The sequence below is a fragment of the Bos indicus x Bos taurus genome, chromosome 18, assembly GCF_003369695.1.
Source record: "Bos indicus x Bos taurus breed Angus x Brahman F1 hybrid chromosome 18, Bos_hybrid_MaternalHap_v2.0, whole genome shotgun sequence".
Lineage (NCBI taxonomy): Eukaryota > Metazoa > Chordata > Mammalia > Artiodactyla > Bovidae > Bos > Bos indicus x Bos taurus.
This window is the reverse complement of record NC_040093.1, coordinates 11156779-11278674: the sequence shown is the minus strand read 5'-3', so window position 1 is coordinate 11278674 and position 121896 is coordinate 11156779. Positions and strand designations below refer to the sequence as shown.

Below are 121896 nucleotides of genomic sequence, written 5' to 3'. Positions count from 1 at the left end.
TCCCCAGCCGGCCCAGCCGAGCCCGAGGTCCGGGAGCGCCAATCCCTTTAGCCTCTCCCTCTAATCCGGAGCATCGCTCGATGCTGTCGGTCGACTCCACCGGAGCCTGGGAAAGCGCGCCCCCGAACCCCCGGGACTCCGGCTGGGGAGGGGGCGGCGCCGGCGCGGAGGTCACCCTCCCGGGGCGTCCGCAGTCTCCCATTCGCTCGCAGGCCCGCCGCTCCGCGCCCAAAGCCCGAGCTGGTTCGCCAAGTCGCGGGGCGGGGCCTCCCCCAAGCCCGTCCCCCGGTGAGGGCGGAGGGAGGAGGAGGAAAGGGGGGGGCGGAACACAAAACCTGCAAGGTTTTTTTTTTTTTTCCTTTTGCATTTAATTAAAAAAAAAAAATTTTTTTTTTTTTTTTGCAAACCCGAGGGGTCCCGCCCGGAGCGGGCGCGAGTCCGGGGCGCCCGGGCCGCGGCGCGGGGCGGCGGCAGGGGCCTGGCGGAGGCCGCCGGGCGGCCGCCATGCGATCAGGCAGTGCGCTGACCGGCCCGGCCGGTCGGCCCCTTCTGGGTCCTCCCTTTGCAGCCCGTGCGGGGCCGTCTCGGAGACCCCGCGCCGACGGCTGCTCAAACATCAGGGTGAGTTTCTCACAATGTAGCAATTTCTCTTTAAATCTCTTAACTCTCTCTACCTGCGAGTCGGGGCTGTGACAGGGCGCAAAAGCGAGGGGGGGAGTGGGGGTTGGCGGCGAGGGTGTGTGTGGGGGGAGCCGGAGCCGGGGCCGAGCCCACCCCCCCGACACTCAACACTCAGCCCCCCAACCGGGGCACAGCGCCCGCTGCCTCTTTTTCTGCTCCGCGCCCACCACCCCCGGCAGCTCCCCCCAACCCCCCGCGTCTCTCCCACCATCGCCGCCGCCCTTATCCTGCGGGGACCCCCCCACCCACCCACCGCGGGCTCCCCTGCCCGCGCCCGGTGCCTCCCCGGCCCTCCCGCCGGCTGCCGGGGATACAATGGAGCGGCGGAAAAACGAGACCTAACGTTCCACGGGGGGAGGGGCGGGGAGACCCCCTCCCCCGGCCCGGGGGCCCCCTCCCCTCGCTCCGCTCCCCACCTTTCGGAGAAGAAGAGGGCCATGGGGGAGCGGATGGTGGTTTCCCGGCCGGAGCCGGCGAGCCTTCATCTCCCCCCTCTTCGCCCCGTGCCCTGCGCCCCCTCCTCAAATCACTCCCGGGGGTCCGGGGAGAAACGGGGCCTCTGGCAAGCTGAGTGGGGGGGATGGATGCGGAAGGAGGCCACTGGGTCTCCCCCTTCCCACCGCCCCTAAACAATGAAAGGAGTTGACTTGGTCCCCCACCCCCCAGCAGTGAAAGGAGTTGACCCCCTCCCCCGCTAGCTGGCGGGTCCCGGAGGGGGCCGTTACGGGGAGGCGGGTGGGGGGAGAGGAGGGAAGTGAGCCTTACCCCTGTCACCTCCCGAGATTTGGGGCGGCCCCCCATCTCCACCCCCTCGGCCGGGGAATGGGAGGCACCAGGCCCAGCCTGGGCACCGCGCTCGGGTGGTGACCTTTAGACAAAGGCAACCTTTTCCCTGGGGTGAGCCCGGCCGAGCCGGGCCCGAGGCCTCCCCGGGCCCCTGCGGAGGGCGGCCAGGCCGCGGGCACCCGGAGGGAGGGATGGAGGAGGCGGGAGGAGGGCTGGAGCCATCTGGTTTTCCCATCCCTGGTTGCCCCTCGGCGGCTTCTCCGGCTCCTGTCACGGGCGGCCCGCGGGGAGACAAGGGACCGGGGAGCTGCCCAGGCCTTGGTCCGCGGCCAGCGGCGAGCGGGGCGAGGAGCCGCGGGCGGGCTGGGGAGGCAGCGGTGATTGGAGCCTCGGCGGCTCCTTCCTCTCCGCACCCCTTTGTTTTGCTTTGTGGTTCTGAGCAGCTGAACTTCCCGGGAGGTGGGGTCAGAGGCCGCTGTGTCAGCGCTCCCCGGGAGGCCGGGGTGACAGGTCCCAGCGCTCCGGTGTGCCGGGACTTCTGCCGGCCAGGCGGCCCCTTTTGTCACACCCCGCCGGTAGTGTAACCATCGCGGGGGGATGTGTCTGCTTTCCCCTCACACCTCCTTTCGTCGGCTGCTCCTCAAGGAAACAGTTTTTCGGAACACCCCAGACTTCACGGCCTGAGATTTCTGATAAGCGCTCTGTACTTTCAACCTCTCCCCCAACTTGGGATGGGGGTTGGGCGGGGGGCCCCCGTCATCTCTGACCTGCTGGGGTGATGGGAGAACCGGGGAGGTGGGCAGATCAGGGGCCACCCCCCACCCCCCTGCCAGTGTCCAAAGGGCCTTAAGGGGTGTGCTTACCTACACCCCCCGCCCCTCCCTCGGAGCTCCCCAACTCCTAGAAGCCGGAAATAACATCTCCCTACCCAGAGAGCACTAGGGATTAGCTGCTGTTAGGTTAGTTACACACTGGCCACAACCCAAGGAGGAAGTTGGGGGGGGGGTGTCACTTATATAATTCCCATTTTGCAGACAGGCTAATGGAGGCTCACAGCAGTTGAGTGACTCGCCCAGGGTCACACAGCCCCAATCTGTAACCATCTCAAGTTTTCCCAGCTCAGCTCAAAACTGTTAGGTCTGCCTGTACCTGCCTTTGGCATTTTCGTCCCTTTGATTTCAGCTGGGTCTGAAATGTAGATGAGACCAGGAAGGAGTTGCCAAAATTTTTTCCCCCACCGAGTATGGGTAAGGGGTCAGCTGGGCTGAGGGCAAGGTGCTTTCACCTGTGGCCCAAGCAGAGCGTTTACCTGCAGGAGCTGAGGGTTGAAGATGTGGGGGTCAGGAGAAGGGGGGCCCCAGGCCTTGCTGTGTGGGGCTTGGGGTGGGTGGGCACTTGGCGGTTGGGCCCCTCTGTCATCCTCTTCCTGCACCTGAGCTGGCTCTTGGCCCAGCTGGCTGCTCCTCAGCCTTGCTGGTAGGGACGCTGAACTACTCGGGACCTTCGTTGTCTCTCTGCCCGGTGACCCTGCGTGGTGCCGTGACACAGCTGGCAGAGAAGTCCCTGCCCGTTCTCCCCATGGCCCAGGTGGCAGGCTCCTTGTCTAACCCTGTGACCTCAGGCACTGGATTCAACTCACTTGTCCTGTTTCCTCATGGGCAGATGCGGGGGACCATTAGAGCCTCTTTAACTGACCTCGCAGTGGCTGACAGTTTTATCCACGCGTGTTATTTTTGTTTTCCCCTCACTCTGCGGGAATATGGCTGGCCTGTAGGGGTGGGGAGGAATGTTGGGGGGCTGGGTATTTGAGGGTGACCGGCAAAAGGCGTCCACCCTGGAGGAATTCCCTGTGGTGGATGAGCAGCACCACAGTGTAAATAGTTTCACTTTGGTGGCCCGCTTCCTCCAGCTTTCTTGGACCCTTCCCCTTCAGCACTTACTGGTGCCAAATAAACCCTTGGGCGGGTGGGTGTGTGGCATGAAGGAGAAGAGCTGTGGAGGGCCCAGCCTACTCCGGGAGCGAGGCTGTAGGAGTGATCTCGCCATTTTACAGATGAGGAAACTGCAGTCAGTGGCTGAGAGGGGATTCCAACCCAGACTGCAGGGATGGAGGGGCTGGGGGTGCCGTTGGAGAAGAGCGAACACTTTCAGGGACCCCTTGCAGATACTTTCTTGAGGTGACAAGCATAATAAGTCATAATAATTCCTGTGGGGTGGGGGCAGGAGGGGCGGGGCTGTGGGCCTCTCTGGAGTGAGTGCTTCCTGATTTTGGGGGGGTTGGGAGGGAAGTGGGGGAAGCATGAGTAAGGCCCAAGAGTGACAGGCCTATGCCCCGCCCCCTTATTTGCCAACTTCCTTCCCAGAGGCCTCCCGGGCCTTTCCCAACTTTCCCTGGGGATGTGGGGGGGGTCTCCCCGCTCTCCCCTCTGAAAGGGCCCAGGGGTCAGCGCCAAGCCCTGAGAGCCTGGCTGGAGAGGTCCTGGGGTGTGTGTGAGGGTCCTGGCAGGGGGGGGTCACCTTTTCACCCCAGGCCCAGCCACCACCAGAGTCGCCCTCCCCACCTCTCCCCCGTGGCTGTCTTGACTCCTGGTCTCAAGAATGCAGAGGGCTGCTGGTGGGGGGAAGTTAATTGGAAACAGGAAAACATGGCATTCCTTTCTAGACGGCCTGGGCTTGGAAAGCAGCGAAGGGTTGCCTTTCTGCCTCTCCCGTCCTGCAGGGGAGAGGGGTGGGGGACATGGTTATCTTGCCTTGATCTCTTTGGGGTCTCTGCCTCACCAGGCTCCCTGACTTTTACTGGAAACAGCAAGTTGCCTGTTTTACATCCATGGTATGAAACACTCTTCCCCGCCAATCACAATCACTTGGGCAGCGCCACCCCCGCCCCCCTTCACTGGGTCATCCCCATGTTTGTCCCCCGCACTCTGAGGGCGGAGGGCCTGAGCTGGCTCTCCACTGTATCACTCTTGAGACACGTGGGAAATGTTTGGTTAACTGGTCCCCGAGGATTCCCTCCTCCTTCCTTCCCTAGACCTCTCCCCTGCCTGGGGTACCACCATTAGAGCTCTGTCCCCATCCACTGAAACTTTTGTGTCTCAGCGGCACGCAGGATCCCCCAGCAGGAAAGAGAGAGGGTTTTCTAAGACATCTCTGGCTTGGCAACAATGAGTATTGTGTCTTGAGTTTAAGGATATTCACTGATGCTGGGGATCTGTTGGCAGGAGAAGCTGGAGAGAAGGCCTTTGTGTCTCTAATTGTTCCTAATCAAACTTCCTGAGGGTCTTCTGTGTGTCTGGGCCCCAGGGCCCAGTTATGATATGGGGACCCCGTTCAGGAGGAGGGCAGAGAGAAGAGTTGTCTTCAAGGCTGCTGGAGGACTTGATCCATTCTGTCTGGGTGGTTTGCAAAGGCTCCGGGGAGGAAACACCTTCTTTCTCCCTCTCTTTTTTTCTCCTGAGTGATACCCAGGACAAATTCAAGATGCCAAACATAGCTCCCCTTTCCTCCTCTGGGACATCCCTGGTGTCCAGCTCATCTCTCCAGAGGCGACTCCTCAATCCTGATGTTCTGTGCACATACATTTGTGTACATGTGTATATCTTTAAAAATATGTATTTTACACACGCTGGAACCCTCTGCCCATTGTCCTGCATGTTGCTTGTTTTGCTTCATCTCCCTGGGAGACGTACACAGTACCCAGAGGGTTTCCTCTGGGTTTTTCTTGACTGCGTTGTATTCCTTGGTGTGGGCACGTCCTCCATGACTCAGCATGGATATGGAGGTGTTTCCTGATGTTTCTACCTGCTGAGCAGGAGGACAGACGTCTGCTTGGCGTATCAGGAAACGGGTATGCCGGCAGGATATACTGGAGGCAGGATTGATGGATCAAGAGCCTGCTCTTTGTCATTGAGTCCCACGGAGGAGGCACCTGTGCAGCTGAATCTTGAAGGAAGTCATTCCCTCTCCTGTTCAAGTCATCCCGCCAGTCCGCCCCATTGTCTTTGCTTCTTATGACCTCCTTGCCCCCTCCTTCCTGCCTGTAACCTGCACCCACCCCAGGTGGGCATGCATGGTGTGGAGATCAAGGACTTGGACGCTGTTGATTCAAATCCAGGTTCTGCCACTTACTGGTTGAATGGCTGCAGCCTGGGGGCTTGCTGACTCTGGGCCTCAGTTTTCCCTTCTGTTAAATGGGCCAGTCTCAGTACCTATCTTTGGAAACTTTGTTACGAGGATTAAATAGTATCTACCAAACTCATAGGTACCCTAGTCTAGGCTGTCCATGGCAGTGTCATCTGTCATTCGGTGGCAGTCCTATCACCTGGGGGCAGGAATCCCTTAATCCTGGGCTGTGAACCCCCTTACTGACAGGCAGGGGAGGTGACTTTTGCACTTACCTACAGTGTGACCTTGGGCAAGAGATACTTCCTCGGGTCTTGGTTTCCTTGTCTGTGAAATGGGCTTGTAACATCTCCCCGGCAGGTGGGCTTATAAGGGCAGGAGGAGGCAGTGGGCGGGCCGGAGGAGGCAGTGGGCGAGCGGGCGGGCCGGGCAGGCAGTTGGTGTTTGGGAATCAGCATCTGATGTTGATGTTTTCGCTATGATTACTTTTCTCCCATGGGCCCCATGCTGACTTCCCTGCTCTGAAAGCTTTCCATTGTCTTCCCAAAAGGCACATAGGGAAGGTTGTTAGCATTCTATACTGCTTGGCTGCAGAGGGCACAGGGCAGGCTGCTCTGGCATGAGGCAAGGCCGCGTGGCCCTGGGGACAGACGGGGCCGCCCTGCTCGGGGCCTCAGTCTCCTCACCTGGAAGAGTGGCTGTGACGAGAGACCCAGCTTTGTGCTCACGGTTCTTGAGTGCTTCACACTGTACCTGGCGTATCGTGGTTGTGATGGTGATGATGATGGTAATAGTAGTGATCGTGGTGGTGATGGTGGTGGCGATGGTGGTGGTGATGGAGAGAAGCACCAAAGTCTCCTGTGGAATTAGATACCAAGTCCTTGCCTCCTTCCCCTAAAACCCTGGGCAGTCAGCATTGGCCATTTTAATTGAAAAGAAGAATCCAAGGGAATCAAATGCCCCTTTGGGCCTCAGTTTCCTCATCTCTGACAAAACTCATGGGGTCACTGTGAGGCTTAAATGAGTGAAGATGTAGGAGAGCTTTTAAGACACCCTGGCTTGCAGGAGTGCACAGGGAAGGTTCGCTTTGCTTGTTGTTATTTTAACTTTTTATCATGGAAATTTTAAAGCACCCACCAAGAGTTGAGAGAATAGAATAATCAACCCCCGTGTATCCGTCTCCAGCTTCGTGTATCCAGCTTCGTGTATCCGTCTCCAGCTTCGCCAATTTTCTCCTGATCCTCCCTCCTCATTTCTGCCCTTTCCTTTCCCTTTTCTGCTAAAGTATGTTTAAGCAAATTCCAAACACTGTATCAGTTCAAAAAACTGTAACATTAACGTTGTTAATGGTATTATTTTTGGCATCCACAATCGACTTCATCAAGTCTGGGATCTGTCCTATCCTGTGAGGGAAGAGACATGGAGCCCATTTCACAGGTGGGGGCAATCAAGGCTGCAGGCAGTAAGCTATATTCAGGTTGTCCCATCCTGTCTTGGCCACCCCAGGCTTTGCACGCTGGTAGCTGTTTCAAATCACACAGGCCCGGGGATTTATGCCTGGATGTGTATTGTGTGGGTTGGGGGTTCTGATATTCTGTGCAGAAATCACAGAGAAGGTGGGCTGTTGACAGCGGGAGGGATAGATGGCAGTGAGGGCTTTGAGTCCTCTTTCTGCCCCTCCTGACTTTGTGACTTGGAGGCAAGTTACTGTCCTCTTCTCATTCCAGATTAGAGAACCAGAAGTACAGGGATAATAACTGATGCTTCTTTTGAGAGCTTTTGCATTTGTTAAATAAGGTCCCGCGTGGAAAAGTGTTTTGCAAGTGCCTGGCTCTCAGTAAGCGCTTGGCAGGTCATCATAGTCACTGTCGTGATTACTTCCAGGTGTGCCCCAAGGGGACTGTAACCAAAGCCTCTTTCCAGGGTTCAGAGGTCAGAGAAAGGGTCCGTGTCTCTGGAATCTCCCAGCCAGGCCCAGTTGCCTTTCTCCCCTCCTCTTGCTCACTCCATCTAATTCTCCTTCGAAGTGTTCCTTGTCCTTGCAGGGGCGAAAGGGTTGCTGACTTCTAGTGACCCCCACCCCACTCTCTGTGTCCCGTAGGTCCCAGCCTGGCAGCCTTGGGAGCGGAGTGAAGGAGTAATGTCTGGCTATGGCTGTGGGACCCTTGTTAATGACCCCTGGGGCCCTGGAGGGAGCCCCAGTGGCCTCCGCAACCTGTTCCCCCAGGACACCTGCAGATCGAGAGTCCCTGGGTCCCCTTTTTCCAGAGGAGGCATGCTGTCCTGCCTCTCGTTCACCGTGTGGTGCTGGGCAGGCTGACACCCACAGTACCGACCTCACGGGACGCTTGTGACAGTTGGCTGGACTGTGTAACCTCCCTCCTGTCCTTCAAGGAGGCGCCTCTCCCATCCTCAGACACTCAGCCCCCCAGGCGAGGTGGGTGGATCCCTGGAAGAATTCTCAGCTCTTTACCCAGTCGGCTGGGCTCCCCTCGTCCTGGCAAGCTCTTGCCACACTGGCTTCATTCCTTTCCCCGGAATCTGCGCAGTGACCCCCTGGTTCTGTGGATGTGCGTATTCTTTCACAGAAAGGTGTATATTTCCCTCTCACCCTTTCACCGGATGTAATTGACATACACAACAAAACGCACAGAGATGACCAATGCTTCTCCCCAAGTCTTGCCAAATGGTAGCCACCTGTGTAATCCACACCCTGTCAAGACCCAGAGCGTTTGCATCGCAGCCAGAAAGTTCCCTTGTGCCCCTTCCTAGTCAACGCCCCCTCCCAGAGCATCAGAGCCACTGGCCTGCTGCTCCCTCATGTCGGGCCTTGCAGATCTACCTGCCTTGCCTCTTCTCGAATCCCACAGACTCTCGCAGACCCGCCTGGTCCTTTGGGTTGAGCATCTCAGCATCACTGTCTTGAGATTAGGCCGTGTAGTCGTGGTCTCAGGACGGCCTGCCTGGTTTTCACCCAGCAGGAGTCCTTGGGAAGATTTTACCTCCTTTTTCTCCGGAGAGAGAGATCTTCCCGCTCCCCACCCCCATGGAATCTCATCATTCAAGAGCCCCTCGCCTGGGTGCCTTCCCCAGCCTCAGCCCCCAGCCTGGGGGTGCTGTCTCTGCTCACTGCACCACCCATCATAGCTCTGTTGGGATGTAGATGTCCTGTGAGCGTCCCTTCAGGCCTGGCTTTCTCACTCAACTCTAAACTATAGAAGGAAAGAAACAGCGTGCCCGTGTTCCCAGCTGCTGGTGTGCAGTAGGCATTTCGGAGATGTTTGTTGACTGACTGAAGGATGGACATGTCACAGGGGTGAAGAAAGCCGAGCAGAGAGCCTGTATTTGGAGTCACCATTCTATTTCTTAAAAAGTGTGACCCGTTTGCTTCCAAAGCACCAGTGGTGTTTGTTAACAGTGCCAATCCCGGGCTCCCACTTGGAACGGATCTCCTGAGAGTCATGGTGGGTGGGGCCTGGCCAACTCAGCCACCTTCATCACTGCCCTGGACCCATCCCCTTAGCACTGTTATCACGCCCAACCCCTGAGTGCCCCTTCCTTGGCTCAGGATGCCCAGCCCTCAAAGCTGCAGGGCTCCGGACAGGAAGCCACTGGTCTCCCAGCTGCTCCTGACCCTTGCTCCATAGGTGCTGTTACATCGTGCCCTGGCTGCCTTCCCGGTGCCCAGTAGGCGCTCCCTACCTACAGAGAGGGAGTGAATCAGGGCCCGTGGGGCAGGTCAGGACAGGAGCCTGGCCCCTGCTCAATGGAAAGACTGAGATGCGGGGTGGTGGGGGAGTGCTCAAGTGCTGTCCCCCTGAGTTTAGTCACAGACTGCAAACCAGCCATTCTGTGTCTGTCAAATCTTCTTAGCTGTCGCTTGTAAGCTGCATCTCCTTTTATAGACGGATACAGACTCAGGTCTCGAAGTTGGTAACAGTTTTGGGAAAATCTCTCCTCCATTCTGGCCTTCAGGTTTGTGCAACCCTTCGGGCTGCCCTGGTGGCTCAGATGGTCTCCTGCCTGCATTGCAGGAGACCCCGGTTCCATCTCTGGGTCAGCAGGATCCCCTGGAGAAGGGAATGTCTACTCATTCCAGTATTCTTGCCTGGAGAATTCCACGGACAGAGGAGCCTGGTGGGCTGTAGTCCATGGGATCGCAAAGAGTCAGACATGTCTGAGTGACTCACACTTTCGCTTTTCTGAATGCCTCACACTTTCGCTTTTCTGAATGCCTACAGTTTGCCCCCTACATCTCAAAACTGCTTCATGAAGTGTTGTTTCTCTTTGTCAGATTTCTGTCTAGCCGGACAAGCAGAATTCCCTAACGTCTGCCCAGCTCTTCTCCCTCTGTCCCCCTTCCACAGTCCTGCTTTTTTTTTTTTTTTTTGAGATCATTAAGGAGCAGGGCACTGCGTCTCCATTTGTCACAGGGACACCGAGCCCATTTCTGGGCCAAACTCTGTAGCAGGAGTTGTTGTTTATGAAGTATGTTTATGAAGTTTATGAAGTTGAAGTTTATGAAGTTGTTTATGAAGTCCGATTCTTTGCAACCCCATGGACTGTAGTCCACCAGGCTCCTCTGTCCATGGGATTTCCCCAGCAAGAATAATGGAGTGGGTTGCCATTTTCTTCTCCAGGGGATCTTCCCAACCTAGGGATCAAACCTGAGTCTCCTGCATTAGCAGGTGAGTTCTTTACCACTGAGCCACCTGGGAAGGCCCTGTAGAAGAAGAGGAAGATTTATCTAAGGGAGTTCCTAACATAAGCCTTCTTTTTGCAAACAGACAGTAAAAAAATATATATATATATACATGTACATTTCCACATGTTCTATATCATTGTAGTTTGTATAATAGCTTAATAGTAAATGTAAATTTAGCACTATGATGAGCATATAATAAATGTATATGTTATATACAGATATCTGCAGGTATAGATTTATAAGTCTGTATAAAATCCCCTTTTATTCCCATCCCCTTCCCTGGCCCTCTGCCCTGGCAGATCGTTCAGTGCCCTGGCAGACTGTTCGCTCTGTGTGGTGGATTTTTGCTTTCTCCAGAGGCTCCTGCTGTATTTCTTCTTCTGTGTCTTTTTCGCCCAGCACCCCACTTTCAGGCCGCGCCCCGTGTTGCCACTAGTCCATCTCGCCTCCTCCTTCTTCCTGCTGTGGGACTCCTTCCGTTGTAGTTATCAGAGGTGAAATGTCTCTTCCAAGGTCAACACTGCTAGCTGCTGGTGGAGCAAGGATTCGAATCCAGGTGCTTCCTGCTGGTTAATTCAGACCTGCACAGCAGGCCTCTCCTGTACCTGGTCTCAGAGCTCTACCCTCAGGGACTGGGAGGGGAGTAAGCCCCAAACACACCCATCCTCCCAGCTAGGTGAGATCTGTATCTCGGGAGTGTCTCCTGGGCTGGCCTGGAGGAGGCATGGCTGCTGGGCTATGTTGATGCATCAGGTCAGGCTTCCTGGAGGAGAGGGGCTTCAGGGATGGAGGGTTGGGAGGGGGCTTTGGGCTGCAGCCCATTTCTAGCAGAGGACCCTGGGATGCTTTGCATAAAACTAACAGGGAAAGAGGGCCTAGGACACTGGGACTGAGATCTGGGATGCCCAGATTTTGTTGATGGGAGATAAGAGAAAGAGGGTTTCCAGGATGATCCAAGGTCATTGGCTTGAGCGACTGAGTGGATGCAGGTACCCTTTCGTGGGACGCTGTAGTGGTGTCTGTGGTTTGGGGAGCACAAACTCCAGAGAAGAAAACTCCAGCGCCCTCTTGGCTGGTGGAAAGGTGCAGACGGGAGGAATGAAGGAACTGGAGGAGTCGTGAGTGAGAGACGGTGACCCAGAGTGATCACTCGAGCCCCAGGGATGGGGACAGTTCCTCCTGGAGAGGACAGGAGAGGTGGGAGCTTCTTTGGCCAAAACAGAGAGAGGGAGGAGCCTGGGTTTGATAGGTGGGGTGGGGCCTGAGGCAGACTGGAATATGGTGAGGAGTCAAGAAAGAAGGGTGGCTTCAGGGATAGAGGGATGGATGAATGGAAGATGGCTGAATGGATAGGTGGATAAATAGACAAATGGATGGAAGGAAGGCAGGCAGATGGAGCTCTTGGCAGCCTGAGATTGAAAATCTGTATCTATATCTGCTATCCTCTATGGCTCCCTAGTGTTCTCAGGTGAAAATCTAGCCCTCCCGTCCTCTTACGAAGCCCAGTAGTCTGGCCTGGGCTTATCTCCTTGACCTCATCTCCTGCCTTTTCACCTGGCTTTCTTCAGGCACCCAGCTGGTTCCTGCCCCCTCCCACCTTTGCTCTTGCCTCTCCTTGCCCTCCTCTTCACCCACTCCTTCCTGTCTCTGGGCTCCTCGTCCTATCCTCCAGGCCTCAGTTTAAATACTCTCTCCTCCAGGAAGCCTTCCTTGATGACCCTGTCCAACTTCATCTACATCACTTTGTTTATTTCCTTGTCAGGATTCGTCCCTCGGACCTGACTGGGAATAAGTCCAGACTCAGTATTCACTGCATGAAAGAGGGGACAGGCTTAGAGACAGAGATTCCTAGGATTGGCACAGGCTTAGAGAAAAAGAGAGAAGGAAGATTCTAGAAGAGGCAGGACGGGGTGGTGCTGGTTGGGCTCAAGAGTGAGGTTTCCTCATAGGTCAGGAGATGAGGAGGAGAGGGGAGTGAAGGCATAAGAAAGGTGTTTGTGTAGTTGGGAAGGAGTTCAGGAGGCCAGTGCGGACCTGCTTGGACACGGGAGGAGAAGGTTGCGGGGAAGCTGGTGGTATTGCCAGCCGCTAGGAGGGAGGGAGCTTTGGCAGTCCTGCCGCAGCTGGGAGAAGGCAGCCGCCTCTTATCTTTAGAGGTCTTAAGAGCACGTGCTGAAGCTAAGTCACTTCAGTTGTGTCTTACTGCGATCCCACGGACTGTAGCTCGACAGGCTTCTCTGTCTGTGGGATTCTCCAGGCAAGAAGATTGGAGTGGGTTGCCATGCCCTCCTCCAGGGGATCTTCCCAACCCAGGGATCGAAGCTGTGTCTATTATGTCTCCTGCATTGGCAGGCGGTTCTTTTCAATAGCGCCACCTGGGAAGCCCTGAAGTGAAGCTGTTTCTGCCGATTAAGAGCAGGTGGTGGTCCTTAGTTTGAGGATTCTTTGGCGAACCTGTTCGGAGGCCACTGATCTTTCCCCCCACAGAAATGCATGCTTGACTCTACATCCCAACCTTTGGTGGAGGATTTCGGAGTGGGGGAGGGTGGATCCAGTTACCATAGCAACACTAATACTAACAGCTCACTCGATGCTGGGCACTGGTCTAGGGTCTTCACAAGACCTGACTCCGTTACACACGTGGAGACTTAGGAGGTAGGTGCAATGGGCAACCCCCATTGTACAGAAAGGTTGAGGGTGGGAGAAGATGGGGGCAACTGGATGAAATGATAAGATGGCATCACTGACTCAATGGACATGAGTTTGAGCAAGTTTCGGGAGATAGCGATGGATGGGGAAACCTGGTGTGCTGCAGTCCACGGGGTCACAAAGAGCAACTGAACAACAGTTACAAGTTGTACAGATGAGGAGACTGAGGCCCTGGGAGGTTAAGTGACTTGCCTGGAGTCACACAGCTGCTGAAGAGTAGAGGGGATTCCCGCCCACCCCTCCCCCCAACTCTGCCTCCCAGACTGCCCAGTCTGGCCCCACAGCCCAGGCTTTTAGCCATAAAGCCTCACTGCCTGCTTGTTACAGGAGCCAGGACCAAAGCCCACAATCCAGAAGCTGCCCTTCCCCCTTCCTACTATTGCCCTGGGATCTGGCTCGGTCGGCAAGGGCGGGGAAGTCTCGGCTCAGCAGGAGGCCTCCCTCCCTGCTCTTTCTCTCTCTCCACTTCTTGGTGTCTTCATTAACCTAACCTTGAGCTTCCTGCAGGCAACTGAAGTGTTGGTGAGTTTGTGGGATGTGTTTGTGTGTTTGTGATGGAGCCGGGTGGGTGACTGAGTGTGAGTCAGCGAGGCCTGCCCGAAGGGGTCAGGACACCGGAAGGCAGATCTGGCTGGGCGCAGGGGCTCCTCCACCCGGCTCAGCCTTAGTTTCCCTGTCAGCAAGAAGGGCCTGATGCCAGCCTCGAGGAGGTTTCATAGATGATGTCACATGTCAGCAGGCGTGCTGTAAATTTATGGCAGTAACTGGCTTCAGTGGTGTTTCAACATTCAGAATATTTCAGAGCCGAGAGCAGGCTAGATGAGGTAGAACAGCTCCCAACCGGGCAGGGCAGCTCTCCTTCCCCAAAAAGGCTAAAGATTTTTGCAGCAAATACTATTTCTGATGCTAATATTGGGTGGGCCAAAAACGTTCGTTCGGGTTTCTCCAGAACAGCTTACGGAAAAACCTGAAGGAACTTCACCCAGTGTATCTGTGACTGTTTGTACTAAGCGGGATATGGAAGGATGGTCATGGCAGGTCAACTTTTGCCTTCCCCCCACCCCTCAATGAGAGTAAAGTGGTGGGTGGGGGAAAGGAGTTGGTTCTTAGAGATTTTTGAAGTCGGAATTGCAGAAAGGGGGTTGTAGACAGAAACCATTTACCTGTTGGGATGTCTATGGAGTTTCATTGAGATAAGGTACCATCCAGGGCCTGACACTCAGTAAGCCCGTTGTGGGTGTTGGTTGCTATTATTACTAACCAGCCTTTAGTCTGTACCTGCTTGGTGCAGACCGGTTGGGCTATGTTGCAGATCAACAGTTTCTCCACCTTGAGCACGAATCCCTTGGGGAACCTGTTCAAGTGCAGGGTCTGTGGCAGCCCTCAGACTCTGCATTTCCGGCCGGCTCCCAGGGGACACTGAGGCTGCCCTTGGTCTGGGGCCACACGTTGAGTAGCAAGGGATAGAGTGGTTTCAGGATGATTTCTGAGTTGCTTCAAGGGTTCTGGCCTGGATACTGAGGCTAAAGTGAAAGTTTGAATTAGTCGCTCAGTTGTATTCAACTCTTTGTGACCCCACAGACTGTAGCCCACCAGGCTCCTATGTCCATGGGATTCTCCAGGAATGTCCATGGGATTCTCTGTAGTGGGTAGGCATTCCCTTCTCCAGGGGATGTTCCCCCAGTCTCCTGACCTGCAGGCAGATTCTTTACCGTCTGAGCCACCAGGGAAGCTAAAGTCAGATTTAACTCTTGGGTTGTTGTTCAGTCTTTGTGACCCCTGGGATTGCAGCGCACCAGGCTTCCCTGTTCCTCCCCACCTCCCGGAGTTTGCTCAAACTCATGTCCATTGAGTTGGTGATGCCATCCAACCATCTCATCCTCTGTCGTCCCCTTCTCCTCCTGCCTTTAGTCTTTCCCTGCATCAAGCTCTTTTCCAGTGAGTCGACTCTTCGCATCAGGTGGCGAAAGTATTGGAGCTTCAGCTTCAACATCAGTCCTTCCAATGAGTAGTCAGGGTTGATTTCCTTTAGGATTTAACTCTTTGAAATTAAAAGTGAAAATGTTAGTCACCCAGTCATATCCGACTCTCTGCGACCCTGTGGACTGTATAGCCTGCCAGGCTCCTCCGCCCGTGGGATTTTTCTAAGCAAGAATACTGAAGTGGGTTGCCATTTTCTTCTCCAGGGGATCTTCCAGACCCAGGGATTGAACCTGGGTCTCCTGCATTGCATGCGGATTCTTTACCATCTGACCCACCACTCTTTCAGTTCAGTTCAGTCGCTTAGTCGTGTCTGACTCTTTGAGACCCCATGAATCGCAGCACATCAGGCCTCCCTGTCCATCACCAACTCCCGGAGTTCACTCAGACTCACGTCCATTGAATCAGTGATGCCATCCAGCCATCTCATCCTCTGTCATCCCCTTCTCCTCCTGCCCCCAATCCCTCCCAGCATCAGGGTCTTTTCCAATGAGTCAACTCTTCACATGAGGTGGCCAGAGTACTGGAGTTTCAGCTTTAGCGTTATTCCTTCCAAAGAACACGCAGGGCTGATCTCCTTTAGAATGGACTGGTTGGATCTCCTTGCAATCCAAGGGACGCTCAAGAGTCTTCTCCAACACCACAATTCAAAAGCATCAACTCTTCCGCGCTCAGCCTTCTTCACAGTCCAACTCTCACATCCATACATGACCACAGGAAAAACCATAGCCTTGACTAGACGGACCTTTGTTGGCAAAGTAATGTCTCTGCTTTTGAATATGCTGCCACTCTTTGGGGCTTACCAATTTGAAGGCAGATCTGTATGAATTATTATACAGGGGGAAGAAAGTCATACATAGCACTGTGAAAGTCTTTTCACCGTGCCCTTATCCTGCCCCCTCCAGAGGGCCTTCTGTGCGGAGTTTGGGGTGCATTCACTCTGCCCCTCTATTCTATGAGTACATTCTTCTCCCCTCTTGATTGCATGTTTCATATGAATTATTTTACACCTGGCTTTTTTAACTTGAACAAACATCTTAGAATTATTTCCGTGACAGCAGTCTAGGACTCCATTCTTTTTTTTTTTTCCTATTTGTTCATTTTAATATTTATGTTCTTGGCTACGCCTGGTCTTAGTTGCACCATGTGGGATCTAGTTCCCTAACTAGGGATCAAATGAGGGCCCCCTGCATTGGGAACTCAGAGTCTTAGTCACTGGACCACCAGGAAAGTCCCTCTTTTTTTTTTTTTTTGTCCCTTTTTAATTGAAGTATGCTGCTGCTGCTGCTGAGTCACTTCAGTTGTGTCTGACTCTGTGCGACCCCATAGACGGCAGCCCACCAGGCTCCCCCGTCCCTGGGATTCTCCAGGCAAGAACACTGGAGTGGGCTGCCATTTCCTTCTCCAATGCAGGAAAGTGAAAAGGAAAAGGGAAGTCGCTTCAGTCGTGTCTGACTCTTTGCAACCCCACGGACTGCAGCCTACCAGGCTCCTCCACCCATGGGATTTTCCAGGCAGGAGTACTGGAGTGGGGTGCCATTACCTTCTCCGTTAATTGAAGTATAGTTGATTTATAATGTGTTAGTTTCTGGCGTGTAATAAAGTGATTCAGTTAATACATATATATTTATACACACATTCTTTTTCATATTCTTTTCCATCATGGTTTATACAGGCTATTTAGTACAGTTCCCTGTGCTATATGGTAGGACCTTGGTGCTTATCCATTCTGTATATAGTAGTTTGCATCTGCTAATCCCAACCTCTCAATCCTTCCCTCTCCCCTGCCCCACTAGAACTCTTTTAGCAAACTAAAAGAGTATTCCATAATTTAACCTCACCTCTACTCAGTGGATTTTTTGTTTTATTTTGGCTACCAGGTTTTACTGTGAGCCTGTATGTATCTTTGAGCTTCCTGGGTGGTTCAGTGGTACAGAATCTGCCTGCCGATGCAGGAGATGCAGGAGACAACAGGTTCCATCTCTGGGTCAGGAAGATCCCCTAGAGGAGGAAATGGCAACCCATTCCAGTAATCTTGCCTGGGGAATCCCATGGACAGAGGAGCCTGGCGGGCTACAGCCCATGGGGTTGCAAAGAGTTGGACACAACTGAGCGACTAAGCAAAAAGAGCGTGAGGTGGCACGGTCTCCTGACCTTTGTTTGCGCCTCCTCACCGGTACCCGAGTGTCGCCTTCAGTGTTTTCGGATATATTCCTGGGGATGGAATCGCTGGGTCGTCTGGTAATTCTCTGTTTAACTTTCAGAGGAGCCACTGTTGCTCGTGGTAGCTGCGCCCTTTCACATTCCCACCAACAGCGCACAGCGTCCCAGCTTCTTCACATCCTTGCCAGCAAGTGTTGTGTGGTCTTTCCCCGACCCCACCCCACACTTAAGTGTTTGAAATCCAGTGTGTATTTTCCACTCAGAACATCTTGTTGGACCAGCTCTGTTTCCAGGGCTAGAAAGTCATGTGAGAGTGGACGGTGCAGGCTTAGACCGTTTGTGTTTGCCCTCGTTACTCATGTGGCTGTACTGAGATCTCCCATCTTGCTGTTGGTTTTCAGTTTATCTCCAGTGTCCCATGTTCCTTTTTCCCTCGTTTCCCAACTCCTTTAGTTTGAGCAGTTTGGCATTCCATCTTATCTCCACTAGGAGCTGATGCACGCTCTCTACTACTCTAGCGTTTCCATTCTGCCTCTTTGACCAGGACTTGGGCTCCCATTCGGAGGGAGATGGGAGCCACAGCAGGCTTTTGACTGGGGAGTGACTCGACCTGCCGTTTTTTGTATCTGCGCCTGCAGTGGCTTGTGCAAGAGGGTTTCTACCGGCCAGATTCCTGGAAGAGGACTTGCCGAGGCAAAGGGAAGCGTCCACTGAGGATTAGGGAGGTGGTGCCAAGTGGCATTCCAGAAAGGCCTCACCGTTCTCAGCCCTGGCAGACAGCAGCCAGAATTTACTGAGTGACTGCTCAGTGCCAGGCATGTGCCAGACCCTGGAGTTGCTGTTGAGAATCAAGCCAGGTCCCGCTGCTTAGATAACTCTCATCCTGGAGATGTGGGGCAGCCTCTGGAGTGGCCTCTGAGCTCAGAGGAAGGCAAAGCTTTCAGAGGAACCAAAAAAGGAGAGGCCAGAGGCCGTTCCTAGGTGGTGGAAGGAGGCTTGGCCCAGCCCAGGTGGCGTGAGTGTTGGCTGGATCCAGAGGCAGACTGTTCGTCTGGAGACTGTGTGTGGGGGTTCCCCCTCCACCTGGGACATGTCAGGGTACAGTTGAGGAGTAAAATAATAATACCTCCCCCTTGGGGCTTGTTTGGGAGGGTTCAGTGGGAGGCAGACAGCACATGGGTCGGGGGTTGACTAATTTATCCCCACTGGGAGGGGATCAACATCAGGAACCGGGCGGCCTGACCCAGGGGCTGGTGTGACCGTGCTCTGGACGTGTTTAGGGCCTATTGCAGATACACTTGGACTTGGAGACCCAAGCTGTCTCCTGCCTTGGGCCAACTGCACCAGGCCTCTGTTTAAAGAGGATAAAAAAACAGATGCTGCTTCCCTGGAGGCTGATAAGGGTCCAGTCAATGAGGTGTTGGCCATGTGGCACTCGGGGCCCCCTGTACCAGTCAGGCTCCATAAAGGTTGTTGTTGTCTAGGCACTTGGTCATGTCCGACTCTTTGCGACCCCCATGGACTGTAGTCCGTCAGGCTCTTCTGTCCATGGGGATCCTCCAGGCAAGAATACTGGAGTGGGTTTTCATCTCTTCCTCCAGGGAATCTTCTCAACCCAGGGATTGAACCTGCAACTCCTTCATTAGCAGGCGGATTCTTTACCACTGAGCCACCGGGGAAGCCCTTCCATAAAGGTTAGCTGCTGTTACTGTTATTGCTGCTGCCATCATTATTAGTTTAATGCTTATACGCAACAGCCAGCTCCTTCCAGACCCCTCAGGACTGAGACCCCAGAGAAGTGAGGTCAGTGGCTTGGGGTCAGAAAAACTGTGGAGCAGGGATCTGAAGCCAGGTTTGTCAGACCTGGGCTCAGGGGCTCCGTGCTTCCGGACTCTGGGGAAGCCTCATGCTTAACATAAAGACCCTTCCCTTCTCACAGCAGCACACAGAGCAAGACACACTCTCAGGGTAACACCACCTCCATCAGTGGTGATAACGGGAGCTCACCTGCGGTGACTCGTCAGGCGCCTGACCTGAAGGCAGGCTATTTATAGTCTGTCTTTGTGCTCTGTGTGAATATTCATATGTTTGGCTGCAGAAATATTAGCGTTTGATTCCCGGTGGTGTCCCACAGCTGGTTGTGGGTGTTCCAACATAGACACGTGCTCATCGCAGCACCTGGCCAAGTCTGTGGAACAATCTGCTGTTCAAAAAACATCTCCCCTCCAGGGTTTTTGAACAAAGCCTCAGGGACCTCTAAGCACATGGATTCTGTCACCCGCTGGCCCACCCTGCAGGGTGCCAGTTGCCTGTACAGTGATACCGCTGCTGCTGCTGCTAAGTCGCTTCAGTCGTGTCCGACTCTGTGCGACCCCATAGACCGCAGCCCACCAGGCTCCGCCGTCCCTGGGATTCTCCAGGCAAGAACACTGGAGCGGGTTGCCATTTCCTTCTCCGATGCATGAAAGTGGAAAGTGAAAGTGAAGTCGCTCAGTCGTGTCCGATCCTAGCGACCCCATGCACTGCAGCCTACCAGGCTCCTCCGCCCATGGGATTTTCCAGGCAAGAGTACTGGAGTGGGGTGCCATTGCCTTCTCAGATAGTGATACTGGGTGGTGTTTACTATTCAGGTTCTGCGCTTCTTGGTGGACTGTGCAAAATGAGCAGCCGCGTCGAGCCTTGGTGGGTTCCAAGGGTAAGGATGCCGGGTGGGCGGCAGGAGTGGGTAGAGAGAGGCTTCTGGAAGCCTGTACCCTGCAAGCTGGGAGTCTGGAGTCCGTGTTGGGCCGTGACTGGTGGTGAGGAGGAAGGGGGAGCGTGAAGGGCCAGCCCTTGTGATGCGATGCTCCTTGTGCCAATAGACACGGTGTCCAGGGAGGCCACGGTGTGGAAATGGTCATGAGAGGAGTTAAGGGCGAGTGGGCAAGGGAGCAGAGGTTTTTCACTTTTGTCTCCAGCCCTTCCAGCTCTTGGGCTTCCCGGGTGGCGCTAGTGGTAAAGAACCTGGCTGCCGACGCAGGAGACACCAGAAACCTGGTTCAATCCCTGGGTCGGGAAGATCCCCTGGGGAAGGGACTCCACTTCAGTATTCTTGCCTGGAGAAGCCTCATGGACAGAGGAGCCTGGCGGGCTACAGTCCATGGCATCGCAAAGAGTCGGACACAGCTGAGCAATTTAGCACGCATGCACGTCCTGCTCTGCTGAACATTGCCCTGGATTGTTAAATAGGCACCTCAGCCCAAACACATCCGACACCTAGCTCCCCGCTGCCCGCCCCCCACCACACACACACGCAGGTAAACAGCGGCCAAAACAGCAGAGCCTGCCTGTCTCCAGTCCATCCATCCTCCCACTGACCTCCGTCAGGCACTTTGGCGTCATCCTTGACTCTTCTCTCTCTCTAATTTTTCTTTTTCCTTTTTTTGGCCATGCTGCGCCGCTTGTGGGGGTCTCAGTTCCCTGACCAGGAATTTGGACTTGGGCCCTGGCAGTGAAAGCGCTGAGTCCTAACCACTGGACTGCCGGGAACTCCCAATTTGAATTTTTCTTACTGTGGTATAAGCAACGCATGATGCGAAATTGGCCACCTCATGCCTCTGTTATTCACATGTTGTGTAGATGCCCGTCTTCTGTCCCCTGTTGGGCCACCAGCACAGCCTGGGAGCTCGGCCTGCGGGAGACCGCCACGATCTGGCCCCTCTCCCCACCTCCTCCACAGCCCCCCAGCCCCATCCAGCCACCATCACTTCCCGCCTGAGATCAGCCTCCTCCTCCCCCCCGGGGCTCCCTCCATCCTCTGCCCCCTACCGGCCTTTTCCCTCACTCCGCCAAAGGGACCCTGTTATAACCTGAGTCTGCTCACATCCCTTCTGCTCACATCCTTTCTGCTCAGAGCCCTCGTGGCTCCCGCCAATCAGTAAATACCCAAGAACCCTGCTCACCTGTGCACTACCCACTGGATGAGCCGTGCGTGTTCAAGGAGAGAAACACGCTCGATTTCAAAGCCTTGAAAGGAGAGGAGGAAAGAGTCAATCTCCCACTAACACTATTTTTTATATTGATGACACGTTGAAATGATCATATTTGTTTATATCACAGGGTTGTTGTTTAGTCCCTAAGTCATGCCTGACTCTTTTGTGACCCCATGGGCAGGTAGCCTGGCAGGCTTCTCTGTCTCTGGGATTTCGCCGGCAAGAATACTGCAGTAGGTTGCCATTTCCTTCTCCAGGGATCAAACCCATGTCTCTGAAATCTCCTGCTTTGGCAGGCAGGTTCTCTATTGATAAGTAATTCTATATATAACATAAATTCAAATATCTATTAATGTTTATTCAATAAATAAGAACTAAATATATATAAATTAAATATTTATAAATACTTAGTTGAATATGTTATATTGTTCTTTTTTTGTTTCCATCCTTACCCTCTTTCAGAACGTAAGCCCCAAGTGAACAGGGATCTTTGTCTTGTTCACAGCCGTCCCTCCAGCTTCTAGAACAGAGCCTGGCACGCAGCACATGTCCCAAGCTTTAATTGCTGAATGGGTGAATATTTAGTGAATGAGGAACTCGGGAGGATGTGAATTAGCCATAAGAAAGTGTATTGAGCAAGGAGAGAAGAGGAAGTTGGGAAGAGCAGAAAAAAGGCCCCGAGTGGGTGTCAAGGATGCTAGGGAACAGGCTGGCAGAGGAGACAGGGTGAATGCCGGGGAGGGGGTATCTGAACTTTATCTGAACTGTGGTTCCCTCATTTACTGGGTAACCTTGAATCAGTGACTTGCCTCTCTGGGCCTTATGGCCTCATCTGTAAAAAGGGAGAAGAGTAGCTGTTTACTCATGTATTCAGCAGGTACTTCCTGCTTTCCTGCCGCGTGCCGGGCACTGTAGTAGATAAAGTAGGTGGCGTTTGTTGCTGTTTGGTCACGAAGCCGCGTCTGACTCTTTTGAGAACCCACCAACTGTAGCCCACCAGGCTCCTCTGTCCATGGGATTTCCCAGGCAGGAATACCGGGGTGGGTTGCCATTTCCTTCTCCAGGGGACCTTCCCGACCCAGGGATCGAACCCGCGTCTCTTGTGTCTCTGGCATTGAGAGGTGGGGTCTTTACCACCGAGCCACCAGGAAAGCCTAGTAGGCAGCATCTTCACCCTCATTTGACCTAGCCTAGGCTCCCACTTCCGGGGTCATGTGGAATTAAATTGAGCACTGTAATGGCCTGTGGTAAACCTCAATTCCTGTTGTCAGCTTGGCTGTTGGCTTCAGCTTTCCTCATGGGTAGAGTAAGGATGCAGGGTTGTCATGAAAGCCTGAGTCACTGTGCTGTACACCTGAAGCTAACATGACATTGTACATCAGCTATAGATCATTTCCGGTAATGGTGGTTTCTAAATGGGCGCGCTTAATTTTGATGTGGTCTTGGGCTGGAGGTGCAACGTGTGTCTTCATCATGGAGTCTGTGTTTCTTTTCAAACTAAGGAACTGTTGTGGCTTAGAACGCATTTTGTGGATATTACACCTCTGTCCTTGAACGTGACCCTGATGCTTCGCAATAGGGTCTTCTGAGCCGGGCACACCTGGTTTACTCTGGGACGTGCAGAGACTCAGTTTCCTTTCGTTCCCTCTCTGGAACTTCAGCAAAAAGGTTCTTCATTTGCCAGGCTGCTGAGTTAACCAGCTTTCATCTGGGGGTGGGGGAGCGGCGTTTATAAGTTAGCACAAGTCATGCTAGCCTCTGTTAACAAATAAGCCCTTTATTCTCCAGTGGCTTAAGTATATTAAGCAGCTTAAAAGTATTTTTCTCCCACATGTTATAGACCAAGGAGGGTGTTTCTGTTGGGGCGGCCTCATGTGCATCCATCCAGAGAACCGGGCTCCTTTCCTCGTGTGGCTCTGCCCTCCCCTTAGTCTGTGGGGTCCACTGTAGATGAAGAAGCGTGGAGGGATGTCTTTTGTGCCAGGCCTGGAAAACCCGAGTGTCACTTCTGCCTACATTCTGTTGGCCAGAATTCAGTCACGTGACTACACCCAGCTACAAGGGGTGCTGGGAAATGTAGTCCAGGAAAAGAAAATGGTTGGGTTGGGGGGAATCTAAAACAGTCTTCGCCATATTGGGTGTGTATTTGTAGTTGTCCATGTGGCCAGTGGAATGAGTGGGAAGGCCTCAGATCTGTGGGAGGGGATATCTGGATTAGCTGTTCTCCTCACTTTTGAACCTGTAGTCTCTGATGAGACATATTTCTCACCGTGACCCAGGAGAGATACATGCATATGCCCCTGAAACAAAGTTCTGTGGAACACTTAGCCTAACCACTTTCGAGTCCTTCAGCACTCCGTTTTTCCGATTTTATTCAGTTGTTTTTCCTTCATTGTTTCAGTGATGGTTGAGACCCACTATGCTGATTGCATCACTGCTCAAATTTTGCAACCCACAATTTGAAAAACAATGAAAAAAACAAAAGTAGAAATGTGAAAAAATGTGAACGGTTGGCAACTTCTAGACTCCTGAGAGAGTACCGCCTCGGTCCCCTTATATATCCCAGGCTCAGACCCAGAAGGATGTTGGAGGCATTGAGGCACTCCTGGAAGGTTAGGACACTTAGAACCAAATCCCCTCACTTCCCCTGCTTACCTGTGCACCCCGCTTCCCCATCCTTTCTAATGCCTCCACCCACTTCACAAAGATCTAATTGTTCTTGGTGCCGCTCAGGCACATTCCTCCCCCAGGGCCTTTGCACTCACTGTTCCTCTGTCTGGGGTGCTTTCCCCTCACCTATTTAGCAGGATCCCTCCTCACTTCAGGCTTCCCAGGTGGCTCAGTGAGTGGTCAAGAATCCACCTGCAATGCTAGTGACTTGGGTTCGATCCCTGGGTCAGAAAGATCCCCTGGAGGAGGAAATAGCAACCCACTCCAGTGTTCTTGCCTGGGAAGTCTCATGGACAGAGGAGCCTGGTGGGCTACAGTCCATGGAGTTGCAAAGAGTTGGACATGACCGAACAACGGCTACTGGCCATTATCACCTTGTAGGTGACTGTGTTTACCAGCTTAGCATTTGTTTCTTCCATGAGGGGTCTGCCAGGGCCTGGGGCATAGTTGGTGCTCACTGCATACTCCTGGAGTGAGTGAATGTAATGTTTTTGGTTTTGCTGTTTTTCTCTGCCTGGTGGGAAAGCAGCTTCTCTGATCAGCATTTTGGAAAGGTAGATTGTCCTCTATGGAAAGGGATTCCCAGGAGTGCTATGGAGTCAATAGCTTGAAGCAAGTTGCTTGAAGCAAGAACTTAGTCTGTAGATGATTATTTCATCAAAGGATCATTGAAGGAACCATGCAGGTTTTCCTGTCCCCCTCTGCGGAAGTAACAGTCCTAATCTCACCTCTTAACCAGCTTCACCTCCCTAGGCACGGTAAAGCCAGGGTGGGGGGTGGGAGCCAGGGCTGGGGGAGTGGAGTTGGGTGGGGGTTCCCTCAGGTCCTTTCCCTCCAGCCCCTGGGGCCCGACTTGCTCTGTGTGGATGTTTTCAATTCTTGTTGAAGCAGGAAGGTTCCTCTGTGTGCTGGGTTTTGTGTTTTTGAAGTCTAAAGGCATCATGCCTGTGAGATCAACACTTTACACACTTAAATTCTACAAACCCAGCACATTTCACAGGCCTCTGTGGTTTCTGTGTTTTCTTGCCCATTTTTGGCTTTGGTGGGGTTGGGGCGGGGTGAGTGAAATGAGAGGTTAAAGCTTCGTATTCAGCCCTCGTGGGGGCCCTCCGGGATCAACCAGAGGGAGGCGACCCAGGGACCCGCCTTGGCCATGGGGTTCCCACCCGGCTCCCGTAGGGAACCCGGGAAGTACAGCCAGGACTGGAAGCCGGGGTCCAGGTGCTCCCTGTGTGTTTGATAGGGTGGGGGGTGTTGCGTTGAGGGGACAAGCCCTGGGAGGATGTGTGGCCTGGGAAGTGCGGGTTGGGAGTCAGGGTCCTGGTGGGGGTGGCAGTGGGCTGCATGACCAGTTTCTTCTTTTTTTTTTTTTTAATTTTTTTAAAATTTCTTTTTTTTTCTTTTTGCCTTTCTTCTTTCCCTTGCTATTTATTTTTGAATTATTTCTCCCGCACCTCGCAGCATGTGGGATCTTGGTTCCCCCGCCCCCTGCATTGGAAGGCAGAGTCTTAACCACTGGACCGCCAGAGAAGTTCCCCCTTGCTTCAAATTGTGAACAGCTGAATCGAGATAGAGTGCACGCACCACAGAATCCCCCCATTTAAGGAGTATGATTCATTGGTGTTTCGTACGTTCACAGAGCTGTGCAGCCGTCCCCAATCTGGTTCCAGAACGTTTTCATCCTCCCTAATAGAAACCCCAGTTCCCTTAGTTGCTGACCATTTCCCCTGCCCTCCAGCCCCTGGGAACCCCTAATCTGCGCTCTGCCTCTTACAGGCTTGCCTCTTCTGGACGTTTTATATAAACAGAACCCACCACTGTGCGGCCTTTGGGGTCTGACTTCCACGCAGTGTGTTTTCAAGGCTCACCCCTGTTGAAGCATGTCTCGGAGCTTCGTTCCTTTTTCAACACTGAGACACTTGCATACCATTCATTTCTCCCCTTTAGAGCATGTCATTCAGTGGGTTTTAGTACATTCACAGAATTGTGCAACCATCACCACACTCTAGTTCTAGAACAATTTCATCACCCAAAAAGAAACCCTGTACCTATCGTCCCCCAGCCCCTGGCACAAAGCCCCACTTTCTGCCTCTGGGGCTTTGCCTTTTCTAAACATATGAGCAAACAGAATCACGCAAGATGGGGTCGTTTGTGTTTGGCTGCTCCCTCTTTGTGTACCGTTTTCAAGGTTCATCCACATCGTAGCATGGATCAGTGCTTCCTCCCTTTTTCTGGCTGAGTAGTATCCCATTGCGCACACGTACTGCATCCGCTTCATCCCTCCGTCTGCTGAGGGACATGTGTGTTGTTTCTTGTTTCTGCTTTTTGTCAATTATGAATGAAGCTACTTGGTGGCTGTTTTCTTCAGCCAAGGTGGGAGAGGGTGTTTCCAGCCACCCTCTGCCCAGGTGCCTGCTCTTCCTGTGTGTTCTTATACGTACACAGGCCTCCCCCTCCTCCAGTTCTTCCTGAGTTGTATTTCCCCCTCTCCCAGCCTCAGCCAGTTCAGTTCAGTTCAGTTGCTCAGTCGTGTCCGACTCCTTGCAACCCCATGAATCGCAGCGTGCCAGGCCTCCCTGTCCATCACCAACTCCCGGAGTTCACCCAAACCCATGTCCATCGAGTCGATGATGCCATCCAACCATCTCATCCTCTGTCTCCCCTCCTCCTGCCCTCAATCTTTCCCAGCATCATGGTCTTTTCAAATGAGTCAGCTCTTCACGTCAGGTGGCCAAAGTATTGGAGTTTCAGCTTCAACATCAGTCCTTCCAATAAACACCCACAACTGATCTCCTTTAGGATGGGCTGGATGGATCTCCTTGCAGTCTAAGGGACTCTCAAGAGTGTTCTCCAACACCACAGTTCAAAAGCATCAATTCTTCGGTGCTCAGCTTTCTTTATAGTCCAACTCTCACATCCATACATGACCACTGGAAAAACCATAGCCTTGACTAGACGGACCTTTGTTGGCAAAGTAATGTCTCTGCTTTTTAACATGCTGTCTAGGTTGGTCATAACTTTCCTTCCAAAGAGTAAGCATCTTTTAATTTCATGGCTGCAGTCACCATCTGCAGTGATTTTGGAGCCCAGAAAAATAAAGTCAGCCAGTGTTTCCACTGTTTCCCCATCTATTTGCCGTGAAGTGATGGGACCGGATGCCATGATCTTAATTTTCTGAATGTTGAGCTTTAAGCCAACTTTTTCACTCTCCTCTTTCACTTTCATCAAGAGGCTCTTTAGGAAATCATTCCCAGGGAGCCCTGGGCAGCCCTACAAGGCAGCTCTGCTCTCCTTGCTAAGTCTCAGCCATGCCTGCCCCCGCCCCCCATCCCCAGAGGGGACAACCTGATCCTTCTATTACAGTCTCAGAGCAGATGTGTGGGGACAGGGCCACGCTTAGGAAACCGATTTTCTTTGGAGGTTAAAAACATTAAAAAAATAAATAAAAAATAAAAAATAGGAAACAACGTGCCCAAGTGTAAAACTCAAATAACATCAAAGATTTTTAGTGAAAAGCCTTCCTTCCCCCCTACCCCCGCCCCCCCCACCATCTCCCAGCCATCTGTACCCACGTCCTCTTCCTGGAGGTAAATGGTTATGGTTTGGGAGCCTCTTTTTAAACAGACATTCTGCCTGTGTTAGCATCTCTGTCTCTCCCCGCCCCCCACTTTCACTTCACACCCCCCTATTTTTTAAGGTACTAATGGCAAGTTATTCTAACACTGTTTTGCCCTTTGCTTTTAATAATATATCCTGGAGTTAATATAGTATTAATTTTTAATAATATATCCTATATATAGAATATATAATAATATATCTATATATGCTACATAATAATATATCCTAACTTGTCAAATTCTGTGTCTTTCTTAGTTGTGTAGTATTTATTCCACTGCTGCTGCTAAGTCGCTTCAGTCATGTCTGACTCTGTGCAACCCCATAGACGGCAGCCCAGCAGGTTCCCTCGTCCCTGGGATTCTCCAGGCAAGAACACTGGAGTGGGTGGCCATTTCCTTCTCCAATGCAGGAAAATGAAAGTGAAGTCGCTCAGTCGTGTCTGACTATTAGCAACCCCATGGACTGCAGCCTACCAGGCTCCTCTGTCCATGGGATTTTCCAGGCAAGAGTACTGGAGTGGGGTGCCATTGCCTTCTCCCTTTATTCCACTGGAGGACCCTAACTTACTGAAACTAGTCCCCCTCTGCCGGACACTTTGGTTCCAGGCTATGACAAACAAGACTACAGTGAGGCACTATGTGTACAACTGTTGATTTGCATCAATGTGAGTGTGTGTGTGTGTGTGTGTGTGTGTGTGTGTGTGTGTATGCACTTAGTTGCCCAGTTGTGTCCAACTCGGCGACCCCATGGACTGCTGTGTCCGTGGATTCTCCAGGCAGAAGATGAGTGGGTTGCTCTGCCTTCTCCAGGGGATCTTCCCAACCCAGGGATTGAAGCCAGGTCTCCAGCATTGCAGGCTGATTCTTCACCAGCTGAGTCATCAATGAGTAGAGTATAAGTTAAAATCCCATAGGTGGAATTGCTGGACAAAGGATGTGTGCAGTGGGGAAAAAAAAAGTTATTAATGAAAATTTCCAAATGTACACAGAACTAGAAAAGACAGTATAATGAACCCTCTGTTACTTATTCCCAGCTTCCATAGATCAAGATCTGTCCACGCTTTTCTTGGAGGGGGGCATTCCATGCAGTATGTGAGATCGTAGTTCCCTGACCAGGGATCAGGCCCATATTCCCCGCATTGGAAGTACATAACCACTGGACCACCAGGGAAGTCCGAAACTGCTCTCTTGACCAGCTGGAGTTCTTCCTTCAAAGGAGTACTGTGCTGGGCTGGACGTCTTGTTCTGCTTCCAGCGGCTGGCGTGTTCATTTTTTGACAATCCATTACGGTTCTAAAATGAGCATCTGGGGAGATGTGTGATGTCAATAAAAAGTTAAAGGAAAACACAGTCTCTTAACATGCAGCAAGTAATGCAAGATCATTAGAAGAAATAAAAGAGGAGGGAGGGCAGGGAGGGGGAAGAAATTGGAATATACAGAGTTCCAGAAACGCGGAGAACACAAAATGGACTTCTTGTTCTGTCTCCCGGGGTAGAAAAGCCTTATTCGCATTTTGGCACCTTTCCTCCCCATCAATCTGCTTTTCCTCTTGCCCTTGGGACAGTCATTCTTGCACAGTTGACAGGAGTGACATATTTTGAGAGCTGAGGCCAAGAGCAAATTTCAGGAGGTCAAACTCAGTGCAGGGGTGTTTGGGGAGCTGGCCAAGTGGGTGTCTCATGGGTGGGGTGTGCGCACTGAGAGTTAGTGCCCCCTGAGCTGTTCCCAGGGGAGAGGCTCAGAGGCTGTGTCCTTGAGGTGAGCAGGCAGCGTTGGGTCCCTGCTGGAACTGCCCCTAGATCTCCAGGGCTCCTCACGAATGCTCTAAACCCAAAGCGGAACACGTAAGAGGCTGGTAGCGTCACACTTAACAGTTTCTAAGTTTTTCATTTTTTTAATCTTATGACTAAGAACAACCTGGGAAGACATTATCATTCCCATTCTTTTTTAAATGCATTTTGTTTTTGGCTGCGCTGTGCCTTCCTTGCTGTGTGCGGGCTTTCTTAGTTGTGGGGGGTGGGGGGGCTAATCTCTAGTTGCGATGTCATTGCAGTGGCTTCTCTCGTTGTGGAGCATGGGCTCTGGAGCATGCGGGCTTCAGTAGTTGGGGCTCACAGGCTTAGTTGCTCCGCAGCATGAAGAATCTTGGTTCCTAGACCAGGGATCGAACCTGACCCTCTGCAGTGGAAGCACGGATTCTTAACCACTAGACGGCCAGGGAAGTCCCTGTGTTTTATCTTTTGAAACCTGAGCCTGGGGATTTGGGAATAGTAGTTACTCCTGATGATAACACATACTCCTCTAAGACAGCCTCGGCACCCCGGTCTTGTACTCTACACATGTTCATTCATTTAATCCTCGTACAACACCGTGGAGGTGTTATGGTTCCCTTCAGAAGTGGAAACTGGGATGCAGAAAGAAATGACTTGGCCAAGGTCACACCGGTGCTTAGAATCAGAGTGGGATCTGAACCTGGGCAGTCTGGGCACATCTGAAGAAACAGTTCACCTGTTTAACTACGGCCACCACAAGCCTGTGTGTGTGCTTAGTCACTCAGCTGTGTCTGACTCTGCAGCCCCATGGACTGTAGCCCGCCAGCCTATGTGGAACTAAAAAGAGACCCCTTTCTTATGACCCTTTACTGCCATCTGTCAGAAAATTGTCCTTATGTATATATACATGAATCTACAGTGTCCTAAAATAGGAATGCCCCACCCTCCCTGGCCAGGGTTGTGCAGTGTACGACCTACACAGCTGTACATGGTTAGCCAAGCTTTAGCCAGTATTTCCCAAATGTTTACTTCAGAGACAGACAATAAGCAAGGAAGTCAGTAAAAGATTTACTATGTCAGGTGTCAGTAAGTTTCCTAACAAAGATAAAGCAGGAGAAGGAGGGATCAGGGTGCAGAAGATTGGGGCTGCACTTCCAAGGCAGGGGTCAGAGCCGGCAAGGTCACCACGAAGGCGACATTTGAATAGAGAGACCTGGGGTTGAGGAGGCCCGTGTTGCTGGAGCTGAGTGGACACAGGAGAGAGGAAAGGGGATGTGGGCAGAGGGAGCAGGGGAAGGTCCTGAGGGGCCTGCTGGGTCACAGAGAGGACTTGACTTTGAATGAAACCAGAACTCTGCTTGGACTCTGAGGAGAGTGGGTACGGGAGGTGATTTGGGTTCAAACCAGGTCCCTGAACTGGGGGTGGGGGCAGGGAGACCCGTGAGGAGGCTGCTGAAGAAATTCAGGCATAATGTGGGTTTGGGGAATGTTCACTGATTTTGAATTGAGTGAAGGAATGATTTTGGCAAAGAAGCAGGCAGTCTTTGCTGGCTCAGAGGTGCAGGGGAGAGGGCTGGAGGTCTGTCCCAGCCATACCCTCCCCCACCAGTCTGGTCTCTCCCGTTTCTGCCTCCCAGAACAAGCAGGGACTCCTGAGGACCCAGCCCCCTAACAACCCAAAGCCTGGCTTCCAGGCAGACCCGCTCTGTGACCTGGGGCATGTTCTGGGGGGGGCGTTGCCTCAGGGTTCATTCTGTAAAATGGGGAAAATCAAGTGACTGGGTGTGGTCACCCGTGGGATTTTAGTTCCTGGCCTGGGATTGAACCCGTGGCCCCTGCAGTGGAAATGCAGAGTCTTAACCGCTGGACTCCCAGGGAAGTCCCTACTTTTCTTTTTAAATTGCGAAATAGAGGGTTCATACAGAAAAGTGGAAAACGTGTTCCATCCAGCAATGAGAAGATAACACTCTCACGGTTATTTTTTTTAATAACTTTATAGAGCTTCAATTCATACACCACACAGTTTACCCATTTAAAATGTCCAACTCTGGTTTCTGTACATTCGCAGAGATGTGTAACCCTCACCATAATCTGTTTAGAGCATTTTCATCACCCCCAAAATAAACCCTGTGCCCCTGGGCCATCACCCTTCCCCCAGCTGCGCTACTTTCCATCCCCACCCTGCTCTACTTTCTGCCTCTTTGGATTTGTCTGTTCTGGACATTTCATGTAAAGAGAATCATGCAGTATATGGTCTTTTGTGCCTGGCTTCTTTGCTTGGCATGCTGGCTCCTTGGTTCATCCACGTCATAACATGTGTCAGCGCCTCATTGCTTTTTGCGACTGAGTAATGTTCCATCACTTGGCTGGACCACGTTTTGCTTCTCCGTCCACCGGGTGATGGGTATTTGGATTGTTTTCACTGTTTGGCTGTTATGAATAATGCTCCTGTGAACATCTGTACACCTGTTCTTACGTGGCCTTGTTTTCAGATTTTCTGGGTAGTGTACCCAGAAGTGGAATTGCTGGGTCATAAAGTAACTGTTTAACCCTTTGAGGAATTGCCAGACTGTTTCCGACACCGATTCTAACTCCATAGTTAGAATGGGTGTGTACTTTGTATATGAAACCGTACAGTGGTGTTTTCTTTCAGCATAATGTTTGTGAGATGCTTCTGTGTTATGGGTACCAGTAGCTTGTTCCTTTTGTATTGCTGTGTAGTATTCCATTGTGTGGACGAACCACAGCATATTCATGCATTCCATTGATGGGCATCTGGGTTGTTTCCAGTTAGAGGGTGGTGTGAACATTCTAGAATGTTCTATATCTGCCCCATTATTCACAAGGGTGGAATTAAGAATAGCCCCTGGCTTCTTATGGTGATAGGTAGAAATTGTCTGTAGGCTCTCCTCCCTTGACAGAGGTGTGCTCCACATATCATGTTCTAGAATCCTCCTTCCTAGGTGAGGACTGAAACCCATCATGGCAGACCTCGCTGCTGTTGTGGCTCTTCAGCCTTTGCTCTGCGGACTGGAGGAATGTCCTCTTCCACAGTGCCCATGAACAAGCCATCCACGATGCCCATGGAGCTGCCTGAGGGTCTGGCCCCAGAGGACAGCATCCTGACCAGCTTGATGGGGTTCATTCGGGCGGTGTCTGCACACATTCTGCACACTTGTCTGGAGTTTTTGTTGTCTTCTGTGTTGGGGTGGCTCCTGACATTTGGGGCAGAAGCCACTGGTGTAGACTGACCAGATTATTTTGCCTCCTGGGTTGCTGTGCTGGGCGGGGGCAGGTGGAGCATCTCCTACTCCCTGCCCCGCCCCCTCCCCCCCGCCCCCCGCCCCCCGCCTCGACCCTGTCCTGGAGAGATGCACCCACCTCCCCTCTCTTTCCCTCTCGTTTTCTTTCTCTTTCTCTGAGCTGCTCTCTGTAGCACTGGCCCCATCAGACCCTCTACTCAATTCCCCCTTCTCTGATCCGCTTTCTGTGCTGAGGCCCAATTTCCCCCCTCCCCCACCCATGACCTTTCACCCCTCCCATCTGCCACTGACAGGTTCCCTCTGGGTCCCTGCTGTCATCCCCGTGGCCAGTCCCCCATTCCAAGCCCAGCCCCACAGGTCCCTGGTCTGCCTGTGGCTGTATGCTGCCCCCGCCACCACGCCCTCCCCACATCACCTCTGTTCAGCATCAGCTGTGACCCCTGAGAAGGTCCCCCCTGACTTTCAGTCCCTGTTTACACGGAAGGAACAAAACAGCTGGCGCTTACCCCTCCCAGCCAATATCTATCAGGCGATAGATAAGATCAATCCCAGTCACACGTGAGATGGTGATCAGAGCTTTGAAGACAAGCACAGCGGGGCAGAGGGAGGTGGAAGTGCTGGGTGAGGGGGTGGGGCCCATAGCTGTCCACAGAATGCGGAGCATCTCTGATCTGGTGCACAGGTCCAGAGGCAGGCTTGTGCCTGATGCCTTGGAGAGATGTGGAGCAGACTGATGTGGCTGGAGGGGACTGAAGGAGGGAGAGAGAGGGTGGGAGGCGAGGCCAGAGGCAGGATGGGGGCAGAAGGTCACGGGAAGAACTTAGGTTTTGAGTGAGGCAGGCGTCACAGGAGGGCCCTGATGTCCTTCTTCTGTCCCAGGACTCCACCCAGGACACCCCATAACACTGATGACATTACATGTCCTTCACGTCTCCTTAGACCTCTCTCTCCTGGCTGTGACGGTTTCTCAGACTTTCCTTCCTTTTGGTAACCTTGACATTGAGGGGGACTGCTGGTCAGGAGTTTTGGAGAACGTGCCTCTCGAGGGATTTGTCTGATGTTTTTTTCCTCGTGATTGAGCTTCCCTGGTGGCTCAGCTGGTAAAGAATCTGCCTGCGGGAAGACCCAGGTTCGATCCCTGCATTGGGAACGTCCCCTGCAGAAGGGAACAGCAACGTACTCCTGTATTCTTGCCTGGAGCCTGATGGGCTGCAGTCCACGGGGTCACAAAGAGTCAGACACACCTGAGCAACATTCTTGTGATTACACAAGGGCCTAGCGGTTTAGGAAGAAGACTGCAGAGAGGAAGTGCCCTTGCCCTTCCCATCTTATCACATCAAAGGTACATACAGTCAACTTGACTTATAGATTGATGCTGACCTTGATTGTCTGGCCAGGCCACAACAACTTTTGAGTCTACACTCTTGGCAGTAAAAATGGTAAACGTGTGCCTTATGCGTATCTATTTACATGCGTCCATTCATTTTAGGGCTTGCAACCCTCTGATGTAGATGCTACTTTCAATCTCATTTTACAAGGAAAGAAACTGTAGGGAAGGAAAACAGGGAGGTTGAAGTAACTTGCCTGAGGTCACAGGTCAGTTAAGTGGCAGAGGTGGCATTTGAACCCAGAGGATCTGTTTCCAAAGTCCAGGCTGTTAAGCGTCACCTGCTTATCATAAGACAGGTAAGGAAGATTTTTTAAAAATCAAACATGTTAAATAATGTTATATTTATCAGTAGTCAGCATTAATGATAAAAACTGAAGTCTGAAAACAATTAAGTCTGTATTTTGAATAATGTTCTTGACAATAAAGTTTCAGTCAACTTTTTGTCAGTTCTGCTAAAAACATCACTGATTTTATTATTAACGTGGTTTAGAAAAAGCTTACGGGGCTTCCCTGGTGGCTCAGACATTGAAGAATCTGCCTGCAATGCAGGAGATTTGGGTTCAATCCCTGGGTTGGGAAGATTTCTCTGGAGAAGGGAGTGGCAACCTACTCCAGTATTCTTGCCTGGAGAATTCCATGGACAGAGGAGCCTGGCAGGCTACATACAGTTCATGTGGTCGCAAAGAGTCAGATACAGCTGAGTGACTCTCACACACACATACACACACACACACACACACACACACACACACACACACACAGAGAAAGAGCTTACAGTGGGAACAGAACTGTCTACTTACTGCTTACATTAATTTTCTTTTCCTTTTTTGAGTTAATATTCACATGTCCTGAAGTTAGCAATTTGGGGATGAAGAGATAAATTAGGAGTTTGGGATTAACATATATACACTACTATATATAAAAGGTTAACAACAGGACCTCCTGTACAGCACAGGGAACAATAGTCAATATTTTGAAATAACCTGTAAGGGAAGAAAAATAATCTATGTAAATATAAAAAACTGAATCACTTTGCTGTACACCTGAAACTAACAAGATTGTAAATCAGCTGCTGCTGCTGCTGCTGCTAAGTCGCTTCAGCCGTGTCCGAGTCTGTGCAACCCCATGGACTGCAGCCTACCAGGCTTCTCCGTCCATGGGATTCTCCAGGCAAGAGTACTGGAGTGGGTTGCCATTTCCTTTTCCAATGCATGAAAGTGGAAAGTGAAAGTCAAGTCGCTCAGTTGTGTCCGACTCTTAGCGACCCCGTGGACTGCAGCCTACCAGGCTCCTCCATCCATGGGATTTTCCGGGCAACAGTACTGGAGTGGGGTGCCATTGCCTTCTCCCGTAAATCAGCTATATGTCAATTAAAATTTTTTTTAACTATACAAGTCAGCGGCTTTTAGTTACACTAGTAATGTTAAACAGTCTTTGTCTCTATCTAGTTTCTGCCTACCCATCCATCTAGGATAATTTCCCTTGCCCAAAAGGAAGCCCTACGCCCGTTAAGCAATTTATCCCCATTTCTCGTCCCCGAAGCTCCTCAGTTCAGTTCAGTTCAGTTGCTCAGTTGTGTCTGACTCTTTGCGACCCCATGGACTGCACCATGCCAGGCCTCCTTGTCTATCACCAACTCCTGGAGTTTACTCAAACTCATGTCCGTCGTGTCGGTGATACCATGCAACCTTCTCATCCTCTGTTGTCCCCTTCTCCTCCCGCCTTCAATCTTTCCCAGCATCAGGGTCTTTTTCAGTGAGTCGGTTCTTTGCATCAGGTGGCTAAAGTATTGGAGTTTCAGCTTCAGCATCAGTCTTTCCAGTGAATATTCAGGACTGATTTCCTTTAGGATGTACTGGTTGGAATTTGCTTTCTGTTTTTATGGGTTTACCTGGACATTTCATATCAATGGAATCATATGATATGTGACCTGCTGTGTCCACAGATTATTATTTTCAATCTCCTGGTTTCTTTGTGAGTACTTTTTTATGCCTTCTGTCTCTTTGTGAGGATAGTTTTGTTAAAGGCTGGCAGTGTGATATACGTCAGCTTACTGAAGGATGCGTCGTCCAGCAGAGGGACATCACAATCTCTGCTTTGGGCACCTTGTGCTTTTCCGAGGCGTCTTGCTATCTGGACTGCCCCTCACATCCTACACAGTGTCAATCCGTGTATTGATTACCTGTCCAGCTGAATACGTTTTATCTCTGAGATTAGGGAATAAATTGAAATTGACATTCTACTGATGAAATAGAACGGAGCCCAGGTCGAGAGCCAGACCACATGTGGACGTCTGGTGTGAGACCAGAGTAGCCACTGGTCTCATTGATGGGAAAGGAGAGACTTAATAAGCCAAGCTGGGGACCAAAAGCTCATTTGGAAAGAGACGAAATGGGGTGGGTCCATTTGGAGAAAGAAATGGCAACCCACTCCGGTATTCTTGCCTGGAGAATCCCACGGACAGAGGAGCCTGGTGGGCTACTGTCCACAGGGTCGCAGAGAGTCGGACACAAGCAACTGAGCACCCTAACACACACCATATACCCCCAGGTGGTTTAAGGATTCAGAGTCAGATCTAAACTGTGAATCTCAGTTTAGCCTTTGGGGAAAGGCCAGACTCTGAAATAAGATACACAGAGAGCTGCTGGGTGAGGAGGATTTGGAGGTCTTGCTTGTCTCAGCTATTCCTCTCTGTCTAGACACTGAGCAGCCCCGCCTGCCTTTGCCCCAGGTGGGAGGTCAATCCCTCTGCTAATAAGATAATTAATAGCTTTGGGACCATCAGAATACCTTAAGGAGAAATGGCCTTAACTGGAAGGTGCTAGGTCAACCAAGAATACTGATACAAGAGGGCGTGTGAGGGCTTCTCGTCCTGCCTGGCTGCCCACTTTCAGCTGCTCTACCCTCCCATCCGTCTCAGCTAACAGCGGGCCCTCGACTCTGCTCGTCCCCATACCTCCTGGCCAGTCCATCCGCAGACCCTGTTGCCTTGCCGTCATTCCACCATCCAAGCACTTTTTACCTCTTCTCCTGTCACCATTCTTGTCACCATTCTCTTCCCTGGTGGCTCAGTGGTAAAGAATCTGCTGCAATGCAGGAAGCCCCAGGTTCAATCCCTGGGTCGGGAAGATCCCCTGGAGAAGGGCATGGCAACGCGCTCCAGTATTCTTGCTTGGAGAATTCCATGGACAGAGGAGCCTGGCGGGCTACAGTCTATGGGGCTGCAGAGAGTCAGACACGTCTGAGCGACTGACTCTTTCACCTGTCACCATTCTGTCCTCTCTGGGCTCTCTACTCCCATCCTCCTCTCTTGCAATCCACTCTCCACTCTGCAGCCAGAAGGATCCAGTGAAAGCCCAAGTCCAGTCACCTCCCTGGACTCATGCAGAATAAAAACCCAAGGCCTCCATGGCTTGTCCTCATCACCTGTCTGACCCCACCTCCTTGACCTCGCTTCAGCTCCTTGCGGTTGCTTAAGCGTCCCCAGCACATTTCTGCCACAGGACCTTTGCATCTGCTCTGCATTCTGCTCAGAACGCCCTTCCCCATTTGCCTAACCCGATCCTTATCTTCTGCGCATCAGCTCAGACTCCCTTCCTCGTGTGGACACCCTGACCACTAAAAATGCACCCCAGCCACCCCCACCCCCTCCCCACATCACCTTTCTCCTGAATCCTGTTTTTCTCCATTCAGCACAGTGTCTGTTTCGTGGTCTGGCTCCTGCCCTAGACCACGCCAGGAGAGCAGGGATGTCTGCTGTCCCTGCTGCTGTCTCCCCAGCACCGCTTTGTTAGGGGTAGCAGAACATCCTGAGAAAGGGAAACCACGTGACCTTCAGGGCATGCATCTTGTTGGCCCTGGAGTGGGGAGCTGAGTTGAGAAAGGACTCTAGAAGAAGCAGGAGACTGAGGCTGGTTCAGCCTTCCAGCTGGTGAGCACAGACAGGGCTAGAGGGACCATGCTGCCCATGACTGGGCTTCCCAGGTGGCACTCACGGTAAGGAACCTGCCTGCCAATGCAGGAGACATAAGAGATGCGGGTTTGATCCCTGGGTCGGGAAGATCTCCTGGAAGAGGGCATGGCAGCCCACTCCAGTATTCTTGCCTAGGAAATCCCATGGACAGAGGAGCCTGCTGGGCTACAGTCCATAGGGTCGGAAAAGAGTCGGACACAACTTAGCAACTAAACAACAACAGAGGAAGGTGCAGACATTTGTTAAGAAACAGGATGGAGTGTGGCATCTTGAAGCCAGGATTGTAAACTCGTGGCTGGCTCAGGATCTGCCCACCCAGCTCCCCGCCTCTTCCTGGCGTGGGCCTCTGGCTCACACTTCTCAGGACTCTCCCGTATTTCTGCCTCAGTCATCATGTGGGAGAAATCAGGCCGTGATTAGGAAGGCTCCCTCCAAGTTCAGGGAGAAAAGAGTTTCTGCTGGGGAAAGGAAGGGAGGTCATGCCAGCAGATGGCCAGATTCCCAGCGTTTTCATGGGCACTGGAAATGGGGCAGGGCCATGTCCTAGAAGGCAGTCCAAGGTTTCCACCGAATCTGGGTTCAAATCCCAGCACTTGCTGTTACCACTGGATAGCTTTTAGTTTGTGTGCGTTCAGCTGCAAGTAACAGTTGATCTGATGAGTGATGGTGGGAATATTCCTCTCGTTTTTTTTTTAACCCATTTTTAATTTATTTTGATTCCCTGGTGGCTCAGATGGTAAAGCATCTGCCCGCAATGTGAAAGACCCGGGTTCGATCCCTGGGTCGGGAAGATCCCCTGGAGAAGGAAATGGCAACCCACTCCAGTACTCTTGCCTAGAAAAAAATGGTTTATTTTTTTAACCCATTTTTAACTTATTTTTATAACATTCTTTTTATTTAACTGCCACCGGGTCTTAGTTGAGGCACGTGGGATCTCGGTTGCATCATGCAGGACTTTTCATCCGGCCTCTCTAGCAGTGGCTCTCGAGTTTCTGTAGTTGTGTGTGGGCTTAGTTGCTCTGCAGCGTTTGGGATCTTAGTTCCCTGACCAGGGATTGGACCCACGTCCCAGTGCCAGGCAGATTTTTAACCACTGGACCATCAGGGAAATCCCTAACCCAGTTTTTAATATTTGCCTTTTTGAATGATTAGGACATTGGCTGAAAAACCAAGTAATATTTCTGAAAAATTTGCAGCGGAATGTCTCCCTCCCATTTGTCCCCATCTGCAGGTCCCCCATCCTCGTTTTTACCAGAGAATGAGGCCCATGAAGGACATCTCTGGGTAAAGAGTAAATGTGTTATAATCGTGATACTTATTTCCCTATATGGTCAATTCTTGTTCCCTCGTGCTGTTTTTTGTAAATTCATCTACCTGCTGCAGTTTCTTTGGAAGCCCCAAATCAGCACTCACAATGCTTTCCTGATTGTTTGCAGACACGTGCAGAGCAGATGAGAGTCTTGAGTTGTCCCCGTGTGCCTGTTCCCAGCTGAGATAGACCGTGGCGACTCCGTCTTCTTGTTTCAGCTCTTCCGTCTCAGGCAAGTGGCTTTTTCTTGGCCTGGTTAGTGCCACGTTTTTCACATCTGGGGGCTCTTTGTTGGTAATTCATTTCATTGAAATGCCCCAAGCATCGCGCTCAAGTGTTGGCTTGTGGTCCTCAGCTCCAGAAGTCTGTGATGTGTCTCAGATGAGCTTCGTTCAGGTGCGAGTTCCAGGGCCGCTGGTTATCAGTTCAGTGCGAATGAATCAGCAGTATATATTAGATCAGGTGTCTTTAAACAGAAACACTCGTAAAAACAAGGTTATGTATTGATCAGTCGATGAAAATGTTGGGACCAGAGGCTCATAAGAACCTGTATTTCTCTCCGGAGCAATAGTTCCTTGTTCTCGAATTCAGTGTTTGTGGCAACTCTGTAGAACGTAACTACGACAAATAACAAGAATTGATTGTGTAGGCTTTATTATTTTAACACACTAGTTGTGCTTCCCTGGGATACAAATTAGATATAATAAAATGTACAAATCTTACCTGCACTGCTTGATGAATTTTGGCAAATATTACCTCGGAAACCATAACCCAGATCTAGCTATAGAACATCTGTGTCATCCCAGATTTCCTTGTGGATCTATCTTCCTGGTCAGTACTTAGCCCGCTCCCCTTCATCCCACCCCCTTGAGGCAACTAGACCCCGATCTTTTTCCTGTCAGTTTCACTAGAACTAGACTTAAAGAGGATCACACAGCGGGTCGTCTTTTGTGCTTGGCTTCCTTTGCTTAGCATGGTGGATTTGAAATTCATCTATGACCTTGCCTGTATCAGTAGTTTATTCTCTTTCGTTAATAAGCTATATTCCGTTGCGTGGTTATAACACAGTTTGTTTATCCAGCTACCAGTCAACAGGCATCTGTGCTGTTTCCAATTTGGGGCTTTTGTTAATAAGGCTGCTAGGAAAATTTTTGTACAAATGTTTTTGTAGACATACTTTTTACATCCATTTAGTCAATGCCTTGGACTGGAATTGCTGGGTTATAGACTAAGTGTTTAATCTTAGTTAATCAATGCTTTTAATTCTCTTCTGGAGCAAGACATCTAGTGGAAGGCCTTTCCAGGGATATTTGGCAGCCCAGTACTGCCTGGCCACTGGGTCTGTCTCTGATTTGCTTGACCTTTGTCCCTCAGGAGTGCAAAATGGCTGCACTAGCACCGGCCATTATCACCATGCTTCACATCATCCTTTCAAGCAGGAAGGAGTAGGGGCAGGAGTAGGAGTAGGAATAGTTGCCTTCCTAATATAAGGCTTTTTTTTAATTCAAATGTAAAACTCTTTCCCATGTCCATACTTAGCTGCAAACGAGGCTGTGAAAGGAAGTTTCTGGCAAAGGGACAAAAGACCTGCACTCATTGTGAGTCATTCTCTTGGGAAGGTACATTGCTGAATGGAACCAAGTTCAAGTTCTGTTTACCAAGCTGTCAGACTGAGACTGGCTGTTGCATCCTCCTGAGCCTCGGAGAGGACCCTGTGAGGCCACTTTGTCAGGGGCCTGGACACTGGCCCGAAACTGGTGGCTTGTGTTCTATACGAGAGCAAGAGCCCCAGGAGGAGAACTAAAGACACCCAAGCTTCTAGAGCAGTGGTTCTGGGACCAGCAGCATCAGCATCACGTGGGAGCTTGTTAGAAATGCAGATTTTCAGTCCCCCGCCCCTAACCTGCAGGTTCTGAAATCCATTTTTTAAAAAACAATTTTACTTATTTATTTGGCCTTGCTGGGTCTTCACCGCTGCGTGGGTTTCCTCTAGTTGCGGAGAGCAGGGGCTGCTCTCCAGTTGTGGTGCACCGGCTTCTCACTGTGGCAGCGTCTCTCGTCACAGAACTCAGGCTTAATTGCTCCGAGACCCGTGGGGCCTTCCCGGATCAGGGATCGAACCTGTGTCTCCTGCATTGGGATTCTTTACCACTGAGCCACCAGGGAAGCCCCTCTGAAATGCATTCTTTATTTTAAAAGCCTTCCAGGTGGTTCTGGTGCCTGCCCACCTTTAGGAACAAGTGGTCTAAACCATGTGTGGATGCTGTAGGGGCTTTTGTTTCCCCTTCACTTCTCTTAGCTCCATTTTGTCCTGAACTTGAAGCCTTCTCTTGTTGCCTGATGCCCTGGGTGACCCTGTGTCCTGTCAAGGTAATCACTGCTTGTGTTCCCTTCACAACCACCCCCTGCCCCATTGCCTGTTCCATTCCTTCTGAGTTTCCTCTTGTTTTTTATACACTAGTATTAAGAGAAAAAAGCAAAAACCTTTTCAGATGCCTGATTTTCTTGGCAGGCCGGCAGCTATATAGCTGCATTTAGAACAGTGGTGAATAGCAAAAGGAAAAAGAAAGCATGTACAAAACACTTCTAGTGTGTAACTACCTGTGTAAACGAGGCTTTTAGGAGCTAGACACCAGTCGCTTTATGAGCAATCCAAGTTTTATAGGGCACGCTTTTATGTTGTTAATGTTGTTAAACTCATTCAGTGATTTGAGAACTCTAAAGGTCACTGAAAATAAAGCTGGTGTCGACTTTAATTGCTCTCCAAATAGCTTTCTTTCTCTCCCCCCAAAAGGGTGGGAGTAGGTGAGGAATTAACATTTCCCCTCCCTGTTTTTCTTTTCTGGCTTTGAAATTGACACGCATGCCCGCGGCTACATATCTGGGGCCCAGTTTACTCTTACTAGGTCTTTGCACAGAATTGCAAAAGGTCTCTTCTGGGAGGGCACAGTCCTTAAGAGTCTCCCTTGAGTGAATTAGGGTAAGTGAGTCTTTTCTCCAAGTGTGGATGTAGCTCTTCTCTGAGTCTCACTGCTGTGAGCAGATTTCTGCTGGATTTCAGGCCCCACTTGTACCCATACTGGATTCCTTTGTGCAGTGAACAACCTGTGCAACTGTACATGGTGGTTGGTGCATATGTATCCTGTGCCTAGCGCAGATGACAAGCATGTATCTTACAACAAGTTAGAATAACAGACATTTATTCTCACAGTTCTGTAGGGCAGATGTTCAAAATCAAGGTATTGGCATGCTCTCTCTGAAGGCCCTGGGGAAGAATCCTTTGTCTTTTCCTATTTCTGGTGGCTCTGGGTGGTCTGGGTCTTGAGGCTGCATCACTCTAATCTCTACATCCACGTTCATGTGACATTCTCTTTTTGTATCTTCTGTCTGTTAAAAGGTCATTGGTTGGGAATTCCCTGATGAGTCGGTGATGAGGACTCTGTGCTTCCACAGCAGGGGCCACAGGTTCAGTCCCTGGTCAGGGAACTGAGATCCTGAATGCTGCGTGACGTGGCCAAAAATAGTCTTTGGCTGTTGGATTCAGGGCTTATAGATAATTTAGGATGATCTCATCTTGAGATCCTTAACTGATTACAGAGCCTTTTCTTCCCAAATCAAGAAGGCCACCTTCACAGATTTGGGGTCGTGGACATATCTTTTTAGGGGGACCACCATGCAGTGCACTACAGATGTCTTAGAAATGCATCCTAAGGAATTCTCTGGTGGTTCAGTGGTTAGGACTCTTGCTGCTGAGGGCCTGGGTTCCATCCCAGGTCGGGGAACTAAAACATCTTACAAGCCGTGTGGCATGGTCAGAAAAAAAAAAAAAAGCATCCTAAGAGCATGACTTCTCGCATCGTGGTATGTTGAGTCCACCGTGGAATGCCCGTTGGGGAATCACTCCATCTGTGTATGTGGCCCAGGTGTGGGGAAAGTGCTATGATTTCTGTGTGGTGTTTCAGGAAAGTGTCGGGGAAGAGCACCCGAGTGGGCGCCTGGAGGAAGGTGGGGGCCTAGGAAGACATTGCAGGAAGTACACCCATGGCAGGGTAGGTAGGGGATGGCCAGCCAGGCAGCCACCACTGTGTAGTTCCCACGATCTCGGGAGCCTGTCAGCCTGGATTCAAATCCCAGCTCTGCCAGCCTGCTACCTGGGCGATCCTTGGGCAGGTTACCTAGTCCTTTTCGCAGCCTCAGTTTCCTCAGCTGTGAAATGGGTGCAAGGACACTGGAACCTGCTGTGTCGGATTGTTGTTGAGGCTGCAGTGAGGTGAGATGAAGCACTGAGAACAGCACCTGGCCTGTGGTGAACCCTGGGCAAACCTTGGTCATGGTGACGAAGAGGACGACAGAGCAGGAAGTGGTGGTGACCAAGGGCAGAGGGCACAGACCTGCACCACCTCAAACGCCTGAACTGCCAGCCTCCAGCCAGCTGAGCAAGTTTCCTTAGCGGTGAGATGGGGGCTGGCATGCGTGAGCAGAGGCCAGTGAGACCCTAGCCAGTAGTAGGAGGCGGGTTGGCATCTTTACCTGTGGCCTTGCCTCTGTGAAGGTATATCTCTGTCCACAGCTGTATCTCAGCACCCAGCCCAGACCAAGAATACAGGAGGTGCTGAGTGACACTTGCCCATCAGCGGGTGAATGGCTGGATGCGCAGTGGTGATATTTAAAATTCATGACAAGCAGCATGGATACCAGTCAGGCAGTGTCCAGCATGGTGCCAAGGGAGGGACCTGCAGGCTCCCTGCTGTGCTGGGCCATGGGGGTATCTCAGGTGGTTCTGAGCAGCCAGGTGAGGTTCTGGGGGTTGGGCAGCGTTTAGTTACCAACCAGTAAGGAAGTGCATAAATATTTTAGAAACAGCAGCCACTTGTTACCCTGCATGTTAAAGCAGGCTGGTTGGATGGACAGATGGAAAGAGAGACAATGAGACTTAGATCTGGGCAGGAATAGTGGTCTTTTAAAGGAGGAGATAGAGTGGAGAGATTTGGGAGGCGGAATGGGTAAGACTTGGGTGAGTCAGAGGTATGAGGTCATGGCTGTTCCTTTATCTCTAGAGAGGGCTGTATCAGTTAGCTGCTGCCACGAAACAAACAACCCCCAACCTCTAGAGATTGTTAGGGAGAAGGCAATGGCACCCCACTCCAGTACTCTTGCTTGGAAAATCCCATGGTTGGAGGAGCCTGGTAGGCTGCAGTCCATGGGGTCACTAAGAGTCGGACACGACTGAGCAACTTCACGTTCACTTTTAACTTTCATGCATTGGAGGAGGAAATGGCAACCCACTCCAGTGTTCTTGCCTGGAGAATCCCAGGGACGGCGGGACCTGGTGGGCTGCCGTCTATGGGGTTGCACAGAGTCGGACACGACTGAAGCGACTTAGCAGCAGCAGCAGCAGTGCTGTTTAACAAATTATCCCAAAGCTTAAGGGAAAAATTGTATTGTGCCCATGAGTTTTATGCACCAGGAATTTGACATAGTGAGTCTCTGCTCCAAGATGTCTAAGTTCTTAGCTGAGAAGACCTAAAGGCTAGGGGCTGAAGGCTCATTCACATACATGCTTAGCACCTGGGCTGGGATGACTGGAAAATACGACTGTCAACCAGAACACCTACTTGTGGTCTCTCTGTGCGCCTAGCTTAGGCCTTCGCATAGCATGGCCTCCCCAAAGCGGCCAGAATTCCGTTAAGGTGGCTTAGGGCATCTAGGGTAAATGTCCTGATGGACACAGCAGAGACTGAACTGGCTTTAAGAAGTCACATAGTGGCGCTTCTGTTTCACTGTCCTGGTTGAAGTAGTCACAAACTTTGCTTAATTCAAGGGGGCTAACACTGTGGAAGATTATGGGGGATTGGAGACATTACTGCAGCCATCTTTGAAAAACACGATATGCCACAGTAGGTCAAAACAAAACCATGATCCTAATGGTTGGAAGTTGGCCTGGGCACCTCGTTACTTCTCTCTTACTTCGCTGTGGTCATCTGTAGGTCAGCTAGGTGGTTCTGCTTCGACAGCTTGGCTGCCTGTGAACTGGAATGACGGCGGTGATGGCATTTGTCTCTTGTCCTCCAGAAGGCAGACCTGGACTTCTTTACATGTCAGCTGGGCAAAGAATAGGCTCAGAAACACACACTGTCACTTCCGCTACATCCTTTTGGCCAAGGGCAAGTCAAAAGGCCAACCCAAATTCAAGGGTTGGTTAATAGACTCCATCTCTTGATAGGAGGCCCTGGCAAGACCAGGAGGAGAAAAGTTTCTGGCTGCTTTTGCAGTCAACCACAGTAGTCTTTTTTTTTTTTTCCAGATCCCCTTATCATCAGCCCTCTCCCATTTTGCTGGGCCTCTCTTCTCAGTGGATTCAGAGTACAGTTTGACTCATGGAAGGCTGCGAGAGTCTTTGTGATGGGTTGCAAAGATACCTAGAAGTACTAACTCATTTGTGTCAGATTGTGTTTGCAAACAATGGAATCTTAATAGTGGCTTAAACTGTAAAGATTAAGACATCTAGAGGCAGGCAAGCCTTGAGGAGTTTTTAAAAACCTAGTCTTTTTCTCTCATCAGTTATTCTCTATAGGTAGGCTTATCAGCCTCAGGTTTATTGCCTCATGGCAGCAAAATGGCTGCCACAGCTCCAGTCTTCTCAACTATATTCAAAATGAGAAATGACTTTCTCCTTAGAGAAGCTCTATCTTTATATTCTGGAAGAAAACCTTTCTCAAATTCTGTCTTCCCCTAAAGACTCATTGAGCAGAACCCAATTCTATACACTTTGCTTACTTATTTGCAAAACTGTGACTACTCTGGCTGCAAGGAAGCCTTGGAAAGTGAATGTCTGATAAAGGGATAGCAGCTGTTTTGGCCACAACCTACAATAGGAAATATGTACACACACACACACATAATTGAAACCAGTGTCCATGGAAACCCTGTGTGATACCCTTTAATATTTTCTATTCTATCCCAAGCCATTTGATCCTATACTCTTTAACTTAAAAGCAGTCCCTGGTCACAACCTGCTAATTGGATTTCACAACCCTCAAAGGCGTGACCCGTAGTTTGAAAAAGACTGACTCAGAACAGCCTTTGTTTACATCTTGGAGTAGGCAAGTGTTACCCTGAGATTGGGCTTCCGTGAGCAAGACAAGGAGAGCTGGGGAAATGGTGTTTGGAAAAGCAACAGCTAGACTTTGCCATATCCTCTTCTCTGCCTATCACTTCCCATCAGCAAATGATAGGGTTCCACTGACTTTCTTTTTTATGACTTGCAAATAACCTGAGGGTTAGTAGCATTCCTATCGGGAAATTAAAATAAGCCTGTTTATGGAGCTTCACGGGGACTTTGAATTCTGTGTCCTGCTCAGCACCCTGGCTGCAGCACAACTCCTGATGACAACGCAAAACTCCGAAGGCATTCCAAGTGCCGGAGGAATTCACACGATTTTCTGGAAGGACACTTTGTCATTGTTGCGTCATGGCTGTTCTCTTGAGCTGGTTGTGGTTTTGCAGGCCTAGCTTCTCATGCTTTTTATAGCCCGATGCTGGAGAATGAGGTTCTTCGGAATCACAGGGCCTGGGTTCAGAGACTGGTCCCAGTCTCTGGGATTGGGGGCAAGTGTCCTGGCCCCTGTAAGCCTCAGTTTCCTGCACTGTGAAATGGGAAACATTCCTCCCGTCTCCCTGGAGACTGGGAGGAGTCGATATGGAGTTAGCACAGGGCCTGATACTGAGGAAGCACTGGGGTAAGGGGGTGCTCTTCCAAGATGTATCAGTCAGCTTCGACTGAGTGATGTGCAGTAACAAGTGAGCCCCAGATCTCAGTGGCTGACAGCAGCAAATGCTCCTCTCTCGCTCATATGTCCAAGCTTCGAGGGTTGGCTGTGGCCCTATCCATGTGTCCACATCATGCTGGGACTTGAGTGGAACCATACAATGGCTTTTCAAGCTTCTGCTCTGGAGGGGTGGAAGACGTCCTCTCGTGCGAATATTTTGGGTTTGCAGCTTTGCATGCTGATTGTGTGTCCCCTGCCCTAGTCCCCCGATCTTTTTTTTTCAAAAGCTTTTTGAGTATGTGTGTGACATTGGGCATCCAGTGTCATCCCTGGTTGAGAACCACTAAGCATCATCTTCCCCAAGGTCAAGGGCTGGAGGATCTCATTGCTCATTACAGGATCCTCAGTTCTCCCCAACACAGAACGGAAAATGAATAAATGCCCTTTTCACCAGGCTGCTCTTCAAACGAATGAGTGGGTTTGTTTTAACCCTCCCTGCAAATTCATTCATTCATCCCACAAATACGTAGTGAGCTCCTTCCATGTGCCGTGTCACGTGTGGATTCTGAGCATTCCACAAGGAACAAAACAGACAAAAATCCCTGTAGTTGGAGGGTTGACATTTTCGTAGGGGAGACCGACAGTAAACAGTCAGAGACTCACATGATTTGTGATGCTCAAGTATTTTCAAAGTAAAAATTTTTCATTGTGGACAATTGCAAATGTGCACAAAGCAGAGAGGACAGTAAAACTTGAACCACACCAACCAATGCTTTACCAATCTTCGGTTTTCCACCACTCTGACAGACCAGCCCTGTCCAAGGGGGTTTCCTGCCACCACGGGAATGTTCTAGATCTGTGCTGTTCCGCGTGGTAGCCACCAGCCACGTGTGGCAGTTGAGCCCACGAAATGTGGCAGGGGTGACCACGAACTCGGTGTTTTAATTTCCTTTACACTTTTAATGTGAATCTGTTTCATTGAAAACTTTCATATTCCTGGTTGTCCCCTCTTTTTCCCATCCTTTTATTGTGGTTAAAACACACATAACAAAACTGACCATCGCAGCCATACCTAAGTGTACAGATCAGCGACCTTAAGTGCGTGTGCATGGTGGTGCAACCATCACCCCCACCCTTCTCTCAAACTTGCTGTATCTTGCAGGACTGAAACGGGATACCCACTAAACAACAATTCCTCGTTTCTCTCCACCCCACCCCCCAACCCCTGGCAAACTGCATTCTCCTTCCTGTCTCTCCATCATGAGTGGAATAAGATGGTACCCTTGTCTTTTTGTCACTGGCTGACGTCACTCGGCACAGAGTCATCCATGCCATCCCTTCAGCCTTTCCTCCCTGAATGATAATTCTGTTGTAAACAGATACCGCGATTGGCTTAGCCATTCATCTGTTGACGGACACCTGGGTTGTTGTACCTCTTGGCTCTTGCGAATCATGAACAGGGCTGCGTAAATATGCCCTTCCAGACCCCACTTTCAATTCTTTTGTGTTATATATATCCAGAAGTGAGCTTGCTGGGTCATATGCTAATTCTATTTTTAATTTTTTGAGGAACCACCAAAGTGTTTTCCACAGCAGCTGCATCATTTTACGTTCCCACCAACAGGGCGCAAGGGTTCCAGTTTCTCCAAGTCCTCAGCCACACTTGTTAATTTTTGAATTTTTGCTGCTGCTGCTGCTAAGTCACGTTAGTCTTGTCCGACTCTGTGCAACCCCATAGACAGTAGCCCACCAGGCTCCTCCGTCCCTGGGATTCTCCAGGCAAGAATACTGGAGTGGGTTGCCATTTAACAGGAGTGAGGCAGCATCTGTAGTTTCGATAGCATTGCCCTAATGTTTGGTGGTGGCGATCATCTTTTCACGTGCTTATGGCTATTTGTATGTCATCTTGGGACAAATACCTACTCCAGTCCTTTGCCATAATTTCATTTCAGCAGCTTGAACTTAAATGGACGTAGCCGCGTGTGGCTAAGTGGGTACTGTTTTGACCCGCATAGGACAATATGCCTCTGAACTCACACAGCTGCGTTATTCTGAACTTAAGTCACAGTTGTTCTGTCATGTCACTTCTACGTATTTTAGGATGTATTTCTGAAAGGTAAAGACTCTAAATGAAAAAAAAAGAATATGATGCCATTGTTACATACCTAGAATCCATTCCTTCTTTCCTTCGCTGGGTCTTCATTGCTGCCAGGGGGCTACTCTAGTTGCAGTGTGTGGGCTTCTCATTGTGTAGCATGGGCTCTAGAGAAGGCTGTAGTACTGAGTTGCAGCTTGCAGTCTCTAGAGCCCAGGCTCAGTAGTCGCAGGGGTATGCTGGGTTTTCCTGGATCGGGGATCGAACCCACATCTCCTGCATTGGCCAGCGGGTTCTTTACCACTGAGCCATCAGGGAAGCCCTGAGCTATAAATGTTTAAACCCCCATATAACTGACGCCCCATCACAGTGAGGATCTGTCCTCTCCCCGGAAAGCCCCCCTCACCCATTGAGCAGCTGTCACCATCAAAATGAAAACGCAGGGATGACAGATTCTCACAGCCTGGTGCCTCCTGCTGGACATTCACCCGCAGGTCCCACTTGGAGAGCTCCGTTCAGGAAACACCCGCCTCCTGGCTCTCCTTCTGGTCCAAGGTTTACAGAACTTGGGCCACACCCGAAGTTCGGGGCAGGGAGGAGGTGGGTGGGGACCCACGTGGAGCTGGCGGCTCTCACGAAGCTGCTATGGGCTCTTGGGATCACTTCCGGGCCAGGGCAGTGCCCCTGCAGCCTAGATGGGCCAGGACTCCATGTTCCAGGGTCCTGTGACAGAGGCTTTCTAGACCTTTCCGGGGGTCTGGGACTCTCCATCAAAAGGAGCAGCAGCTCCCGTCCCTCCTCTCTCTCTTCCATCCACTCACCCTTATCGCGTCTTTGGATCTGAACTATCCCAGGCATTCACAAAATGCTAACAAAGGCTTGTCACCCAGCTTTGCCTTATCTTGACACTGTGGCCATGTTTGCTTCACATTTTGAAGAGAAACACCACGATGAGAGGGCTGTCTGTGGGACTGTGGTTAAGGGCGGGGACTCTGCAGTCAGCCTGCCTTGGCTCAGATCCCAGCCTGGCCGCTGACCACTGGAGGCATGTGGGGGTGGCGTATGCCATTCAGAGCCTCGCCGTCCTCATCTGCAGAATGGGGCTAAGCAGAGCACCCGCCTCGTAGGGAGTCCAAGATGGTGACACAGGTGGAACACGCAGAGCACTTAAAATCAGCAGCTATCATCCCCACCATCACGTCAGGTCAACCCTCGGTGTTCGTGGATTCCGTATTTGCGAATCCACCCACCCACTGACATCAATACCCCAAATCAGTATGGGGCTTTCCCAGTCACGTGCAGAGTCGTGAAGTGTTTGAGTCTCAGAGCACATCCCGCCAGCGGAGGTGGAACACGGTGACCCTCTGCCTTCTCAGTTCAGCTGTCAACAAGCATCCTCCTTAGGGCCCTGTTGTTTTGCACTTCTGTGCTTTTGGTGAGTGGTTTTGCTGTTAAACACGGCCCCTCCCGCACAGAGGTAAAAGGCCACCCAGTGCGCGTAAGCGCAGGAAGGCTGCAGTGAGCGCTGTGGAGAAAGCGCGTGCAGAGATGAGCAGTTACACCTGAGTTACAGCGCTGTTGGCCACAAGCCCAGTGTGAGCGATTCACCGATTTATATTCAACAAGGCGTCTTTAAACAGAAACACACAACCAAGGCGGTGTGTTGTTGGGTTGATGAGAATGGGGCCAGAGGCTGGCAGGAAGCCTACCCTGTGTTTCCTCAGGGCGGATGGCTCAGAAGTGCTGGTGGAGTATGTCCTACGGTGTTGCGTGGTGTTGCGTGCTATTGCGTGATGTGTGCATATGTACATACGCTGTGCAGGTAGACACAGGGCAGTGTTGTCTGCACTTACCACGCGTGTGATCATGTGCAACGTTTCCTCTGGTTGTACTCTTGGGTTTGACCTCTCCTCTCTCTGGCTACATCTTTCTCCTTTTCACTGATGGTCCCACTCACAGCTTCTCTCTCCCTCTCTCTCCACAGCTGGCCCCCGAAAGGACACTCCCCAAGTCCCCAGCTGGGGGCCCCGCGTAGACCTGGAGTGGACACCCCCTCCTTCCCTTCATGATTCGTTTGTAGCGCAGGTAACCAGCCAAGCGTCAGCTCATTCCCAGAGGGGCTGTGGTCCCCCACCTCCTCCATCCACCTGCCTGGAAGGGACAGTCCTCCTTGACTTAGCTGCAACCTTCAGCCCCACCCTTTCCAACCTGGGGCCCCGGGGTCATTTGGGCCAGCCCCCTGCCTCCTCGCCATCTACAGGCAAGGCAGGATCTCCCTCCCACATCCCCCTCTTCTCCACGTGCTCTGCAGATCTTGCCAGGTTGCTCCCTGGCCAGGCCTTGCCCACTGTGGGCTGGTTGGGAAGGGCAGGGGCTCGTCGCCCACGGAGCTGGTGACTTGGGAAGAAGGAAGCGTGGGTGGGGGTGGGGATGTGAAGCCAGAGAGGGTATGTTGTCACCAGCGCCCGGTGCAGCCAGAGTCTCGGAAGGGAAGGGCCTCTCTGGGGTCGGTGCCCAGGGCCAGCTCTGGAGGGGAGGGCGATTGGCGTGTGAGGCCCTGAAGATGGGCATTTCTGTTCTAGACTGGCCTTGTAACCTGGGGCCCGTGAAGTGTGTACGTGTGTGCATATGTGTGTGCACACGTGTAACATTTCTGGCCCACATGCGTGTTTCTGACCAGAGGGTCTTTTTGCTTTCATCAGACCCTCCAAAGCACAGTTCAGAGAAAACCCTGAACTAGCAATGCGTGATTCTTCCCGAGGCTATGTCACAGAGCCGTTGAGGTTACTGGGGGTTGGGGTGGCGATTGGGAAGTTTAGAGGATACTGTCGGAGTGACCCAGCTGAGGGCGCAAGTGAGATTTTGTGTGTTTTGAGGTGGAGGGAGGGGTAGATCCTCCTCAGTGAGTTCAGGACCACTCCTGCTCTCCCTACCAAAAAAAAAAAAAAAAGAAAGTAAGAAGTCCATGGCTCTGGGCTGGGGTTGTGTGTGATTTCTCGTTGGGAGGGAAGGATGTGTGGGCAGATGGAAGGATGGATCAGTTGGATGTGTTTGGAAGACAGGAGAGATGGACCATGAGGCGGAAGTTTGGCGAGATGGGTGCTTGGAAGCCTGGTGGGATGTTTGGAGCAATGGGAGGTTGGGTGAGGGCTGGGGGTGAGTGGATGGGCAGACACAGAGAACTTGTTTTCTCGCTATAGAATGGGACACACAGCACCCTTCCCCATGGGGACTAACATTAGTGAAACGCATGGGACAGTGCCTGGCGGGCACGTGATAAGCACGGGCCAAATGTTAGCCGTCCTCATCCTCATCACTATTGACGGGCTCGGCCCAGCTCTGGCGGCTGCTCTGACGCCAAGCGCCTACCCTCCGGGTCCTTCTCCCTCTCTTTCCCTCCGTGAGAGCCGCACTGCATGTGTCTTCCACGGGGGCCCAGAAGCTGGGCCCCTTAATGCCTTCCCCCCAACCCGGTCACGTGTAGGACAAGCCCCCCCACGCCCGCTCTGGGCCAGCCCTGCCCTCAGGAGGCAGAGTACAGGCTCGGGGGGCCAGACCTCTGCTAGCCGGGAGACGGAGAGCCACAGCCTCTGCTCTTGCATTAACTCCTCTGCGAAGCTAAGGGGCAGCAAGACCCACCTCGAGGGATTCCCTGGGGATTCATCGAGTTAGCGTGTGTGAAGCACTTAGCACGGGCTCGCACATGATCAGGGCTCACTTAGTCAGGACTGACGTCATCATCGTTATCACCAGATGCTGGGGGATCAGAGGGAGGAGGAAAAGGCAGCCGTGTCTCTCTGGTCAGAGCCGCTGGTGGGGAGGGCCCTGCCTTGCACCCCCCACCCATGCCCACAGACTCCAGGGGTCTGGGCCCCCAGGGAATGGTCCTTGCGGGGAGAGTCCTGGCCTGCTGCCGCTGTCTAACCTGTCGCCCTCTTCCCGCCCCTGTCCAGTGGCGATGGATGATGAGGATGGGAGATGCTTACTAGACGTGATTTGGTGAGTAGTGGGCTTCCCGTCCCCCCCTCCCCCCTCACTCTCCCTCCCCTCCCCTGTCCCTCATCTCCTCAAGTGTCTCTCCCCTTCTCTCTTTCAGTGACCCTCAGGCCCTCAACGACTTCTTACATGGATCCGAGAAGGTGAGTGCTGGGCAGGGTGAGGCATCCCCCAGGGCAGCAGGGTGCAGGGCAGCAGGTCAAGCCCCCCCCCACCACCACACTGAGTAGACATCTGCCTTCCAGGAGCCAGGCCCCAAGCTCACGGCGAAGAGGGAAAGAGACGGCAAATCCCTGCCCTCACGCCATACACATTTCCTGGGTAAACAAGCAACCAGTGACTAATAAAGGCAGTGGTGGAAAGCACCACGCCGGGCAGCAGAAGAAATAGCAACATCACTTTTGCACCACAAGAGAGGATCCGAAGAAAATAAATGGGAGGCGGGGGGCGAGGGCAGGGGCTCCTTTAGCTGCAGTGGGCAGAGGGTGAACATTGAGGGTGAACCTGAAGGACCAAAGGGAGGCGCCCACTGTGCTCTGACCAGGGGGAGAGCGGGTGGGAAGGCGGGAAAGTCTGACCCGTTCCAGGAACAGAAAGGAGGCCAGTGGGGCCAGGAAGAAAGGTAGACTAGTAGGAGGCAGGACTGGGGTGGACAAAAATCCCTAGGTCATGCAGAGCCTAGAGGAGCTTGACTGGGGAGCTTGGACTTTATTCTGAATGTGACAGGCAGCTCCGACAGGTTATTAAGCAGCCACATGGCATATTCTATTTGCACTCCAGAGAGGGGAACAAAGCGGGGAAGAGGGGACGTCTGTTGAGCCACAAGGGGTTGTATCAGTTACCTACGGCTGTATAACAAGTTATCCTAACACGGTGTGGCTTCTAATGACTTCTAATAACATTTGTTAGAGCTCTCAGTTTCTGGGGATTGGGAATGGGCGAGCAGTCTAGCTGGGGGTCTATCTTGGAGTCTCCCCTGAGTAGCATTCAGGATGTTGGTTGGAACCATTGTCATCTGAGGGCTTGCCTGGGGCTGGGGGGGGCCTGCTTCCACAGTGAGTGACTCACTCCTGTGGCTGTTGGCTGGAGGCCTCAGCTCCTCGCCACGTGGGCCTCTCCAGAGGATTGCTTGAGCATCCTCATGACGTGGCAGCTGGTTTGCCCAAGCAAGTGACCCAGAGGAAGCTGAGTGCCTCTTATGACCTAGTCTCCGAAGTCACACTGCATTCACTGGAAGCGAGTCACCATGCCCACCCACACTCTCAGGGAGGGAAAAGAGCTCCACTCCTCAAGGGCATGTATCGAATAATTTGCGGAGCAGAGGCAAGTGCAATGGGAGGACGGCGGCCTGGGCCCCAAGGCAGGTGTTGCAGGAGGTGGCAGGTGCTGACTTTGGGGCTGGCCTGGAAGGCAGTGTCACTTGACTTGAGGGTGGATTAGATGGTGAAATAGTGTCCAGACTGCCTCCTGGACTTGACCTGAGCAACCAAATGGGTTGTGCCATTCCCTGAGACTGGGAGTTTGGGGCAGATCCCAGAAGTCTGAGGGCAGCTGTTGGATGTATTGAATTGGCCAAAAAAAGTTGGTTTGGGTGTTTCTGTAAAATGTGATGAGAAAACCCAAATGAACTTTTTGGCCTACCCCATACCAGTCTAGGGTTCTAGAAGGGGATCAGCTAGAAACTGGGGAGCTTGGCTGTGGACAGACAGTGGGCGCTTAAGGCCTGTTCTCGGCATTGATGATAACTCCTGGAATGAGACCGGTCGCTGCCCTCCCAGACATGGGAGCAGCTCACACATCTGTTGCCCGGGGAGCGCGGCTGTGCAGAGGAAGGGCTGATTTCATAGGAAGGGACAGACGGGCACGTGTGGGGAGGAGGAGGCACGCGTCGGGAGGAGGAGGCACGTGTGACAGGCCCTGCAGGGTGTGTTACCAAGGAGGCAGAGGGCAAAGGGCCAGGGGTGCTACTTGGGTGAAGGTGCGGAGGCAGGATTCTAGAGAGTTCCAGGCAGGCATGTCGGGGAGCCTCGGATGCGGTGCTGGGGGCTCCTTAGGATTTAAACTTGCAGCCAAGCCCCTTTCTTTGGGGCCTCTTTTCTGGAGGTGGAGTTTCCCGTACCCCTCGAGCCTCCCCCACCCCCTGCACCCCCCCAACCTCGTCTTTGTCTTTGTGCCCATGTAACCCGAAATTGGTTTTTGTTCTAGCATGTGGGCCGGCCCACTGCCCAGCTGACCATTGACCTTGGGTGGGGGCGGGTCTTGTTGCAGCTCGACAGTGATGACCTCCTGGATAATCCCGGGGAGGCCCAAAATGCCTTCTATGAAGGTCCCGGGGTAAGTGGCTGCGGGGGCTCGGGGAGGGTGGTGGGCAGAACGCCCGTGGAGCAGCCCTTGGGGGAGGGTTGGAGGGCGTCTCACTCATTCCCTGAGGCACTTTGCTCTGGGGGTGGGAGGCTGGGGTGTGGTCACTGAGAGCAGAGTGGGGTGCAGGTGAGGCCAAGGCTGCCAGATACCTCCCCTACCCCCAGGCTGTGCCTCAGAGAAGGAGGTGCGGTTCCGGGGTCCCTGGCCTTAGGGATCAGCTGCTACAGCGCTGGCATGGAGGCTGAGGCTGGCTCCTGAGGAGTGGGGATGGGGGCGTCTTGGGGGTCCTGTCCTAGCTCAGCCGTGGCTAGAAGGTGACCTGGGGAAGAGGATCCACTGATACAGACCTCCGTCTCCACATGGAAAATGAGAGCAGGGATGATGAGCAAAGCCCAAAGTGGGGCTCGCAGTGGGCATCTATATTATTGAGCACCTCCTGTGTGCCAGGCCCGTCCCTCCTCTTCCCCTTCTGTGGCCTCTCCCTTCCCCTCTTCTCTCCCTACCCCGCCCACTCCTTGTTCCTCCTCCCTCCCCCTTCTTCGTCTTCGTAACTGTCATTTACAGAACACTTATCATATGCTAGACCCTTTACGGTAATTTTCATTTAATCCTCACAACCACCATAATAACACATTCCAAACAATTGATCTGGCGTAATATACATGCCTAAATCCAGAACCCAGCAAATAATAGTACTTTCATGTTATTACACTTATAGATTGGTTAGAGTATGTGCTATTCTTATCCATGCCGCCCTGTCTTAATTTGACCTGTAAGGACCCTGGTCAGGTTCTTAGCACCTCACGTGCATGATGTCAGTAAATGTCACAACCATCCTAGGAGGCAGGTTTGGTTATAGCCATTTAGCAGTTAGGAGCTCAGAACCCCCTGGTCTTTGGTTGGGGGCTGAGCCGGAGCCTGTCTCACCAGGCAATGCCCCCTGCTTGGCAGCAGGATGACCCCCTCCCAGTGTAGGGGGCAAGGAGGGAGCAGTGCCCACCTCCCTGGGCTGTTACTAACAGCAGCGACCTAGACAGTAATAGTAATGCCAGCAGGAGTGATAGATGGTGTTTCTCGGGTGCCAGGTACTGCTCTGAGCTGTCCACGTGGAATGAACTCAGAATCTTTTTAACAACAGTTTTGACCCATTATCAGTGGGTATTCCATGCTGCTAGCATACTCATTACTTATGGAATATTTGCTCGAAAATGCATACATGTATTGATTGTACATTCGTGACCTGGATCACCATCCAGAAAGCACTTAAGAAACCTCAAACTCACAGTGCGCTTGGCACTGGGTAAGGCTGCTGCTGCTCCTGCGCTTAACAGAACCATGATCTTTGATCCAAAACCTTTGGGGCCAGGCTTGTGGGATTCAGGGTTTTTCAGATGCTGGAAAGGCAATGCTGGCTACATGTGTGCTGCGTGTAACGTGACACACTCACTTTTCTGTGGTCACATTGAAGGCGCGTCCTGTTACGTGGCTGAATAACGCCTTTCCCTCTGAGCATCAGTTGCATTCCGGTCAGGGCTTTCCAGCCTAAAGTTCTCAAAACAGTTGTGGTTTTCAGAGCCTTTGGGGTTTTGGAATTGCAGATAAGCATCATGGGCCTGTATGGCTGTTTAGAAAATGGTTTTTGTTACATTCTGCTGATGTGCACAGATGGGGGAAAAAACAGGCTGGATTAAACCAGTCCTGGGGTGCCCAGCTCAGCCCTGGCGAAGCTGGGATTTGAACTCAGGTCCAGCCACTTCTTGTAGAAGGTTCTTTCTGTCCCTGCTGCCCTGACATCAGGTACCCTTGGCTTCAGCTGTGTCCTGGGCCCGGCCCCTTGCTAACCTGGGCTCTCTCCTCCCCCACCTTCCCTGGCCTCCAGCTCCACGTGCAAGAAGCCTCTGGCAACCACTTGAACCCAGAGCCCAGCCAGCCGGCCCCCAGCGTGGACCTCGACTTCCTGGAAGATGACATCCTGGACTCGCCCGCGGCCGGGGGCGGCGGCGGGGGCGCGGGGGGCGCCGACCAGCCCTGCGACATTCTCCAGCAGAGCCTCCAGGAGGCCAACATCACCGAGCAGACACTCGAGGCTGAGGCTGAGCTGGACCTGGGCCCCTTCCAGCTGCCCACCCTGCAGCCCGCGGACGGCGGGGCTGGCCCGGCGGGGGCCGGAGGGGCTGCTGCCGTGGCCACGGGACCCCAGGCGCTCTTCTCGGGGGGCGCTGACCTGCTGGGGCTCCAGGCCCCACCCACCGTGCTGACCCACCAGGCCCTGGTGCCGCCCCAGGACGTGGTCAGCAAAGCCTTGAGCGTCCAGCCCTTCCTGCAGCCTGTGGGCCTGGGCAACGTGACTCTGCAGCCCATCCCGGGCCTCCAGGGCCTGCCAAATGGCAGCCCCGGGGGTGCCCCAGCAGCCACGCTCGGCCTGGCCCCCATCCAGGTGGTGGGCCAGCCTGTCATGGCACTCAACCCACCCACCTCCCAGCTCCTGGCCAAGCAGGTGCCTGTCAGCGGCTACCTGGCCTCAGCGGCCGGCCCTTCGGAGCCAGTGACCCTGGCATCTGCTGGCGTCTCACCCCAGGGGGCCGGCCTGGTCCTCCAGAAGAACCTCCCCGCCGCCGTGGCCACCACACTCAATGGGAACTCAGTGTTCGGAGGGGCGGGAGCCGCCCCGGCGGCGGCCAGTGGGGCGCCCTCAGGACAGCCGCTGGCGGTGGCCCCCGGCCTGGGCACGTCGCCGCTGGTTCAAGCGCCCAACGTCATTCTGCACCGCACGCCCACACCCATCCAGCCCAAGCCTGCCGGCGTGCTGCCCCCCAAGCTCTACCAGCTGACTCCCAAGCCGTTCGCCCCCGCGGGCGCCACGCTCACCATCCAGGGCGAGGCTGGGGGCCTCCCGCAGCCACCCAAGGCTCCCCAGAACCTGACTTTCATGGCGGCGGGCAAGGCCGGCCAGAACGTGGTGCTGTCGGGCTTCCCGGCGCCCGCCCTGCAGGCCAACGTCTTCAAGCCGCCTCCGGCCACCACCACGGGGGCGGCCCCCCCACAGCCCCCCGGGACCCTGAGCAAGCCCATGAGCGTGCACCTCCTGAACCAAGGCAGCAGCATCGTCATCCCCGCCCAGCACATGCTTCCGGGCCAGAACCAGTTCCTGCTGCCTGGCACGTCGGCGGTCCAGCTCCCTCAGCCACTCTCAGCCCTGCCAGCCAACGTGGGCGGGCAGATCCTGGCAGCCGCGGCCCCCCACGCGGGCGGACAGCTCATCGCCAACCCCATCCTCACCAACCAGAACCTGGCGGGCCCGCTGAGCCTGGGCCCCGTGCTGGCCCCCCACTCAGGGGCCCACAGCGCTGCCCACATTCTCTCGGCCGCCCCCATCCAGGTGGGCCAGCCGGCACTCTTCCAGATGCCCGTGTCGCTGGCCGCCGGCAGCCTGCCCACGCAGAGCCAGCCGGCCGCCGCCGGGCCAGCCGCCACCACTGTCCTCCAGGGGGTCACCCTGCCCCCCAGCGCCGTGGCCATGCTCAACACCCCCGACGGTCTGGTGCAGCCCGGCACCCCCGCCACTGGTGGGGAGGCTACGCCTGTCCTCACAGTGCAGACAGCGCCCCAGGCGCCCCCCACGGTCAGCACCCCACTGCCTCTGGGCCTCCAGCAGCCGCAGCAGCAACAGCAGCCGCCGCCGCCACCACAGGCCCCTGCCCCACAGGCTGCCGCCCCAGCTCAGGCCACTACCCCACAGCCCAGCCCTGGCCTGGCGTCCAGCCCGGAGAAGATTGTCCTGGGGCAGCCACCCTCTGCTGCCCCCACGGCCGTCCTCACTCAGGACTCCCTGCAGATGTTTCTGCCCCAGGTAACCAAGGCCGCCAGGGCAGGGGAAGGGGCCTATGTGGAGAGGGGGCCCAGAGCTGGAACCAGATGCGGTTGAAGCAGCAAGTGGGTGGGGGGGACCCGGGGGCCAGGAAGGGTGCCCAGAGTTGCCACCCCTGCCCCAGGTCACCGAGGAGGTGGTCCCGGGGCGACAGGGCCCAGCTGACTGACACCAAGACAGACAGACGAGGGGAGGGACAGAGAGGCGGCCCTCTTGCTGGAGGGTTGGAGAAGGGTCCAAGAGAGAGAGCAGGTGAGACACAGACAGACAGACAGACAGACAGACAGACAGACGGGGCGGGAGAGATGGATGCTGGGGTGGAGCCGGAAGATGACTCATGGAACCAAGGGGACTGAGCTACCCCAGGTCAAGCCCCCTGGACTCTGGGGGCTCCCAATCCCCTGACTTCGGTGTCTAGCCTCTGGGTGTCCTCTAACTGGTTCCCACTACCCCCTTCTCCGGAGCACCCGTGGGGGCAGGGAGTTGGGGTGTAGAGGCCTTGGGTGTGTGGGGGTGGCCTCTGACCCGCTGTGGGCTGCCCGTTGCAGGAGAGGAGCCAGCAGCCCCTCTCCACAGAGGGCCCCCACCTCTCCGTGCCCGCCTCGGTCATAGTCAGCGCCCCGCCTCCCGCCCAAGACCCAGCCCCGACCACCCCTGTCGCCAAAGGAGCTGGCCTTGGCCCTCAGGCCCCCGACAGCCAGGCCTCCCCGGCGCCGGCCCCCCAGGTAGACGAACCCCAGCAGCCTCTGTCCCAGCGCAGACCAGCCCTGCCCCTCGCCCCTCCTCCCCACCCTCTCCACGCGCTCTCTGGCTGCCCTGCCTGCCTCTCTGTCTCGCTGGCTTGGGAAGCGGTGCTCTCCTTGGCTCCCCAGATGCTTCCTGAGGGTCTCCTGATGGCCATGGATGCTTGAGACCACACTCTAGTCAGGGACACATGGTTAGGTCCTAGAATGATCATTTCCCTGTCTGGATAAGTATCTCACATTTTGAGGAAGACACCAAGAGGTCTAGATCCGAGCCTGGCTTTCCCTCCCCAAGGGGGTTTCTTCCACTCCTTTCCTACGAAGGGGCAAACAAAAAGACAACAGGGTTCTTTTCCTTCCATTTTTACGAAAACAAAAGCAATACTCTACATGCATTCTGCACCGTTTATCATTTAGAGGTTCATCTTGGAGACTGTACTCCATTCTTTTACATGATCGCATAGTACTCCATTGTGTGGGGGTGCCCTTTATGTAACCAGATATTGTTGTCGGGAATTTAGCTCACTTTTGGTCTTTAGCTGTCGGATGAGCAAGGCTGCAAAGTACAACTCTGTACATATGTCTCTTTGTTGGATACATTCTAAAAGGACATCGCTAGGTCTGAGAGCATATGCATTTGTAATTGTGACAGATACTGCCAAACTGCTCCCTGTAGAGTATAAATTGGTTTAATGGATTATCTGTGGTTGATCAGTATATGATCTCTGGTTGTTTGCCCCCACCCTCAAGTGATATTGAACTTGGCCACTTGGGTAAGTGAAAAACAGTGTCTTCTTCTGTTTTAATTTGTATTTCTTTTACTGTAAATGAGGCTGGGCAGATTTTTATAGATTTAGAGTTATTTGTGTTTTCTGTGGAATTATCTGTTGATACACTTGGCCATTTTCAAATTTGAATTGCTGGTCATTTTCTTGTTGGTTTGTAGAAACTCTTTACATATGAGAGAAATAGACTTTGTCTCATATGAGTCATTAGCACATCAGCATATGAGAGGTTGGGATGGGCCCCTTTTATTCTGGAGGGACAGATGTTGCACTTGTTCAAAAAGGATCCATGGGTAGGTAGATTAGGACAGGCAGAAAGAGGAGGAAATAAGATGAGCGAGGGCCATGCAGGCAGAAAATCAGCTAGACTTTGCCCGTCAATAGCCATGATTTCACTCTCAGGCTCTGCTACTCACCATGTGACTGGAAGCAACCAGCTTCTTCATTCCATCAACTGTTGTTTAGGGAAAAGAGAGCGCTAAGTATGTGCCAGGCCTTGTGCTAACCCTGGGCAAGTCCCTGTAACTGCTGAACCTCAGTTTCCTCACCTGGAAGATGGGGATAGTAGTTTCTTTATACGTCTACTAGGACGAGTAACCGAGTTGCTATGTGCTTTGCACAGAGTAAACAGTCCAAAAATATTTGCTATTGTTATTATTACTTGGGGACTTCCTAGGTGGCTCAGTGGTAAAGAACCTGCCTGCCACTGCAGGAGAGGCGAGTTCGATCCCTGGGTCAGGAAGAGCCTCTGATGAAGGAAATGGCAACCAACTCCAGTATTCTTGTCCGGGAAATCCCGTGGATAGAGAGGAACCTGGCGGGCTTCGGTCCATGGGGATCACAAAAGAGTTGGACGTGGCTTAGCGACTCAACAACAAATGATTGTTTTAGCTGTTGTGTTTGTGGCATCAAGCGCGGGTCAGTCCAGAGGGACAGGGGCCAAGATTTCCTCTGGTCATCTCTATACAGGAAGGAAGGGCAGGGGCCAGGGGCCACCTGGACTAGGAGAGACTCAGGTTGAAAGTACTGTTTTTGGGTGGTCAGACGTGGGCCTGGGTCCCTGGGGCAAGGGCAGTCCCCTCTGCGAGCCTTCCATCCTCAGCTGGAGCTCGGGGCTGGTAGGAGCCCTTCTGAGTGCTGTGGTTGAGAGCAGGGCAAGGCACGTATGTGATCTACCACTTCAGCGCCACATACCTGCAGGTGCTTGTCTGGACTCGCTCCTTGGGTGACCATCAGTACCAAGATGGAGCCTCCCCCAAGCCCCTTAACCTCCCTGGGCCTCAACTTCCTGAACTGACAAATGGGTATGAGCACAATGGCTGTTGTGAGGAATAAATGAATTAGAGTATGTAACGTGCTTCAACAGGACCGACATGTCGAAAGTCCTGGAGTGTGAGAGAGAAGCCCGGCGAATTTTCCATGAAGGGCCAGTAGTAAACGTTTTGGGCTTTGCGGGACTGTCACTATAGCCTAGAAATGGCTCTAGATAAATGAATGAGCGTGGGTGGGCTCCCATAAAGCCTTACTTATGCACACTGAAATTTGAATCTCCTATCAGTGTCCCGAGTCAAAGAATATTCTTCTTCTTCTGACTTGTTTTCAACCATTTAAAAGCGTAAAAACTATTCTTAGCTTGCGGGCTGTCCAAAATGGTCGGGCCAAGCGGGCGGCAGGCCACCTTTGGCTTCTGGGCCTTAGTCTGCCAGACCTTTTGAGATCTTTATTTTATTATTTTGTAGATGTGCAAGACTTCACTTATTCAGTCCCCTATTGGTGAACACTTAAGGTATCCAGTCCCATGGAATCGCTAACGAACATTCCCATACATACATACTCTTATACCGGACTTTGCTCGTGCGTGAGAATGCCCATAGGGTGAATGTTTAGAAATAGAATTGCTGCATCAGAGGGTATCCAGTCGGCCCTCCGAATCTGCAGATTCTGCTCCGCTGGATTCAACCACCAGTGGATGGAAAATATTCGGGGAAAAATATTCCAGAAAGTTCCAAAAAGCACCATGTGAATATGCAGACAACTACTTCCATAGCATTGACATTGTGCGTGTGTGCATGCATGCTAAATCACGTCAGTCATGTCTGACTCTTTGCGACCCCATAGACTGTAGCCCGCCAGGCCCCTCTGTCCATGGGATTCTTCAGGCAAGAATACTGGAGTGGGTAGCCATGCCCTCCTCCAGGGGATCTTCCCAACCCAGGGATTGAATGCACGTCACTTATGCTTCTGGCATGGGCAGGTGGGTTCTTTACCACTAGCGCCATTTATTAGGTATTGTAGGTAATCTGCTGCTGCTGCTGCTAAGTTGCTTCAGTCGTGTCCGACTCTGTGCGACCCCATAGATGGCAGCCCACCAGGCTCCACCGCCCCTGGAATTCTCCAGGCAAGAACACTGGAGTGGGTTGCCATTTCCTTCTCCAGTGCGTGAAAGTGAAGTCGCTCAGTCATGTCCGACTCTTCACGACCCCATGGACTGCAGCCCACCAGGTTCCTCCATCCATGAGATTTTCCAGGCAAGAGTCCTGGAGTGGGTTGCCATTGCCTTCTCCATCATAGGTAATCTAGAGGTGATTTGAAATATGTGAAAGGTTGTGTGTAGGTTATATGCAAATACTGCACCATGGGTATAAAGGACTTGAGCATCCCTGGATTTTGGTATCTGATGGGGTGAGCCCCCGTGGATGTGGAGGGTTGGCAGTACGCACTGCCCAAGCACGTTATGGACCAATCCAGCTGCTCCTTCATGAGGTTCCTGCTGGTAAAGGCCTCTGTCAGCTTCCTCAACCCCAGATCAGCGACCCGCTCATTGCCTGCCATGTGGGAAGATGCATGCCCCCCCACTCCTGTGCTTCTCTCAAATTCTGCTTGACTCGAACATCTTAACATCTTCCCATCTCCCCACGGGCAGTTGGAATCTCTCAGTAAACAGTCCACTCATGTGGGAGCTTTAAAAAAAAAAATGTAATTATAAAAATAATTTCATGCTTCTCTAGAGGATTTAAAAAATACAGAAAAGAACTAAGAAGAAAAACAAATCACCCAAAATACCAGCGTGTAGAAGCTGCTGGCAGCATTTTTGGTATGAAGTCTTCTTTTAGCCTTGCTTTTCTTCTTCTCATCCATTTCAAACATTTGTCCCTTTTGACATTAGGTAGTATATTCACATGGTTCAATCATGAAAAACCGTTTTTTTTTTTTCTAATCTTTTTTTTCTTTTTATCTGTGGTGTATGGGATCTTAGTTCCCTGACCAGGGATTGAACCTGCGCCCCTGCAGTGGAAGCCCAGAGTCTTAACCACTGGACAGCCAGGGAAGTTCCAAAAAGGATTTTTAAGGTATGGGGGGAAGTATCCCACCCCATGCCTGCATTCCCAACCCCTCCCCATAGCCTCAGCACTTAACTTTTTTGTATTTTCTTCCAGTTCTGTGCATATACAGCCTTGTGCAAATATAGGTTAACATTTCTCTCTACCCAGCAGGTAGCACATTATCCATGTTCTTGGGTAGCCCGTGGGGCGTTTCCATGGTCCTTTTGTTACAGTGGAGAAGTATTCCTTTGTGTAGATGGGGCTGGATGAGCTTTCATCCTCGGACGTGCTGTCCTGATGCGCTTAGACCACGTCTAGGCTTTGGTCCTTCACATAGAGCTGCAGTGAACATCTGTCATCTCGTGTACATGTGTCTCTCTGGTCACTTCCCAGAAGCCTGTTTGCTGGATCAAAGCACAGGTGCACTTAGAATTTGCACAGCAGCTGCTGAATTGCATTCCTCTGAGGCTGTAGCAAATGGTGCCAGCTTAGACTCCCACAGGCAATGTGCGAGTGCCTTTGTGAGACATATGACTTATTTGTAATGTGTGCCTGAACTTGGCTCCATAGGGCACCTTTGATCTGCATCTCTCTTATTACAAGGGAGGTTGAGCATCTCTTGACCTATTTAAGCCTGTTGTGTTTCTTTTTCTACACTGTGTCTGATCATATCCTTTGCCCCCATTTTTCTCACTGCTTGTTATTCTTAGTGATTTCCAGAGGCTCTTTTTATATGAGAGAGATGAGCTTTGTCTAGGCTGTCTTGTTGGTCAGTCACTAACTCGTGTCTGACTCTTTGCGACCCCATGGACTGCAGCACGCCAGACTTCCCTGTCCTTCACCGTCTCCTAGAGCTTGCTCAAACACATGTCTGTTGAGTCAGTCATGCCATCCACCATCTCATCCTCTGTCGTCCCCTTCTCCTGCCTTTAATCTTTCCCAGCGTCAGGGTCTTTTCTAATGAATGGGTTCTTCAGATTAGGTGGTTCAGCTTCAGGATCAGTCCTTCCAATGAATATTCAGGGTTGATTTCCTTTAGGATTGACCAGTTTGATCTCCTTACTGTCCAAGGGACTCTCACTATTTCCCCCAGTATGTCATTTGCTTCTTGACTTGGTTTGGGGGGAGTGTGTGTGTATTTGTCCCTGTATTTTTATTGAGGATGAGAATTTTTTAAAATATTTTTCAATTTGGGGGTTATTTTTAAGCTTTTCATTTTTAGTTAGTTTCAAACATATAGCAAAGTTGTAAGACTAGAATGTGGGAATAATACCCATGTGAGTTCTTTACTCTAAGCAGATGTTTTAGTTATCTGTTGCTGTGTAACGGATTATCTTTCTTCCAAAACTGAGCAGCTTCAAACAACAAACATTAACTTACCTCACGTGATTTCTAAGGATCAGGAATCTGGAAGCAGATTAACTGGGAGGTTCTGGTGTGTGATCTTTTGGGAGATTATAGTCAAGGTGTCAGCCAGGGCTGAGTCATCTGAAGGCTCGACCAGGCTGGACAGTCTGCTTCCAAGATGCTGCACTTGTGGGACTTCCCTGGTGGCCCAGTGGTTAAGGCTCTGTGTGTCTGCTGCAGAGGGTAAGAGTTTGATCCCTGGTCAGGGAACTAAGATTCCGCATACCGCACTGTGTAGCCAGAATAACAACAAAGATGGTGCACTGGTAAGGCTGCTGGTGGGAGAGGGCCTACGTAGAGAGAAACTGAGGCCTCCTCGAAGGGCGGCCCACATGATCCACAGTCGGCTTCCCCTGAGCACATAATCGACTAGAAAAAGAACAAGGGAGCTGCCCAGGAGAGAAGCCAATCTTTTTTATAACCTAATCTTGGAAGTGACATGTGATCACTTCCGCTGAGTTCCTATGGCTGCAGAGACCAACCCTGGTACAGTGTGGGAGGAGCCTGAAAACAGGGAGGCGGGGATTGCTAGGGGCCACCCCTGATTGGAGCCTGAAAACAGGGAGGCAGGGATCGCTGGGGACCACCCCAGATTTAACCACTGTAAATATTTGGCCACATTAGCTTTAGCCACGGCCCTCGCAACATGTATCCCTTTTTCTTTTCCTGAATCATTTGAGAGTCAATTGCAGACATCATGCTTCTGCACCCCCTTCATATTTTAATCTGATTATTTCTGTCTTTGAGAATAAGAGCATCCTCTCACTCAACCACTGCAGTCATCAGATCCAGTGCCTCTAGCATTGTGACAATACTGTTATCAAATTCACTGTCCATAATGCGATGCAGCCAGCCGTCTAGCAATCGTGTTGTGGATCGCTGTCATTCTCTCTCAGCATCTGGTCTGTGTTGCCACTTCATCGTGCCCTCTGAAGCCTGTGCTTAGGAGGGGAGAGTGCCAAGCGGGACAGCCCCCTTGGTCCTCACTGTCAGCTCCTCGCCTGCGGCTCCCACCAGCTTTCTTCTCTGGTTTTCTCTGTTGTAAATAGTCCCACGGTGGCCAGCCCTGTGAGCAAGAGCCTGAATATTCCTGATCACAAATTGCTGCAGGCGAGATTACCAGGTCCACTCGAGGCTCTTCTGTTTTGTTTGTTTCATTTAATATCTATTTATTTATTTCCGAACTTTAAACTTTTTATTTTGTATTGGAGTATAGCCGATTAACAATTTAGTGATGGTTTCAGGTGAGCAGCCATACATGTACATGCATCTATTCTCTCCTAAACTCCCCTCCCATCCAGGCTGCCACATATCATTGAGCAGAGTTCCCTGTGCTCTACAGTAGGTCCTTGGTGATTATCTATTTTGAATATAGCAGTATATACATGACCTTCCAAAACTCCCTAACTATCTCCTTCCCCCTGCCCACCACCGCCCCCCCCCAACCAGGAAACAGTAGGTTAGGTTTTTAAGTCTATGGGTCTCTTTCTGTGTTGTAAGTTCATTTGTATCATTTGGACCGGTCATTTTGGTTCCCTGGCCTCAGTGTCTGATCTGTGAAGTGGGTCAGATACGATCACAGCTCTCAGGACCATGGAGAGAGCCCATGAGTGGGTACACGTTCCCAGCCGCAAGCACTGGGTCAGTGGGCGCTCTCTGTGGGGTGGATTCTGTGACCCAGAGCAGAGAGGTGCCAGTTCAGTGTTGGGTGCCCAGCTGTTGCCCATGGTTCAATAGCAGCTGCTGAGGTTTGAGGTTCCTGGAGAGGTGACCTTTAGGGGGAGAAGGGTGCCCTGACTGAGGTGTGTTTTAGGTGAGGTCACTGTGTACGTGTTACAGACTAGTGCTTAGATTGCATATGCAAGCCTGATACACACACACACACATGCACGCACACACTCACATCCATACCTGTAGGTTTCCACGACCCCCAGGTAGCCATGCAGCCATGACCCCACAGGTACAGGTCATGGACACTTAGAAGGGGACTCGTAACTCATGTGCTGGCATCCAGGGGGACTCGACCCTGACCTTGACCCTTGGTTTCCATCCTCATCCCCGGCTCCCCCATTCCCAGCGTGCCCTCCTCAACCATTGGCCCCCACCCCCACCCCCAGTTCGCAGCAGCCGCAGTCTCCCTGCTGGTGTCTGTTCTCCTGGGTCAGCTGGACTGTCAGCCCGGCACCCTCCCCACCCCTCCGCACTTGCTGCTGTGCTCTGCTCCCTGGCCCCCTCTGCCTACCTGCCGCAGGCAGCTGGTGTGGTGCTCCCGCCGCCACTGCTTCCTCTGCTGCTGCCCCCAAAGCCTGCAGAGCTCGCCTTCCTCTGGGGGGAGGGGGGTCTGGGGGGCAGGGGCGGAGATCAGAAGGCAGAGGTACGGAGTTGGGGGGGCAGATGGTGGGTCGAGAAGGGATAGGTTGAGGGAATGAGGTAGGTGGACAGGTCGGGGGTGGGGGGCAGGTACAAGGTGGGGGATGGAGGTGGAGTGGTGAGAAGGATGGCGGGGGCGGGGATCAGGACAAGGGGTGGCCAAGAAGGGGGGCAGGGCTTCCGGGCGGGAGTGGCCGGGGTCCCCAGTGTCTTGGGGCCAGGGGAGCCAAGGTTGGTTCTGACCCCCGCCCCCTCCCCTCTCCCTCCTCCCCTGCCCAGATCCCCGCAGCGGCTCCGCTGAAGGGCCCCGGCCCCTCCTCTTCCCCGTCACTACCTCACCAGGCCCCCCTGGGGGACAGCCCCCACCTGCCGTCCCCTCACCCGGCCCGGCCCCCGTCCCGCCCCCCATCTCGCCCCCACTCCCGCCCCCCTTCCCAGCCTCAGAGCTTGTCCCGTCCCCCCTCAGAGCCCGCCCTGCACCCCTGCCCTCCTCCCCAGGTCCCCCCTACCCTGCCTGGCATCTTTGTCATCCAGAACCAGCTGGGCGGCGCCCCCTCCACAAGCACCCCGGCCCCCACCGTCCCAGGCCCACCCCAGCCCCCACTGCGACCCCCATCCCAGCCTCTGGAGGGGCCACTGGCCCCCGCCCCCCACCTCCCTCCGGCCTCCACCTCCACTGTCGGGGTCGCCTCCACCTCCTCCTCCGAGACGTCCTCCCGGCTGCCAGCCCCCACGCCGCCTGACTTCCAGCTGCAGTACCCACCCAGCCAGGGGCCCCACAAATCCCCCACGCCCCCTCCGACCCTCCACCTGGTCCCTGAGCCCGCAGCGCCCCCCCCACCGCCTCCTCGGACCTTCCAGATGGTGACCACCCCCTTCCCGGCGCTGCCCCAGCCGAAGGCTCTTCTCGAGAGATTTCACCAGGTAATTGGAGGCAGGGGCCAGCCCACCACCCACGCCACACCCCCACCCTCCCTGCCAGTCCAATTCCCTCCCGCTTTCTGGCTTTCTCTTCACCCCCGTTCCTGGTTCCTGGCTGCCCCTGCTCCTAGCGTGTTCCCCTGCCCCAAACCACCTGTCCCCCTCCTCAGGTGCCGTCTGGGATCATTCTCCAGAGCAAGGCCGTGGGGGCCCCCACCGCCCCACAGTCCTCCGCCAGCCTGGGACCCCTTGCCAGCCCCACTGCCTCCGTGCTGGTCAGTGGGCAGGCTCCATCCGGGACCCCCACCACCCCCAGCCATCCCCCTGCCCCAGCGCCCATGGCCACCACAGGTAGGGGAGAGGGAGCCCGCAACGGAGCCATGGAGGGGCCCGAAGCAGGTGGGTGGGAGTCACAGGGAGGACATGTGGGCCAGAACTGTGGGCACCGGAGCCCAAGGGTCACCCAGATCTCCAGGGACAGGGACGGTGGAGGGGGGCGGGCTGTACTCCCCAGATCCCCTCTAGGTGCATTCACTTTGGGGCCGCCATAGCCCCCGAGGCCCAAGAACCAGAGCAGTAGGGGGTGCAGGGTCTCTGGGGGGGCCTTTGTGCCCGTGACCCCTGAGCCCTGTCTGCCCACACCTCCACCCCAGGCCTGCCTCCTCTGCTTCCTGCCGAGAGCAAAGCCTTTGCCAGCAACCTCCCAACCCTGACCGTGGCCAAGGCCGCCCCTTCTGGGCCAGGGAAGTCCTCCGGGCTGCAGGTAAGGGGCACCCAGAGTGGCAGGCTAGGGCCCAGGCCTGGTCGCTGGGGAACTGTGATGGGGCTGGAGGGGAAGGGGAGGCCGGCCGGCAGGCAGGCAGGGAGGTAGAGATGGGCAGAGACACAGCCAGGTCGGGAGTAAGACATCCGGCCAGTCCAGGCTGGGGCACGTGGGAAACCAAGACAGTTGAACCGAGATCCACCCCCAAACACCGAAACGACAGAATGAGGATGGGAGAGATGGCCTGAGAGAGACCCCAGGCGGTCACTGGGGGCATGAGCAGGTGAGAGATGGAGGCTGCAGGAGAAGGGACTGTGTTGGCTCAGGACAGGCGGGGGGGAGACCCTAAAAGGAAGGACAGGGCAGGGTGGCCAGCAAGACACTGAGTCAGAGATGGCAGAGGGACTGCCTTGGCGGTTAAGACTCCGCACTTCCAGTACAGGGGGAATGGGTTCAATCCCTGGTTGGGGAACCAAGGTCCCACATGCCTTGCAGTGCAGCCAGAGAAAAGAGAAGGTGGTGATGGGGGTGGGGGGAGGGGAGGATGTGGTCAAGAGGAGAGCTAGGATGGTGGTACCCAGGCCAGAGGGGCATAGGCAGGGAAGGTGGAGGAGACTGAGGCAGAGACAAGATTCAAGAGAGCCTGAAAGGGAAGAATAGGCAGGACAAGGGAAGTCAAGGTAGAGATTTTGGCAGGGGTGGGAGGAAAGAGGCCGTGCCCATCAGGTGCTGGACAAGGAGGGGGGATTTGTGGGCCTTTTGATGGGCAGGGAGGGAGGTACCAGGTGGAAGCTGAGAGACCCAAGCCTGAGAAGGGGCTGGAGGAGGCGACCCAGGTGGACGCCTGGGGCTTGAGCCTGCCTGTAACCCTCTCTTTGCTGTGTCCCCCCAGCCCTGGATCCAGCCCCAGCCTTCCCCGCAGGTTGAGTGTGCTGGGTGGGGAATCCTGCAGCTAGGACCGGGACCCCATCTCGGGTGACATCAGCCCCTCCCATCTTTGTCCCAGGCTGGGGCGTAGAGAGGCTCAGGTGCCAAGGGAACGCTCCTCCATCGCGAAACCCCCCCTCACTGGCTTCTCTCTCCCCCACAGTATGAGAGCAAGTTGGGCAGCCTGAAGAAACCCCCCACGCTTCAGCCCAGCAAAGAAGCCTGGTGAGCTCCGCGTGTGCCGCCTCGCCTGGCACTGTCCCCCGCTGTGGGTTCGGGAAGTGTCATTGACCCCTCCGTCTCCCCCTCTAGGGAGAGGGGTGGGAATAGTAGTGATTATAGGCTGAATGACGAGGATTCCCTGTGGCTGTGTTAGCAGCATTCGTGGGGCAGCTAGGCTGCTGGCTTCAAGCGGGCGGGGGTGGATATTTGGTGTGGCTTGGTCACCGCAGTACCCTGAGCGCCTCGGACCCAGCTGGCAGGCAGTGTCTCCTGTCCGGGGGTTGGGGGGTGTGTGTTCAGGTGGACGCAGGGATGCCTGGGGGCCAGTGTGAATGGATAGATGGACGCTACCCAGGCAGGTGCATGGCTGGACGGATGGCTGTTGGGGTGGGTGGGCAGGTCCGTGTTGGATGCTCGTGTTCTGTCCCTCTCTCCTGCCCTCCGTCCACTGAGAGTGTTGGTCAGATCCTCATCGGGTGCCCAGTCCTATGCTGGACTCTGGAAACACTGGACAGACCAGGTCCCGCATCCACTGTGTGTGAGGGCTGCTGGCCTTCAGCACTGGGTACAGACAAGGAAGCATGTCTGGTGGGAGAGACAGCCATACATAGTAGGCGATAGTCTACTGCTCAGTGAGAAAGCAGATCTTATTAACCAACCACGCAAGGGCCCAACCTCCCTGCCCGCCTCCCCAAGCCTGCTGCTGGGTTCCAGGTAGAGCGGGGACATGCTGACCCCAAGTGGCAGGAGATGGTATTGCATGGAAGGTGAGTCGCACGCTCTGGCATCTAACTCCCAGCGCTGCCTCTAGCTGCTTTGGATCCGTGACTTCATCTTCGCAGGCCTCAGTTTCCTCATCTGTAAAATGGGCATTAGGATAGCACTTCCTGCCATTGGTTGTCCCCTGAGATACAGTGAGGGAGGCCAGGCACACGTTCACACGTATTTCTGCAGCGTTCCTTCCCTCCTCGTTGTCTGCCTTGTGGCCTGGGGGCTCAGGGTCCGGTTCTGCCGTCTCCTGGCCTCACCACGAGTTGTCTGTGTGTGTGGTCCTTCCCCCGACCCTCCCAGCTTCCTGGAGCATTTGCACAAACATCAGGGCTCCGTCCTGCACCCTGACTGCAAGACGGCCTTCCCCTCCTTCGAGGATGCCCTGCACCGCCTCCTGCCCTATCATGTCTACCAGGGTGCCCTCCCCTCCCCCAACGACTACCACAAAGGTGAGGCCTCCCCTGGGTGTGGAGGCGGGTGGTGAGGACCATACAGGGTGCAGGCGCCCTTGACTGTGGGTCCTTCCCCAACATCTGGGTCTCTGGACCTCTTCCTCCGCAGTGGACGAGGAGTTCGAGACGGTCTCCACGCAGCTGCTGAAACGCACCCAGGCCATGCTCAATAAATACCGCCTCCTGCTGCTGGAGGAGTCCCGGGTAGGGTAGCCTGTCACCTTTCTTCCTGGGGGACCCTGCCCTTCCCCCACCCCCACCCCCCCGCTGCAAGAAGGGAGGGAGGGAGGGATCAGATCACAAGAAGGACAGTTGGGAATCTGTTCCCATCCATCCTGGCGACCGCGTCCCCTCCTCCACCTCGCTTCTTCACTGGCTCATCTAATTGCCTCTCCCCCTCCCTGCCCCCAGAGGGTGAGCCCCTCCGCGGAGATGGTAATGATCGACCGAATGTTCATTCAAGAGGAAAAGACCACGCTGGCCTTAGACAAGCAGCTGGCCAAGGAGAAGCCAGGTAGGTGAGAGCGGAGGGAGCCGGGTCCCCGCCGCCTCCGCAGGGTGCGGCGCTTTCCCTCACTCTGCCACTGGGCGGCGCCCGAGCCCAGCCTGAAAGCCCTGAGAGTGGACCTCCGCTTCCTGCTCATCCCATCATCCTGTGTCCATTTCGCCCCCTCAATCCTGGACCTGGAGGGAGGGAACGTTCTGCCACCCCCGGGGGCACAGAAAAGCGGGAGAGCAGAGCCAGGACTGGGGTGAAGCCAGCAGAAGTTAGTGGGTTGCAGAAGTTAGGTGGTATCCTCTGTCCGGTGCCCAGGGCTGCTGGCATATTACGGGGACTTGGAACTTGGGGAAAGGGTCTTGCCTAGCAGTGTCCTCGTGAGTGAAGGGCTTAGCGGGCCCGGCAGATGGTCAGTACTCAGTGGACACCGGCTCCTCTCAGCTCTGCAGGGGCCTCCTGCCTTGGCTAACCCCCAGGGTTTTCTTGGCCCCCTTCTACAGATGAGTACGTGTCTTCCTCCCGCACTCTCGGCCTCCCCGTCGCCGCTTCTTCCGAGGGACACCGGCTGCCCGGCCACGGCCCGTCTCCATCCTCGGCGTCCGGGGCCCCAGCCCAGCCCCCTCTGCACCTGCCCACCAAGCTGGTGATCCGGCACGGCGGCGTGGGCGGCTCCCCCTCCGTGACCTGGGCGCGGGCCTCCTCGTCCTCCCTGTCTTCGTCCTCCTCGTCCTCCGCCGCCTCCTCCCTGGACGCCGACGAGGACGGCCCCATGCCCTCCCGCAACCGGCCGCCCATTAAGACCTACGAGGCCCGGAGCCGCATCGGGCTCAAACTCAAGATCAAACAGGAAGCTGGGCTCAGCAAGGTCGTCCACAACACGGCTTTGGACCCGGTGCACCAAACGCCGCCGCCGCCCCCCACCTCCCTCAAGGCGGCCGAGCCCCCGCCCCGGCCCCCGCCGCCGCCCCCCGCCCCGGGCCAGATGAACGGTACGGTGGACCACCCGCCACCGCCGGCGGCGGCCGCTGACCGCAAGCCCCCGCAGCCGGCCCCGCACTGCCCCCGTTTACCCCTCCGCAAGACCTACCGTGAGAACGTGGAGGCCCCAGGTGTCGGGGTGACCGAGGGGGCAGCGGCGGCGGCCGTGGGCAGAGCCCGGGGCGGCAGCCCGGCCCCGCTGCCCACCAAAGTGGACGAGGCCACCAGCGGGCTCATTCGCGAGCTGGCGGCGGTGGAGGACGAGCTGTACCAGCGGATGCTGAAGGCCGGCCCGGCTGACCCTGCGGCGGGCACCGGGCAGGGCAGCGGCAGCCGGGAGCCCGGCTGGGAGGCACCCCCGCTGCCCCCCGCCAAGCGGCGCAAGTCCGAGTCGCCCGACGTGGACCAGGCCAGCTTCTCCAGCGACAGCCCACAGGACGACACGCTCACAGAACACCTGCAGAGCGCCATCGACAGCATCTTGAACCTCCAACAGGCCCCCGGCCGGACGCCCGCACCCCCGTACTCCCACGCCACCCCAGCGGCCGTCACGCCCACCTCCCCGACACCCCTGCACAGGCCGGAAGCCTACCCGCCCTCCAGTCACAACGGTGGCCTCGGCACCAGGACGTTGAACAGATAACACTGGGCTGGACTTCCCTTCCCTGTCCCCTTTCTCCGCAGGGACGCAGCGGGGAGCAGGGAGGGGGACAGCCGGGCGTCTGACCTCAGCCTCCTGGGGTACACGAGCCGGGGACCCCTTGAGTTTTTCTTGCCTAAGTTATTTGAGTCACAAAGGCCTCGTCCCCCCCCCACCTCCTGTCATCCGGGTGGTTGGGTGGGGTCGTGGATTTCGGGGAGGGGGGCTCTAATGTACAAGGTCTCCCCTGCCAAAGGAGGGGGTAATCCTGGTGTGTCGTTTCCTATTTCTTCCCATTTCCAGCCACGCCCCGCCCCTCCGCCCGGGGGACACGTGCGCATTGGCCAGGGAGGAGGGCTCCCTGGCGGTCCCCACCGCTCACACGCATCCAGGTACCCGGTTTGCCCGCGTGGCTTCAATCTGTCCCTGCACCCGTCGCTGGCAGGGTCCGCGTCTCTCCAACGCCCCCCACAGGCCAAGACAGGAAACGCAGGGAAAGGGCGGCGTGAGCCTGCCTCCCGGGACCCCCCACCTGGCAGTGCGTGCCTGCGGGCACCCGTGTCACATCCGTGTGTGTGTGTGTGTATGTGTGTATCCCTCTCCGTGTCCTATGTCCCTCTGTATGTGCTCGAGTGAGAAAGATTTCAAAAGCCTCCAGTCCCTCGACTGAAATCCGAGCACCTCCCAAACAAAACCGGGATCTTCCTTCTACCCCCTTCCCCAGCCAGTCTTCCCCTCTGTTCTTCCTGCCGCCAGCCATCCGCGCCAGATTTTGAAATCTTGGAGACAAAACTAGTACTGTAAGATAAATTTTTTTGTACTGTATTTATTGTGTATAACGATTTTTTTAAAAGGAGAATTCTGTACATTTAGAACTCTTGTAAATTAAAAAGCGATCCTTTTTTTAAAACTGTACTGACGCCCCCCCGCCCGCATTGCTTTGGGATTTTCGGGAACTTGTTTGGAGTCTGCGGGTTGGGGCGACAGGTGGGTGGAGAGGGGGATTGTGGGGACTTACTACACATTAATTTGTGAGCCCCTGCTGGGGGCCAGGTCCTATTCTAGGCATAAGGGTGCAGCTGAATATGATGGAAGCGCCTGTTCTGGGAGGCCCGACTTCTTAGTGAAGGGGGCAGACAGTGAAAAACTCAATCAGCCACATGTTTTTGTATCATTCCTGGTGCGGTTCTGTGGTCTCCCGGAGCATGGAATTCGTCAATGTGTAACCATCCCTCCTGGGAAAAATACAGGGCTAGCTTCCGGCCAGCCTCTGATCCACATTTTTGTCAAACCCTCAACACATCACTTTGTTTTTCTGTTTAAAGACCCTTCACTTAATATATAGTGTTGATTCTTAACACTGATCGCACAGCCAGCAGCATTAACTCATGCCAGAATGAAGCTTCTGTAACACGGTGTTTTCTCTGTAAGGCACATCCTACCCTCCTTAGGCTTAAGAACTCAAGAACCCTGGGGGCTATTTAAAACAGCGAAGTCAGCAAAAGCATCAAAATGTGAATACACCCGCAAAAGGATGCATGGTTTCAAGTAGGAGAGCGTCCTCACCTATTCAGCACTCAGTCGGAAACATGCCTGCTGGGCCACTCAACGTTTCCGCCACTCTGTGCATGTCCGTGGAAGTTCCACGGATTTTTGGCAACAGACGAAAGTTCCAACAAGTAGATGAATTCACAAGCAGGGTACCTGCTAATAGTGAGGATTGACTAAATGTGTACAGTGTCAGAGATATGGGGGGGCAGTCAAGCAGGATATGTTAGCTTCCCATGGATACGAAAAAAGGTACCTCCGGGAACTTCCCTCATGGTCCAGTGTTAAAACTCCACGCTGCCAAGGTAGGGGGTATGGGTTTTATCCCTGATGGCTGAACTAAGATCTCACATGCCACCCGGTGCAGCCAATAAACCAAATCACTTTATATGAAAAGAACAAAAAACACCCAATTGGGTGGGTGGCTTAAAAGAAATTTATTCTCTCAGTTCCAGAGGCTAGAAGTTCCAAATCAAAAGTGTGGTCAGGACTACCGTTCCCCTAGTGACAAGGGGAGGGTCCTTCCTTACATTTTCCAATCTCTGGTCATCCCGGGTCTTCTTTGGCTGTTAGCTACATCCCTCCATTCTCTCCTTCTGAGCCATTTCCCCTCAGCATCGGCGTGTCTTCTCTTATGAGGACACCAGCCATATTGGATTTGAGCCTAGCCTACTCCAGGATGTGCTGGTCTTAACTAGATGACATCTGCAAAGACGGCATTTCCAAAGAAGATCACAAATTCACAGGTAATTCACTCGGGTTAGGACACTGGCATATCTCTTGGGGAGACGCAGCTCAATTGGACACAGCAGCTGCTCATTCCTAGAACCCTTTTGTGTGAACTAGAAAACAGCACCCCCTTCCTCTGGGAATTTGGAGAGCAGCACATGACCCAGATTCCAGCCCCCTTCAATCAAGCCAGTGCTTTGTGCAGTGAACAATCTGCCCAACCGCACATGAAGGCCCTCAGGATCAAGTGGGAAGGGAAGACTTCTTTGAGGAGGTGACATCTGAACAGAGAACTGCATTAAAGAAGGGAGGGGACCACAGGAAGAGAGTACTCAAGGCAGCGAGAACAGCCAGTGCAAAGGCCCTGAGGCAGGAGCGTGGATAGAATGTAAAACCACCAAATGGGTCTGTGACTGGAACCTGGGGAAGAACGGGGTACAGACAAGAGGTGAGGTCAGTGGGAACAAAGGGGGCCTATCCTGTAGGATCCAATAGCTCCACGCTGAAAACTTCGCTTTTACTCTAAGAATGAGGCAGGAGCCACCGGCGGGTTCTGCGCAGAGGGCTGAGCTGACTTCGTTTTCCCAGGCGCCCTCTAGCGGCCATGTATGCAACCTACAGGGCAAGGAGGCAACGGCCACAGTCAGGTGGATGTTACAGCGGCTGGACTAGGGTGATCCACCCCGGTCCTTGGCAGGCTCCTGGGGGTGTTTGGGAGGGGAGAAGCAGATATATGGGATCTCCAGGAGAGAGACCCCCCCCCCCCGCCAGCTCTAGACCTACTTCCCCCGCTTATGTAATAAAGCACTAAAGGAGAACAGCGGTTCTCAACATCCTTGAATCCTCGCAGGCTCCTGGAAGACCTCACGTAGCCGTGGAAAGAAGTTTGCCAGTCATTTCCACCGGCTAACATTGGAAAGCTAGCTGAATGCAGCCCAAATGCAGCCCAAGCAGAGGGACACGATGAGTAACGTTTCCAGAACACTTATCTTGGGCTCCCAGCACTTCACCTGGGATATCTTATTTGATGCTCACAGAAGCTGCCTTGTGGGAATTAATAACCCCATCTTGCAGATGAGGAAACTGAGGCCCCGAGGACTGTAGCTTACCAGGCTCCTCTGTCCATGGGATTTCCCAGGCAATAGTACTGGAGTGATTGCCATTTCCTTCTCCACCGGATCTTCCCGACCCAGGGATCGAACCCGGGTCTCCCGCATTGTAGACAGACGCTTTACCGTCTGAGCCACCAGGGAAGTCCTGCATACAAGGCCTTGACAAGTCTGCTGTGCAGAAGCCAGAGACAGCCTCCTCCCCAAGCCCCGGGGTATGAGACCAAAACTGACCTTAGCTTCTACAGTTAGCCTTTGGCATATTCGTTCTAAGATGCTAGATGCAGCGGAGTGGGCATCTGGAGAGTGTTCAGTCGCTCAGTCGTGTCCAACCCTTTGTGACCCCGTTGACTGTAACCTGCCAGGCTCCTCTGTCCTTGGGATTTCCCAGGCAAGAACACTGGAGTAGGTTGCCTTTTCCTTCTCCAGGGGATCTTCTTGACCCGGGGATCGAAACCGAGTCCCTTGCATCTCCTGTATCGGCAGGTGGATTCTTTACCACTGTGCCACCTGGGAAGCCCCTTTCTACAGCTGAGCCATCCAGAAAAAGAAGCCAGAAATGACTACCTCTGGGCCCAAGTCACCTGGACACGGAGCGCGACTGGAACCCAAGACTGACCAGTGTCCCAAGTGAACAAGCTCACTGGCTGCTTTCTCCATTTTTTTTTAATTATGAAAAAATACCCATAACGTAAAATTTATCTTCGTAACCACATCGGCATTAAGACATTTACACTGTGCAACCATCAATCTTCAGAACTCATTTCATCAATTTTTTTTTCATTTGGCTGTGCTGGGTCTTCGTTGTAACATGAAGGATTTTTTGTTGTTTAGTTGCAGCATGTGGGTTCATAGTTTCTTGACCAAGGATCGAACCTGGGCCGCCTGCAATGGGATCTCAGAGTCTTAGCCATTGGACCACCAACCTGTGGTCAGCCTGGAAGTCAGGAACTCATTTCATCTTGCAGAACTGAAACTCTGTGCCCATGAAACCATGATCCTGTCCCCTCTCCACTTCCACCCAGCTCCCCCACGACCACCATTCCACTTTCTGTCTCTGAATCAGACTACCCTAAGCATCTTGTATGAGTGGAATCACAATATGTGTTCTTTTGTGAGTGGCTTATTTCACTCAACCTAATGTCTTCATTCATGTTGTAGAATATGTCAGTTTCTCTTTTCAGTTTTGACAGATGGGGTGAGGGCAGAGAAAAGAATATCTGAGCTTGTGCTTTGCAGTGGGGACTCCAGAGGCTCCAAGGGCATCAAGGAAATTGGATGACACTGGGGACAGATGTCAGAGACTCCCTGATTCGGAGGTCAGCAGGTAGCAAGATGTGACAGCCACCTTGGTTATTAAGGGCTCAAAGGGTATTTAATGGAGCTGAATACGTCACTCCACTGACCCCTTCCTAGAATATTATCTTTAATGCACAAAATGAAACCCTTAGGATCCCAAGGGAACCAATTATACTGAAATACAGTTATCAGTATTTTTTAAAATTGACAAGGCTGTGACAGGGTAATAGGGTCTGGTGTACCAGCGAACAATTAGAAAGCTAGCTTGCAGTGGGTCTAATCAGTGATGAGTAAGCAATCACTGGAAATTCCAAACACAGTGTGAGAACATCAAAGATTCCTCTTGATGACCGTCTGGAATCCTTGCTCTCACAGGACTCATGTTCTCGTGAGGGAGACCCTCCCTGAAACAGAGAAATGTAAAATATGGTGATAAAGGCTGCAGAGAAGAATAAAGCAGCGAGAATGGAGGGATGGTGGGTACTGCATTAAACAGGGAGATCAGGGAGGGCTTCTCGGAAGAGGTGACATTTGGGTGGCGACTGGAAGGAGGGAAGGGTGAGAGGGCGGATGGGAGTGGTCGGGTGGGACTTTCCAGGTGGAGGAACAGCAAGTTCAAAGGGCCCTGAAAAGAGGGTTGTCTGAGGAACAGTGGAGAGGCCAGTGCGGCTGGATCTGAGGGATCAAGGGGGAGAGAGGGAGGAGAGGACAGAGGGAGCCTGCAGATCTTTCAGGGCCTTCTGGTCCACACTGAAGGCTTTGGCTTCTGCTTTGAGTGAAAGAAGAACCATGGAGGGCTGTGAACAGAGGAGTTTTCATGCACTCGTTTCCGTAATTATTATGATTACTTATAATTAAAATTAATATTGTTGGTGGTGTTACTATTTTATTATTGCTGTTTCCATGTCAGGAAGGGAGACAGGGGTGGAGTTTGAAGGCAGGACTGGGAACCCGCGCGCGCACCCATTTCGCAAAGGCACCGTGACTGTCTCCACCAGAGGGCGCCAGAGGCTGGGCGCCCGGTTTGGGGATGGGGGGGCGCCTCGTCCCGCCCCCCCTTCTCTGCCCCTCCCGTCCCTCCTCCCCGTTCTGGGCCCCACCCGGCTCAGACGGCTCCGGACGGGACCGCGAGCACAGGCCGCTCCGCGGGCGCCTCCGATCCCCGCGGGACCCCCGCCCAGCTCTCCCTGCCCGGTCCTGCAGTCTGCGCGCCCCCTTGGTGAGTGACCCCCAACTGAGGCTGTCGCCTCCCAGCCTCCGCCCGTGGAGCCCTCGAGCCTGCCCTGGCTCTGGATCATTCCCCTGCTTGCCAAAGACCCTCAGTCCCCACCCCAGGCAGTGTGTAGGGGGTCTCTCAGCCCCCCGGAAACCTATCTCCCTCACTGGCCCCCACCAGTCCCTTCAATCTGTAGCAGTGTTCCCCACTCTCCTCCTCCCTTCGCGCGGCCTTCCTTGGGGTCTCCCTCCACCGCATTCATCCACCTCTGTTCCATTCCTCCTCCCACCCCAAAAGCTCCTCTCCTACCTCACCAACCCCACTGCCTGTCCAACCACCCCAAAGCGTCCTCGCTAAGATGTCCCCCAGGTCCCTCCCTGTGTAGGACACCGCCCAGGGCCCCCTCCCTCTGCCAACATCCCAGGTCTTGGCTCCAGCCTCTCCTTCACCTTTCTGGCACACCCTCCCTGAATTCTCCCCCTCCCACATATGCACACACTTTGTTTTTTTAAAGCATGGTTATGATTTTATGGATTTTAACATATTGGATGTGCAGTTAGTCTGGGTGCTCAAATTGTCCCATCTTTGGCCAGTGGGAGTCCTGTCGAGCCGGGACTCTGTCCCTGTGACATGCCCCATCCCAGTTTGAGCACTTTCCCGCTATCTGACCCAGACTCACTTGTTCTTTCCCTGCCTCAGACCCGGAATTAGCCATTTCTCCCGGAAGCCTCAGGTTCTCTTTTAGTGGAAAATGGAATTTAGAGACCCCAATCTGACCAAAAGTCGGTTCTGTGCAGAGATCAGTAAAATTATAAGCATCCACTTAGACTGATCAAGGGGGAAAAAAGAAAGAAAGCAAAGACACAAATGAATGATAATTGAGAATGAAAGGGGGAGGGAGGACATCACTACAGATACTACAGTGAATGAAAGGCCAGTAAGGGGATGTAGTGAACACAGTCTAGGTGCTGGGGGTGCTGGTTGCTGCTGGGCTGGTAATTTGTCCTCTCCCTAACTCCTTAGATCTGTGATAGGAGTGTTGGCTCTGAGGTCAGGTTATCTGGAGTCCCAGCTTGAGCACGTACTAGCAAAGTGATCTCAGGGAAGTTATACTATCTTCCTGAACCTCTATTTCCTTATCAGAAAAGTGGGGGTAATAATAGCTTTACCTTACAAGGTTGTTGTGAAGATTAAATGAGTTAGAGCAGTTTCTGGCATGCAGTGATCACAAATGTTATTATTCTCATGAATGATAACATCATGATCTGGGGGGGACCCAGGCAGTGTTGAGTTTCATTTCTCATCCTTGGGCCCACGTGTTCAGCCACTCTGTGCATCCATTTTACAGTTCCAGGTCATGAAACCCACCATCCTCTCTGCCTAAATGCCCTTGTCACTCTTCAGGAAGCAGCTCAAAAGTCAGCCCAGGGGGCTTCCCCCTGTGGCTCAGCTGGTAAAGAATCTGCCTGCAGTGCAGGAGACCTGGGTTCGATCCCTGGGATGGGAAGATCTCCTGGAGAAGGAAACAGCTACCCACTCCAGTATTCTGGCCTGGAGAGTATGTATGGGAAAAGATTCTACAGGACACAACCAAGATCTGGTACAGCCAAATAAATAATAAACGTGAAAAAAAAAAAAGTCAGCCCAGCCAGAGCTTTCCTAATCCTGTGATTGGTTCATCCTGTCCCCCTCTGGTGTCTACAAGTCTACCACCAGCTTTTCCCAGGCCTCGTTGATTGCTCCGTGCCCCAGTTCTCTCCGCACTGGAGGCTCCGAGTGTGCGGGGACTGGGCTCTGGTCTATTTTTGGATCCATACCCCTTGACACATGGTGTGATTTCAGTGAAAATTGCCAAATAATGGAAGGTGTGGGGACGGAGAAAGAAAAAGACAAAGGAATCCTTTTCTTCGGATCAGCTTCTGCATCCTTCCCCTTGTTTATCTCTTGGGCTTCCACCACCAATCTCGCTTCTTCCAGCATCTCTTTCTCTCCCTCCAGCTGGAATAATCACCTTCTTCCTCCTTCAGCCGCCAGCTCCTGCCATCCACCCTCAGTGCTCTCAGAAGCTCTCCCCCTCAACCCATCCCACCAGCCTTCCCCATCGATTCTACCTTCTGGCTCCCTTTCTTCTCCACCACCTCCTCCAGGCAGTCCCCCATCAACATCCTCTCCTCCCACAGGTAGCCCTCGCGCTGTGCATCTCCGTCAGAGCTCAGCGGGCAGCGTGCAGCCACCATGTTCAGCTGGCTGAAGCGGGGCGGGGCTCGGGGCCAGCAGCCGGAGGCCATCCGCACGGTGACCTCGGCCCTCAAGGAGCTGTACCGCGAAAAGCTGCTGCCTTTGGAGGAGCACTACCGCTTCGGGACCTTCCATTCTCCAGCCCTGGAGGATGCCGACTTCGATGGCAAGCCCATGGTGCTGGTGGCTGGCCAGTACAGCACGGGCAAGACCAGCTTCATTCAGTACCTGCTAGAGCAGGAGGTGCCCGGCTCCCGGGTGGGGCCCGAGCCCACCACCGACTGCTTCGTGGCTGTCATGCACGGTGACACCGAGGGCACCGTGCCTGGCAATGCCCTCGTCGTTGACCCGGACAAGCCCTTCCGTAAACTCAACCCCTTCGGGAATACCTTCCTCAACAGGTGTGCAGCCAGCAGCCCGGAGGGTGTCTTCCTGTCCCTGGCCCCCGTCTGTGTCCCATCCCCGCCTGTGTGTCTCTCCTTTTCAGTCCTAATCCCCTTCTCTCTACTAGAGCCTTCCTCTTCTTGCCTTCTCTCGGGGAGCAGTTTAGCCAGTGATGCCTGAGTTCGACTCCTGTCTAGCTGGGTGACTTTGGGCAAGCAACATAACCTCTCTGTTTCTTATCCTCATCTGGAAAATGGGGATAACCATAGTCCTTCCTCCATAGGGCTGTTGTGGGGACTAAATGAATGAAAACATTCAAAGTGCTTAGAACAGCACCCTGCACAAAGTAAGTGCTCAATTAACATCAGCTGTTTTTTTTTTTTTTTTTTTTTTTAATATAGTTCTTATTCTTTATCCTAATCTTCCTTTTCTCTTCCAAGATTCTTTCCCTCTCCGAATCTGATTCTCCTCCGTGCAAGTCCTGGGTTCCCTTCTCATGCGTCCCCTCCTCCTACCGGTCCCTGCATTGACCCCTGACCTTCCCTCTGCCCCAGGTTCATGTGCGCCCAGCTCCCCAATCAGGTCCTGGAGAGCATCAGCATCATCGACACCCCGGGCATCCTGTCGGGGGCCAAGCAGAGAGTGAGCCGTGGTGAGTGAGGCTGGGCTCCTGGGTCCGAGGGAGGAAGGCCCAGGGTCGCTGCTAGGACTGTGTGAGCCCTGGCCCTGAGCTAGCTGCGTAGCCGAAGGGAGCTGGTGGAAGGCTGTGACTCCTCCGAGCTGGCGCGCGCTGAAGGGTGGGGGAGGCGTGTGGATGAACACGTGTGAACCCGCTGCGGCTGCATGTCTGGGCGGGTCTGAAGGATGGAGGGGGAGAGACCAAGAAAGAGGGAGAGTCCAAGGTGGACAGAGATTCAGAGGGCGAGGCCGGGATCCAGAGAGAGGATCCGGAAAGTGGGAGACCCAGCGAGAAGGCAGAGCCTGGCGGGGAGGCCCTGGGCTCCTGTCAGCGCCTGGCTCCAGCTCTGGGCCACGGTTGGGGCTGAGGAGGGCCCGGGACGGGGAGTCTGGGCAGGGGCCAAGGGCGGCCAGGAATTTATAAACAGCTGTGCAGGGAGAGCGGCGGGGGGAGGGGGTGAATTCCAGCGGGGCCTCCGGGTGAGCCCGGCCCCCACCCCTGCCCTGCTTGGCTCGGTCTCCGCGCCGCCCCCCCATCCCCCCTCCCCGCATTTCTGTCCCTTCCACCCCTGCCCCGCGAGGCCTCAGAGGCCAGAAACTGGGGCAAAGGAGGTTGCAGTGTGGGGCAGAGGGGACCGGGAGGCGACGGTGAGGAGGCAGGGAGGCTGGGCCTCGCTCGGGCGAGGGCGCGGAGGGTTACCGGTGTCCCTGGTTGCTGCCCAGCGGGAGCCTGTCCCCGGGGAGAGAGGCAGGAGACAGCTGCAGAGGAGATCAGGGAGGGGGGAGGTGAGCTGCCAGCCCCATGGGGGAGGCAGGGGGCTGTGTGGGGGGGCGTCCCTCGGGAGAGTCAGCGGGGGCCACTCCAAGCCAGGGCGGGGGTGCCAGATGGAGGCCCAAAGGAAGTGGGGGAGAGAACCGGGGTCTCTTTCTGTGGCTGCGGGAGTAGAGGAAGAGGAGGGTGTGTCTGTCTGTCTGTCTTGAGGGTGAGTGTGTGTATGAGTGTCTGTGCCCATGTGGGTCGCTAGGTGTGACTTTGGGCAGCTCCAAGGGCCTGGGGGTGGGGGGGGGGTGGGCTTGTGGGATTGTGTGTGACTGTGACTGACCGTGTCTCTGTAGGTAGTTGTATTGTGAAACGTGTGGTTGGTGTGTTGTGCAGGGGAACTTTTATTTGACTGTGTGGATCATTTGTGTGTGTCTGGGAAGGTGTGTGGGATTCCCAGGCAGCTCAGTGGTAAAGAACCCGCCTGCCAATGCAGGAGATGCAGATTTGATCCCTGGGTCGGGAAGATGCCCTGGAGGAGGAGACGGCAACCTACTCCAGTCTTGTTGCCTGGGAAATCCCATGGACAGAGGAGTCTGGCGGACTGCATCCATGTAACTGTGGGTGTGACTCTGAAGTGTCAGCGTTGTGCTCATGGTTGTACTTGTGTGTGGCCCTGTAGGACTAAGATGATTTTGTTAGATTGGGTATAACCGCATCTCTGTATACAGTTGTGCCCTTGTGTGTACAAGTGAGGGTGTGTGTGTGTGCACAAGTGAGGGGGTGTGTGTGTGCACAAGTGAGGGTGTGTGTTTGTGCATGAGTGTATCTTTTGTGTAACTATATATGATTGCGTCTCTCGTTTGGTGGGTGTGCAGGTGTGCACAGGCTCGTTGTGTGCCTGCTGCTGTCTATCTGTTATGTTGTGTGGGTCTCACATTATCTTCACAGTTGTGTGACCCTGGATATCTGTGTAGGTTCCCAATTGCTAGCGAGGGAGTGTGTGAGGGTCTGCATCTTGTAGCAAGTGACTCGGATGGTGTCCAGGTGTATGCTTGCTCCTGAGTGCACGTGTGCACGTGCATGTGTGTGTGCACTGATGGAACATGTGGCCTCTGTGTAGAATATATGTGAATACACACGTGTGTGATTGTAGCAGAGGGGAGCCTTCTGGCAGGGTTCAAATCTGGCCTCTGCTCCTTCTCAGCTGTGAGACCTTGACCGAGCCACTTAACCTCTCCATGCCTTAGTTTTCCCACCTGTAAAATGGGAACATGATAGTCTCATGCCATACCTTGCTGCTCTCCCCAGTGGTCCAGTGGTTAGGACTCCATGCTTCCATTGCAGGGGTGCAGGTTCAACCCCAACGGGGGCCCAAGATCCTGTAGCCTGCATGCCACGTGGCGAGGCCAAAAAAAGAGTAAAAATGTGTGAGGCACTTAGAGCAGTGTGTGGCCCCCAGGAGGTGCTGGGAAGGCCCTGTGATGACTGCTTTCCCTCTGTGAGGCTGTCATCTGCACCTGGGGTGTCTGCCTGCCACGTCACCCATTCCCATGCTGACTCAACCTCCCTCCCTCCTCCCTCCCTGCGTGAGACACACTTTCCAAATCTGGATATGTGTGTGTGTGTGTGTGTGTGTGTGTGGAGACACTGGGGACAGAGGAGGGGCCCTAGCTTTGGTCCCTCTGTTGACCTGGCCCTCCCTCCCCCCAAAACAGCGTCCCCCACCCATCCCATCCCATCCAGTCCCCTGTGGCTATAGGAACCTGCTTCCGTTCAGGCAGGATGGGCCCGGCACAGCTCCCCGGCAGAGTGTAGAGGCCCCCAGGGCTGCGGCTCTGTGCTTCTGTGTCTGGAGCAAATGAACCAGTGGATTCCTTAACCACTCTGTTCCTCAGTTTCCCCTTTTGGAAGATAGGGGTCCTAAGAGTGCCTGTCTCCTGGAGTCGTTTTGAAGATTCAATGAGTTGAATCGGGGAGGGCATGAGGTGACTTCTGGTGAATCAGCGATGGCTCTCTGTCCCGCCAGTTAACTCCTCACTCCCCAGATCACCACTCAGTGTTTCCTCCTCCGGGAAGCCCTCCCTGACCACCCTCAGGCACACTCTTCCCCGGGCTCCTGCAGCTCCCTGGGTTTTCCCATCCTAGCCTCACCACTCTGGACGGTAAGCCCCGTAAGGACAGAACTGGGGCTATCTGAGCCACCCTGTGTGCCCAGCAGCTCCTGGATGGCTTCACCACAGCGTCTCACAGGCATCATGAGGAACTTTTGTGGATTGCTCGTCATGTGCCTAGCTCCGTTGGGGTTTTTTGTTTGATTTTAATGTTTATTTATTCGTTTGGTTGCATCGGGTCTTAGCTGCAGCAGGTGGCCTCCAGAGCGTGCAGGCTCAGTAGCTGCCGTGCGTAGTCACCCCACAGCATGTGGGATTTTACTTCCCCCACCAGGGATCGAACCTGTGTCCCCTGGTTTGCACGGTAGATTCTTAACCACTGGACCACCAGGAAAGTCCTTGGTTTTTTTTTTTTTTTTAAGTTTTATTGTATAATTTGCATGCCTAAAGCTCACTCCTTTTAAGTGTGTAGTTCAGAGCCAGGTACTGTTTAAGCTCTTCATATAGCTTAGCTCGTGTATTCTTTCCATCTTCACACAGTCCTAGGAGGTAGGTTCTATGATTTTACCAAAGAGGAAACTAGAGGTTCAGAGAGGTTACTTGCTTCCTTAAGGTCACCTAGCTGATGGAAGCAGAGTCGGGATTCAAACTGTGGCCTTCCCGACTGCCAAGTCAGGGGGTCTGAACGGCTCCTCTCTGCTCTCCCAGGCATTGCTTGCTGCTGAATGAATGAGTGAATGAAGAAATGAATGGTGAAAGGAATGAATGAATGGGCCCAGGAGCCAGCTGTTGGTGGGATAGGTACCCTACGAAGGCAAGGACTTTGTGCGTTCTCTGTGGGATCCCCAGTGTCCAGGACAGGGCCCAGCACACAGGAGACTCTCGGTAATTTATTGTTAATAAATTTAGAATATTTAACATCTGCTATGGCAAGACTCTAACAAGGGCCCAAGTAAAATTTTCAGTTGCTGGATGGTAGGGTGATCAGACACATCTTGAGGAGGAGTTGGGGTTGATGGTGGCATTTGGGGGACTCAGAGGTCCACAGAAGTATAGGGAGTCTATTAGTAAACATTTCACTGTTTTAATAAGGGGACCGATGCAAGCTGCTAATATTTGCCCAAAGAATGAATGGAAAGGTGAAGGGGTGATTGTCCTCTGTAGTCAGATGGCTAGAGGGCCAGAGTGATGGGGAAATTCTGGAGGCTGGGGCCTGGAGCTATTTCCCACAGACAAAATTTTCAGTGGTTAACAACCTAAACATCTGTACAGTCCAGTTTGAGCCCAAAGCAATGAATGTCTCCCAGTGGCTGAAGGCTGGGGGCTGACCTCTGCTTTGGGGGACTGGAGCCCCTGTGACTCAGTGGTAAAGAATCCGCCAGCAGGGCAGGAGATGCAAGAGACAGTTGGATCCCTGAGTGGGGAAGATCCCCTGGAGGAGGGCATGGCAACCCACTCCAGTATTCTTGCCTGGAGAATCCCATGGACAGAGGAGCCTAGGGGGCTACAATCCACGGGGTTTCAGAGTCGGACATGACTGAAGCGAGCACGTAGGCACACGCCCCTGTACCACCCTTCCCCGGCAGGCTACGACTTCCCGGCTGTGCTGCGCTGGTTCGCGGAGCGCGTGGACCTCATCATACTGCTCTTCGATGCTCACAAGCTGGAGATCTCGGACGAGTTCTCGGAGGCCATCGGCGCCCTGCGAGGCCATGAGGACAAGATCCGCGTGGTGCTCAACAAGGCCGACATGGTGGAGACGCAGCAGCTGATGCGTGTCTACGGGGCGCTCATGTGGGCGCTGGGCAAGGTGGTGGGCACACCCGAGGTGCTGCGCGTCTATATCGGCTCCTTCTGGTCCCAGCCCCTGCTGGTACCTGACAACCGGCGCCTCTTCGAGCTGGAGGAACAAGACCTTTTCCGCGACATCCAGGGCCTGCCGCGCCACGCTGCGCTGCGCAAGCTCAATGATCTGGTGAAGAGAGCCCGGCTGGTGCGGGTGAGCAGGGATGGGGGATGGGGAGGCAGCGGCCGCTCTTACCTTTCTCTGATCCTCCTCTACTTGGCTGCTGGTCCCTGATCTGGCATCAGCTATCTGATGAGTTAGTTCACTAATCTGAGAAAGTTCTCCTGTTGTGCCTGGCCCTCTCTGCCAGGTGGTACTGGGAAGGGAGCTCTGACCACGGCAGTCCAAGGGAGAATACCGTTTCATCCCCAGAGTGACCACCCAGCATGGTCAGGGCTGAGAACTTGGGAGCCCAGGGGAAATCCTGGAGAACTTCTTGGAGGAGAGGGCATCTGAGCTGCAAACTGGAGGATTATGAGGATGAGGAGGGAAAAGGATTCTAGAAAATGGGGCCAGAAGAGGGGAAATGCCAGTGTTGAAGCCAGTGTAGATGGTGGGAGTAACTGCATCTGAGGGGTGGGGGTGGGGTGGGGTGGGGTGGGGTGGGTGAGAGTCAGATCACCCGGGACTGTGGTCTGGAACCTGTGCTTTGTCCCAAGGGCACTGGGGAGCCATGGAAAGACTCAGGGTAGGGGAAGGACAGGGTCAGACCCTCCCTGCCTTCTGCAGGGTGGATTCAAGGGCAGTAAGACTGGGTTCCCATACTAAGGAGGAGGCTGAGGGACCGAGGAACAAGGAGAAGCCTGGGGAGCACTGGTTTAAGAGCGTTTCTGGAGGCCGAATGGAACATTCACAGGAGAGGCTGCCAGCCAGGCTGGAGGTGGGGCAGGAAGCGGAGCAGGCAAGGAGGCCTGGAAGGTTATGGGGGGTGGAGGAGCCTGAGGTGTTGGTTTAAGGAGCAGCAGAGGTGGTGAGTCAGAGCCCCCCCCCCCCCCCCCCCCCCCCCCCCCCCCCCCCCCCCGCCCAGGAATCCTCCTTAGGAGGGAGCGGCCCAGTGTGGTCAGCTCCTGAAGCCTCCAGAAAACACCTTTCGCTCCTCTGCCCAGGCCCTGGACTGTCTCTGTCCGTCTCTCTAGATCTCCTCATTTCTACCTCTTTCTGTTTTTTTCTCTTTTTCTTTTTTCCCTCATCATTCTCTTTTCTCTTTCTCTCCTCTCTCCATCCTCTCCCTCCCTCGGTCTCCCCCTTGGTTCACCCGCTTCCCCCACGGACCCGGTCCTGCAGGCCCCTCGGGGAAGCTGCTCCCGCAGTAGCGGGAGCTAGAACCCCAAGGTCCGTGGGACCGAGGGGCAGGGTGGGGCCGGACACCTGGTGCCCCCACCACGCAGGAGGCGGCTCCGGAAACCCAGACAAACCCCGGAGTCCCGGACCCGCGCCCAGGCTCAGCCCGCCCACCCACCTTATCTCTTCCTGGCACCTTCCCCCGCTTCCTCTCTGGAAAAGCCATTAGCGTTCTCCCTTCTCGCGTCTTCTGGGCTTCAGAAGAGCGGCCCTTAGGCCCCGCCCCCCATCCCCATTGGCCCGCTCTCGCAGGCCCCACCCACCGGCCTGGCCACACCCCTGTCCTGATTGGCCCCTTCAGACCTACCCCCTTGGCACCCACACCTTGCTCCTGCAGCTACTCTGTGGCTCCCCAGTTGCCCCTCAAGATACGGGATCTACTGTGACCGAGCCTCGGTGCCCTTCCTCTGCCCTGTGTCACCCGCTCATCCCCCCCCCCCCGCCCCCGCCACACCTGGTCCAGCCATCACACAGCCGCCCACACCATTCACCTCTGCACATGTTTTTCCCCAACAGTACAAGGCCTCTCCTCACTCTTGGTAACTACCCCTCTATGCCTCAGTTTCCCTGTCTGTAACGATCTAGGATGTGGGTGAGCCCTCTGGCTCTGCCCTTTGTTTGAAGCGACAGCTGCTTTTTAGAAGGAGTGATTTCCATGGGCTGTGTGACGCTTGAGCACAGGTCAAGACCCTTGATGGGCAGAGTCTTGGGAGGTTCTAATTCTAAAGAGGCCAGGGTGCCCTGAGCCTTCCTACAGAGCTCTCTGAGGCAGCTCAGTAGCTTTCATTCCACAGTAACTGAGCGCCGACACTGTGCTCCTGTACTGTTCTAAACCCTGGGGATGCCGCAGGAAACAGAAGCAGATAGTTTCTTTCCTTGTAGAATTGCTTTTTAATAGGGAAGTGAGTATTAAACAAATTCAGCTCTAATACACTGAGTGTGATAAGGATTATGAAGAAACATGAAGCAGAGGAGAGACTGGTGGGCTATTTAAGGGACTAGGGTCATCAAGGAGGGTCTCCTGGAGGAGGTGACTCTTGAGCAGAGAACTAAATGAGGGGAAGGGGTGAGCAGAGTGGAGATATGGGGGAAACTGTACCCAGGCAGAGGGAACAGCAAGTGCAAAGGCCCTGAAACCAGGACATGCTTGAATATGGAGCCCAGGGTGGCTGGAGGAGACAGGATGGTGGAGATGAAAGGATATGAGGATTCAAATCCAGCCAAGGTGTCACCAGAATGTTTAGCATTCTAAACCTATGACTCACTAAAAGGAATTTTTAACGAGTGTTTCTAATTGAACATTTAAGACCATCTCATGGGGAAGCACTCATGTACTGTCAAAGGTGCCCCTTCCCACCCCTGACCCTGACAGCCCTCAGGTTCTCTTTCCCGCAGACAACCCCCAGGAATAGTTTCTTCTGTCTTTTTCCACATACATTCTATTTTCACTTAAGCATATCCATTTAATTATTGAGCTTCCTATTTAAAAAAATAGGGCTTCCCTGGTGGCTCAGATGGCAAAGAATCTGCCTGCAATGCGGGAGACCTGGGTTCCATCCCTGGGTGGGGAAGATCCCCTGGAGGAGGGCATGGCAACCCACTCCAGTATTCTTGCCTGGAGAATCCCATGGACAGAGGAGCCTGGCGGGCTACAGTCCATGGGGTCGCAGAGTCAGACACAACTGAGTGACTAAGCACAGCACATTTAAAAACAGGACATATGAATGCTGGTTTTCTCTCCTCGTTTACTTTTTGATAGCATACGAGATTGTGGCTCAGAGGTTCTCAAGTTCACTGGTTTACTTCACAAATATTTCTTGAGTCTTTTCTCTGCACACTGTGCCAGCGCTGGGGACAGAGGAAACAAAAAGGTCCCAGCCCTCCTGGAGCGCATTCTGATGAAAGGAGACAGAATAAGTAAATAATGATGGATTGCGATAAGTGCTGTGAATGAAACAATGAAAGTAAAGATAGAGAGAAATTGGATGGTGGTGCTTGGGGCACCCGCTTCCCACAGGATGGTCTCTGAGGAGGTGACATCAGAAGGAAGCTGAAGGGTGGGATTTCCCCAGTGGCCGGGCTGTTAAGCCTCTGCCTTCCAGTGCAGGGGGCACGAGCTCAATCCCTGGTTGGGGAACTAAGAACTAAGATCCACGTGTAGCCTGGTGCGGCCAAAAAAGAAAAAAGGAAGCTGAAGGACTCAGTTGTTGGAAGACCAGGGCGGAATTCCAGGCAGAGGGTAGCATGTGCAAAGGCCTTGATGTAGGAGAGTTTTGCAGGCTGATTTTAAAAACAAAAGGAAGGCTGTTGAGGAAGCTTAAGCAGATAGGGGCAGGGGGCAAGGCATGTCGAGCAGTGCTTCTCAAACCTTTCCATCTCAGGACATCATCACACTCTTAAACATTATGGAAGACCCCAAAGAGTTTGTATATACACAGATTAGATCTTTCTGTATTAACCGTATTAGGACACTGAGGGAATTCCCTGGTGGTCCAGAGGTTAACACTTGGGGCTTTCACCGCCATGGCCTGAGTTCAGTCCCTGGTTAAGATCCCACAAGCCTCGTGGCGCAGCCCAAAAAGAAAAAGTTAAAACTGAGAAACGTTTCACTTTCTCTCATAATATTAATTAACCAACAATACTTATATCAGCCTCACCATGAGGCTTGTAGGATCTTACTTCCCCGACCAGGGATTGAACCTGAGCCCTTGGCAGTGAAAGTGTAGAGTCCTAACCACTGGACCACCGGGGATTCCCAAACAATACTTACATACTTAATAGTAGATAACAATTTATTATAAATGTTATCAATACATTATTGATCATGCCAATGTATATTAACAGATATTGATAGTCTTATCAAATCATTTAAAATAGCAAGAAAAACCTATTGCCTGTTAACCTAAGTAGCAGATGGTTTGGGCTTCCCTGGTGGCTGAGATGATAAAGAATCTGCCTGCAATGCAGGAGACCTGGGTTTGATCTCTGGGTCAGGAAGATCCCCTGTAGAAGGAAATGGCAACCCACTCCAGTATTCCTGCCTGGAGAATCCCATGGACAGAGGAGCCTAGTGGGCTCCAGCCCATGGGGTTGCAGAGTCAGACATGACTGAGCGACTAAGCACAGAACCACACAACAGATGTTTTATGAAAATTAACTGTTTTCCAAAACCCCCCAAAAAACAACTTAGAGAGGACAGTGGCCCTGTTTTGCATGTTTGCAAATCTTTTTAATGTCTGGCTTCAAAGGTGACATCTGGATTCGAACATCTGTTTCTACATTCAGTTAGTTGCAGTATCTTTTAGCCTTTAAAAATTCCACGATTCACTCAGGAGGGAATGAAGGTAAAAAGACAAATAGCACCTCAGCATTCTTGTGAAAGTAGTTTTGAGTGTGCGACCCCCTTAAAGAGTCTTGGGGACCCCCTGGGGATTCCCCGGACCACACTTGGAGAATTGCTGCCATAAGGCCTTGGCGGCTGTGGGAGGAATTTTGCACTTGGATAAGAAGCAAATTGAAACTTGGGAGCAGTGGCTCATGGTCTGGCACTTGTTCCTAAAAAAACAAAAAACTCCAGCTGCTGCTTCACAGGGAAAGGATTGAAGGGGCCAGAGGGTGAGCCAGGAGTCCAGTGGGGTGACAGGTGTGTCCCCCACCAGGCAAGAGATGGTGAGGTGGGGAGAAATGGAAAAATGGGAGAGAGTTCAAAGGAGTTCAAAGGAACGACTGATGAAATGGATGTGACCAATGAGACTGCTAAGTCACTTCAGTCGTGTCCGACTCTGTGTGACCCCATAGACGGCAGCCACCAGGCTCCCCCATCCTTGGGATTCTCCAGGCAAGAACACTGGAGTGGGTTGCCATTACCTTCTCCAATGCATGAAAGTGAAAAGTTAAAGTGAAGTCGCTCAGTTGTGTCCAACTCTTAGTGACCCCATGGACTGCAACCTACCAGGCTCCTCCATACATGGGATTTTCCAAGCAAAGTTCTGGAGTGGGGTGCCATTGCCTTCTCCAATGAGAAGGGAGGATCAAATCAGGAGTAATTTCCAGATCTCTGGGCTCCACTGGGCAGGCAGAGGTGGGGGGGGTGCCATTTGCCTCCAGAGATGGGCACAGCTGAGGGTGACACGGCCGGGCGGGGCCTGAATTCCACCGCGGGCGTCCCTGAGATGGAGCTGTCCAGGAATGTTGACAAGGCAATCGGCTCTGAGTCTAGCTCCAGGGAGAGGCCGAGGCTGGTATGTAGACTTGGCAGTGGACATGGAGGGATGTTGAAGCCACGGGAGGGGCTGAGAGGAGAGGGGAGAGCCCCTGTACCCACGGCAGCAGCAGCTCGCCTGTAACTGTTAGAAATTCATACTCTCAGGCCCCATGCCGGACCTGGTAACTTGGAAACTCCAGCCAACCCATGTTTTAAGGAGCCCTCCTGGGTGACAGAGGCAGGCTCAGGCAAGAACTCTCCTCCCTACAGGTTCACGCCTACATCATCAGCTACCTGAAGAAGGAGATGCCCTCCGTGTTTGGGAAGGAAAACAAGAAGAAGCAGCTGATCCTCAAGCTGCCCGTCATCTTCGCCAAGATTCAGTTGGAGCATCACATATCTCCTGGCGACTTCCCGGACTGCCAGAAGATGCAGGTGGGTGGACGCCCAGGAGGGAGGGGCAAGGGGTGATGGGAAGGTCAACTCCCGTAGGCTCAGGATGGGGCCTTGAAAACTAGAGGGATGGATGGCAGGTTCCTGAAAGCACCTCCCACAAATGGTTCCGTGAGAGTATGGTTGTGTGAGTTAGGATAAGGGAGTGAAGAGAAAACCCAAAGTAATAGTAGCCTAATTAGGACTAGAAGTTTATTTCTCTCCTTCATAAATATCCTGGAAGATGGTCCAGGGCTGGTTTTGTGCTTTACAGAACCAGTTCTCTTCTGTCCATGCCTGGCCTCCAGGCCCAAGAACTCCTCATGGTACAAAATGGCTGTGGAAACTCCAGCCATTGTGTCTGCATTCCAGCCAGCAAGAAGTGGGGGAGCGGGGAATTAATGGTACAATCTCTCTAAGAACACTTTTTAGAGCAGTGCCATCCAATACTGCTTTCTATGATGATGGAAATGTTCTATTCTGTGCTGTCCAATGTAGTAGGCACTAGCCACATTAAACCTGAAATTTTAGGTTTTAACTAATTTAAATAACCATATGTGGCTACTATATTGAACAGGGTAATTCTGTATTTGCAAGTGCAACCTGTGCTGACTTCTGGTTGGCCAGAACATAGTCACATGGCCACAGTGCTGCAAGGGAAGCTAGGAAGTGTAGTTTTTCCTCTAGGTGCTTAGGTAACTCGGGGATTCTATACTGAGGAGGAAGGGAAGATGGATATTGGGGGATCACTGAAGGCTCCTCCCATGTTCAGGCCTAGGATTAACCAGTGACATGGAAAGCACTGGGTCTGGGGGTGGCAGCCTGGGGTAGATGGAGAGCCGCTGGAGGTGGGCCCGGGCAGGAGCAACCAGTGGACATGGGGACAGAGATACGAGCTCAGGCATGGAGATGAGGACTAGCCCCTTGCCCAGGCTCTGCTTTGAGGCTGTGTTGGGGTGATACTCAAAGCCTGTGACCTTTGGGTTTGCGATGTTTCTACTCCAAGACTGAGGAATTATAGTACAGTGAAATTCCTCTTGGCCACTGACTAGCTCCATGAACCTGTGCAAGTCACTTACCTTTCCTGAGCCTCAGTTTCTTCAACTGGAAAATGGGCATCATCCTGATTGTATCTACCCTGAATGCTGAATTGACTGGTGTTAGTGACTTCCTTAGGACAGTATCTAGCACTGAGTTTGGGCTGGATCAAGGTTTCTCAACCTCTGAGCTACTGACATTTGGGACTAGATAATTCTTCACTGTAGGGGGCTGTCTTGTGCATTGCAGCCCCCTGTGTTTAGCAGCATCCCTGGGCTCTACTCACTAGATGTCAGTAGCACTCCCAAATTACGACAATCAAAAACATCTCCAGATAGTGCCCACTGTCCCCTGGGGGATACCACCATCCCTGGCTGAGAGCCGCTGGACTCGATAAAGAGCAGCTGTGAAGATTACAGTTACGTTTACTGAGCACTTGATCCAGATGAATTCATTTAGCCTTTGCCACCTCCCAATGAGGGCAGTGCTAGTTCTCAACCTGTTTTACACATCTGAAAACTGACAGGGAAACCAGAGAGGTCAAGTCACTTTCCTGAGGATGCACAGCTCCCAAGTTGGGTTGGAACCTGGGCAGTCTGGCCTTAGAGTCCTTCTCACTCACAACCATCACACCCCTGTCACTTTTTTGTTGTTATGATTTTTTTTCTGGCTAGGCTGGGTCTTCATTGCTGCTCAGGCTTTTCTGTAATTGTGGCGAGCAGGGGTTACTCTGGTTGTGGCGCATGGGCTTCTCACCGCGGTGGCTTCTCTCGTTTCGGAGCACAGGCTTCAGTAGTTGCTGCACCTGGGCTCAGTAGTTGCGGCTCTCAGGCTCCAGAGCACAGGCTCAATAGTGTGGCACTTGGGCTTAGGTGCTCCGAGGCATGCGGGATCGTCTCAGATCAGGGATCAAACCCATGACTCCGGCATTGGGAGACAGAGCCTTTACCACTGAGCCCCACCAGGGAAGCCCCCACACCCTTGTCTCTTTATGGTCTCTTATGATCTTTATATACCTTGGCTCTGGAAATTTAACGTGGCGCCAGAATGTGGATTAGTCTTTGCAGCGACTGTCCTGGTGCAACTGACTTAGCAACGGTGCACGTGAGGAGCAGGGTGACCACAGACTCTGCCCAGCAGGGGCTCAGCTCTTGCACCAGATGACTTCTTGCCTGGGGCCAGGATTTGGGGGTGGGGTGGGGTGGTGGGGGCGGTCCCAGGATCTCCTGATGACTTGTCCATCCCAAACCTAACCACCAAATAAGGAGCAAGCCGCTTAGCCCTTTCTGTGTGGTGGGGTAACAAAGCCAGTAGGGTGGCAGGAATCGCATTTTCTTAATTTGCATGATGGTCGGGGGTGCTGGCTGGGCGCTGGGGTGCCTAGCGGGTGGGCAGGGCTGAGGGCTGTGCTCTGGTAAAGCTCATGTCACCATGTTGAAATCCTCCTCCACTGGCTGGCAGATGGCTGCTGCTCTGAGTCAGAGGTCCCTGTTCTCCCTCTCGTCCAGTGAGTCATGGGGCGGTGGGACCTTGCTGCCAAGTCTGTACTGAGTGGTGGGTACCCAGGTGAATTGGGGTGTTCCCCCATAATCAGATACTTCTGCCCGTCTCCATCAAGAGCTGCCTGAGTGTCCTGGAGCCAGCATGGGGCTGGGGGACCTGGGGATGGTGCCTCCTGACTTCTCTGTGTCTCTCCCTCCACCCCTGCCACCTCCCTGCAATCAGGAGCTGCTGATGGCTCATGACTTCACCAAGTTCCACTCGTTGAAGCCAAAGCTGCTGGAGGCCCTGGATGAGATGCTGACCCACGACATCGCCAAGCTCATGCCCCTGCTCCGGCAGGAGGAGCTGGAGAGCACGGATGTGGGTGTGCAGGGGGGCGCTTTCGAGGGCACCCACATGGGTCCCTTCGTGGAGCGGGGGCCTGATGAGGCCCTGGAGGACGGAGAGGAGGGCTCGGATGATGACGCCGAGTGGGTGGTGACCAAGGACAAGTCCAAGTACGACGAGATCTTCTACAACCTGGCGCCGGCCGACGGCAAGCTGAGTGGTACCAAGGCCAAGACCTGGATGGTGGGCACCAAGCTCCCCAATTCCGTGCTGGGCCGCATCTGGAAGCTGAGCGATGTTGACCGCGATGGCATGCTGGACGACGAGGAGTTCGCCCTGGCCAGCCACCTCATCGAGGCCAAGCTCGAGGGCCACGGGCTGCCCACCAACCTGCCCCGCCGCCTGGTGCCACCCTCCAAGCGGCGCCACAAGGGCTCAGCCGAGTGAGCCAGCCCCCCGCCCCACCCTCGCCTGCCCGTTCTCCCTCCCTCTCGCCCTGCTGTGGCTCCCCAGCTCTGGATGGCTGCACACACATCTCCACCCCCGCCCACAAGCGCGCTCCCTGCCCACTCTCCCAGCTGTAAGGATGGGGGTCCCTCTGCCCCCACCCCCCACCGTCAAACAGTGGGGACCAGGGGAGGGGCAAGGCTTCTCTGCCCACACTCCACGCCTATAGCCTCACGTTACACGTAGCACGTCATTCCGACACTAACACACGGAAGCACCCATCCGTGCCTCATTCATTCACGTATTTATTGAGCACCTTCAATGTTCAGGGCTCTTTCTAGACACTGGGGAGTAAAACAGACACATTTATCTGCTGCTCTCATGGAGCTGACATTCTCAGGAGAGAGCATGCCTAAGGGTCACTCACACTCAGACACACACCCAGCCCCAACCAGTCTGATCCCTGGTTCTGAGCGAGACCCCTCGCCTATCCCCATAAGTGAGCCGCCGCTTGGTTGAAATGACTAACACAGGGGCCCCACCGCCCCACTTCCTCTTGCCCATCGGGGCAAGGCCCCTTCACCCCATCGGGTCCTCAGGACCACCGGGGGCTCAGAGCCGGGAGATGCAACCTCCTACTTCCTCCGCGGGACCCCTCTTAGCCCCGCCCCCCATTCCGGCCACACCCCTTTCTTGACTAAGGATCCTCAGTTGACGAAAAGCCCCCTCCACGCCTGTTCCTCCCAGACCCGCGCACACTCTGAGGCCTTCTGTCCTCTACTGCTCACCTGCTCTGGACTGAAAGCCTGGCCTGCTACCCGCCCCCCAGGCTCCCCACAACTGATGGTCTGCATTTTAGACGGCGGGGGTACGGCCTTTCCGCCCACCGTCCATATTTAAGTGGAGCCCCTGCCAGATAGGAAAGCCCCAGGACGTCATTTTAGTCCCCTTTTCAGGGACGTCGTGGGGGGAGGGGTTCTTGGTGCTACAGCCCTCCCTCCCCTCCCCTAAAAGGAACTCTCACCCCCCACTACACACACCTTTCCCTGCCTTCAACACACTTTAGTGCTTGACCCTGGTGGGGGAGCCCACGGAAAAGATGGGGGGAAGAGCGAAATAGATGGGGATGACGCCCCCTCCAGGGAGCTCGCTGGGATTTCCACGCCCATCACCCCTCGCCCCGTGCCCCGGAGCGGACTGTGAACGGAACAGCGTTCCCAGAGTGCAAATAAAGCCAAGGCTTCTTTCCCAGTGCGAGTCTGGCTGTCTTGGGATGGGATGAGGGCAGGGATCGCTCTCGGCCCAAACCCCCTGGGGAAGGACGACCCTGGGCAGGACTTCACGGCGGGGAGCGAGGCGGGGGGAGGGGGGGGGGTCCCTCCAAGCTCTCAGGGGCGGAGGTGGAGGCCATGACTCAATGCATCGGGAGCCTGATGACTCAGGCCTGGGCTGGGGGCCAGACCGACATATTTTCCGTAGAAAAATTACTCTGGGGCCCTCCCTCTGGGACATCCCTCCTTCCTACCTCCTGCCGTGGGAGCCTGGGAACCAAGCCCTGGGGCGTAGGGTTTTGTGTGTGTGTGTGTGTGTGTGCGCGTGTGTGTGCACCCCTGCCCTCCTCCCTCTCCTCCAACGTCCACCCACACAACCTGGGAACACAGCTCTTGACATGTAACACCAGCGGGCTCCCGGAGGAGAGGCGGTGATGCTGCCCATCAGGAACACCAAGTGTGCGCACGCTCTGGCTCACACCCGGGGGACTCGGGCCTCCGCAACGCAGCGGACCCAGCTCCTGGTTCCGCGAACTCACACCCAGGCCACACCCACGGCGCTCGGGGACACGCTGTCCTCGCGCCTTCCCCGCCCACGCGCGCCCAGTGGCTCGGCTCCTGGCGCCCCCTGGTGGACGCTCGAGAGCTAGGTTGGCGAGTCGGTGACCACACCCCCCACTTCTCACACTGCCCGCCCCGCCCCGCCACCCCACCCTGCCCAGTCCCAGGTGATGGGTAAGCGGGTCTCTAGGGGCACAACCCGGGGGCCCGTCACCTTTCCCATGCCGAATTCTGCGATGTGAATCCCCGAGTGGCGTTTTCCCTCTCTGTGCGTTTATGAGGCTCTGGATCCCTATGGATGCTTGCCAGGACCCCAGGGCCTCTGAGCTTCCTTCCTTATTTGTAAACAGACTAGATTTGTTATAAGATGAACTCTCAAGGGGCAAGGCAGTAACAATAGCTAACGTTTAGCTCCATCTTAAGGGCTTTGTATATATTACCTTGTTTAATCTCCAGAATAACCTATGAGGCTCAGTATTCTGAGCGTGCGCTTCTAGGGTTCTAATATTTTATGTTGCTAACATTTGGCGTACGGCATGCATACGTAACGTTCTGTGCTCCCAACCTCGACTTCTGAAAGCTCTTTAATTTCCAAGATTCTAGGATTGGAACATTGACAGGTCAAACGTTCTGCGATTGGAATGTGCCTTGTCCCGAATCTGCCCTGACAGTTCTTTTTTTTTTGGCTGCACAGCAGGGCATGTAGGGTATCTTAAGTTTCCCATTTTGTCCCGCAGTGGAAGCGCAGAGTCTTAACCACTGGACAGCCAGGGACGTCCCATCTAACTTTACTTTTTTAAGAAAACTAGACTTTTTTTTAAAAAAATCAGCAAATTAAAAATATTCAGATTAAAAAAGTACTTCTAGGCTGTCGGGAAAGGTATTTCGCCTAGGTCTAGAACCCGGAACCTACGACCCGGGCCCGGCCCGAATCTGTAGAAGAGGGAGGAGCCATTTATCCTTTACCAAGATGGCGGCCTTCAAGCCTCCTCGTGGCTCCAGCCACCCTACCAAGATGGCGGCCAGCGGAAGTACGTCACTGGAAGGGGCAGGATTTCGGCGCGCGCATGCCCCAAACCGGATTTCCGGGTACCGGCGGTGCGGCTCTTTCTTTAACAAGATGGCGGCAGGAAGTAATGGTGGTGGTGGCGGGCAGTGCTCGAAAAGCGAGACCGATACCGGCTTCTTGGGGCTGCGGCCCACGTCAGTGGATCCAGCGCTGAGGAGGCGGCGACGAGGCCCAAGAAATAAGAAGCGAGGCTGGAGGCGGCTCGCTCAAGAGCCTCTGGGACTGGAAGTCGATCAGTTCTTGGAGGACGTGCGGCTGCAGGAGCGCACGAGTGGGTGCGTAGGGCCGGACTTCCGGCAGCAGGACCAGGTTCTGTGTAGCGGGGTGGGAAGCCGTGCTGCCTGGGGTTAGTTCCGGCGGGCTGGGAGCGCCTGTTGGGACACAGCCGAAGAAACCCAGCAGGTGGGCCGGGGACTCTGGGCAAGAGGCTGGGAGACTTGATCAGGTTACCAGATACGAGACTCCCAGGTAAACCGCGTATAGTTTTCCTGATGTCTGCGTCCAATGACCCACCGTAGTTTAGTGCGTTTTACGTATTAAATTCTGCAAATTGGACGGAGGGACCCTGGCCTAGAGGGGACTCCAGGCGGTTAGTGCGTGGTTGAATGACCATCATAAGAAAACCTGGCCCTGAGAGGTTAAACCTGCTCCTTCCGCAGCCCCCTCCGATCTATGGCTGACATTCTGCATTTCCATCTCCCAGTGGCTTGATATCAGAGGCCCCCGATGAGAAACTTTTCTTCGTGGACACTGGCTTCAAGGATAAAGGTGAGGAAGGGTTTCAGTGGCGGTTTATGGCGATTAGTCGTTACCTAGGCCACCTCGTGGAGAAGGAAATGGCAACCCACTCCAATATTCTTGCCTGGAGAATCCCAGGGTCAGAGGAGCCTGGTGGGCTGCCGTCTATGGGGTCGCACAGAGTCGGACACTACTGAAGCGACTTAGCAGTAGCAGTAGCAGCAGGCCACCTCGGCCTCCAAAACACGGCGTGGCTTGGATGGCAAACACCATCAGAAAAGGGTCTCTGCTATAAACAAGAGGACCTGAGATGAGTAGAAAGCAAGCTAATGACCAACCTAAATAACTTATTTTCTTTCTGAAGTTTCAGAGAAATCTCAGTGCCTAGAGAAGAAGCTAGTAGGGATCTGCCTTGATGAGTAGATAAGGACATAACTTAGGAGGTCTCCGTTAATTTGCAGAAAAGCAAACTAAGGACTTGTAAGGAAACAGCCCTGTCTAAGTCAGTAAGATGTGCTTTAATGAGAACAAAAGGATCAACTCGAATGAGTTGGTAAGAAACTTGTCTTGGCCTGCTTGCTTTAACTTGTCAAAATACAGGGTTGGAACCTGGCTAAAATAAACAGAGGAGAAGCAAGTTAGGATTTGCTTCAGTGAGTAATAGGGTTTACTTTCAACACGTAGAGAAGATAAAGAATAAGCGGCCTTCTTTAAGGAGAGGATAGAAAAGCTAAGAGATGCATTTTAATAGGAAAGCCAATAGCTTTAATAAGCAAAATACCAGATTGCTGTTACAGGAGGATACCCTTTATGAGCATTTATGAGATCAGTCGGGATCTGGTCTACGGAAAATGAAGGGCCGTCTTTGGTGGGTGGGTGGAGTCTTTAAGCAGGTAAGAAAGGATTATTAAAGACGCTTTTACAGAAGTGAGGAAATTTGTTCTGTATACTGAAGGGTCAGGCAGGGAGCTGCCTTGGCAAGGAAATAGTTCTAGATTCTGTCTTAGTTTTTTTTTTTTTAAACAATGACAGCGATTGCATGCTTTCGTGGGTGATCACTGCTGTGGGATCTTGAAATGCAACGGACCCTCGAACAGTACAGGGGTTCAGGGCACTGACCTTCCCACATGGTCGAAGGTTCGCATATTATTTGTGATCAGCTCTCTACTCTCAGTGTTATATCTATGGATTCTTGTAGTATTTAGTATTGAAGCAAGTCTGGGTATGAATTCAAACCCGTGTTCAGTGGTCAGCTGTAATCATATCTTCACCTGATCTCTAGGGTAGGCATTAAACATTCTTGTTTTGGCCGCATAGGAGCAAAGTCACTTCCGTCAGGTTTCGTAGCCAGTGGAAGGATACAGATTTTGTCCCAGCATGTTTTGTCCTGGAGTTCTTACTGTGCTTTAGAAGTAAAGGCGGGAAATGGCCCCGTGCTGAGAATCAATGGTCTTGGGTCTGTCCTGAGTCCAGCTCCCTGGGCCTCATGTCACCTCGTCACTTTTTTCTCTTTAGTATTGAAGGTTCTGTGGCCACTTCTCTGCTGCCTCAGCAAGCCTCTTGTCTGCAGGGCTGTGGGGCTGGGTCCCCAGCACAGGGCTACCTCCAGCTGGCTCAGGAAATTGGTGTGGGGGGTGGTCACAGCTTGGGCCCTGCCCTTGGGGGCCTCTTTCCTCAGGTGGGTGCCTGGGGCCTGCAGATCTGATGGCTCCAGTGGTGGGGCCGGGGGGTTGGGGAGGGCTGGAAGGCCCTCCTGGGTAGTGAGGAGGCCTGAAGCGTGGACTCTGCTCTCTGCCAACCCCAGAACTGAACAAGAAGAGGACCAAAGGCCAGAAGAGGTCACTGCTTCTCAAGAAGCCCCTCCGGAGCGACCTCATCCTAGAGAACACCTCCAAGGTCCCTGTTCCCAAAGAGTGAGTGTCCCCTGACCCCTCAGACTGTCCTCCCCTCCCCCACCGCCCCCAGGTCTGGCCTTGTGCCCTTTTGTGGGACCCCTACTCACTTCTTGGCCCCAAAGGAATTGTAGGGAAAAGGGGTGACAGGTGAAGCATGCTGGTGGGAAGACGGCGTCGGATTAGGGGCTTTGGAGGACACACTGGAGGCAGTGAGGATGGGGCCCGGCTGGGGCAGGCAGAGAAGAGCCTAGACCTGCCCAAGGGCTTTGGGGCCGGAGGGCAGGGCTGGGCGGGCGCCCCCGTTGGGAGCAGGGTGTGGCACGGCTTGGTGACTGACTCTGAAGGAGTGCGAGGGGGCTGGATGGGGGGTGGGGAGCAGAGGGAGGCCGAGGTTGGTTTTGAAGCGACTGTGAGTTCCCTGGAGGCCTCCCGGCTGAGGGCCCGGAGGCCGTGGTGGTGTCGGGTCTGGAGCTCAGCAGGGAGACAGGTGTGGGAAGCGGGCTCTGAAGCTGCCGGCCGAGTGAGGAGTAGCAGGAGCCTGAGAACGCGCCTCAAGGAAGGAGGAGATGCTGGGGGTGTCTGAGGGGCAGGGGCGACTCACCCACTGCTCTGGGCTGCTTCTCCCCCACCCAGCGTCCTCGCCCACCAGGTTCCCAACGCCAGGAAGCTCAAGCGGAAGGAGCAGCTATGGGAGAGGCTGGCGAAGCAGGGCAAGCTGCCCGGGGAGGTGCGCAGGGCGCAGGCCAGGCTTCTCAACCCCCCAGCGGCCACAGCCAAGCCTGGGCCCCAAGACACCGTCCAGCGGCCCTTCTACGACCTCTGGGCCAAAGGCAGTGAGTGTCCCTGCCACCAGGCCCAGGCCTTTGGGTTGTGCAGTGACCTCAGGGAGCACCCTGTGGGTGTCACTGAGGGTCTTTGGCATAGTCAGGTGTCTCGAAGGGGCTCCCTGTCCTCGTTTCTGCTCTGCTTTCCGGAACGGGCTGATGCTGCTTTCTGGAACGGGTCTTTTCTGCTTTCTGGACCCCGTTCACATGCTCTTCCCTGGCGTTCGAAGCCCTTTGGGGTCTGAGAATCAGTCCCTCCTTGGCTATCTTTGCATAAGTACTTGGTGCCATCTTTCTAAAGGGAGGAGGAGTAGCAGGGAGCCCCTCGGGGCCAAGATGTTGTCCCACAGCCGCCCCTCACTGCCTCCACAGACCCTCTGGACCGGCCCTTGGAGGGCCAGGATGAGTTTTTCCTGGAGCAGACCAAGAAGAAAGGCGTGAAGGTGAGAGTTCATCATCAGGGCGTCCTCGGAGCTAGGGGTCAGAGGATGGGCCCATAGAGATGCCGTGTTAGAGCCCGAGCATCCTAGGACTGTGAACGCACAGGCTGGAGCCAGGCCATGCGCGGGTCTGCTGCCTCTGAGGGAGGAAGTGGAGCGGTGGGACGTTTTTTAGGGAGACGAGGGAAACCTTCACAGGGAAATAAGATGCTGCGAATGGGTTGGAGCCCTGGGGTAGTGAGTAAGCCTTTGGAGATGGAAGGGTGGAGCCTCCAGGCGAGGGCAGGCCTGTGGGGCTAGCTGGCGGGGAGGAGAACACAGTGGGCAGCCCAGCTCTGGCTGTGAGCTTTATCTCAAGTGCTTCTGCACAGGAGAGCGGTGGTGTAGTGGGGTGCTCTGTGGAGGTGGGGTTGTGGTGGGTCAGGCACCCTGGCATGGAGAGGAATTGGGGGTGACCCAGGAGAAGTCCTCAGGCAGAAGCACCCAGCCTGGTGGGCAGTGGGGGCTGGAGAGGGGCAGCCTGGTGACCCCCAGGCTTTTGCTGGGGTGGGAGCCAGCTGAGCAGGGACACGGGGGTCTGGCTGGGGGTTGCTGCTCAGAGCTGAGCCGGTGCTCGGGCCCCCCGGGAGCTGTTAGAAAGCCATGGGCAGGTTTCAGCTGAGCTGGGAGCCGTGCCTTTGTCACAAGCTCTTGGGGGCCTGCTCTGAGGGTCTGTCGGCCCTTCGTCGGCTGTGCCCTCTGCTGACAGGGACCCTCGTACTCTCTGCCCAACCTGGCTGCCGATTGCAGTGGCGGCCTGATGACTGTGCCGCATGATTTTGCGAGTGTCCCCCACCACTTGGACGACAGGGACTCTTCTCAGGAAAGGCGAGCAGAGCTCCTGCTTGTCCTGGGGATGCCGTACCTGGGGTGCCGGTCCCTCTCTGCATCATTCAGATGCCACAGGCCCCTCCCAGGTTGAAGGCTGTGGGTTGTGCTGAGGCCTCTGCCACCTCCCAGGCCCGGGGTCCCAGCACTGGTGCCTGCGGGAGCTTGAGACGCGGGACTCCTGGGTCTCACCCAGCCTTGGTCTTGTCTTCCTCCAGCGGCCGCAGCATCTGCACACCAAGCCCTCTCGGGTACCTGCCGTGGAGGTGACACCCGCGGGAGCCTCGTACAACCCAGCCTTTGAGGACCACCAGGTACGCAGGTCGCCGCCTCGCCAGGCCTCTCTTTGGTCGGCACTTGGCCAGTCAGCATGTCCTCCCAGGGATCACAATCTTGTTGGGCAGACAGACCTCTTCCCGGACCATGATGTCTCATAGTGGGCAGGGCTGGGGTAGAGGGGCACGGAGGGAGCATCAGATCCAGCCTTGGGAATCAGGGAGGGCTTCCTGAAGGAGGGGGCATCAACACTGGGACTGGGGGCAGTTTGCTGTGGTAAGAGACGATGGGGTGTTGCAGAGAGAGGGAACAGCATCTGCAAAGACCCGGAGGTGAGGGAGACAGTGGCATGTTTCAGACATAAACACAAGAGGCTTTCAGCTGTCAGCAACAAACCACGTGACCACGTGAGCCTTGCGGGTTGGCAAAGGTAGTTTAGCAACCGAAGAAACTGGTGGCGAGAGTCGCTGTTCGTTTCGTAGGTGTCTGTTAGGCACCGATGTCATGAGCAAAGAGGACAAACACCCGCGGTTGGGGAGCACAGATTTCCCAAGAGAAACCCAGGTCACTAGTGAACACAGGTGCTCTGTGAATGCCAGCCAGGGTCGTTTACTGGGGGATGGATTCCTAGCCAGTGGGGCGAGGGCCGCGACCGTCACCTGGGGAGTGGTGTCTCAGAGCAAACCCATGCTGAACTCTGAGAGGACAAGGCTGGTCACTAAGGTTGTTCCTCACAGAGAGATCAGATAGTCTTTCTCTTTTTTTGAAGATAATTGAGATCTGATTCCCAGGCCGTTGTGATTTGCCCACATAGAGGGCACAGTTCAGTGGTGTAAGGTATATCCAGAGTTGTGCAGCACAGTCAGTTTTATACCATCTTCGTTACCCTGGAAAGAAGTCTCATGCCGGTCGGCCGTCATCCCCCAATGCCCTGTCTTCCCTGGTCTTGGACAGCCCCCGCTCTGCCCTGTCTGAGGAATTCCCATGTACTGGGGCAGAGTAGACTGTCCTTGAAGAAGAACGGGAAGAGCAGGGGTGAGGTTAAGAATTCGAAGCCCGTTGGCTGTTGTAGGGAGGCCAGGGTGAGGAGCAGAGCCTGAGCCAGTGCAGGGGGGCTGGGCACCAGGGTGAGGGTGCAGGTGGGAGGTGGGAGGGCCAGGTCTGTGACTCAAGGAGAGGCCCCCCGGGTCTGGGTCCTCACCCGCGTACCCTTGCCCTCCCAGAACCTGCTCTGGGCGGCCCACGAGGTGGAGCTGCAGCGGGAGAAGGCGGCTGAGAAGCTGGAGCGGCAGCTGGCCCTGCCGGCTTCGGAGCAGGCTGCTACCCAGGTGAGCACAGACCCACCCTCGCCGCCCGCCCCGCCCCTGACCCGCCCCCTGACCCGCCCCCTCTCCCCAGGAGTCTGCCTTCCGGGAGATGTGCCAGGGGCTGCTAGAGGAGTCTGACGGGGAGGGCGAGCCGGGCGAGGGCCAGGACGAGGGGCCCGAGGCGGGAGACCCGGCCGCAAGAGGGGAGGCCTCGCCCGTGCCCGGCCGCCCAGCTGCCCTGGAGAAGAAGACGGAGCAGCAGCGGCGGCGGGAGAAGGCTGCCCGGATGCTGGTGAGCGCCGCGGGCTCCGGCCTGCTTCTCCCAGGCTCACAGCCTGTCTTTAGGGGCTGTTTGGGATCCCTGAAGCCACTTGGTCAGTGGAGGACTAGTTCCCGACCTCATCTCTGAGGACACAGTGGGGAACATTCTAGGTCACGCCCCTGCCGCCGTGGGGCTTATGTTCGGGATGAGGGCTGGGGAAGGGTGTGTGAACCGTAGAGACAAATGGGTCAGGGCCAGGAAGGTGGGCTCAGCAAACAGTCCCCGTGGGGACATGCCTGTGACCTGGCAGCAGGTGGCCAGGGCGGGGTGTCTTCTGGCTGGGCCCCTGACCCTGCTGTCCCCACAGAGGATGCAGCAGGCTGCAGTGCGGGCCACCCGCCTCCGGCACCAGGAGCTCTTCAGGCTGCGCGGGATCAAGGCGCAGGTGGCACGGCGCCTGGCGGAGCTGGCCCGGCGGCGGGAGCAGCGGAAGGCAAAGCGGCTGGCGGAGGCAGACAAGCCCAGGCGGCTGGGGCGGCTCAAGTGAGGCCCGGCCCGGGGGCTCCCCGGGAGGCCGGGAGGGGTCCCCACCCCGTGGTGGGCGCCCTCCTACCTTTGCGTAGCCTGGGCTCCTCCCGGGAGACCCTCTTTCCCCAAAGCCCCAGGTTCTCGGACCCTTACTGCTGGGCCTGTAAGGTTCCCGGGAGCGGCCCCAGGTCCTGTGTGCTGGGCTGGGCTGACCCCCTGGACACCCCGCCCCGTGTCCTCCAGGTATCAGGACCCCGACATCGACGTGCAGCTCAGCTCAGAGCTCTCTGACTCGCTCAGGACCCTGAAGGTACTTGTCTGGCCAGGGTGCTGAAGGGGAGGCGCCCGTGCCCAGTGATGACACCCATCCTTGCTCCCCGTGTCCGCAGGGACTGTGGGCGACATCACGGCTACCCCCAGGCGGGGCCGGTTGGGCTAATGCCTGGGGGCTGAGGGCACGTGGTCCCCCAGGGTGATGGGCGGGTGATGTGATGGTTGGAGCCTGGGACCCTCAGAAAGTCTTTTCTCCTGGGCTGTCCCTGGTCCCCCAGCCCCACCCTTCCGTGTCTTTGGTCCCAGAGGGGTCTCCCTAAAGCTCAGAGCAAAGCTTGTTCTTCCCTCGCTCAGAAGCTGCTGTGGCTCCCCGGTGCCCCCAGGAGAAAACCCAGCTCCTCGCATGGCCACGGGCCCTGTGTGGTCCTGCCTGCTTCCGGGGTCCGGGCAGCGGGCCACCCTGCACCCTTCTTCCTCTGACCCTCCAAGCCCCACTGCTGGCCCCACCCGTTCCCGCTTCTCCAGCCACCTCCTCAGGGCTGGTCCACGGGTCAGTACCTGTCACCCCATGAGCTCAGGACCAGGCCGAGTCCCTGGTGTACACGAGGCCAGACTGGGCGCCTTGGCTCACAGGGGGACTGCAAGGCTGACCCCGCCACTGGCCTCCGTGGAGAGGTCAGGGCCCGAGGGTTTGTGCCAGGCGCCCGCTGAGGCCTCTCCGTATCCCGCAGCCCGAGGGCAACATCCTCCGTGACCGGTTCAAGAGCTTCCAGAGGAGGAACATGATCGAACCTCGGGAGCGAGCCAAGTAAGGGCGGGGCCGAGGCGGTGGCGGGCCTCCGGGACCTTTCCGCGGGGGGTGGGCTGGTGGTCGCTGACTGCTGTCTCCTCTCTCCTCCAGGTTCAAGCGCAAGTACAAAGTGAAACTGGTGGAGAAGCGGGCGTTCCGGGAGATCCAGTGAGTGGCTTCCCCTCTCCCCATGTGTCTCCAGCTGGTCCCGGGGCCCTTCCCACACCCAGTCGCCGTGGCCGGGGGTGGAGCGATGCTGCCTTGGCCAAGCCCAGGAGAGGCTCAGCTCGCCAGAGCCACCGGACCCCAGGGTCGGGCCAGGGAGGGTGCCACAGGGGACGTGTGGGGGGGGCCCTGCCAGAAGAAAGGTGTCACATGGGCAGGATGTCAGGCCCCCTCCCCTGGTCTTCCCTCAGCCTCCCCTCTGTCCCCAGGTTGTAGCTGCCAAGAGACGCCGGAGCCCCACCCCACAATAAAGCACCTCCTGACCAACCCCTTGCTACCTGTGACTCGTGACTCGTCTCCCTTCCGGGGGCAACTGCTACCCCTGCCCGCCCTGCTTAGCACGCAGGGATGTGGGTGCCAGGACCTCATCTCCACCGAAGCCTGGTGGGAAGCCAGGGCGGGCCGGCAGGCAGAGGAGACAGGCCTGCGGTGTGGGTGTGCGCTTGGGTTTCTGATGCAGGGGGTGGCTATCCAGTGGTGGGGAGGCAGACCTTGAGAGCACCCCCGTCACAGGGCCGGAGCAGCAGCTGACGTTCACAACCTGCCCGTCCTGCCTCATCCAGCCACCAGTTCAGGAGGCAGGAATGATCTGTCCCCCTTTTAAAAGTGAGGAAACTGATGCTCATCAGTAGGGGTTAATCCTCTCCTGCCACCGTAAAGGACTTTTTCAAATCTTTATCCTACAAGTAGTAAAGTGTGGTCTCACTGTAAGTCGTCACTGTGGTTCATAAATGTACCAGAGAAAGGGTGAATATTGCCCTTGACCTTTGACCTCCATTCCAAACCTCTCTGCACAGGTAGCTAGCTTTCTCTGCAGTTTGCTGTGAATGGCTCCACCCTGTGTGAGTCTACTAAATTATATACACAGGTGTCAGAAAATAGAAGTCTTCATTTTTCTGCATTTTGGATAGGATGATATTCATGTGGTTCTATAATTTGCCCTGTAGCACATGTTGGGGAATTTTCTGCATCTGTGTAGGCTCATCTTTATTGTTTTCCACAGCTGCATAGAATTCCACTCACCCAGGCCCATATTACTCCTGGTGAAGCTGGAAGGGGATGGCTGTGTACCTGTGCCATTTCACCTGAGTTTGTAGGACAAGTACCTGGAAGTGGATCTCTGGGCTACAGGGAAAGTGTCTAAAGGGTCGTTTGGATTCAGCCACATTGCTCTCTGCGTAAGCTGTGCTGGTGTTTGCCGAGGTGCCCCCTTGCTTGCTCAAAGCTCTACTACTGTGTGCTGCTGCTGCTGCTAAGTCGCTTCAGTCGTGTCCGACTCTGCGCGACCCCACAGACGGCAGCCCAGCAGGCTCCGCCGTCCCTGAGATTCTCCAGGCAAGAGCACGGCTACTAACTACTACCATACAGCCTCATGAATTTTTGAAGTTTACTGTGTGATTACCAGTGAGGTTGAGCAGCTTTTCAAATGATCACTCGCAGTTTTTTCCATGCTTCTCCAAACCTTTGGGCTGTTTTCCTCTTGGACTGTTGTTTATTTGTAGTAGCGGCTTGTTTATTACGGATCTGAAGACTGTCATACATGTTACAAACATTTCTCCCAGGCTCTTTGTTTTGACATCATGCATGGTATCTTGCCAGAAGTGCTTGTTGCTTTTTGCTTTTCCTTTAGTCTTCCTCTGTTTTTTTGTTGTTCTTCTTTTAAACCACAGCCTTTAGGCGGATTGCTCCAGGACAAGATGTTTATAAAAATAGAGCAGGCAATTTATAAAACATGGCTGCAGGGAGAGACTAACGTCAGAGCCTCCCCTTCCCCTGACATCACGATTTAAGGGTTTCTGCTGTTCCTCCCCTTCTGCCATCTTAAAAATAGAAAAGAGTGTTGTACAGACAAACAACTCTGTGTGTATATACAGGAGGGGTCAGTGAGGGTAAGTTGAAGTGAAAATGAAAGCCACGTCTGGTAAAGCCTTAAGCCTCAGCCTTTTGACCCAGTAATCCATCCTGGGGAGGGAGTCTGAAGGAAGCTAAACTGCTGGAAGAAGGGAGATTGTTAATGTCCATAAATGGCCCGCGGAGCATCTGTCTGGTACTAGGACACCTGGGGGGTGGGGTGGTCCCGGCTACCAGAGGGCAAGTGTTGAGGTCTCAGGAAGTGCTGTTTAATGGCCCCGGGGGAATGTGTGTGTTCCTGTGTGCAAAAAAAAAACAAACCGGAGGTCAGCTGCAAAGACAATGTGGGTTTTCCTGCACGGAATTACATTTTCACTTCTGGTTTTTACATTAAAAGAAAAAATGCTGAACTCTAGTTAAATGATTTGCAAGCTGCAGTGATACAACCCCATGATCTGCAACTTCTTTTGAAATGAATAAAATAGTAAGGGGGAATAGGGGACAGATCAGGGAGGGATAGATATCTAGATTCGACTTCAAACAAGCTCAGGGAAACGTGATGGTGGAATCTAGGTGGCAGTCCCAGGAAAACTCTTGCCTTTACTGTCTGAAAATCTTCCTAATAATTATTGGGGGAAAGTACATTAGGATTTAGCATGATGCTGGTGAAGCTTAGGTTCGAGGCCAATTACTTGCACTAGTCCCTTTCAAGCTCCTACGCCTCCTCCTGAACTTGTAACTTGCTATTTTTCCTACAGTGAGTCCCCCAATTGTAAAAGGCTTCCAGCACCACAGAACCTGTATCTGCCTGATTGTGGTATAAAAATGGAATTAGCCCACCAGCTGGGTGATGACGGAATAAATGATAGTACACTGATACTGTAGAGTGGTCGTGAGTTGGCCTTCTAAAGCTTTAGCTACTAGGGGCTTCCCTCCATCCTTTACCACTACACTGCTGGTGGTGGTGGTTCTGTAGGATAGATTCTGCGCAGCCAACGCAGGGGGCGTGGTTTCATTCCTGGGTCCGGGGAACTAGATCCCACACGCCGCAGTTTGCATGCTGCAACTAAGACCCAGTGCAGCAAAAAAAAAAAAAAAAAAACAAAAACCCACCTGTAGGCAGGAGCCTTAAATTGTGGTTAGGAGCGTCGGCTTGGGAACCAGTTTCTGATTTTACAACCCAGCTCTCTTACCTACTAGCTGTGTGACCTTGTGAAGATTACTTCACCTCTCTGTGCCCCAGAGTCCCCGTCTCCAAGTGTGGGTTATTCCAAGGATGGAGTCTGTACATAAAAGTGCTTAGAAAAAGGGCCTGGGGCAGAGTAAGCCCTACAGGAGTGTTGGCTATTATAATAATGTTCGGGGAAAAAACAAAATGGTTAGGGGAAAAAAAAGTATGGAAACTTGCAATCTGTGCCAAAGACTCATCATACATGTTCTTACCTTTTGACCCACTGATTGCACTCTTGGGAACAGACCCGAAGGAAACGGCCGGAAGTTTGGGGAAAAAACAATATAGAGACAGGTTGGTCAGAGGGCTGTGCAGAATGGAAGGAAGCGTGGTAATGGCTGCTGGGCGGGCGGGCCCCTCGGGGAGGGAGGCCAGCCTCTGCAGCCATTACCCAGGGTCGGAAGCATGTGTAATACCGGAATGTGTTTGTGTTCTGCTCTTTTGTGGAATAAAGCAAACAGGATCTGCCCACATCCACGCTGCGGTTCACTGAACTAACCCCAGAGTCTCTTGGGGGGGGATTCCAGGGGATTGTTTTTCCTTAAGACTTTTCCCAGTTTTTCCACTTTTTTTTTTTTTCAAAAGGAATTCAGGAATTCAAAAGATGCCTCGATGGATGCAGAGATGTCAGCCATTGTGCTGTTTGGAAGACGGAACAGAAACAGTTGAAATTAGACTGTCCAAATGTAGGCAATAGAAATGGTCTTTACAAGTGGGATGTCTACACAATAGGAGATTTCATCACCATTTAAGAGAACACCATCTTTGGGGAGAACTTTTTGGGAAGGGGAAGAATTTTTAATGATCAGGGGAATATACTTAAGGTCTAAGAGAACTGTTAAAATAGGGAAGGACACAGTACGACTCTGACCAGTTTATTTATTTTTACAGTATTTGTATTTGGCTGCACAGGGTCTTATTTGCGGCACGTGGGATCTAGTTCCCTGACCAGGGTTGGAACCGGGCCCCCTGCATTGGACCGCAGAGTCATAGCCACTCGACCACCAGGGAAGTCTTCCTAATTCTTCTAAGGGTAAAGATTAGATTAGAGTGTGTTTTACCACAGTTAAAACATACATAACTCCCATTGCCATTCTTTCCTGTAAGAAATGATGACAAGATCATTGTTTAAAAAAGAATATCTGGAATGTACCAAATGCCACTGAATCCTACAGCCTAAGATGGTTGGTTTTATGCGATGTGAATTTAACCTCAATTTTTTAAAAAAGGAAAAATCCCCACCCCACCCCCCAAAGAAAACCTCTGAAGAGGCAGTGTGTCGGTCGTGTTCCGGAAAAGCAAGGAGCGCAGTGTAGTTGGAGCGTCGTGAGGAGGGTGTAAGATCAGAAGGTAAGTGGGAGTCGGAACATAAGTTCCGGTGGTCCATGCCGGTGACTGTGGTTGAGGAAGCCAGGCGTGAGCGGTCGCTGGTGTGGACTGGCGCCCCCTGGTGGCCATGTGGGGGAACAGACGGAAAGCAAGGCCTCCCTGAGTCCCGCGCGGAGGTGGTGGCGGCTCCATCAGCGCCAAGCAGATCGGGGTGCAGAGGGGTGGGTGCATCCAGGACACATTTTGAGAGTGAATCCACCATCAATGGCTGACCTACAAAGAAAAAAGCCAACGGACTTTTGCCTGATCTGGAGTTGTCATTTCAGGTTGGGGGAAGACGGGGGAGAGGGGCCCAGAAGTGGGGTGGGTGAATCAGGACCTCAGATTGCTGGTGCCCGTTAGACGCTCAACTGGCTGTGTCGAGTAGGCAGTTGGATGTAAAAATCTAGCATTCACGGGCTAGAAATATGCATTTGGAATCTGCATTAATTATATCCCATTCCCATAAAAAATGCCAATCTCTCCCTACTTAGTGCTGTGCTTAGTCGGTAAGTCGTGTCCGACTCGTTGCGACCCCCACGGACTGCAGCCTGCCAGGCTCCTCTGTCCATGCGGATTCTCCAGGCAAGAACACTGGAGTGGGTTGCCCTGCCCGCCTCCAGGGGATCTTCCCAACCTAGGGTTCAAACCCAGGTTTCCCACATTGCAGGCGGAGTCCTTTACCGACTGAGCCACCAGAGAAGCCGAAGAATACTAGAATGGTTAGCCTATCCCTTGTCCAGAGGATCTTCCCGACCCAGGAATTGAAGTGGGGTTTCCTGCACTGCAGGCGGATTCTTTACCAGCTGAGCTACCAGGGAAGCCCAAAAACATTGCAGCTAGCAGAGAATGGTTTCGATCCATTGACCTCTGGGTTATGGGCCCAGCACGCTTCCGCTGCGCCACTCTGCTAACAGTGCAGTAGAATTTAAATTTCATAAAGCAATTCCTGGCAGCCCACACACAATGGAACAGTGAACAGTATGGTGTAGTTTGCATTTTAGACTTTTTTTCAGGCACCGCCCCCTCTCCATCTGGGTCTGACCCAGGGTTATCAGTTGAGTCAGGGTCTCCAAACCGCCCCCTCTCCATCTGGGTCTGACTCAGGGTTATCAGTTGAGTCAGGGTCTCCAAAGCACTCCCATGTTCAGCAACTTGCTAGGAGGTCCTACAGGAGTCAATATAGAGTTTATACAGTATAGTCAATACTGTAGAGATGTAGAGATCAGGACACGCAGCTGATCAAAGGGGAGAATCCCCTTCCTGCCTCTGGCTCTTCCCAGCAGGGCTGCCCCAGCACGTTTCCCTAGCAACGAAAATGCGGCCACGTGTATTCGTGTATTCAAAGTTTAGGCGCAGAGAAGTGCGTTAGAGACTCAGGACCCACCCGTGAATTTGGGGGAGGCTGTTCACGTAGGCACAGTCTACCCAGCGTGAACCTAAATTCCAGACTTCCAGAAAGGAAGCAGACACCAGCAGCATAAACCATACTGCTTTGTAAGTCCAGGCAGAGAAAGCAGTTCTTAGCTTCAGGAAAGTTTTGGGTTAGGGGAGGAAAATGCTTATCACTCAGTTTCCCTGATACATAGGGAGGGCGGATCTTGCCTGCAGTCCTTTCTAATGCTAGTAATTGTTTCTGGCGCTCCAGCCGCCCCCACCTCCCACCCCTTGATGCCTGCTGTCAGGCTGAATCTGTATCTCTCCACTAGCAGTGATGGATTTGAACAAGACAAGAAGCCAGATTAGAAAAAGAAAGCCTAAATCCCCAAAGCAGAGCTAAAACCATTAATCTTCTTTAAGAAAATATAGGCATGTGTATACCTGAAATTTAAAAATGTTAAAAATTATTTTAAAAAAATAATAATAAATATGAAAAAAAAAATAGAATGTCACATAAGCATATACAAATTAAGGCAACTATAAATCCTTATATGAGTGAAATATATGGAGCTCTCACACAACTATTAAAACTACAAATTAATATAAACCAAATTTCAAAACCAACAATGGGCTTAAGTTCTATTTTAAAGAAAACAGTAGTATTATGGTTATGAATTATTAAGATTATGACAACCTAATCATCTAATCCACCAGAAATGTCTTGAGCTTCTATCATATGGAGGTAAAAAAAAAATGTACATCTATGTGGTTTACCTATAAATGTTTAAGGTACATGTTACAAAAAAAAAAAATAAAAAAAGAAAAAAAAATAAAAATAAAAAAAGAAAAAAAAAAAAAAAAAGAAAATATAGGCAAAAAGAAAAAAGAAAATATAGGCTCATGGGTTAAGAATCGGCCCGCCAAAGCAGGGGACACAGAAGACGCTGGTTTGATCCCTGGGTTGGGGGAAGATCCCCTGGAGGAGGACAATGGCAACCCACTCCAGTATTCTCGCCTGGAAAATCCCATGGACAGAGGAGACTCAGGCTACAGTCCACAGGGTCGCAAAAAGAGTCAGACACGACTGAGCATGCACACACAGGTTTGATATAAACACCTTCAATTCAGTTCACTCGCTCAGTCGTGTCCGACTCTCTGTGACCCCATGAACAGCAGCACGCCAGGCCTCCCTGTCCATCACCAACTCCCGGAGTTCACTCAGACTCACATCCATCGAGTCGGTGATGCCATCCAGCCATCTCATCCTCTGTCGTCCCCTTTTCCTCCTGCCCCCAATCTCTCCCAGGATCAGAGTCTTTTCCAATGAGTTAACTCTTCGCATGAGGTGGCCAAAGTACTGGAGTTTCAGCTTTAGCATCATTCCTTCCAAAGAAATCCCAAGGCTGATCTCCTTCAGAATGGACTGGTTGGATCTCCTTGCAGTCCGAGGGACTCTCAAGAGTCTTCTCCAACACCACAGTTCAAAAGCATCAATTCTTCGGCGCTCAGCCTTCTTCACAGTTCAACTCTCACATCCATACATGACCACTGGAAAAACCATAGCCTTGACTAGTCGGACCTTTGTTGGCAAAGTAATGTCTCTGCTTTTGAATATGCTATCTAGGTTGGTCATAACTTTTTCCAAGGAGTAAGCATCTTTTAATCTCATGGCTGCAATCACCATCTGCAGTGATTTTGGAGCCCCCCAAAATAAAGAAAATAAAGTCTGACACTGTTTCCACTGTTTCCCCATCGATTTGCCATGAAGTGATGGGACCAGATGCCATGATCTTAGTTTTCTGAATGTTGAGCTTTAAGCCAACTTCTTCACTCTCCTCTTTCATTTTCATCAAGAGGCTTTTTAGTTCCTCTTCACTTTCTGCCATAAGGGTGGTGCCATCTGCATATCTGAGGTTATTGATATATCTCCCGGCAATCTTGATTCCAGCATTAGTCTTTAAGGAAATGCAATTTTATTTTAATTTTTAAAGTATTTCTTTTTTTAAAATATTTATTTGACTGCACCGAGTCTTAGTTGCACGTGCAGGGTCTTGGATCTTCATTGTGGGATGCAGGATCTTAATTGTAGCAGGTGAGCTGTTATATGTGGCATATGGGATCTGGTTCCCTGACCAGGGATGGACCACAAGCCCCCTGTATCGGGAGCTCAAAATCATAGCCACTGAACCACCAGAGAAGTCCCAACAAATGCAAAATTAACACAATGAGATAGTTCCCCAGGCCCATTGGAATGTTGAAATGAAAAACAACTGAGTCTTCCAAATGCTGGTGAGGGTTAGGATAGGGATGAAGCAACCAGAACTCTGGCACCCGGCTTGTGGGAATATGAAATGTTACAACCTCTATGGACAACAGTTCAGGAGTTTCCTTAAAAAATGAACCATACGCCCCTCTATGATCCAGGAATTTCACACCTAGGTATTCATGCCAGACAGAGGAAAGCCTTCGGCCATGCAAAGACGTGCGTACGAAAGTACAAAGCAGCTTTGTTTGCGTGTTTGTGAACAGCTGGGGGAGCTCCCTGGGCTTCCCAGTTGGTGCAAGTGGTAAAGAATCTGCCTGCCAATGCAGGAGACGCCAAGACTCAGATGCAGTCCCTGGGTCTGTAAGATCCCCTGGAGAAGGAAATAGCCACCCACCACAGTATTCTTGCCTGGAGAATCCCATGAACTGGGATTTTAGAGGAGCCTGGCAGGCTACAGTCCATAAGGGTGGCAAAGAGTCGGACACAACTGAGCAACTAATACTTCAGCCCGTGGGACAGGCTCCAGACTCGGGGCAGCCAGCACCACGTGGGGAGGGGGGTGAACCCCCCAAGGCCACCCAGCCAGGTGTGGCTCCAGGGACCTGCGGGTCCCAGGTCAGCAGCCTCAGGGAAGATGTAGTGTGGGGAGGAGTGAGGGGGTAGCCCCCGACAGTGAGCGGCACCCCGAGATCACTGTGCCCCCTCACACCCCTGATGGAGGGCTTCTCCCCACCCCCGCCGGGGCTCCTGGTACCTCGGCTCTTGTTGCCCCCCTGGCCGCCTGCTCCTGCGTGTACAGCACCTCGGGGCTGTTGGTGAAGACGCAGGTGGGGTGCAGCACAGTGCCCTGCTGGGTCTGGGTGTAGAAGATCCTGCTCTTCCCGCTGCCAGGTTCCCCCTCCAGGAAGCCCTCCATGACACAGAGCCTCGGGTAGCATCTTCCTTGGGACAGGGACGAGGCAGAGGCTGGATCTCCTGGCTTTTCAGAAGTCCAGGGCTCCTTCACCCCCTTGGAGCTTTCAGCGTTAGTCGCTCAGTCATGTCCGACTCTTTGTGACCTCACGGACTGCAACCCGCCAGGCTCCTCTGTCCTTGGGATTCTCTAGGCAAGAATACTGGAGTGGGTAGCCATTCCCTTTTCCAGGGGACCTTTGGATTCAGGCATCGAAACCGCGTCTGCAGCATTGCAGGCATATTCTTTACCCTGTGAGCCACCAGGGAAGCTTTTGAGGTCCCCGACAAGTCCCCACCCCACCCCACCCCCACCTCCCCACCCTGCTTTTATCCATCGTGCTGACAGGAAGCTGGTTCAGAGCACAGGCTCCGCAGTCAGACAAGGCCTGGTGTGACCTCAACCAAGTACCTCAGTTTGCCCATCTGTAAAATGGGATGATTACAGTTCCTGCCTTTTAGGGCCCGAAGGAGACTTTTATGTCTTTGTATATTCAAGGGCTGGCTGCTTTTATTAGTAACAGAGCTGCCTCCCCTGATCTGTTTATAAAACTCCCCACCATCCTTCCTGGCTTTATTTTTCTTCCCAGCACTTGCTACAGCCTCTTGAAATCCCTGTTTGTTTCTGTTTTCCTGTGTCTGTCTCCTTGACCATAGCGTGAGTCCCAGAAGGCAGGGACCGTGTCTGCTTACTGTGTGACCCCAGGCCTGCGGAGCTTGGGTGCGGGTCACTGTGAGGTTGTGGGTGGGAGCCTCTGTGTGCCGTGTCATTGGGCTGCAGTGTCTCTGCCTGAGTGTGTCCCTGGGGTGGTGTGTGGTTGTGCAATGGTGTTCAAGTCGAGAGGCATCCCAGTGAGGGTCTGGCTGGGTTACTGTGTTAGTTAGTGTTGTGTGTGTGTGTGGTTGTACTGTTGTGTGCCGGGGTCTGCCTCCCAGGGTGGCACTGAGGTTGTATAGTCTCATTGTGTGTCTTGTCCCTGCCATGGTGATGTGTACTATTGTATTACTGCATAATTGTGTGCCTTTGTCTCTTGGGAGCAGGTGGGGTTGTCTGTTGCTGTGTGCCTAGGTCAGCGGGCATTAATGATCCTGTCTGTGTGTGCAGCTGTGCGGTTGTGTATCAACGTCCGTGACCAAATCCAGTGGTGTGTGCTCTGTATACAATCGTGTGTCCCAGTGAGCAGGATCTCAGGGAGAGCTGTTGTGTCTCTGGCTGGATTTGGGTGTGTTGTGTTATTGTGTGTCCAGGGTACAGTTGTGTGTTCCGCCACATGGCCGAGGAGAGGCAGCAGTCATTGTGAATTGTGCGTTTGGAGGTGTTGATGTGATCCCGGCTGGGCTGTTGTGTATTGAGACTGTAGGATGTTTTTGTGTCGCTGTGTAGCAGAATAGAGGTATGTGGTGTGTTGTGTCTCTGGGCTGTGGTTTGTCTGGATGTGCAGTGGTTTAGCCAGATGAGGGTGAGAGCTGTGTGTTACCATTTGTGTGTGTGTGTGTATGTGTGTGTACACGTGTGTGTGTGAGGGAGAGTGAGCAAGCAAGGAATGGTTCCCCAGCCCCAGAACCATGACTAATGCCTCCAGCCTCCCCCACTTCTTGGTGACAGAGACCTTTTTGTTCTCAGTGGCATAAAGGGGGTGTTTCACTCTTCAGGCCCCTGGCAAATTCTCAGCCTTAAGTCCGGTCAACAAAACAGCCTCTGGGCATTTGCCCTGTGCCCAGCCACTTGCTGAGTGTTTGAGAACATCAGACCTGGGACAACCAGAGCGGTTGGGGTGGTGATAGGGGAGCCCTACAGGGACCCTGGCCAGCCTGAGGGCTGTGGGCGGGCTTCCTTGACGACAGCATTGTTAGAAGATAATTGTGGGGAGAAAGGACTTGGGGAAGAGACTTTGGGGAAACCACGACTCATACAGATCTAAAAGTTAACACGTGTTAAAGATTTCACTTAACCCTGTGAAGTGTTACAACTGGTTCAGAGGAGACTCAAAGAACAGACACACTGACTTCCCTAGAAGTCCAGTGGTTAAGACTCCGCACCTCCAGTGCAGGGGCGCAGGTTCGATTCCTGGACGGGGAACTAAGATCCTATGTGCTGCGGGGTGTGGCCAAAAAATAAAAAGTTAAAAAAAAAAAAAAACAGTTGCATTTATAGATCAGAGATAGTGAATCAAAAATGCAAGTAGAGGCAAAACATTGGGGGGGAGTCTTATGGTCTCAAAATTTGTGTTTCCCCCAAATTTATATGTTGAAATTCTGCTCCCCAAAGATGATGGTATGAGGCGGTGGGGTCTTTGGGAAGTGCTGAAGTCATGAAGGTGGAGCCCTCGTGAGTGGGATTAGTGCCCTTAGAAAACAGGCTCCAGGGAGCTCCCCAGTCCCTTCCACCTGGTGAGGTCACAGCGAGAAGGCACCAGCCATGAACACGAGAAGGCCCTCATTCAACCATGCTGGCACCTTGATCTTGGACTCCCAGCCTCCATAACTGGGAGCAATACATGTCTGTTGTTTATAAGCATATAAGCCATAGTATTCTGTCATAGCAACCCAAATGGACTAAGGGAGGTAGGGTTTTCCTTCCAGACAGAATTTATGTGCATACCTCTATAGAAGATTCATTGTGGAATTTCCCTGGTGATCAAGTGGTTAAGACCCTGCACTTCCAATTCAGGGCATGCGAGTTCCATCCTGGTTGGAAGACTAAGATTCCACATGCTGCATGGCACGGCAACCCGCACCCCCGCCCCCCCCCCCCAAAAAAAAAACCACGAACAAGCAAACAAAAACAGATGTATCATGTGTTGCCATCACTTACCTACAGTTTATACAGAGTTGTAAAACAGACCCCATAGAATCAGGTAACTCTGAATGATTGGTTACAGTTCGAATTATCTCCCACCCAGAATTCGTCTGTGAAATCCTAACCCCCAGCAGCTCAGAATGTGACCTTGTTTGAAAATAGGCTTGTTGCAGATGTAATGGGTGAAGAGGAGGTCATTTGGCATAGGGCAGGCCCTAACCTAAAATGACTGGGTCTCATAAACTGGGGAAACTTGGACCCAGACATGCGCACTGGGAGCGTGTCATGTGAACATGCAGGCAGAAACTGGGTGATGCGCGTATAAGCCAAGGAACACCAAAGATTGCCAAACACCAGAAGCTAGGGGGGAAGCAGGGAGCAGATTCTTTCTCACAGCACTCAGGAGGAAACAACCCTGCTGACACCTTGATCGCTGACTTCCGGCCTCTAGAACCATGAGATAAATGTCTGTGGTTTAAGTCACTCAGCTTCTGGTGCTTAGCGATGATAGTGATGATTAGCAAACTAAGACCAGTAGTCCTGTACGATGTTGAGAGTTGGACCATAAGGAAGGTCAAAAGAGGGACCATAAAGAGAGCACCAAAGGATTGATGCTTTCCAACTGTGGTACTGGAGAAGACTCTTGAGAGTCCCTTGGACAGCAAGGAAATCAAACCAGTCAGTCCTAAAGGAAATCAACCCTGAATATTCATTGGGAGGACTAATGCTGAAGCTGAAGCTCCAATACTTTGGCCACCTGATATGATGAGCCGACTCAATGGAAAAGACCCTGATGCTGGGAAAGATTGAAGGCAGGAGGAGAAGGGGGCGACTGACTACCAGACGGTTGGATGGCATCACCAACTCAATGGACATGAGTTTGAGCAAATTCTGGGAGATAGTGAAGGACAGGAAAGCCTTGTGTGCTGCAGTCCATGAGATCATAAACAGTGACCACAAGGCTTAGTGACTGAACAACAGCAACAGATGTATTAATAATATGGAGAAGCCACAGTTTACCAAAACACAAAAATTCTCCTACAATATGTTGGAACTGATTCCTGGAGGATGAGCAGGATCAGGCAGCAGGGAAGGGTAGAAATAGCTGTGCAAAGGCCCAGAGGTGGGTGAGTGGGTGAGGTCCAAGATTCCATGTGGCTAGGGCACTGAGAGGGACCAGAAGGGAACAATGGGGCCAATCAGGGGCGGAGCATGCTAAATCTTGGGTTATCTTGTTGCAGTTTTTTTTTTCTTTTGGGCCAAGCTTCCCCTTCAGTTCAGTTCAGTCGCTCAGTCATGTCCAACTCTTTGCGACCCCATGGACTGCAGCACGCCAGGCTTCCCCGTCCATCACCAACTCCTGGAGTTTACTCAAACTCATGTCCATTGAGTCGGTGATGCCATCCGACCATCTTGTCCTCTGTTGCCCCCTTCTCCTCCCGCCTTCAATCTTTCCCAGCATCAGGATCTTTTCCAATGAGTCAGTTCTTCGCATCAGGTGGCCA

The 121896-nt window shown here is 53.4% G+C and overlaps 3 protein-coding genes and 2 non-coding genes across 7 annotated transcripts; 4 read left to right on the top strand and 1 right to left on the bottom strand.

Annotated features, from left to right (window-relative positions):
• The first annotated feature begins 472 nt into the window (after positions 1-472).
• BICRA (BRD4 interacting chromatin remodeling complex associated protein) lies at positions 473-74920 on the top strand. Of its 2 annotated transcripts, XM_027515324.1 has the most exons (15): positions 474-621; positions 50961-51061; positions 52930-52975; positions 53073-53115; positions 55241-55306; positions 57216-59186; positions 59753-59929; positions 68112-68756; positions 68924-69104; positions 69407-69516; positions 70607-70668; positions 71737-71885; positions 71998-72092; positions 72300-72402; positions 72888-74920. In XM_027515324.1, the coding sequence occupies exons 3-15, from the start codon at positions 52935-52937 to the stop codon at positions 74006-74008; spliced, it is 4764 nt and encodes a 1587-aa protein (XP_027371125.1). In that variant the 5' UTR covers positions 474-621; positions 50961-51061; positions 52930-52934; the 3' UTR covers positions 74009-74920. The 2 variants fall into 2 exon arrangements, with proteins under 2 accessions (XP_027371126.1, XP_027371125.1); XM_027515325.1 differs by lacking the exon at positions 59753-59929 and having other exon boundaries at positions 473-621.
• Positions 74921-79775: 4855 nt separating this feature from the next.
• On the top strand, positions 79776-98469 carry EHD2 (EH domain containing 2). The gene is made up of 6 exons (XM_027515323.1): positions 79776-79909; positions 82087-82545; positions 83083-83180; positions 87667-88079; positions 93742-93906; positions 96667-98469. Exons 2-6 carry the CDS (start codon positions 82142-82144, stop codon positions 97216-97218), a joined length of 1632 nt encoding a protein of 543 aa, XP_027371124.1. The 5' UTR covers positions 79776-79909; positions 82087-82141; the 3' UTR covers positions 97219-98469.
• Positions 98470-99851: 1382 nt separating this feature from the next.
• NOP53 (NOP53 ribosome biogenesis factor) lies at positions 99852-109255 on the top strand. 2 transcript variants are annotated; one of them, XM_027515321.1, is made up of 13 exons: positions 99852-100394; positions 100823-100887; positions 102662-102770; positions 103386-103585; positions 103949-104019; positions 105102-105197; positions 106383-106487; positions 106558-106758; positions 107096-107271; positions 107500-107566; positions 108261-108337; positions 108431-108487; positions 108754-109255. In XM_027515321.1, exons 1-13 carry the CDS (start codon positions 100021-100023, stop codon positions 108758-108760), a joined length of 1605 nt encoding a protein of 534 aa, XP_027371122.1. In that variant the 5' UTR covers positions 99852-100020; the 3' UTR covers positions 108761-109255. The 2 variants fall into 2 exon arrangements, with proteins under 2 accessions (XP_027371122.1, XP_027371123.1); XM_027515322.1 differs by lacking the exon at positions 108754-109255 and having other exon boundaries at positions 108431-108491.
• Positions 107605-107714, top strand: LOC113876868. The gene has a single exon (XR_003506606.1). It is a non-coding gene; the product is annotated as a small nucleolar RNA SNORD23 (small nucleolar RNA).
• Positions 109256-113834: 4579 nt separating the features above from the next.
• TRNAM-CAU lies at positions 113835-113906 on the bottom strand. The gene has a single exon. It is a non-coding gene; the product is annotated as a tRNA-Met (tRNA).
• Positions 113907-121896: the final 7990 nt, after the last annotated feature.

Coding starts and splice junctions, on each gene's coding strand:
- BICRA (XM_027515324.1), top strand. CDS start 52,935: ATGGATGATGAGGATGGGAGATGCTTACTAGACGTGATTTG. Junction 71,886..71,997: donor CCCCAACGACTACCACAAAG/GTGAGGCCTCCC, acceptor CTTCCTCCGCAG/TGGACGAGGAGTTCGAGACG. Junction 72,093..72,299: donor TGCTGCTGGAGGAGTCCCGG/GTAGGGTAGCCT, acceptor CCCTGCCCCCAG/AGGGTGAGCCCCTCCGCGGA.
- EHD2 (XM_027515323.1), top strand. CDS start 82,142: ATGTTCAGCTGGCTGAAGCGGGGCGGGGCTCGGGGCCAGCAGCCGGAG. Junction 88,080..93,741: donor AGAGAGCCCGGCTGGTGCGG/GTGAGCAGGGAT, acceptor TCCTCCCTACAG/GTTCACGCCTACATCATCAG. Junction 93,907..96,666: donor CGGACTGCCAGAAGATGCAG/GTGGGTGGACGC, acceptor CCCTGCAATCAG/GAGCTGCTGATGGCTCATGA.
- NOP53 (XM_027515321.1), top strand. CDS start 100,021: ATGGCGGCCTTCAAGCCTCCTCGTGGCTCCAGCCACCCTACCAAGATG. Junction 103,586..103,948: donor CGACCTCTGGGCCAAAGGCA/GTGAGTGTCCCT, acceptor CTGCCTCCACAG/ACCCTCTGGACCGGCCCTTG. Junction 104,020..105,101: donor CCAAGAAGAAAGGCGTGAAG/GTGAGAGTTCAT, acceptor GTCTTCCTCCAG/CGGCCGCAGCATCTGCACAC.